This window comes from Dipodomys merriami, unplaced genomic scaffold, assembly GCF_024711535.1.
Source record: "Dipodomys merriami isolate MVZ:Mamm:240054 unplaced genomic scaffold, mDipMer1.0.p SCAF_3, whole genome shotgun sequence".
Classification (NCBI taxonomy): domain Eukaryota; kingdom Metazoa; phylum Chordata; class Mammalia; order Rodentia; family Heteromyidae; genus Dipodomys; species Dipodomys merriami.
In genome coordinates this window covers 111,781,596-111,925,174 of record NW_027204492.1, presented here as the reverse complement: position 1 = coordinate 111,925,174, position 143,579 = coordinate 111,781,596, and the positions used below count along the sequence as shown (strand labels likewise).

Here is a 143,579-nt window from a genome sequence, read left to right as displayed (position 1 = left end):
TTTAATTTTCTTGAAACAGACAGAGCCTCCTACCTTCATCTCCAGAGTGCCAGGATTACAGATGTGCACCAGCACACCTGGCAATAATGTTTGTTTTGTTTTGTTTTGTGTTAGTTATGGAGCTTGAACGCCAGGCCTGGGTGCTGTCCCTTAGCTCTTCAGCTCAAAACGAGCACTCTACCACTTGAGCAACAGCTCCACTTCTGGTTTTCTGGTGGTTTACTGGAGATGAGAGTCTCACCGACTTTTCTGCTCAGGCTGGCTTTGAACTGCAATCCTCAGATCTCAGCCTCCTGAGTAGCTAGGATTATAGGCATGAGCCACTGGCTTCTGGCCTGACAGTAATGTTTTGAGATACATTACCATAGGAAGTTTTTTAGGTAGCATTCTAGTTTCTGTGAAGGAAATGATTGTATTCTCTATTTTCTCTTTACCTATATGTACTTGTTGAAAATTGATAGGACAATATTCCACATGCTGGCCTGCAAAACTTTACCTGAAGACTTTGGAGGAAATGCAGCCAGACCAGCTAGCAATTGTTTGGTATCTGACAGTTTGCAAAAGCACTTTCCCACACACTACTCTATTGAACCTCACAGCACTTCTGTATAATAAGTCAGGCTTTTATCACCCTGAGACAAGTGAGAAGATTGAACAGAAATGCGGGTGATACCTTCATTTCCTCTCTGTATTCTCTACTCAACTGGCAGTGCTCAGAGAGTAAAGGCCAGGCTGATATTTCCACCCTAAGCAGCTAGCTCATTGCAAGGCACATAATTCCATCAATAGGAGCTTTTTTTCCCCCAGGATTTTTATTTTAATCCACTTTTTTTTTTCTGGAGGGAATGCAGATTGAATCTCAGGGTCCTGTATAGTTTAAACATGGTTCCTGCCACAGAGTTATACTACACCACCCCTGCCTCCACTGTTTTTTCTTCGTTTTTCTTTTATTAACATACATTAGCAACTACACAAGAGAAGAGTTTAAGCCAGGTGCTCATGGATCGTGCCTATAATTCTAGATACTCAGGAGGCTGTGATCTGAGGATCAAGCTTTAAAGCCAGTCTAGGCAGGAAAGTCTACAAGACAATTACCACCAATTAAGCACCAGAACAGCTGGGAGTGGAGCTGAGGCTCAAGTGGTAGAGCACTAGCCTTGAGCAAAAAGAGCTCAGGCCCTGAGTTAAAGCCCCAGGACCGGCACAAAAATAAAAGGAAATTTCATTGTGATACCTATTTAAATGACTATTAAAATGGGCCCAGTTAAATAAGTTATGGTAAATTACAGCTAATTTGATGTAAACATTGAAACCAAAAAGTTTTTCATGACCTTGAGTGAAAAAGAAAGTCAACCAATCATGGTATATGGAATACTTTCCTTTTTTTTATTTTTTATTTTATTTTTTGTGTCCGGTCATGGGGCCTGAACTCTGGGCCTGGGCACTGTCCCTCAGCTATTCAGCTCAAGGCTAGCACTCTACCACTTGAGCCACAGTGCCACTCCCGGCTTTTTTCTTTTTGCTTATGTGGTGCTGAGGAATCGAACCCAGGGCTTCATGCATGCAAGGCAAGTGCTCTACCACTGAGCCACCTTCCCAGCCCCTGTGGAATACTTTCCTATTGATATCAATTTATTTTTTGCCAGTTTGGGGCTTGAATTCATGGCCTGGCATTGTCCCTGAGCTTCTTTTTCTCAAGGCTAGCACTCTACCACTTGAGCCACAGTGCCATTTCCAGCTTTTTCTGTTTATGTGGTACTGAGGAGTCGAACCCAGATCTTCATTCATGCTAAGAAAGCATTCTACCACTAAGACACATTCCCAGTCCAGCCACATTCCCAGCCCTCTTTATATACCTAAAGGTACTTACTAAAACATGTGTTTTTATGATTCATAGCTATAATTTCCATGAGTTACATGATTAAATTTCCCAGCCTCCCAAGAGATTGGTGAGAAGTAGAAAACACATCAAAGGGCCAGGCACTGGTGGCTCCTGCCTGGACCCTACCTATTCAGGAAGCTGAGATCTGAAAGTTGTAGTTCAAAGCCAGACCAGGCAGGAAACTCCTTGCAACTCTTATCTCCAATTAACAACCAAAAAGCTGGAAGTGGAGCTGTGGCTGAAGCAGTAGAGCACTAGGCTTGAGCAAAAAAGCTCAAAGATAGCACCCAGGCCCTGAGTTCAAGCTCCAGGACACACACACACACACAAGAAAATACAAGAAAGACTGTTGTTCTCTCATCTGTTAATCAAGCAGGTCAGTGACAGATCAGTGAACTTTGTGGCTGAAACTTTTTGGTAGAATTCAATACTTTTTCATCAATAATACGCTGTGTTGGGCTGGGAAGGTGGCTCAGTGGGAGTACGCTTGCCTTGCATGCATGAGGCCCTGGGTTCAATTCCTCAGCACCACATAAGCAAAAAGAAAAAAGCCAGAAGTGGCGCTGTGGCTCAAGTGGTAGAGTGCTAGCCTTGAGCTGAAGAGCTGAGGGACAGCGCCCAGGCCCAGAGTTCAGGCCCCACGACCGGACCCCAAAAAAAAAAAATAATAATACACTGTGACCTGTTAATTGCATTTTGTGAATTTTCCCCTGTATTCTTCCTCCCCTTTTTCATCAAAGGATAAGAGGAATTTCCTTCGTGACCCACCAGCTGGTGTGCAGTTTAATTTTGAGTTTGATCAGATGTATCCAACTGCCTTGGTAATGCTGCAAGAGGATGAGCTGCTAAGCAAGATGAGATTTGACCTCGTTCCTAAATTGTAAGTACTGTGTTCTCAGACTAGAGTGGTGGCTGCATGCTGACATGCTTGCTGTTCTGAAAGGCCATGGTGATTGTACCATGCATAATATTAGTAAGAATGATTGAGAAGGGCTGGGAAGGTGTCTCAGTGATAGAGTGCTTGCCTTGCATGCATGAGGCCCTGGGTTCAATTCCTCAGTACCACATAAACAGAAAAAGCCAGAAGTGGCGCTGTGGCTCAAGTGGTAGAGCCCTAGCCTGAGCTAAAGAGCTGAGGGACAGGGCCCAGGCCCAGAGTTGAAGCCCCACAACTGAAAAATCAGAGAGAGACAGCGAGAGAGAGAGAGAGAGAGAGAGAGAGAGAGAGAGAGAGAGAGAGAGAGAGAGAGAGAGAGGAGAGAGAGAGGAAGAGGGAGAGGGGGAGAGGGGGAGAGGGGGGAAAGGGAGAGGGAGAGGGAGAATGGCCTCAAGAGTTTCTATTTGTAAAAAAAATAAGGCCAGAAACCCTGCAGCAGCTCCCAGCTGTCAGGATGCCAGGGAATGCAAACCAAAGGCAGGATATTTGGGGTGGGATGAGAAATGCTCTTTTATCCTAGTTAGAAGGTAGAATGGGCTGGGAATGTGGCTCAGTGGTAGAGTGCTTGCCTAGCATGCATGAAGAAGTCCTGGTTTTGATTTCTCAGTACCACACGAACAGAAAAAGCCGGAAGTGGTGCTGTGGCTTAAGTGGTAGAGTGCTAGCCATGAGCAAAAGAAGCTTAAGGACAGTGCCCAGGCCCTGAGTTCAAGCCCCAGGACTAGCAAAAAGAAAAAGTAGAATGGATTTTCCTTCAGAAACAGTAAATGTACCCTATGAGTCTGGAAAATATAATTCACATCTACAAAGCTCATCAGGACCTTTGCCTTTTCTCAAGCTGACCACATTTTGTATTCAGTAGCTGTGTGCTTGTTTTTCCTGTGGATTTTCCACCACCAAAGGTCCTTTCTTCCCCACTCTGAGAATCCCTACTGCTTAAAGCTCCAAAGCAAGCACATATTCTGTGATGCTTTTCCATGGCCCTATCAGCAGAGGGCACCCTTCTCTTCTGCAGTTTCCCTTGGGCTTAGTATCCCCATGAACGTGTGTGTGTGTGTGTGTGTGTGTGTGTGTGTGTGTGTGTGTGTGTGTGTGTGTGTGTGTGTGTGTGTGTGTGTGTGTGTGTGTGTGTGTGTGTGTGTGTGTGTGTGTGTGTGTGTGTGTGTGTGTGTGTGTGTGTGTGTGTCTCTCTCTCTCTCTCTCTCTCTCTCTCTCTCTCTCTCTCTCTCTCTCTCTCTCTCTCTCTCTCTCTCTCTCTCTCTCTCTCTCAGCCTGGGCTCTGTCCCTAAGCTTTTGCTGAAAGCTAGTGCTCTAACACCTAAGCCAAGTGCCACTTCCTGCTTTTTTTGAGTAGTTTAGTGGATTTAAGAATCTCACAGACTTTCCTTCCTGGAGTTGGCTTTTGAACTTTGATCTTCAGATCTCAGCCACCTCTGATCTCAAGATCCCAGATCTCAGCTAGGATTATAGGAATGAGCCACCAGTGCCTGGCTCAAACTGGGATTTATTTGTTTGTTTTTGTTTTGTTGGCCATGGGGCTGGAACTCAGGGCCTGGGTGTTGTCCCTGAGCTCTTTTTGCTCAAAGCACTCTACCAGTTAGAGCCACAGCTCCACTTCCAGTTTTCTAATGGTTAATTGGAGATAAGAGACTCACTGCCTAGTGCCAGTGGCTCACGCCTGTAATCCTCACTACTCAGGAGGCTGAAGTCTGAGGATCACGGTTCAAAGCCAGCCCAGGCAGGAAAGTCCACGAGATTCTTATCTCCAGTTAAACACCAGAAAACCATAAATGGCACTGTGGCTCAAGTGGTAGAGCGCTTGCCTTGAGCTGAAGAACTGAGGGACAGTGCCCAGGCCCAGAGTTCAAGCCACATGACAGACCAAAAAAAAAAAAAAAGAGTCTCACAGACTTTCCTGCCCCAGATGGCTTTGAACTGCTATCCACACATCTCAGTTTCCTGAGTAGCTAGGATTACAGGTGTATGCCACCAGTACCCAGATGTGCTGGTGGGTTTTTTTGTTTGTTTGTTTTAAATCAGCTTTCTTTCTTAATCTGTGGATATTCCAGCATTCTTTTCTTTTTTTTTTTTTTGGTTGGTCGTGGGGCTTGATCTCTGGGCCTGGGCACTGTCCCCCAGCTCTTCAGCTTAAGGCAAGCACTCTATCTCTTGAGCCACAGTGCTACTTCTGGTTTTCTTAGTGGTTTATTAGAGATAAGAGTCTCATGGACTTTCTTGCCCAGGGTGGCTTTGAACTGTGATCCTCAGATCTCAGCCTCCTGAGTAGCTAGGATTACAGGCATGAACCACAAGCACCCGGCTATTCCAGCATTCTTATTCTTGTTCTGTAGATGTAGGCTCTTACAGTTTCATGAAGAGAAAAAGTCTGATTTTCTCCAGATACTCTTCTGTGCAGTTTGCTCAGAATCTTTGGGTGACTGGAGGCCTGCCTCAATTGATAGTGCACTACTTACATAGCATGGGCAAGGCTCTACATTCAAGCCCCATTCTCTCTGCCAGAAAAGGATCTTTGGACTTGGCTGTTTTCATGTTGCAGATGCCCCTTACCCATCCTTCTGCACTAATGAGGCTGTATACTGAAAGGGTACTTGACCACTGCATGTTGGGAAGAGGCCCTTTAGACCAGAGACTCAATAGCTAAATAGCAGAAAGGCCTGACTTGTCACAGTCAATATATAGTCCATCCCGGACCCCTGTGGCTTTTGTATGGTGACACGTCCCAGTCTCAACTCTACCAGTCATGGCTCAGCCCCACATAGTAAACCATCTGCCTTTGCTTCATGACATGCGTTAGTTGTCTCTCCATACCTCTTGTATGGAGCCTAGCTGACCTTCATATGTGCCTGCTGCTACCTCTTGTTGCAAGGCCTTTCTGAGCGTCTACCCAGTAAGCAGGCCTGCTGCCCTCCTTCTAGCAGCTTTCTCTGCTCAGCAAGTAGATGACTATTTGCATATTGACTTTTCAGCATCCACTGTCCTTCCCTGGGATTTATCCATGTGATTCCTTTTCTGTTAATCTCTGCCGCATGTCTGTGGCATTTTCAGAGGGAGTACAGTGGGCACATATTTGTTTTGCTCTGTTTAGCTGTCCAGCCACAAAGGGATTGTCGCAAATGTTCTTGCCCTTAGGTCCACACAATAGCACAAAAGTGGCACTGTGGCTCAAGCGGTAGAGCACTCACCTTGAGCTGTAGAGCTCAGGACAGTACCCAGGCCCAGAGTTCAAGCCCCATGACCAACACGCACACACAAAAAGTCTCACATAACAGCACGTCTTGTCTGTATGAGAAAACCATTTTGGACATGTTTTTCTGGACTTGGCCAAACAGATATACAGACTCAATCTTCTCTCTCTCTCTCTCCCTCCCTCCCTCCCTCTCTTTTATTTTTGTCAGTTGTGGTGCTTGAACTCGGCCTGGGCACTATCTCATAGCTCTTCAGCTCAAGGCAAGTGTTCTACCACTTGAGCCACAGTGCCACTTCCAGTTTTTTGGTGGTTTATTGGAGATAGGAGTTTCACAGACTTTCCTGCTTTGGCTTGCTTTGAACCACCATCCTCTGATCTCAGCCTCCTGAGTAGCTAGGATTTCAGGCATGAGCCACTAGCACCAGCCTGTTTTGTTTTTGCTTTTCTTTTTTTTGCTGGTCCTGGGGCTTGGACTCAGCCTGTGCTCTGTCCCTAAACCTCTCTATGCTCAAGGCTAGCGCTCTACCACTTGAGCCACAGCACCACTTCCAGCCTTTTCTGTTTATGTGGTACTGAAGAATTGAACCCAGGGGTTCGTGCATACTAGGCAAGCACTCTACCACTAAGCCACATCCCCAGCCCTTTGTCTTTCTCTTTATTTTTCTCTTTCTCTTTTCCTTTTTTTGGCAGTACTGGGCTTTGAATTCAGCCTCACTAAGCAGGCTTTCTACCATTTGTGCCATGCCTCCAACATTTTTATTTTTCTTTCTAGTGAAACTCTTCTCCATAATTATTAGCACATTGATAGTTTTTACAGCTTTACCCTACCCTCCCAAAAGAGGAGTATGTGCTTTATGACCAAATTCTCATCACAGATTTTTTTTTATATAATAATAGGGTTTGATCTCAGGCCCATGTGCTTGCTAGCTTCCTAGGATGGAACTATACTACTTGAGCTATACCTCCATCTCTTCTTTTTTGCTGGTTATTTCATGATGGAGTCTAGCCAACTTTTTCTGCCCAGGCTGGCCTCAAACTGCGATCCTTCATATCTCAGCCTCTTGAGTAACTGGATTATAAATGTGAGCCACCAATGCCCCAGCGCAAATTCCAGCTTTAGACTATGTCTAAAATATTATCTTAAGGATATAAGGAAAAAAATGTGCCATCTCATATCTTAATTCATAATTCATTTGCTCATAAAACCCTAGGAATTAAGTCTTGTGTGTGTCTGCATGAAAAACAGACATACAGACAGACAGACAGACAGAAGGAGGGAGGGGGAAAGAGTTCCTTCATCTTAGAATTTTAGGTCAGGTCTCTTCTGTGTAATTGACTTAAAAGGATGAATATCAGGTATCTGGACTGAAGTATGTGCTCCAGACTTGTAGGCTCCATCAACTTGTCCATTCCTGACCATTCCAGTCTCTCTCAGCCAACACACATTGGGCTCCCTACTGTGACTCTCATGTCAAGGTTCAAGAGACTCCTGAGTTGTTGGGACCTGTAGCCTAGAGTGCTTATGGCAGGATGTAACATCCATAGTTTTGGTTCTTGATGATTCTGGAGACTCTACTGCCAACAGTAATTTTAAATTTTTCAAAGTGTTTGAGAATTGTTTGGCAATTGCCACTTCTGATTTCTCACAGACTAAGCACTTTAAAATTTGTTGTTGTTGGTCATGGTGCTTGAACTGAGGATGTTGGCATTCTTCCTGAGCTCTTTTGCTCAAGGCTAGCACTCTACCACTTTGAGCCACAGTGCTGGTTTTCTGGTGGTTAATTGGCAATAAGAGTCTCATAGACTGTACTGCTTAGGCTGAGATTTGAGAATCTGAGTAGCTAGAATTAAAGGCATGAGCCACCAGAGCCTGGTAGACTGAGTGCTTTAATTCCAGTTTTCTACTGCTGGTTTTGAGGATCATTTAGAAATTATGGGGACTGGAATATGGGGACTTTATCGAGGGGGTAGATTGAGACAGGGTCTCAGTATGTAGATCATGCTGGCTTGGAATCTGCTTTCAAGATTGGGATTACAGGCATCTCAACACTTGACTTTACTTACCACATTTTGTAAGCCCTTATCTGTTAGAAATGCTTACTGAAATATTATGGATGAAAGGATATGACATCTGACTTTTCCTTAAAATTTTGCAACCCTTACCTAAAGGAAAGCATGTGTACAGGAGAGAGGAAAATATGCTGATAATCATGGAACTTAAGTTCTATATATGGAGTTCATTTTTGTAGTCTTTCTGCGCTTTCTGCTTTTATTTTGTTGAAAATTTCCATAGTAAAACAAATCTGAGCCATGCATGATAGTACCTGCCTATAAACCCAGCACTCAGAAGGCTAAGGCAGGAGAATTGTTAGTTAAGGCCAGGCCTATGGTGAGACAGTGTCAGAAAATAAAACCCCACACACAATCTAAAAACAAGCCAGCCATCACACACAAATACAGGGCTTCTGAACTTCCCCTGACACCCAGATGTGCAACATGATCATTTGAGATATTCTGTCTGGACAGAAGGAATCAGTATTTATGAACACTTTAGAAAATAGTACATTTGCTCTGTATTTTCAAATGTACATTAGTATGTTAGCACTTCCCTGTGACAACCTAATGTAAGACCCAGATGAGGCTCCATTGTGTATTGTCCTCAGGCTTTGAAAGCCCAAGGCTAGAAAGGACTTGTGACATTTCCCCCGTTTTTCCCAAAGGATGTTCACAGATTACTAAGGCCCTAAAGTAGACAATGAAAGTGGAAGTAGTCCAGTAAACCAGGAGGTGTTGTGCTCAGTTATTGCGTTATCAGAAAACATCTTGGAACCTTTGGTATAATCTTCTCTATTGTGATGGGAACGATTTCTGATTTATGCAGTATGCCTCTTTCATATCAAGAGGGAGGGTCTATGAAAGTCCAGGAGTCTGAGATCTGAGGATCACAGTTCAATGCCAGCCTAGACAAGAAAGTCCATGAGACTCTTATTTCCAATTAAGCACCAAGAAAAGTTGGAAGTAGAGTTGTGACTCAAGGGTTAAAAAGTTCAGGGACAGCCGGGCGCTGGTGGCTCACGCCTGTAATCCTAGCTACTCAGGAGGCTGAGATCTGAGGATCGCGGTTCAAAGCCAGCCCGGGCAGGAGAGACCGTGAGACTCCTATCTCCAATAAACCACCAGAAAACCGGAAGTGGCGCTGTAGCTCAAGTGGTAGAGCGCTCGCCTTGAGCTGAAGAGCTGAGGGACAGCGCCCAGGCCCAGAGTTCAAGCCCCACGACCGACAAAAAAAAAAAAAAAAAAAAAAAAGTTCAGGGACAGCAACCAGGCTCTTAGTTCAGGCCCTAAGACTCCAAAATAATAATACTAATAAAAGTGGCTTTAAATGCCAGTGTCTCACTCCTATAATCCTGGCTACTCAATAGACTGAAATGTGAGGATCATGGTTTGAAGCCAGCCTGGGTAGGAAATTCCATGAGAACTCCAGTTCACCACAAAAAAAAAAAAAAACAGAAGTAGAGCTGTGATTCAAGTGGTTCAGGGTAAAGCCCTGAGTTCAAGCCCCAGTACTGGATCATATAAACATACACACAGACACAAATATACCCATATACCCTCTGTAATTAGTATTTTTAAGCAGGGCCTTTTTTTTGTCAGTCGTGGGGCTCGAACGCTGGGCTTGGGCATTGTCCCTCAGCTCTTCAACTCAAGGCCAGCGCTCTACCACTTGAGCTACAGTGCCACTTCCAGTTTTCTGGTGGTTTATTGGAGATGAGAGTCTCACGGTCTTTCCAAGCCCAGGCTGGCTTTGAACCACGATCATCAGATCTCAGCCTCCTGAGTAGCTAGGATTACAGGTGTGAGCCACCAGCACCCGGCAAGCAGGGACTTTGGGAACTATTAATACTACATTCTTCAGCAAACATTCTATGCATTCTTATATTTCTATCCATTAAGACTTTTTTGGGGGGGTCGGTCATGAGGCTAGTATTCGGGGCATGGGTGCTGTCTCTGAGCCCTTTTATTCAAAGCTAGCACTCTACCACTTTGAACCACAGCTCAACTTCCACTTTTCTGGTGGTTAATTGGAGGTACCAGTTTCACAAACTTTCCTTCCTAAGTTGGCTTTGAACCACAATCCTCAGATCTCAGCCTCCTGAGTAGCTAGGATTACAGGCGTGAGCCACTAGTGTCTGGCAACTCATGCTTTTTTTTTTTTATCCTGGGGCTTGAACTCTGGGCCTGGGCACTGTCCCTGAGCTTCTTTTGCTCAAGGCTAGCACTCTACCACTTGATCCACAGTGCCACTTCTGGCTTTTTTCTGTTTATGTGGTACTGAGGAATCGAACCCAGGGCTTCATGCATGCAAGGCAAGCACTCTACCACTGAGCCACCTTCCCAGCCTGACTCATGCTTTCTATGCAGTGGATAACCTGTTATTATTTATTGATGCTCAAATTATCCTTTCGGTGAGCAGCAACCAGCTGAAACTGACTTCTGTCATTCAGCTCATCCCCATCACTGTTAAATGCTTATTTTCTCTCCAGGCTCATCTTGTTCTTTCCCTTCTGTAATCCTAGGATCAGCCATTTTCCATGGAGTGAGAGCTTGCCCCTTTTAGTGGAAAATAGTATTTAGAAAGCACCTACTGTTCTCCTTGGCCATTGCGGTTGTCACTCTTCCTCACCCTGTCAGAGGACATAGCTAGCGAGTGTGTATGTGCTCATTTATATATCCGTGCAATGAACACTCTGCCACTCTGTGCTTGTGATGATACCTAACAAGGAAGATCACTGCCATTTTTCCTCCTGCCATCTTTCTAACTCCCTTTTCTACCTTTAATCTTTTTGCCTTTTTAATCTCTCTGCAGGTAACCAAGCTCTTTTGCCTCCATTCTCTCCTCTACTTGGACTCCCTTCTCTCCCTGCTTGGCTCTCACACTCCATTCCAAAGCACTTTACTCCACTTGGAGCACCAGTACTGCATGCCAGACAAGTCTAATATGCAGCCAAGTTTGAGAACCACTGAGAGTTCTCTGGTTGAACTTTAATTCAGCAGGGGTGGGAGGGTTAGGTATTTCTGCTTTTCTGTGTTTTTTGTTGTTGTTGTTTTGTTTTGTTTTTTTTTGCCAGTCCTGGGACTTGAACTCAGGGCCTGAGCCATGTCCCTGAGCCTCTTTTTGCTCAAGGCTAGCACTCTACCACTTGAGCCACAGCACCACTTCTGGCTTTTTCTGTTTATGTGGTACTGAGGAATGGAACCCAGCGGTTCCTGCATGATAGGCAGCACTCTACCACTGAGCCACATTCCCAGCCTCTCTGTTTGGTTTTGTTTTGTTTTTATGATTGTCCTGTGGTTTGAACTCAGAGCCTGGGCATGTCCCCTGAGCTTTTGTGCTCAAGGCTAGCACTCTAGACTTGAGTCACACTTCTGGCTTTTTTTTTTTTTTGGTACCTGTCCTGGGCTTGAACTCAGGGCCTGAACGCTGTCTTGGAGCTTTTGTGCTCAAGGCTAGTACTCTACCAATTTTAGCCACAACTCCACTTCCAGCTTTTTTGTGGTTAATTGGAAATAAGAATCTCAAAAACTTTCATGCCCAGGCTGGCTTTGAACTACAATCCTCAGATTTCAGCCTCCTGAGTAGCTAGAATCACAGGCATAAGCCACAAGCATCAGGCCAAGCGTCCTTCCAAATTTTTGGTGGTTATCTGGAGGTAAGAGTCTTATGGACTTTCCTGTACAGGCTGGCTTCTGTGATCCTCAGATCTCAAGATTTGAGTCTCCTGTGTAGCTAGGGTTACAGGTGTGAGCCACCAGTGCCTGGCCAGGGTTATGTTTGTTTTTGTTTTTTAATCAATTAGAGGACTTGCCTCACATGTGTGATGTTCTAAGTACCATTCCCAGCATCACACACACACACACACACACAAAACCTCCTATAAACCATTTCACAACTCATTGCTCTTACTAGTTGCTAGTTTTTAGTACGCCACCAACCATTTTGTTTCATAAAGAACAACACCCACAGTGCTTTCTTAGTGCTGAAAAGCACGTAATAGCCCAGGAATCAGGAGATATCTTTGGAGTCCTGGCTCTGCCTCTAGCTCTAGGTTAGTCACACTGCCTTACTACCACCATGCCTTTTCTTTCTGCCAATGGCTCTGTTGATGTCATTTGTACCTAGAAATGCTGAGGTCTCAGTGCCTTTCCGTAACTTGCTTATTGTTGCTGTCCCTGTTGTGTTTATCCTGTTGTTCAACTTTCCCTTGTAAAGCAAATGCAAATGTCCTTTGAACCTCACTGGGATTGCATAGTGCTCCTGAATGTCTTGCATTCCAGGGGCCAGGGGTGTAGCTCTTGTGGTACAGTGCCTGTGTTGTGCAAGTGTGAAGCTCTGAATTCCATCCGTAGTACTAAAGAAACAAAGAGCTCATGCCTGTAATCCTAGCTATTCAGGAGGCTGAGATCTGAGGGCAGGAAAGTCCAAGAGACTTATCTCCAATTAACCACAAAAAGCCAGAAGTGAAGCTGGGGCTCAAGTGGTAGAGTACTAGCCTTGAGCAAATAGAGCTCAGAGACAGTGCCCAGGCCCTGAGTTGAAGGACTGGCAGAAGGGAGGGAGGGAGGGAGGGAGGAAGGAAAGGAGGAAGAAAGGTAGGAGGAAAGAGAGGAGAGGAGAGGAAGGGGGAGAGGGAGAGGGAGAGGGAGACGATTGACTCCAGTCTCTGCTGTACAGCATTCTCACATGTGCCCCTCTGTGTCTTTCAAAGGGTGAAGGAAGAAGTGTTTTGGAGAAACTACTTTTACCGTGTCTCCCTGATTAAGCAGTCAGCACAGTTGACTGCCCTGGCTGCCCAGCAGCAGGCCTCTGGAAAGGAAGAGAAAGGCAATGGCAGTGAGGATGGTTTGCCCCTGACAGGTAAACTCCAGAGGAAGCGATCACTGTGGCCAAAAAAATAATTACTGTAAAAAATATTCTTAGGTGACTTAGTGTCTTGTATGTGTGCCAAATATGTGGACATCGCCATGTAGAAAACTTCTTTTCAAAGGAAATGGGCATTCTTCTCTGTTGCTGTCTCTCTGACACAGCTTATGTGTTTTCTTTTTTTCTTCTCTCTCTCTTTTCTCGTTCCTTTTATTTCTCTCTCCAATGTCTACGTCTCTTTTTGCCATTACCGTGTGACTTTTTCTAGCTTCTGTCTGCCACTCTGATTTAGTCTCCTCCTCCTCTGTGTGTCTTAGACTTTCTTACATCCTGGCTTCTTCAGAATGTGTGATCTGTAGAACAGAGCTCCAGTCCACTCTGAGTCACCAGCTCTGAGCTTGGCACTGTCAATTTAGACATCTGACACCTTATTCTTGTGACACACGAATCCTGGTTGTAAGGCAAAGTGTTTGATAATATCATCAACCGTTTGCCATCTATAATGAGATGCAATAGTATCAACAACCATTTGCCAGCAAATGAGAAATGGTGTTTGTATAATTTAATATTTTCATGAGTACCTACTGCACATAGGTAATTCACCACCAGACTCTAATCCCATAAGAAGTAGGGTAATTTTATTTGTGGAATTAAGCAAGACAGGATGTCCAAAAGTACAGCTTGTATAACTAGGAAAGCCTCTGAAATTGCATTTAGAGGCAGGTAAATGAATGAAATTCATTCAGTAAGGGGCTGGGAAGGTGGCTCAGAGGTAGAGCGCTTGCCTTGCATGCCTGAGGCCCTGGGTTCAATTCCTCAGCACCACATAAGCAAAAAGAAAAAAGCCAGAAGTGACACTGTGACTCAAGTGGTAGAGCGCTGGCCTCGAGCTGAAGAGCTGAGGGACAGCACCCAGGCCCAGAGTTCAGGCCCCATGACTGGACCTCCCCCCCCAAAAAAAGAAATTCATTCAGTAAAATTGGTCATTTTGCATAGATGTTAACATCCATTCAATGGTCTATCATTCCTTCTCATTCCTTAGTATTACTTTTATTCCTGAATGCCATTTTACCAAATACTGCTTGTTTAGCAAATGGACATGAGACAGCATTCAAGCATTTACTGTCTGTAAAGTCAACTAGAGAAAACACAGCTGAGAGAAAGAATACCAGGCTTGACTGTTACATGTTCATTTCTGCTTTCTAGTAGCGGAGAACTTGGTAAATAATGTTATTCCCTTTATCCTAAAAGAAAGAGCACAATAAATTTTGCCAACACTGAAGTCCAAAATCACTTCCTGCTGGAAATTTTATAGAGAAGGTACATTGAATATGGTAACATATTAAAAATATCCCTCAAAGTAAAAGGTCAAGATGGTTGCACCTGACTGTTTTCTTCATAAAATACATAAGAAGGGGCTAGAAATGTGGCTTACTGGTAGAGTGCTTGCCTAGCATGCATGAAGCCCTACGTTCAGTTCCTCAGTACCACATAAACAGAAAAAGCCAGAAGTGGTGCTGTCAAGGGGTGAAAGGGTAGAGTACTAGCCTTGAGCAAAAGAAGCTCAGGGACAGTGCCCAAGCCCTGAGTTCAAATCCCAGGACTGGCAAAAGAAAAAAAAGCCAATCTTAAAGCTTATTTCTGAAAATGATTTAGGATCATTATACTTATAGATATTTTAGCTGTTATTGTAATATATACTCAGAACTGAATCAAGCAATTATTGTCTCTTTTATTCTCACTTCTTAGAGGCAGTACGGCCCAAAACGCCACCTGTCGTAATCAAATCTCAGCTTAAATCTCAAGAGGTAATACAGTTTTACATTGTACCTAGTAGTTAATGTCTGGAAATGTAGTAACTGGGTTAACTATCTCTGATGCCATTTAACACTGAAGAGGATGGGTTGATCTGTTTGGAAGATGATGACTCCAGTACCAGAAGAGTCAACGACCTATAGCTGACACACAAGGCGATTTACTGCCATACATAATTCTCAGTGTGCTCATTAGGGATTTTAGCAAATGGTCAGAGTGATCTCAGCTAGGAAGGAGAGTAATAGCCTCAGGTGGTAACTCATTAAGTTACCAAGCAACTACAAGTTAGTATTACAGCCAGCAAAACTTAGGTTGTCGTACATTCTGAGACAACCATAAGCATGCATGTCACATAGAGAACACCAACAAGAGCTCTCTTGTCCCATTTCAGGATGAGGAGGAAATTTCTAGTAGCCCTGGGGTTTCAGAATTTGTCAGTGATGCCTTTGGTGCTTGCAACTTAAATCAGGAAGATTTAAGAAAAGAAATGGAGCAGCTTGTACTTGACAGAAAGGAAGAGGAGACAACTGTACTAGACGGTAAACAATTTTTTTTAATGAAACTTTAACCTTTTCCCAAATTTCAAAGTTGATTGTGTAAAAGTGTTAACGGCAATTGGTCAAAAATATGTTGCAAACTTTGAGCCAGGGATGTTGGTGACTCAACACTCTCACTCTAGCTACGTGAGAGGCTGAGAACTGGAGGATCAGGGTTTGAGGCTAGCCTGAACAAGAAAAGTCTGTGAGACTCCATCTCCATGGACAGGAAACTGGACACAGTGGCACACACTTGTGATCCCAGCAAGGATGAAGAGCCTAAAGGTGGACAGATTACAGCTTAAGCAAATGCCTGGGAGAATCCTAAAAGTAACTAGTGAAAAACAGAGCTGGGGGCATATCTCAGCTGTATTGTACCAGCCTAACAAGCACAAGGCCTTGAGTTCAAACCCCCAGTACCACTAGAAAAGATGCACACAAAGAGCATCATTTCCAGAAAGGAACAGCCTGCCTTTTAAAAACTAATTGTAGCTAGGCACTGTTGGCTCACACCTGAAATTCTAGCTGCTCAGGAGGCTGAGATGTGAGGATGGCAGTTCATAGCCATCCTAGGCAGAAATCTGTAACATTTCTTGAGGGGACTTCTTGTATTCCTTCGGCACATTGGGCCAAGTTACTGGCTACCTACTGCATGAAACAAAAGGATCGAGTCCATCACTATCAAATGAAGAGTTTTCTGATGCCATCTCAGACTTAAAATGCATCCAGAAAGCCAGCTGTCCTCACAGTTGTGTAGAGTGCCAGCTAGAACAGGAGCCTGGAAAGGGGAACCTGAACACTGTCTGCATGCTGCCGCAGCCAGGAAGAAGTCTGAAGGACAGATTTGAGAAGAAAAGGGAGGAGGAGTGAGGGACTAGCCAGGTCAGTGAAAACCTGTATTGTGTAGGCCCGCAGAGCCTGTCTGGAGATAGTCTTACTGTGTAACCCAGACTGGCCTTGAGCTTTTGATCCTCTTGTCTTGGTCTCCCCAGTGCCAACCCCGACTGGTTTCTGATAAGACATAGCCTCTGATCATCACAAAAGCAAGGAGCTCTTAAGCCCATACATTTCTGGCAGCTGTCTCTCTTTTTTCTGGTGATTGTACCCCTAGCAGAAGCCACAGGGGCCAGCAGGATTCCTAAGGCTTTACTGCTCCAGGGGAACTGAATTTTCTCTGAATTCCAGCCTGAGTGATGATTTGGACTATATCATATTCTGCATATTGGCTCAACCAGCTAAGGTGTAGGCTACTTAAGGACAGTTCCATGTTGCCTCTGTCCCTTCACAGGCAGCTTAGAACTCAGCAAGCACTTAATGAAGTACTTGTGAGATTGGTGCTTTCCCATACAGTATGCAAGGTCTTTTCCTTGGTCACTGCTTCAGGAAAACTAAAAAAAACGCTTTTATTTTATTCTCATTTCAACTATAGCTACTAAAAGGGTATGTGTGTGTATGTCTGTGCTTTGTATGTGTGTATGTGTACATGAGAGAGAAAGAAAAGAGAGTGAGCCCAGTTCTATAGGTCCTAAATAAGTGTTAACTGGTTTTGCTACCATTATCCTCATTCATAGTGGTAAAGATTAATTTGCAACCAAATATTATGAATTACTCATTTAAATAAAAGGAAAAACAACAGCTTAGGTAAACAAAATGTACAATTATCTGATAGCTTTGGTTCTGCATTAACAAGTTTATCTTTCTAATTACATTGTTCCTTGGTCTCTGTTAAAAGTTCATTCCAAGGGCTGGGAAGGTGGCTCAGTGGTAAAGCGCTTGCCTTGCATGCCTGAAGCCCTGGGTTCGATTCCTCAGCACCACATAAGCAAAAAGAAAAAAGCCGGAAGTGGTGCTGTGGCTCAAGTGGTAGAGCGCTAGCCTTGAACAGAAGAGCCGAGAGACAGCAGCGCCCAGGCCCAGAGTTCAGGCCCCACAACCGGACCAAAAAAACAAGAAAAAAGTTCATGCCAAGCCAGGCCCCTGTGGCTCATACTTTTAGTCTTAGCTACTCAGGAGGCTGAGATCTGAAGATCCAGGTTAAAGCCAACTCAGGCAGGGAAGTCCATGAGACTCTTATCTCCAATTAACCAGAGAAGCCTAGAAATGAAACTGGCTCAAGTGGTAGAGTGCCAGCCTTGAGCAAAAAAAGCTAAGAGATGGTGCCCAGGCCCTGAGTTCAAGTCCCAGGACTGGCAAAAAAAAAAAAAAGTGTTTTCCTAAGCACTTACACTGAAGATGCCTGAGACATTGAAAGCACTTACACTGAAGATGCCTGAGACATTGAACTAGGGTTGTGGCTTGTGGGAAGCCCTGGGTTCCACCTCCAGCACAGGAGAAAAACGAAAGAAGGAACTACTATGATGAGGACTTTTGTTGGTAAAGTTGACTGAATTGGTATCACCAGCTTTAAGAATTCAGAGAGAATCTTTGTTTTCCTTCCCCTTTGTTTCTTGTAGAGGATTCTGCTGATTGGGAAAAGGAGCTACAACAAGAACTTCAGGAGTATGAAGTGGTGGCAGAGTCTGAGAAGCGGGATGAAAGCTGGGATAAAGAAATTGAGAAGATGCTCGAAGAGGAAAATTAGATATCTCTGGAAATAAAAGAGTCTTAAACATTGTGCAAACGTACATTAAATTCTAAATGTTGGCATTCACCGAATCAAAAGACACAAGAGTATAACTCTATATGATTCAAAATTATTCTTTTTTTTTTGAAGCTAAAATTTACCTCTTCTGCTTTCATTAAAAGTATATACAACAATTATTCTAATAGTCAAGAAAAGGGTTGTAACATTTGTTTCAGATAAATTGAATTATAGTTGTTCTTATAGCTAGTATAGACATCTTTGCACCAGAGCTTCAAGTAAAATTTTAGAATTTTGTTTTGATGAAGTCAAAAATATAATTTATTCTTCAGTCATGCTTTTCTAAATATGTGTAGCATCTTTGCACTTCTGTTATACATGAATGTTTTAAGTACTTACCTAATGGATTAATTACTATCAGAGTGACCAAATTGTACCAAAGAACTGAAGCGGAAGCACTTTCAGAACTATTTTCTTGCTAGGTGTTTTCTAAAATTCCATCTAAAGGCCAAACGGTAAAATATTAAGCTAATTCTAATACTACAAACATCATCCAGTTAAGAAACACTGCAGGGCTGGGGCTCTAGCTCAGTATTCCAGTGCTTGCCTAGTATGCACAAGGCCCTGGATTTAATCCAGCACTGACATTTTTTTAAAAATAGAAAAATAAATACTGTGTAAAAATATTTGCTTTTTTAAAAATTGATTTTTCCATAGGCCTTTTTTGTCTTTTTTCTTTTAGTGCTGATATGGGGCTAAACTCAGGGCCTTGCTCACTCTTGTACCCTTTCCCTCCGTCCTTCCCCTCTCCCCTCCTCTACCTCCTCCTCCTCCTCCTCCTTCTTCCCCCTCCTCTCTCACTTTCTCTCTATCTCTTTCTCTACCTTCTTACTTGGACAGGTGTGCTACCACTTGAGCCACACTTCCAGCCCAGCATTTTCCTAGTTAATTGGAAATGAAGTCTCTTAGACTTTTATGCTCAGGCTGGTTTCTAACCTTGAATCCTCAAGGTCTCAGTCTCCTTTGTAACTAGAACTACACACAAGAGCCATATGCACCTGGCTCTCATTTAAAAACAAAAACAAAAACTATACCACAGATTTTACAGCAAGGTTTTTGTAGAGTGGAACCTTCTGTTACCCTTTTTTGTATTAATAGTCTTCAGAATTATGTTTATCTTAGTCTTTTGTTCCCATTGTAATGCTCATTACATATGAATGTTATAACTTTGTCTTAACTACATTGTTATTCTCTTTAGAATTATATTCCTCTTAAGTACAAATTCTGGAACTTAATGATTAATCCTTGTATTCTTCTATACCAATAGGCTCCTGTTGTTCAGAGAATATAATTTTAAGAGCAATCACTGTTAGATAACTTCCTCAACTTTTACTTCCTGACCCTTTCATATTTTTCATAGAGCCGTTAATTCATAAAGGGGAATAAAACCAAGACATTGCTTTATAAGAAAAATGTATATATTTATATTCTTGGGCCCTTTGGCAAAGGTACTCAATGAGAATTGGGACTTGATGTAAGCTTTACACTCCTGTAAGTCATTGGAGATATGCAATGTGAATGTATGTGCTAGACTGCCTCTCTCAGCCAGTATTGCAATAACCTCATGTTCTATGAATCCACTGACTGCCATCATCAAAAAATTTCCACTTGGGCTGGGAAGGTAGCTCAGTGGTAGAGCACTTGCCTTGCATGCATGAGGCCCTGGGTTCGATTCTTCAGCACCACATAAGCAAAAAGAAAAAAGCCGGAAGTGGTGCTGTGGCTCATGAGGTAGAGCACTAGCCTTGAGCTGAAGAGCTGAGGGACAGCGCCCAGGCCCAGAGTTCAGGCCCCACGACCGGACCCAAAAAAAAAAAAAAATTCCACTTGCATGGGCTGGGAATGTGGCTTAATGATAGAATGCTTGCCTAGCATGCATGATGTCCTGGGTTTGGTAGAACACTAGCCTTGAGCTTAAGAGCTCAGGGACAGCACCCAGGCCTAGAGTTCAAGCCTCACAACTGACCAAAAACAAAAGATTTCCACTTGGAGGTGGGCTTCCAAGATGACTGGCAACTTCTGAAGTAGCTCAAATGAAGGAAAAATAATTTTGTCTCATAAGTTTGCTAGTGGAAAAGAAATGCATTAAATGTTTTTTAAGCAACTAAAAATCCTAAATGCAAGCAGAGGAGGACTTGGTAGTGCCTGGCTCATATGAAAAAAAAAAAAAGCAAAGAGGTCAGAGAAAGAAAAAGCACTAAAATGCCAATAGAAGTATGCCAAGGTTAGTACTATCAGTTTACATGATGCAATTGGCCAGCAATGTCTTTCAAGTTGTTGCCAGTATCTCTTGCTGTATTATAAACCAACTTGATGGTGCATTGCTCATGGAAATGAAAAGATAAAATAAGGTTTTGTACAGATCATAAGAATACAGAAATAGGGCTGGGAAGATGGCTCAGTGGTAGAGTGCTTGCTTTGCATGCATGAGGCCCTGGGTTCAATTCCTCAGCACCACATAAGCAGAAAAAGCAGGAAGTGGCGCTGTGGCTCAAGTGGTAGAGCGCCAGCCTTGAGCTGAGGAGTTGAGGGGCAGCGCCCAGGCCCAGAGTTCAGGCCCCATGACTGGCAAAAAAATATATATATATATAGGCTGGGCACTGGTGGCTCACTTCTGTAATCATAAGTATCCGGTTCAAAGCCAGCCCTGGGCAGTAGACTCTTATCTCCAATTTGAAAAAGAAGGCAAAAGTGTAGCTGTGACTTAAGTGGTAGAGCACTAGCCTTAAGCAAAAAAGCTCAGGGACAGGACCTATGACCTGAGTTCAAGCTCCAGGACCGGCCAAGCAATAGATCTGTACATACAGATAGGGATTCATCAAGATGCTTAAGTAACCTGCAGATTCAACTTGAATTGTTCCTTTAAAGGGAAAACTATAACCCTAGTTGGAAGTAAATTGTTTAGTATTTACTATATGAGGAGAGTGGGTTCGCCAACAAGATATATTGAGCATAAAACAAACTCCAAGGTTGGGAATATGCTCAGTGGTAGAGTGCTTGCCTAGCATGCATGAAGCCCTGGGTTCCATTCCTCAGCACCACATACACAGAAAAAGCCAGAAGTGGCTCAAGTGGCAGACTATTAGGAGCAAAACAAGCTCAGGGACAGTGCCCCGGTCCTGAGTTTAAGCCTCAGGCATTGGCAAAAAAAAAAAAAAAAAAAGACTCCATGAAATAAAAACATATTTTGTTGCACTACGGGAGTTATATGCCTACTCAGTGTAATTCAAGAATCAGACAGCCGGGTGCCGGTGGCTCAAGCCTGTAATCCTAGCTATTCAAGAGGCTGGGATCTGAGGATCGAGGTTTGAAGCCAGCCCAGGCAAGAAAGTCCATGAGACTTATTGCCAATGAACCACTAGGGAAAAGCCAGAAGTGGCACTGTGGCTCAAGTGGTAGAGCATTAGCCTTGAGAAAAAATACTAAGGGATAGTTTCCAGGCCTTGAGTTCAAGTCCCAGGACCAGAAAAATACAAAGCCAGCCACCCTAGGCTGGCTGCCCCAGAGATGCCAATGGGATTCCCACTGGTTCAGGGATGAAGGTAGTAGAAGTTTCTATACCTCCATGAATTCTTTCCCTTCCACTAAGTGTCCTGGAACAGTAGTGTGTTTTGATTCATTGATATCTCAGATCCCAGTTATGCTGCCGACTCTTCTTGCTATGCTGCCAAATTTAAGAGAACCTAAAGTCCAGGACAATGAAGACATATCTTGTGAAATCAGGTATTTCTACAACCACATGTTTCAAACAAGAACAGGCCTGGCCTGCTAGTATGGCTGTGTACTACTGACACCACACATTTCCAAAGAGCATGATTTCTATGAAATGTGGTCAAGGCTCTCAGCCTTTTTCTGTGGGACCTTAGCAGCCTCAGAGCGCCAATGGACCTTGAAGAGATAAAGCTTGTGTCTGACATGGTTGCAATGAGTTCAACTAAAAAGCTAACTATGGCCGGGCACCAGTGGCTCACACCTGTCATCCTAGCTACTCAGGAGGCTGAGATCTGAGGATCACAGTTCAAAGCCAGCCTGGGCAGGAATAGTCTGTGAGACTCTCATCTCCAATGAACCACCAGAAAACCGGAAGTGGTGCTGTGGCTCAAGTGGTAGAGTGCTAGCCTTAGCTGAAGAGCTAAGGGACAGCACCCAGGCCCAGAGTTCAGGCCCCACAACCAACAAAAAATAAATAAACAATAGCTAACCATATTACTTTATTTACAGTTGGAGCAGTTTATGTAGAAAGTAATGGCTGCCAGTCCTAAAGTCCTAGTCCGGGCCAGGGCTTCTACTTAAGGTCTGGGTGTTATACCTGACTTTCTATTGTTCTACACTAGTACTCTACCAGTTGAACCAGAGTTCCACTTCTGGCTTTTTGGGGGGGGGGGTAGTTTATTGGAGATGAGTCTCATGGACTTCCCTATCAGGGGCTAGGTTCAAAATTAGCCTGGCACCAGCGGCTCACAGTTATAATCGTAGCTACTCATGAGGCTGAGATCTGAGGATTGAGGTTTGAAGCCAGCCCAAGCAGGAAAGTCTGAGACTTGTATCTCCAATTAGCCACCTAAAACAGCTGAAGGTAGAGCTGTGGCAGGAAAGTTCATACTGCAGCTCAGCAGCAGACAATTCCTGCAGTGTTTCGGTTTTACTGCCAGTACTTCTGAGCCTCCTTGGGTTTTTGTCTCCGAAATCTAACAAATGAAGTCCAGGACAATGGAAGATGAGTGTAAATAACTTTATTCAGAAGAGAATCATCTGGCCAGAAGGCTGTCACCATCATGCCAATTTTGTTCATGCTCCCTTCTTTTATGTGGTTGCTTGTATGTCTCTCCATCTCCATCTCCATTATTCTCTCTCTCTGTGTGGCTGAGTCTAGGAATTCTTCTTTCTATAACCACACGTTTCCAACAACAACAGGCATGGCTCTGTTTATAATTAGGTGTTTAGGAGAGTAACACTTTATTGGTTATGTCCATTCTAATTGGTTGTTAATTCCTATCAGGTCTCTTCTGTAAGACCTCATTTCTAGGATCCTTGGAAAGTTCCAAAACTAGAGGGGGATAGGGAGGGGCAGAGGTAAGATGTTCTGCAACAGTATATTTTTGGCACCTGATTTCCACCTGTGAGGCCAAGATGCCATCCAGGAGCCCTGAATCCTAAATAACTTACTCTGTGATTGCTAAGAGGGGCCATGCAGCTTGCTTCCTGGGAAGTGGCAATCCCAGGGAACCTTCGAAAATTAAGTCCATGCATCATTTAGATTTTTTTTAATACCTGCTTTTGGTATGGGTATGGGGAGAAAGGCATGTAAGTGTGGATCTGTGTCTCAAGTGGTAGAGTGCTAGCCTTGAGCAAAAAAGCTAACAGTATCCAGGCATGGAGTTCAAGCCCTAGGACCAGCACACAAAAAGAAAAATTGGAAACTACCCACCTATCTTAAAACAGGATCTTGATTTTTGTTGTAGGGTAAATCATCTCAGGAGCCACATTTTAAAATATATAATATTGGATTCTTTATTACAGTTTACAGGCTGCGGGCCTCCAGTTGTTACAAAGGCATGCAGCATGTAAATACACATAACACAGCTAGGAAACATGCTAAAGAGGAAAGAAATAACAAGAACAATACCAACAAGCCAGTTCAGCTCCAATGGAGAGCTGAATTGGGACTCCATGATGACAGGAGACGAGCCAGGAGACAGGACACAGGACACGATCACTGAGACACACGTGGCATGGAGTCCAGCGGCTAGGCTGGTCCAGGCCTAAATAGGTCGGCACAGGGGGTAGATCCTCAGGAAATTCCCACTCCCAGGCACTAGACTGACAGATTCTATCTGTCAGTAATATCTATCTGCCAAGTGCCTGCCCCTGCCTCCAGGGGTCTGGGCACGCCCATTACCTGGGAGGCAGGTGATGGGGGGGTGGGTCCTTCCCCTTCTCCCAGCATGAAGACAAGATGCCAGATCTATAATCCACCAGGTGGCCAATATGGCGCCGCCCAGACCTGACCTCCTTACTTCCATTTGAGCTGGTGATGGCTCTTCCATACTATGGAATCCTGTGCAATATTTTAAGTGATGAATTCCACATGTACAATGGCCAAAAATAAGTTATTAGACACATGACATAATGGGGATGTTGCTATTGAGAGAAATGTTTGGTGAATGACAAGCCAGACATTGGACAAAATTTCCAAAAATAAAATAAAATAAAAAGAATGTCACTCTTCTGTTAGTGAGAGACTGCCCTAATCTCTTTAGGAAAACGTCAACACTATGGCATTACTGAGATGAAAGTTGAATATGTTCTTATTCCTCTCAGTGTAAGTCCAAAGTGGTATAACCACTTAGGAAAATACCATTACTCAGTAAAATTGAAGAGAAACATACCTTTAGGCATACACAGCTAGGTGACAGTGGGCAATAATGTCCCTGACAGTGGTTGTTCTAAGGACCTCAGGCAACACCCCACCTAAAGTCAGCCACCAAGTGGAAATTATAATTCCACTGTAGTGAGGACCAGAGTGGGAAAAACAACAGCTACACACTGTGTTGTAAGTGAGTGGACACCGACAGAATGAGAAGTAGAAAAAGCAAAGCCTGGAAAGACAAATTTGACCTCTCATACATAAGCTTCGAGCTAAACTGTGTGAATAGTACAACTCAAATGCATGGCTACCACCAAAAGCATTACCTAGAAAAATAAAAGGTGGGGAGGGGCACGTATCATGGGTAAGGAAATGAAAATGAGAAGTTAACCAGGACACCAAATAAGAAATATATAAGGCTTGCCACTATCCATTACAGCTAGAGCGCAAACTGGTCAGAGAGCTTTACTGAAAGACAAAAGATCTGCACACACTTAAAGGAACTCTGCAAAGATTGAAGCCAAGTTACTGCTCTCCCTGGTAGGAAGAAACCCTGCTTCAGTCTTTGCAGTTAAATGTGTACAGTCTCCTTTTACAAAATAATGCATTAAAGGAAAGCTGCAGCTTTTAACTTGAAAATCAATTGCTTGCAGTGCACCATGGTTATGCAAATAAGAAGCTGAGTCATTGCCCTTCACATTAACCCTCGCAGCTCCCAAGTCAGGCAAGCAGAGGCCTAGTAAAGGATTGTGTTGGGTAAAGGATTTTATGGAGGGCTTAAAATGATGGATCTGTGCCGTGCAGCTGCAGACATAGCTCAGTGGCACGATGTGGGCTTAGCATACATAAAGCCCTGAGTTCAATTCTTGGCACCAAAACAAAATGTTCAATATAAAAGGCAAGTTATTCAAATTATTTACTAGGGTGATATACTATATGTGATATGCACATATAGGTATGTGTGAGATGATACAGAATTTTCTGTTATTACTCTTGGTGGGCAGAGGCCTCCACAACCCTTCTGGCTCAGCAGCTAGCAGAAAACACTAGCTTCTATCCCTACAGGAGCAGGCAAAGGCCTATTTGGTGTTGTAGCTCAGCAACAATGCCTGGCAGTGGAGCTGCGACACTGCCAGAGCTGCTGAGCCTCTTGGGTTCCTGCATCAAGAGCTGGAACAGGATGGGAAGGTGGCTCAGTGGTAGAGTGCGCACCAAGCACTGGGTTCGATTCCTTAGTTCCACATACACAGAAAAAGCCAGAAGTGGCTCTATGGCTCAAGTGGTAGACTGCTAGCCTTGAGCAAAAGAAGCACAGGGAAGGGCTGGGAAGGTGGCTCCGTGGTAGAGTGTTTTCCTTGCATGCATGAGGCCCTGGGTTTGATTCCTCAGCACCACATAAGCAGAAAAGGCCGGAAGTGGCGCTGTGGCTCCAGTGGTAGAGTGCTAGCCTTGAGCTGAAGAGCTGAGGGACAGCGCCCAGGCCCAGAGTTCAGGCCCCACAACCAGAAAAAAAAAAAAAGAGTTCGAACAATGAAGTCCAGGACAACAAAGGATGAATGTGGCACCATCAGAAGTATCTAGCTCTTCTTCAGGTGTTTTCTCTATGCCTCTCTTACACACACACACACACACACACACACACACACACACACACACAATTTCCCCTCCCTGCCCTCCCCCCCCCCCACGGCCTCTTTCTAAAACCCTGGGCTGTATACTCTGATTAGTTATTTTGGAAGCTAACATTTTATTACTGTGTCCCAGTTGGAACTAGAAGGGGAGGAGGGGTAGCTTGCACCTGGTTTCTGCCTGCTAGACCACGCTATCCTTGGGAACCCGAGCCTGTCCCTATGCTTTTGTGCTCAAGGCTAGTGCTCTACCACTTGAGACACAGCACCACTTCTGGCTTTTTCTTTTTTTTTGGTCGGTTGTGGGGCCTGAAAGCTGGGCCTGGGGGCTGTCCCTCAGCTCTGCAGCTCAAGGCTAGCACTCTACCACTTGAACCTCAACCCCACTTCCGGCTTTTTCTGCTTATGTGGTGCTGAGGAATTGAACCCAGGGCCTCATGCATGTAAGGCAAGCACTCAACCACTCAGCCACCTTCCCAGCCCCTCTTCTGGCTTTTTCTGAGATAAGAGTCCATGGACTTTCCTGCCCAGGCTGGCTTCAAACCGCCATCCTCAGATCGCAGCCCCCTGAGTAGCTAGAACTAGAACTACAGGCCTGAGCCACTGGCCTGAGCCAGCCATGCTTGTTAGTGTAAAGAAAATAAAAGTTATTTGAAAAGATAAAACAGGGGCTGGGAATGTGGCTCAGTGGTAGAGTGCTTGCCTAGCATGCATGAAGCCCTGTGTTCAATCCCTCAACAACACATAAACAGAAAAAGCTAGAAGTGGCACTAAGGCTCAAGTGGTAGAGTGCTAGCCTTGAGCAAAAAGAAGCTCAGGGACAGTGCTAATGTCTTGAGTTCAAGCCCCAGGACTGGCCCAAAAAAGATAAAACATAAAAGTTAGTGCAAAAGAATGCAATATATTTCATTCATAATTTTTACCTCAAATACATTTTGAAGTGATACATATTTTATTTATTTATTTATTTTTGTCGGTCATGGGGCTTGAACTCTGGGCCTGGGTGCTGTGCCTTAAGGCGAGTGCTCTATCACTTGAGCCACAATGTCACTTCCAGTTTTCTGGTGCTTAATTGGAGATAAGAGTCTCACAGACTTTCCTGCCTGGGCTGGCTTTGAACCCTGATCCTCAGATCTCAGCTTCCTGAGTAGCTAGGGTTATAGGTGTGAGCCACTGGCGCCCAGCTGCTATGTTTAATATATTGAGTTGAATACTTTCATTATTAAAGTTAAAAAGAAATCATCCTACAATGAGTGTCTCCCTTTGTTCTGATACCTGGCACATTCCATCATTGTTGCTATTACAGTGTTTTATTATTTGGGTAGCGAGATTTCAAGGTTGGCCTGTTCATTAAACATCAGATATCACTGATATCTGAGTATCCCTTCAAACAAAGAATGAGTTCTGCTTTATACTCCCTACAAGACAGATGTCTATCCTTGAGCTAAGTATTTTCCTTTGCAAGAGTTTTTGTGCCCAGACGAGTCATTTTTCCTGTTTTATTTCCAGGAAAGTTTCTCTTTCTTTCCTTCCTTCCTTCCTTCTTTCTTTTTTAAGATATCTTTGCTCAGTCTCTGATTATGCTAATCAGCTGGGCACACTGACAAGGTCAGGAAAGAACTGCTCTTTTTTTCCTTTCCTTTCTTTTTTCCCTTCCAATTTACTAAACGTTGCTGCTATACAAACTTCAAGCAAAAAAAAAATAGTGTCTTAAGTTTTTTTTTTAATTGGCTTATGTTAGTTATATGGGAGAAATGTTTTTGTTGCAATTCTGGGGCTTGGACTCCAGACCCTAGGCCTCGTCCCTGAGCTTTTGTGCCTCAGCTCAAGTGCCAGGAGAGTCTGAGTAGCGACCGGAAAGAGTCATGGCTGGACAAGCATTTAGGACATTTCTTCCTCTGTTTGACCAAGTGTTGGTCAAAAGGAGTGCAGCTGAAACTGTAACCAAAGGAGGCATTATGCTTCCAGAAAAGTCTCAAGGAAAAGTATTGCAAGCCACAGTAGTAGCTGTGGGATCAGGCTCTAAAGGGAAGAGTGGAGAGATTCAGCCAGTTAGTGTGAAAGTGGGTGTTACAGTTCTTCTCCCAGAATATGGAGGCACCAAAGTAGTTCTAGAGGACAAGGATCATTTCTTATTTAGGGATGGTGACATTCTTGGGAAGTATATAGAATGAATACATCACTAAAATGGCATCCTGTGAAGCTGCCCATTCCATGGAAGTTCTGAGATCTTTCATCATATAAATAATTTCCATATCTCCTTTTTATAATAAGCTGAGAGTAACTAAACTAATATAACAAAAAAAAAGAGTCTCACAGACTGCCGTTGCACAGGCTAGCTTCAAATCTCAATCCTCAGAGTTCAGTCTCCGGAGAAGCTAGGATTACAGGTGTTAGTCACATGCACCTACTTCATAGTTGCAAATATTGTTTTTGGACAGTATTTAACCTCCTTCATGCTGCCCCCTACTCCCTATTAATCATTAGCTTTTTTTTCCTGTCTGCTGCCCCCATGTACACTTGCAATGTACAAAGTTACGATGTATTCCATTCTCCCATGTCTTCCTCTTAAGTAGTGTCTCTAGCTGTCTGTATTTTCACTCAAGCTCTCTGTTCGTACAGTATTTGTCTGAGAATTGCTGGCTCCAGGTTTCCCATGCCTCATTTTCCCTGCTGTATCAGGCCTTAAGAGTCTTTGGTTGCTTTCTTTCTTTGTACGTATGTAAGTCACTTTCATTATCAGGATGAAATACCTTAGACAAACAACTGAAGGGAAGAAGGATTTCTTCTGACTTACAAGATTTGAGGTATCTTGAGGTATCTGGAGGTATCTTTGAGGTGAACTGGTTCTATTGCCTTTAGGCCTGAGGCATAGCAAAGCATGGAGGCAAAAGGGCATGGAGGAGGAAAGCTGTTCACCTCACAGCAGCCAGGGAGCAGAGGGAGAAGGACTGGGGCATCCCTTTAAAGCATGCCCCCATTAACCTACTTCCTCCAACTAGATCCTAGCTCCTGATAGTCCATTCAGCCATAAACATAATAACATCATGCATGTGCATGTACACACATACACACAAGTCTCAGAGTCATCTTTTACATTTCCTTTCCTCTGATTTCAAAACAATCACATCTGTAATCCTAGCTACTCAGGAGGCTGAGATCTCAGGACCACAGTTCAAAACCAGCCCAGACAGGAAATTCTGAGACTCATCTCCAATTAACCACCAAAAAGCTGAATGTAGAGCTGTGGCTCAGGTGGTAGAATACCAGCCTTGAGTGAAAAAGCTCAGCAACAGTGTCAAGCTCCAGGACACACACACACACACACACACACACACACACACACACACACCCTGCAGTACCGAAATAAACAGTGTATGAAGGTGATTATTTAGAGGCTGGACACACCCATGTTGTGGTTCAGGACAGAAATAACCTTCTCTGTATCCATCAGCCAGCTCTCACCCTGCCTATCCCAGCTGTCTTCCTACTCCGGTCCCTCACAGCTGAGTGTCCTATTTAAGGGAACAGCTTCCAAGTGGAACAAAAAAAAAAAAAAAAAAATATATATATATATATATATATATATATATATATAAACAAAAACTTGGCTTAGGTGTGCCCAGTGGTAGGGTGTTTGCCTAGTGTTCAGAAGGCATTATAAGTCACCTGTGCACATGCACCCGTGCGCGCACACACACACACACACACAAAATTAAATTTAAAAATTTTTTTAAAGTAAAAACTCTAATATCAAGTGAGATATTAGAAAGTATGTATTTATGAAATGATCAACAGCATACTAGAACAAGAACATTCAGATAATAAGAAATAGGACTAAAGTAATTAAAATATGATGGCATAGATTTTTTTTAAAAGAAATTCCTCAGAAGTATTAGAAGAAAAAAATGAGATTTTTCAAAAGTAGAGCAAAAGAAGCTGAGTGACTGGAGAATGCCAAGCTTGAGGGGTCAGCCTGGGTTATATAGCAAAATCTTGTGTCAAATTTTTTTTTTAAAAAAAGAGGCTGGGAATGTGGCTCAGTGGTAGAGTGCTTGCCTAGCATGCACAAAGCCCTAGGTTCGATTCCTCAGTACCACATAAACAGAAAGGGCTGAAAGTGGTACTGTGGTTCAAGTGGTAGAGTGCTAGCCTTGAGCACAGAGAAGCTCAGGGACAGCGCCCAAGTTCTGAATTCAAGCCTCACGACAGGCCCCCCAAAAAAAAATTTGAAAAGAAATAGGAAAAGCAAGGAAAAAATGCAGCAGAGAAATTAGTATGTATTAGTATGAAAATACAATAGCAAGTAGAAAAGACAATCTCAATACCTGAAAATGGTGGCCTCTAGAGAGTAGTTGAGGAAGGGGATCCGTGAAGCATGGAGACCCCTGACTGTTTCAACATTGCTTTTAGAAAACAGAAGTAGAACATTGGGCCAAGCCCTGGTGGCTCAAGCCTGGAATCCTAGCTACTCAGGAAGCTGAGATCTAAGGATTCTGGTTCATAGCCAGCCTGGGCAGGAAAATTCCTGCGGGTTCTATCCCCAATTGACTAGCAAAAAGCCAGGAGCAGAAGTGTGGTTCAAGTGGTAGAGCAGCAGCTTTGAACCACAAAGCTCAGAGGCAGCACCCAGGCCCTGACTACAAGTCCCAGGACCAGCACATACACATTAAAAGTGGATAATCATGTAAAACAAGTGTGCAGCTTGATATAATGAGTATTCTACAGTGGCCCGGGAAAAGTACTGCAAAGCAAACACTCTGCTCAAGAAATAGAACTTTGCTACCTATTCAGGCCAATAAACCATGCCCTAGAGGTCAAAGGTAATTCACTGAACTTCCCTTACCCTTGGGACAGTGACACTGCCCCATGGGCTGGTTCTGGGGAGAGGCTTAAAGCTCCAATTCCCTTTACACTTCAATGAAATTGTGCTGAGGAAAAGAAAGAAAACAAGGGAGGGAGAGAGGGAAGAAAGAAAGAAAAAAAGAAAAAAAGAAAGAGAGAAAGAGAGAGAGGGGGGAGGGAGGGAAGAAAGAGAGAGAGAGAGAGAGAGAGAGCCAGAGCCAGAGCCAGAGCCAGGGTGTGTGTGTGGGTGGGGGGGGATAGGAAGGGTTGGGAAGGGGAAACAAAGGAGGAGGCAACAATGCTTGATAAGAAATGTCCTCATTACCTTGCTCATGTAATTGTAACCCCTCTGTATGGTATTTTCACAATAAAAAAAGAAAGAAAGAGAAAGACAGAAAGACAGAAGGAAGGAAGGAAGGAAGGAAGGAAGGAAGGAAGGAAGGAAGGAAGGAAGGAAGGAAGGAAGGGAAGGAAGGGAGAGAAAGAAACGAGAGAGAAAAAGGAAGGAGCGAAGAGAAGAGAAGAAGAAAAGAGAAGAGAAGAGAAGAGAAGAGAAGAGAAAGGCATGGAAAAGACCTTTGTCAGTTATCCCAGAACCCTCGGCTTGGGCTGTTCAATATTATTGCTCCCTTACTCCCCACAAAGATCACATTGACTTCTATAGACATTATTTCCTTGTGTTTCTTCATACTTCACCCAAGTTTAGGTTTGACCATTTGTGTGTGTGTGTGTGTGTGTGTGTGTGTGTGTGTGTGTGTGTGTGTGTGTGTGTGTGTGTGTCTGTGTGCGTTCGTGCACGTGCGCACACATTTGCACTGGTACTAGAACTTGAATTTAGGGCCTTATGCTCTTGTTCCATTTTGCTCACAGTTGGCACTCATCACTTGAGCCACACCTCCAGTTCCAGCTTTTTGCTGGTAAACTGGAGATGTCTTTTGGATTTGGCTGCCCAGGCTGGTTTCAAACCTTGATCCTCAGATCTCACCCTCTTGAGTAGCTGTAATTACAGGTTTGAGCCCCAACACCCAGCTTGATATCTGTTTTCTTTCTTTCTTTCTTTCCTTTCTTTCTTTCCTTTCTTTCTTTCTTCATTTCTTTCTTTCCTTTTTTTCCTTTCTTTCTTTCTTTCTTTCTTTCTTTCCTTCCTTCCTTCCTTCCTTCCTTCCTTTCTTCCTTTCTTTCTTTCTTTCTTCCTTTCTTTCTTTCTTTCTTTCTTTCTTTCTTTCTTCTTTTCTTCCTTCCTCTTTTCTTTCTTTCTTTTCCTCTCTCTCTCTCTCTCTCTCTCTCTCTCTCTCTCTCTCTCTCTCTCTCTCTCTCTCTCTCTCTCTCTGTCTCTCTCTCTCTCTCTCTCTCTCTGTCTCTCTCTCTCTCTCTCTCTTTTCTTTGCCTGTCCGGGGCTCAAACTCAGGGCCTGGCACTGTTCCTGAGCTTTTTTGCTCAAGGCTAGTACTCTATCATTTAAGCCAAAGCTCCACTTCCAGCATTTTTAGTTAATTGGTGATAATAATTGGGGATTTTCTTGCTTGGGCTGGCTTCCACCTGCAATCCTCAAATCTCAGCCTCATGAGTAGGTAGGATTATAGGTGAAATCCATTGACACCCAGCTTGATGGCTGTTTTCTTATCAGAAAGCATAAAATGGCTTGTGTGGACATGTAAATTGTGATTCTCATTCTAAATGGTTAAAATGGTAAAATTTACCATAAACAATGCTTATTTTGTGTATGTGTCCTATGCACTGATATATATAGAAACAAAAAAATTATGGATGATGACTATCATTTATAAGTGATTATTCCAGCCAGGAGTCCGTGGCTCACGCCTGCAATCCTAGCTAGTCAGAAGGCTGAGATCTGAGGATTGCGGTTCAAAGCCAGCCGGGGCAGGAAAGTCCATGAGGCTCTTATCTCCAATAAACCACTAGAAAACCAGAAGTGGTGCTGTGACTCAAGTGGTAGAGCGCTGGCCTTGAGCTGAAGAGTGCATGGACAGCCCCCAAGCCCAAAGTTCAAGCCCCACAACCGACAAAAAATAAATAAATAAATAAATAAATAAAATAAAATAAGTGATCATTCTGTTTTTTTTTTTCTGGTGCTGGGGCTTGAACTCTGGGCCTGGGCATTGTTTCTGAGCCTTTTTGTACTCAAGGCTAGTGCTCTACCACTTGAGCCACAGTGCCACGTTCATCTTTTTCTGAGTAGTTTATTGGAGATAAAAGTCTCATGGATGCTGGGCGCAGGTGGCTCACGCCTGTAACCCTAGGTACTCATGAGGCTGAGATGTGAGGATCGTGGTTCAAATCCAGCCCAGGCAGGAAAGTCTGTGAGACTCTTATTTCCAATAAACCACCAGAAAACCGGAAGTGGCACTGTGGCTCAAGTGGTAGAGCGCTCGCCTTGAGCTGAAGAGCTCAGGGACAGCGCCCAAGCTCAGAGTTTAAGCCCCATGACCGGAAAAAAAAAAAAAAGAGTTTCATGGACTTTTCTGGCCGAGCTGGCTTTGAACCAAGATCCTCAGACCTCAGCATCCTGAGTTACTAGAATTACTGGCATGAGTTACTAGGATTACAGGCATAAGCCACTGGTGTCAGGCTCATTCTTTTTTTTGAGGGGGCGGGGCAGGGCACAGGGCGTGGGGCTTGAACTCAGGGCTTAGGTGCTGTCATAATTGACCATTCTTGACTGTATATCTATCTGAAAACGTGCCACTTAGTATGGTCATTTTTATAATAGGAAACATCAATTAGGCAGTTTCATGACAGACAAAAAAAAGTTGAAAGAAAATAAAAATGTTAGCAGAATTCAATTAATAAACATAAGTCAAAATTAGGCTCAATGAATCACAAAGACTGTTTCAGAAGAAAAGAGAGAGAAGGCTTAACAATATTAAGAATAATAAAATGTCACAGTAACTGCTGGCTGCCTTGCAACATCAGTGATGTTATATCTGTAGATGGCAAAAACATTATGCTAAGTGAAAGAAGCCAGACACAAAAGGTCACATGTATGATTCCATTTATATGAAATAGCCAGAATAGGTAAATTCATGGAGACAGAATGAAGATTGATAGTTGCCAGGGGCTGGGGGAGGGGAAGGGAAGAGGGAGAAACTGCTTAATGGATTTTATTTTAGAATGATGGAAATATTTTTGAATTAGACAGAGGTGGTGGTGACACGAATTCAGAATATACTAAATGCCACAGAATTATTCACTGTAAAATGGTGACTTTCTATGTTTTGTGAATTTCACCTCAATAAATTTAAAAAATTGATATGATTCTAGATAAACAAGTAATGTATCTAAACCTATATATATATATGTATACACACACACACACATATATACATACATACACGAACACACATATGTACTCTAAATACTTTGGAGACAATAAAAAACATTTCATTTTTTATTTATTTTTATTTGTTTATTTATTTTTGGTCTAGTCGTGGGGCTTGAACTCTGGGTCTGGGCACTGTCCCTCAGCTCTTCAGCTCAAGGCTAGCGCTCTACCACTTGAGCCACAGCACCACTTCCGGCTTTTTTCTTTTTGCTTATGTGGTGCTGAGGAATTGAACCCAGGGCCTCAGGCTTGCAAGGCAAGCGCTCTACCACTGAGCCACCTTCCCAGCCCCTTTATTTATTTATTTATTTATTTATTTATTTATTTATTTATTTATTTTTAATTATTTTTTATTTTTTGGGTCCAGTCTTGGGGCCTGAACTCTGGACCTGGGCGCTGTCCCTCAGCTCTTCAGCTCAAGGCTAGCGCTCTACCACTTGAGGCATAGCGCCACTTCTGGCTTTTTTCTTTTTGCTTATGTGGTGCCGAGGAATTGAACCCAGAGCCTCATGCATGCAAGGCAAGCGCTCTACCACTGAGCCACCTTCCCAGCCCAATAAAAAACATTTTAAAAAGAGACTGGGCATTTAATATCAGGAATTAACGTTAGCAGTGCATTTGATGATGGCATTGTAAATATGTTCCTCTGTCATTCAGGACCCCTCTTCTGGGACTTCCCTCTAGATCATCCCAGGATTGAGCCACTGACACTACTAAAACTAGGCCTGAGCTAAAGGTTACCAGGATGTTCCCATTCTAGCTAGGCCTATCTTTGAACTGTGATCTTTACTCAGATCTCAGACTCTTGAGTAGTGAGGATTACAACTATGAACCACCAGAGTGCCTTGTTCAAGGTTTTTCCAAATGAGATCTTAGAGTAGGCCCCGGAACCTATATTTTATCATCTTTGTGTGTTCACAAGCTTGAACTCAGGGCCTTGTGCCCTTGCTTGGCTTTTTCTGCTCAAGGATGGGGTTCTACTATGTGGGACACACTGATACTTCCAATTTTTTGCTGTTTTGTTTTGTTTTGTTTTGTTTGTCGGTTGTTGGGCTTGAACTCTGGGCCTGGGCGCTGTCCTTCAGCTCTTCAACTCAAGGCGAGCACTCTACCACTTGAGCCACAGCACCACTTCTAGTTTTCTGAGTGGTCTATTGGAGATAAGAGTCTCACAGACTTTTCCTGCCTGGGCTGGCTTTGAACTGTGATCCTCAGATCTCACCCACCTGAGTAGCTAGGGTTACAGACGTGAGCCACCTGCACCCGGCTGTTTTTGCTGGTTATTTGGAGATAAAAGTCTTTTGGATTTATCTGCCTGGGCTGGCTTTGAGCTTCCGTCCTAATATCTCAGCCTTCTGTGTAAGTAGGATTACAGGTATAAATTGTTTTCATCACATTTTGGAAAACGTTAGTGAAGAACAGTAATTTTTTTTTTCCGGTCGTGGGGCCTGAACTCTGGGCCTAGGTGCTGTCCCTCAGCTCTTCAGCTCAAGGCTAGCACTCTACCACTTGAGCCACAGCGCCACTTCTGGCTTTTTTTTTCTGCTTATGTGGTGCTGAGGAATCGAACCCAGAGCCTCATGCATGCAAGGCAAGTGCTCTACCACTGAGCCACCATCCCAGCCCAGAACGATATTTTAAGTAAGAAATATTCTGTTTTGAAAATATTCTCTCTCTCTCTTCTCTCTCTCTCTCTATCTCCCTCTCTCTTTTGTGGGTCATGGGGATTGAACTCTGATCCTGGGTGCTGTCCCTGCACTCAAGGTGAGCGCTCTACTGCTTGAGCCACAGCACCACTTCTGGTTTTCTGAGTGGTTTATTGGAGTTAAGAGTTTCACGGACTTTCCTGCCGGGGCTGGATTTGAACCGTAATCCTCAGATCTCAGCCTCCTGAGTAGCTAGGATTACAGGCGTGAGCCACCAGCGCCCAGCTTCTCTCTCTCTCTCTCTCTCTCTCTCTCTCTCTCTCTCTCTCTCTCTCTCTCTCTCTCTCTCTCTCTATTTTTGTCAGTTGTGAGGCTTGAACTCAGGTCCTGGGTGCTGTCCCTAAGCCTTTTTGTGCTTAAGGCTAGCACTCAACCACTTGAGCCACAGCCCCACTTCCAGGTTTTGAGTCGTTAACTGAAGATAAGAGTCTCACAGAGACTTTTCTGCCCGATGTTGGCTCTGAGCCATGATCCTCAGGTCTTGGCCTCCTGAGTAATTACAATTACAGTATGAGGCCCTGGTGCCCAGCTCTCTGTCTCTCTGTCGGTCTCTGTCTCTCTATTAGTATTTTAAAGCAGTACTGAGAGTTAAACTAAGGGCCTTGCACTTGCTAGGCAGGTGCTCTACTACTTGCACTAAGTGAGAAATACTTTCTTACTGAAACTTAATGTCCTGGGCTGGGAATGTGGCTTAGTGGTAGAGTGCTTGCCTGGCATGCATGAAGCCCTGGGTTTGATTCCTCAGTACCACATAAACAGAAAAAGCTGCAAGTGGTGCTGTGGCTCAATTGGTAGAGTGCTAGCCTTGAGCAAAAGAAACTCAGGGACAGTGCCCAGACCCTGAATTTAAGCCCCAGGATTGCAAAAAAAAAAAACAAATGAGCAACAACAACAACAACAACAAAAAACACCCTTAATGTCCTAATGATTTTCAATAAAACTTAAACTCATGAGCGTTATATGTATTCCTTCTCATTGTCTCTATAGAAATATAGTTTCCATTTCCTTGAAAGGCCAGTGTTAAAGAGATCAATCAAAACAAATGCCAGCACTTCAAAATATACTATATAAATATAGACATAGATACAGTATTTTTGCAATGCATATAACTCTTTTATTTTGGTCTCTCCATTTCTCTTTAATACTGAACATTCTTCTCTCTCATTTTGTTTTGTGTGTGATAGGGTACAAGGAATGGAGCCAAGAGCCTCTACACACTAGGTTAAGTGTTCTATCTCCAGGCTCTTGAGGATAGTTTTTTATATTTTTATTATTAGTTTTTTATTGTTATTATAAAGGTGATGTATAGAGGAGTTACTCTTTCATAAATCAGGTGTTGGGGATAGTTTCTTTTTTCTTTTTTCTTAATTTTTCTCTTGGTTGTGGGGCCTGAACTCTGGGCCTGGGCGCTGTCCCTCAGCTCTTCAGCTCAAGGCTAGCGCTCTACCACTTGAGCCACAGTGCCACTTCCAGCTTTTCTGCTTATGTGGTGCTGAGGAATTGAACCCAGGGCCTCATGCATGCAAGGCAAGCACTCTACCACTGAGCCACCTTCCCAGCCCCGAGGATAGTTTTTCAAGTGTCTGCTTTTTGTTTTGTTTTTTGTTTTTTGTTTTTTTTTTGGTCCAGTCGTGGGGCCTGAACTCTGGGCCTGGGCACTGTCCCTCAGCTCTTCAGCTCAAGGCTAGCGCTCTTCCACTTGAGCCACAACGCCACTTCTGGCTTTTTTCTTTTTGCGTATGTGGTGCTGAGGAATCGAACCCAGGGCCTCAGGCATGCAAGGCAAGCGCTCTACCACTGAGCCACCTTCCCAGCCCGTGTCTGCTTTTTGCTAGAGCTGTCATTCTGACAATCTGTAGTATATTCAAAGCCTGCCTTCAATATGCCTGAATGACATGGGTAGAAAGTACGATCATTTTTCAAATAGTTCAGTGATTGCCAGAAATGCAGACATCTATAGCAAATGCAGAAACTGGCCAAACTCCTTAAAGGACTAAAATCAAGGTTAGCACAGAAAGAGTATTGGGTAATCAAATCAAACAATAAATTCTTTGTTCTATGAAACGTAAATACCCCTCTTCACTGCCTACAACCCTAATAATATGCAACAAACATGAAATTCAAGTCTTGATGAAGTGATACTCTTGAATGGTTTAAAGGTTAGGATCTTTTCTTTTTCTGAAAATACTTTGAGGTAGACAAGTCAAACTAATGTGGTTAATTTAACTCTTACTGACCTGTTTAGAGGAAGCTCAACAGTCACTTGAAACCTGCTTTAAGCCTCCCCAGTGCTACATTTAACCCTCAAGAGGTTACTCAGCGGCCAGGAGCTGGTGGTTCATGCCTGTAATACTAGCTAACTCCAGAGGCTGAGATCTGAGGATCCCAATTCAAACCCAGCCTGAGGCAGATAAATGTGAGATATTCATCTTCATATCTTCAATTAATCAACAAAACCCTGGAAGTAGAGGTATGACTCAAATGGTAGGGTGTCGGCCTTAAGCAAAATAGCTACAGGACTGAGCTTAGGCCCTGTCAAGCCCCAGCACTGGTGGGTGCATCACACACACACACACACACACACACACACACACACACACACACAACACACACACACACACACACACACACTGAGGTTACTCTGTAATATCTACCTCCATATTATTAATTATGCTATTGTTTTTGGTATATTTGACTGTCCATTGTTAGCTCTTTATTCTAAATGCAGGTATGCCTGGTGTCTAATAAAGTGTTCAAAATATGTGTGGCTCAAGTGGAATAGTGCTAGCCTTACACACAAAAGTTCAGGGACAGCACCCAGGCCCTGAGTTCAAATCCCAGGACATTCTCCCTCCCCCCCAAATAGTAGTTTTTACTTGATTGCTAAAGACACAGGGCTGGGAAGATGGGTTAGTGGTAGAGTGCTAACCCTAACATAAATTAAGCCCAGGATTTGATTCCTCAGTGTCACATAAAAGAAAAAGCTGGAAGTGGTGCTGTGGCTCAAGTGGTAGAGTGCTAGCTTTGAGCAAATGAAGCTCAGGGACAGTGTCCAGGCCCTGAGTTCAAGCCATAGGACTGACAGAAAAAAGAAAAAAAAAGTTAATACACATCTAAATACAGTTGGGGATGTCACTTAGTGGTAGAAATCTTGCATGACGCCTGGGTTTCACCCCCAGCACTGGAGCCATTATATTCACAACCCTTAGTGAGCCTTGAGATAATTCCTCTACCCAATGAGGAGCTGCTGTTCTTGTGGCCTTTACCCTATAGTCAAGCACAGTGCACGGGCACAAGTCTTAACAGAGATAATACTTCCCAGAGCAAAGGTGAGAACACTGTGTGTAGACAGGACAAGGGGTGCCCCTTAAAGGCTTAGAAATATCAACAAGTGATAGCCTTTGAAGACCGAAAATATAAGTCCAACAAAGGATCCCAACAAAGATAAGTGAAAGGCTTTCTAAAGCCTGAGGGGGTAAGGCTTTACTGTCACTTCTCCAAAGATATCTGAGATAAAAATCTCCAGAAAGAACAGGTCAAGCAAAACATCTGATTGGTTGGTTCTCCTGTAGGGAAAAAAAAAAGAAGAAGAAAGAACCTGACACAAAATATACTTTCACCCAGCTTTGGAAGTGGCTTGTTTGCTACATTCTATTCGGAAGTAAATCACTAAATCTGGCTCTCTTTCAAGGGAAGGGAAATCAGACTCTACCTTTGGAAGGGAAAATTTTGTGGATAGATTGAAAAACCACCAGAGCTTACTTCAGAGATGTTTATAAGATCTCCTAACCCAGGCCCTGGGTTCAATCCCTAATACCACAAACAGCAAATAAACAAAATGCCACATGTAAGAAACAGATTTCTAAATTTCATTTTCTCACAGAACCAGAAATGGGTTTGTTTCTCTTGAGCAACCAGTTTTTATTTTGTAATGCTGTGAATCAACATACATTGTATTTTCCTCTTTACTTCGTTGCTCAAAATAAAAATTTGACTACCGTGTGTGTGTGTGTGTGTGTGTGTGTGTGTGTGTGTGTGTGTGTGTGTGTGTGTACTGGGGCTTGAACTCAGGACTTCATAGTCTCGAAGGGCTCTTAATGGGCTTTATCCACTTGAAGCTGGTACTATACCAATCACGTCTCCAATACAGTTTTTGCTGGTTATTTTGGAGATGGAGTTCCCCAGACTTTTCTTTTCTTTTCTTTTCTTTTTTGCCAGTCATGGGGCCTGAACTCTGGGCCTGGGTGCTGTCCCTCAGCTCTTCAGCTCAAGGCAGTGCTCTACCACTGGAGCCACAGCACCACTTTGGCTTTTTCTGCTTATGTGGTGCTGAGGAATCAAACCCAGGGCCTCATGCATGTGAGGCAAGCGCTCTACCACTGAGCCACCTTCCCAGCCCTCCCCAGACTTTTCTGCTTGCACTGGTTTCAAACTCCCTCCCCCCTCTACTCCTCAGTATCTAGGATTGCAGAAGTGAGCCACCAGTAATGGGGCAAGATAAACTATTTTTTCATCTATCTATCTATCTATCTATCTATCTATCTATCTATCTATCTATCTATCTATCTATCTATCTATCTATTCTTAAACAACTCACACAATCATGAAGTAAAAATACTCCCAATTCATCATCCAGGAAAAATATTATTAATATTTTAAGGGATAATCTTCTAAAGTTCTCACGCTATTATTCTACAAAGATTAAATTTTTTTCTCAGTCAATTTTTAAAGTGCCTGTAATTTTAGCAGCTACCTGATTCTCTATTGTACTATAATTAACTATGGTGCATTTTGTCTCTATTCTCTGGAGAATTGCACTACTGAACTGATACATTTATTTTACATCTTGCTGGGACCTTTTTCCTTCACAACAATGAGATGTGGTGGCTAAGGCCATCCTTTCTCTGGAATCTGGGTATGGGTTCATTATCAACTGCCATCTATGTCTCAAACTATGCTTTTGTGTTGAAATCACAAGACTGGATTGAGGTGTTTAGTTCTGTCTTGTGAAACAAAATGATGATACCTTTTTCAAATTTCCAAAATAATTAAAATTAATAGATGGAATGTCTTCTATACTGAAATTTTAATCTCGTGAACGCTATTGAAATTTTGGCGTCTGCTATCACTGTTCTGTATTCAAAAGTAATAAAAACATGCTAAAGGATCTGAACAAATGTTCATTACAAATCTTTTAAAACACTATGAATTTCGTGACAGTGTGCTTTTCAGAAGCTTGGCCGTTGGTGATCTGGTTATCAGAAGGAAATAGGGAATATTTCCAAGGACCCCTCCCCCACATCATACCGAGAAAAATAACTTTCGACAAATCAAGTTTGACGATTTTACCTAATGATACGAATGAAGGAGAAGGCAGGATACATTCATCCAATAAATCTAAGTGTGGAGAAACAGTTCAACCCAGGTGAGTAGCAAGCAGTCCCACACTTTAGAGGAGCTTCGGACAGGTAAGTGCAGTGGGAATTCTGGTGGAGTCCTTGAACTTGGGTAAGTGTCAGAGTCCAAGGCGCACATTGAAAGCCATTGCATTTCCCACCTTGAAAATAGCGAAGTACTGCCCCTCTATGCCCAAACCATTCGTGCTCAATTCCAAAGAACAACCACCAAAACAAGAACACGTCAAAGTGCCCCTGATTCTGTTCCTTCTCGAACACTGGAATGTTTTCAAACTTTTCCGGTAGGGATAATATTGACTCTCTTTCGGTACAGAGACATCAACTCCGGAAACTACAAATCCCAGTAGGCTACGCGCGCAGCAGAGTGGGAACTTCACAGCTCATAATGTAGCTTAACACTCGAATCCCCCACAATCCGGGCCTGTAAGCGGTGGTCGTGCAGCCTTCTGGGACTTGTAGTTCGCTCCCAAGTCCCTCTCCCGGTTAGCGCAGACTCGTGGGGCCTCGGTCTGCCCTTCGGCCCTAGAAGAAGCCCAACCCAGCATTCAGTGCTCCCCACCCCCATCTCCCGGTTTTCCCTTGGGGGCAAACCTCCTCCTGTCACGTGGAAAAACTCCCATGCTGTGATTGGCTGTGGTAATCAGGGGCGGAGCGCAAGGCCCTGCGAGGTTCCTTGCCCCTGGTCGGGCCGCTTGTTTGGCTGCTGCCGTCACCTCATGGCGACGCGGGTTGAGGAGGCAGCGCGGGGAAGAGGCGGCGGCGCTGAGGCGGCTGTCGAGGCCGGACGGGGTGGACGGCGACGCAGCCCTCGGCAGAAGGTCGGTCAGAGGGACTCCTTCATGTTGTTGAATCGGGAGTATACTCGGGTTACCTTTTTTCGGGGTCCACCTCTTCACTCTCCCTGGTTACCTTTAGCCACGGGACGAACATCCGGCCCTTTTCCCTCCCGGGGGGTGACGACAGTGGGAGCAGGTGGGGGGGGATGCGACTGGGATGGATGGGATGGGTAGGGATGATGGTTGGGGCTTGGGGATGCAAGGCACTTGGGGGGGTGTTGAAGGAGAGCAGTATACACCGCGACTGAGGGGGTAGGTGTGCAAAGCGGGGGCGCGCCAGGTGTGACAGCCACGTGCGGCCGGCCGGCGCCGCGGGGCCCCGGACGCCAGGTGTTCTCTCTCTCTCTCTCTCTCTCTCCCTCGCTCCTAGCCCCTGCGGTCATGATGCTCCGGGCGCTGGACGCCGCTGTCTGGGGCTCCCTGAGGTTATAGGTTCGCCCACTTTGCATCCGGCAGGTGCGCAGGGTGCGCTGCGGGTTGCACCCGGGTTGTTGAGGCGAGGCTGTTGCGCAGTAAGATAACAGAGCGGGAGCCGGGGCTGCGCTGCGCCCCCCTCCCCCCGCCCCTCTCCGCTCCCCGCCACTGCGCGGGCGGACGGGCGGTGAACGCTGCGGGACTGAGTGGGGAGTGGCGGGGTGGGGGGGCGCTTGGCCCTTAGGACCTAGGCCCCCGGGGTTCGTTCGTCTCTGGGCACTGTGGGCCTTGGTTACACGTGTGGTCGGGGTAGGGGAGGGGATGCTGAAGAATCTCGTGACCCCCCCCCCCCAGTCGGGAGCAGCAGCATCTAATAGCCTTCCCAGCCCTCCAACTCCTCACCTTTTCTTTTCTTTTCTTTTCGCTTTCTTTTTTCTTTTCTTTTCTTTTTCTCCTTTTTAATTTGGTAAGGGAAACTTGAGCGCCTCCCCGACTTGGCCTTTGGTCTTTCTTCATCTGGGAGGCAGGCTGGACGGTTCCCCTTGCCTTACTTGACTCTTGTCAAGGAGTTTTCAATGTCTCCCTGGATACAGGAAATCGAGACCTCTTTCAGAACGGGAGAATTCCACTTGTTCTGGAGCTCAGTGGGTGGAGTTTGAGAAAGATTGCACAAGGAATGGGGTACTGGGCTTTTGGAAAACCCTGGGACAGAGAACTGTGGGGAATGGGGCTGAGAGGTAGAATCCCCTCCCTTTTTCTTGCAGGTGAACATTTGTTAAGATGTCTTGCTTGATCACTCAGGGCTATTTCATATTACTTAATTATGTATTTGGCTAATCTTAGAAATCATTCCTGTATGAAATTACGAAATAATATTTTTCCTAATGCGATTCATGAACTTCAAAAGGGAACAAAGGTCTGGTTTACATTTGAGCAAAGTGTCAAGAATTGGTTTTTGGGGCCAGGCGTGTTTCTACGGTCAGGTATTTTCATGTCTCTGCATGAGAAGTTGGTACTACTCAATTATCTCCCTCTCCTCACTCTCTCCTCTTCCTTCTTCCCCCACTCCTTTCCTCCTTCTTCCCTCTCTCTCCTAAAAGAAAGATCTAGTACTTGTAGAACTCAAAAAGCCAGGGACCAAATGTACTTTAGGGATTCAACACTGTCATTCTGGACACTTGACTATTCCCCAAGGGTAGAAAGCCAATCTCAGTGTTTGATTTCATAGGTTCCCCAGGGGAGAACTCAGATAAAAGGCTATTGCAATTGAGGACATAAGTTCCCTTTTATGCCACTGGGATAAGGACAGAAAGTCATTGAATTAGGAACTGAGGTTTAATCAAGTAGTATTTTAAACTACCCCATAAGAGGTAATGACCCTTGGAGGTACAGAGCTTTTTTAGTATCTCGATATGAATAGTCATATGTGTCTGTTGTCTTGTCTGCTTTAATTACCTTGTACTCCTTTTTTATTTTCTTCTTTTTTTTTTTTTTTGTTTTTTGTGTTTTGTTTTTTTGTCGGTCATGGGGCTTGAACTCCGGGCCTGGGCGCTGTCCCTCAGCTCTTCAGCTCAAGGCGAGCGCTCTACCACTTGAGCTACAGCGCCACTTCCGGTTTTCTGGTGGTTTATTGGAGATAGGAGTCTCACGGTCTCTCCTGCCCGGGCTGGCTTTGAACCGCGATCCTCAGATCTCAGCCTCCTGAGTAGCTAGGATTACAGGCGTGAGCCACCAGCGCCCGGCTTCCTTTTTTATTTTCTTCTTTGAGACTATTTTTCCTTTTGATTTCAACCGACTTTGATATGAAATTGAAATGCACAGCTAAATACCAGTGTTTGAATTTTCACTAAAAAATAGGGCATCGTATCTGCAGAAATAATTTTTGAGTTATTCTTTATGACCTCCACCTCCCCCCCCCCCACACACACACATGGAGCTTGAACTCAGGGGCATGGGGACTAGGACTAGCTGGGTTTGCCTGCTCACCTGGCTGTCTCCCACTTGAGCCATGACACCAGCCCAGCTTTTTGCTGGTTATTTTGGAGATGGAGTTTCCCAAACTTGTCTGCTGGGCTGGCTTCAAACCTCTGATCTTCCAGTTCTCAGCTTCCTTGAGTAGCTAAGATTACAGGCATGAGCCACCTGTGCCCGGGAGATCCTTATTATAATTTCCTCCCAGTCACTAACTTGAGAAAATATTCCTATTTGTAACTTCTACTCTTTGTTTTTCAGGAAGCAGAAATAAAATTTAGCAAATTAGGGTTTTGAAATATTGAAGGAATTAAAAGTGACAATCATTGTTTGGTTCCATTATGGAACTTAAAAGTGAGGAAAATTGGAGATGGGCTTTTTTTTTTTTTTTTTGGTTGGTTGTGGGGCTTGAACTCTGGGCTTGGGCACTGTCCCTGCACCCTGCACTCTTCAGCTCAAGGCAAGCACTCTACTGCTTGAGCCACAGCGCCACTTCCGGTTTTCTAGTGGTTTATTGGCAATAAGAGTCACAGACTTTCCTGCCTGGGCTGGCTTTGAACCGCAATCCTCAGATCTCAGCCTCCTGAGTAGCTAGGATTACAGGCATGAGCCACTGGCGCCCGGCGAGATGGGCTTTCTTGGTTCTCGTTTGAATCATTTTTGGTTGTTTTGAGACAGGGCCTCACTTGGATTTTGTGGTCTCAGCCTCCTGAATGCTGGGATTAATGGAATTACAAGCCTATATCACCACACCTTGCTTTTTTGAAACAGGTTCTCTCCATGTTGCCCAAGTTGGCCTTGAACTCCTAGGCTCACTTGCCTAGTCACTCTTGACCTGCTCAATTAACTGGCTTCATTTCATAACTACATCCAATTGAATGGTCTCTTAAGGTAACTTTTTTTTTTTCCTGAAGGTAATGTTACAGTACATTTTTTAGAGGTCTCTTGAGGGATTTCTACAACTGTGCTGATATAGTAGCTATGAGCTACATGTAGCTAAGTTGGTTAAAGCTAAATAAAAATGAAGAATTCTGTTTGTCAATCCTACTAGCCACATATCAAGTGTTACAATAGCCAATATGGCTAGGTATCTGTATTAGAGCAGATCTAGAACATTTTCATCATACAGTTATATTGGACAGCATTGTTCTAAAGATAAAAAGATCATTATGAAGTATTTGGGGGAATTTTTGTTTTAGACAATCAAGCACATTCATATTATTTTCTAAATTCCTGTGTAGAATTTATTTTTGAGTTGAGTTTGTGTGTGTACGTGTGCATGTGTGTACATGTATGTGTGTACATGGGTATGCACTGGTACTAGGGTTTGAACTCGAAGCTTGGCCACTGTCCCTGAGTTTTCTTGTTCAAGGCTAGTGCTCTACCACTTGAGCCACAGCCCCACTCCTGGTTTTTTGGTGGTTAATTGGAGATAAAGTGTCTCATTACCCTAGCTAACTTCGAACTGTGATCTTCAGATGTCTGCTCCCTGAGTAGCCAGGATTATAAGTGTGAGCCACTCATGCCCAATTTATAGGTTGAGTTTTAAGAAAACTAGCCCCACATTTTTGATTGATTTTTATGCATGTTCATACATGTGTGTATGCTGGTACTGGGGCTTGATCTCAGGTTCTGGGTGCTGTCCCTGAGCTTTTGTGCTCAAGGCTAATGCTCTACCACTTGAGCTACAGCTCTACTTTTGTTTTTTTGGTAGTTAACTGGAGATAAGATAGTCATGGGCTTTCCTGCCCAGACTGACTTTGAACCATAACCATCAAATCTCAGCTTACAAGGGCATTTGGCTATTTATTTATTTAATTTAATTTTTTTTTTTTGCCAGTCCTAGGGCTTGAACTCAGGGCCTGTGCACTGTCCCTGAGCTTCTTTTGCTCAAGGCTAGCACTCTACCATTTGAGCTACAGCGCCACTTCTGGCTTTTTCTGTTGATGTGGTACTGAGGAATCAAACTCAGGCTTCATGCATGGTAGGCAAACACTCTACCACTAAGCCACATTCTCAGCCCCTTGGCTTTTTATTTAAGGAAGAAAAAAAACTCCACATTTTTTTTTTTTTTTAGCAGTTTTTAGGTTTACAGGCTAATTTAGTAAGAAGTATAGACTGTCTACAAGTCTCCACACATACTCCTTTCTTTCATTTACATCTTGGACTAGCATGATAATTTTGTTGACATTCTCCAAGTAGCATTGATGCCTAAGCACTAAGCCTATAGTTTACAGAGTTACTCTGACAAGTGTATCATAATATGACTTCACCTAGTCATCCCTCTTTTTCCCTATACTACTGGGCCCCCTAATCTTTTTCTTTGTTTCTTTTTGAGATTAAAGTCTTGAAATGTATACTCTTATTTTTTATTTTTGGGTCCCGTCGTGGGGACTGAACTCTGGGCCTGGGCGCTGTCCCTCAGCTCTTCAGCTCAAGGCTAGCGCTCTACCACTTGAGCCACAGCGCCACTTCCGGCTTTTTTTTCTGCTTATGTGGTGCTGAGGAATCGAACCCAGGGCCACATGCATGAAAGGCAAGCGCTCTACCACTGAGCCACCTTCCCAGCCCGAAATGTATACTCTTAAAATGTAGCCTGCAATATTTCCCTCTCAGCTTCATGAGTATTAGGATGAGCCAGCTATCACTGGTCTTTCTCTTTAATCTATAATTTTGACTCCCAGAATGTCTAAGCTTGATCTTTTTTTTGCTAGATTTTTTTTGTCTTGAGAATGTTTAAAACTATTTATTATTAAATTTATTTTTAGTTCTATAAACCATTTGGAAGGGTAAAATATATGTTAATTAAGCTCAACTTAACAAAATTATACATTTACAATAGTGCCCTATAGCTTTTTATGGCATAGTTGCACATACATTAATTCTCAGCATTAGTCAGATGCTATGGAGAAGATTGAGCGGCTGTCCTTGCCCACATTTACTGATGACAAACTGCTCAGTAAGGTCAAGTGATTTGCCCAAGGGGTGAAGCTGAGTCTGGAACTCAGTACCCTTTCATCTTCCTTACAGTAATAAGTAGTTTAGCAGTGGTAAATAGTGTAGATTTTAGAGTCAAGACTCTTGGCTCGCTGCCACTTAATAGCTATGAAATCTTGGGCAAGCTTCTTAATATATAAGTTGGGTTATCTATAAGGTGGGGATGATGCTAATGCCTCTCACATTAGGATTATTCTGAGGAATAAGAATTGATGTGACATTAGGCATAGTGCAGAGCACATAAAATTTTACATGGCTTGGAGGAAGGTAATACATAAGATGTATCTCTTGCTTTTAGGGTGTCATTAATTTTGTTTTCCAGCTTTTTATATTCTCCCCTCTTTCCAGACTCTGTGCTTGATATAATGAAGAAAAATCAGTCAGGATTAGCAAGAGTGTGGGGTAGGACGAAGCTATTTTATTAAATCTTGTCTTTGTCAGTTTGTTGAATTTCAACTTTTCTGCTATAGATATTGATAAGTAGCAAAATGATCTTGTGTTTGCAACACTGTTTTCTAACTTTATTTTTATTTATTTATTTATTTATTTATTTTTGGGTCCAGTCGTGGGGCCTGAACTCTGGGCCTGGGTGCTGTCCCTCAGCTCTTCAGCTCAAGGCTAGCGCTCTACCACTTGAGCCACAGCACCACTTCCGGCTTTTTTCCTTTTGCTTATGTGGTGCTGAGGAATCGAACCCAGGGCCTCAGGCTTGCAAGGCAAGCGCTTCTACCACTGAGCCAACTTCCTAGCCCTGTTTTCTAACTTTATTGACAAGCTTTGGTAAATTTCACTTTATGAGAGTCAAACAACAAAAGTGATGAAAATAAATCAGATACAGCACATTCCTCTAACAATACCACAGTTTTTATTATTATGTCACAATTATTAATTTAGTCATTTGGGAGGTTTATTTGGTAGTACTAGGGTTTGAACTCAGGGCCTCATGTTTGCTAGGAAAGCACTCTACTACTTGAACCACACCTTCTGCCCTATTTACTGACTTTTATATTGTTTGTCTGTGTATTTGATTTTTGTGTCTGTACCAGGGTTTGAACTCAATACCTCACTTTGCTTGGCTTTTTTTTGGGGGGGGGGTCCGGTCATGGGGCCTGAACGCTGTCCCTCAGCTCTTCAGCTCAAGGCTAGCACTCTACCACTTGAGCCACAGTGCCATGTCTGGCTTTTTTCTTTTTGCTTATGTGGTGCTGAGGAATCGAATCCAGGGCCTCATGCATGCAAGGTAAGCGCTCTACCACTGAGCCACCTTCCCAGCCCCAATTGCTTGGCTTTTTTTGCTCACTAATTGCTGCTCTATATTTGAGCCATGCCTCTAGTCCATTTTTTATGCTGGTTTATTGGAGATAGAGGCTCTCAGATTTTCCTGTTCGGGCTAGTTTGAACCTCAGTCCTTCAGGTCTCAGTCTCCTGAGTAGGAAGGATTATAGTAATGAGCTACCAGCTCCTAGCTTCCTCTCCCATCTTTCCACATTTCTTGAGCATAGTAAAGGTCAATAATATTGAATGGGAGCAAAACTTTGAGGGAGGTAAAAGGAGTAATAGTTTTTGGTCAACAAATTATGTAGGCTGGGGTTGGATGATTAGGGATATGGCAAATACATTGTAATTGGGGTGGTGGTGGTGATGTTTGGTTGGTTGAGCCTTATAAACTTATTACCTCTTTTTCATTTAAGCCTTATGATATATGATTTACAAGGTCTGCTTTGCGGATAGCTCCCTCCAAAGGTACCTGCAAATGAAATGTGAAAGGTAAAGAGTTTAAAGAGACCTTTTGAAACTTCAAGTCCACACAGCCTGGTGTTAACAAAGAGCGGAAGTGGTTGAGTAAGTAGGACACGTGAAAAGAAGGCTTGGTGTTTATTTCAAAGGTACATCGGGATTGGCCTATGTGGAGCTGAGAGTGACTTCATAAAATTGGGACAATGATGTTCCACTTAGGTAACCCATAAAATAGAGGACCATTTTTACATCTAGGAGTCTGTGGCTTGAAGATACCACAGACAATGTGACCTAGGCTCTGCTCTTCAAAATGGGTCAGGCCTAAGTGTATATCAGTGGCTTTGGGCATAATCAAACTTGCTTGTTTTTTTCTTGCTGCTAGGATAGGCGTTTAGGCTAATTGCAGAGAATCTTTGTGTTAAAAGAGTTTTAGAGCTAGAAATGGCTTGTAAGTAGAGTCCAGCAGCACCTTTTGTTTTGTGTATTTATTTTATCAATTTTTTATGATGCTGAGGCTCAAGCCCAGGGATTTTGGACATTCTGGGAATGTTCTATCACAGAGCTATATTACCAGTCCTTGCTTTTTTTCTCTTTAGCATTTAAAAATTTTTGTGGAAACTACTGGGGTATGTAGTCAGGGCTAGGTAGGCAAACTTGAGCATACCCCAGCCCTTTTATTGCTCTAGTTATTCTTAGATTGAGTCTCCCATTTTTATTTATTTATTTATTTGGTCATGGGACTTGAACTTGGCCTGGATGCTGTCCCTAAGCTCTTTTTTTTTGTTGTTGTTGGTCATGGGGCTTGAACTCTGGGCTTGAGCACTGTCCCTCAGCTCTTCAGCTCAAGGCTAGCTCTCTACCACTTGAGCTACAGCACCACTTCTGGTATTCTGGTGGTTTATTGGAGATAAGAGTTTCACGGACTTTCCTGCCCAGCCTGGCTTTGAACCACATTCCTCAGATCTCAGCCTCCTGAGTAGCTAGGATTACAGGCGTGAGCCACCTGCGCCTGACTTGTTCCTGAGCTCTTTAGCTCAGGCAAGTGCTCTACCACTTGAGCCACAGCGCCACTTCCAATTGTCTGATGGTTAATTGGAGATAAGAGTCTCGACTTTCCTTTCCAGGCTGGCTTTGAACCATGATCCTCAGATCTCAGCCTCCTGAGTAGCTAGGATTATAAGTGTGAGCCACTGCTGGTGCCCGGGTATGTCTCCCATTTTTTATACTATGATCCTCTGTGTATGTATGCTTCCCACATAGTTGGGATTATAGGCATAAGCCACCAAGCCTACCTGGGTCCTTGTTTTTTTTTTTTTTGCCAGTCCTGGGGCTTGAACTCAGAGCCTAGGCACTGTCCCTGAGCTTACTTTTTCTCAAGGCTGGCACTCTACCACTTGAATCACAGTGCCACTTCTGGCTTTTTCTGTTAATGTGGTACTGAGCAATCGAACCCAGGGCTTCATGCATGCTAGCCAAACATTCTACCACTAAGCCACATCCCTAGCCCTAGGTCCTTGGTTTTTTTTGTTTTTTTTTTTTTTTTTGGGTCTGGTCATGGGGCCTGAACTCTGGGCCTGGGTGCTGTCCCTCAGCTCTTCAGCTCAAGGCTAGCACTCTACCACTTGAGCCACAGTGCCACTTCCGGCTTTTTCTTTTTGCTTAAGTGGTGCTGGGGAATCGAACCCAGGGCTTCATGCATGCAAGGCAAGCACTCTAACACTGAGCCACTTTCCCAGTCCCGGTCCTTGGTTTTTGAGACAGTGTTTTGCTTTGTAGCCGATGCTGAACTCCATCTTATAAAGGCAAATGATGTACACAGTCTAAACAGATACTATCAATAAACACCCAGCATTATTACCCACATCTATTAGAGAGCTTATGAGTTTCAGGAAGTGGTGTCCTAACTAGACCTTTTCTAGACCCTTTTGTACATTCTGGCTTTACTAGTGTATGAAATCAGGGTCTGTGGTCTATTAGTTTAGCACTGCCTTGCCCCTCTTTTCTGCTCATTAAATTTTTAGTGCTTTCTTCTCTATGTTCTTGGTCCTCTTACTCAATGTGATGATTCCCCTGGATCATTTAAAATTGTTTTTATTGTAATTATAAAGTTGACATACAAAGGGGTTAAAGGTTACATAAGTCAGGTAAAGAGTACATTTCTTTTTTGGACAGTGTCACCTCTTCTCTCATCTGGATCATTTTTGGTGCCAACAGATGGTAAATTGGGCCACCCCAGAACTTATGTTACCCTCAGTTTATGTATGTATCTATGTATGCCTGTACGCATCCTCTGTATTAACCTATTACTGCATAACAAAACATCCCAAATCTAGAGGCTTAAATCAATAAGCACTATCTCACAACCCTTGTATTTATAGACACCAGGAGTGCCTTAGCAGTGCTTCTGCTTTACAGTCTCTCATGGGCTGCAGTCAAGGTGTCTAGCTGAGCCCCAGCCTCTCCTGAAGGTCCCATGGTAAGAGAACCCTCTTTTGAGCCTGCTCACAGGGCTGGTGGAAAGACTTACTTCCTCATGAGAGGAATTCAGTTTTCAAGGCCTTCTTGAATTCCTGGCCCTGTTGCTTCACTATAAGGCAACTCACAAAGTGGCAGTCAGCTTCTCTTCAAAGGAAACAAGAGAACCCAGACAAGTAGTTCTTGTGTTTATATCTTAGTCTCCCCTTCCCCCTCAATCCTGGGGCTTGAACTCAGGGCCTGGGCACTGTCCCTGAGCTTTTTTGTCAAGGCTAGCACTCTACCCCTTGAGTCACAGCTCCATTTCAGGCTTGTTTTGGTGCCTAATTGGAGATGAGAGTCTCCAGCCCAGGCTGGCTTCAAACCACAATCCTCAGATCTTAGCCTCCTGACTTGCTGGGATTACAGGCATGAGCTATCAGCATCTGGCTATATGCTAGTGTGTGTGTGTGTATGTGTGTGTGTGTCTGTGTCTGTGTGTGTGTGTCTGTGTGTGTGTGTGTGTGTGTGTGTACGTACGCGCATATGTGCGTGTGCACATGTGTGTGCTGGTTCTGGGGCTTGAGCTCAGCCTGTGTGCTGTACCTGAGTTATTTTGCTCAATGCTAGCCCTCTGCCACTTGAGCCACAGCTCCATTCCAGCTTGTTTTGGTGCTTAATTGGAGATGAGAGTCTCATGGGCTTTCCTGCCCAAGGTGGCTTTGAACTGCAATCCTCAGATGTCAACTCCTAAGTAGATTGGATTACAGATGTGATTCATCAGCTCCTGGCTTATATCCTAGTTTTAAAGGCAACAGTATCACTTTTGCCATATTTATGCATAAGAAGCAAGTCATTAGTTCTTAGCACATATTCAAGGGGAAGGGATTAAACAAATAGAAGGACTGTTGCAGCTAAGGATTTTGGGTGACCCTTTAACAGGCTGTCTACATACTCTCGAACTCAATAACTCCCAATTTCTAGAAGGGAAATAATCAAGGGCCAAGGATGTAGCTCCATGATAGTGTGATTGACTGGCATGCATGACTCCCTACGTAAAGAGGTTTTTTTTCTTTTAAAGGAAAGCCAGAGCAAATGGCTTGCTGCACTTAGTGGCTTACACCTGTAATCATAGAACTTAGTTGGGCAAGAAGATCATGAGTTTGAGGCCAACCAGCTTAGGGTACAAAGCAAGACCCTGTCTCAAAAAACACACAAAAAACAGATGAGTACAAAGATACACAAATAATACTGTTCATTAAAATCATGTACAGAGCCAGGCACTGGTCACTCACACCTATAATCAGGAGGCTGACATCTGAGGATAGCAGTTCGAAGCCAACCTGGGCAGGAAAGTCCTTGAGACTCTTTATCTCCAATTAACTGCTAGAAAACTGGAAGTGGTGCTATGGCTCAAAGTGGTAGAGTATAAGCCTTGAGCAGAAAAAGCTGAGGGACAGTGCCCAGACCTTGAGTTCACAACTGACCTTCCCCAAATCATGTCTAAATCATACCCATCTGGGCTGGCTAATTTGATTACCACATTTCCAGTCACTAAAACATGACCTAGAAGGATATTTTAAGTACATAAGAAAGCATTTGCAATATAATAGCAAACAAGTTTAAAAAGCAGACCTCAAAATCATTGCAATATGGTTCTAATATTCAAGTAAAGAGAAAAAGAAACCACTTTTTAAATTATTTATTTTTCTTCTTTTTTTGCCACTCATAGTACTGAGGAGTCGAACCCAGGGCTTCATGCATGCTAGGCAAGCACTCTACCACTAAGCCACTTTCCCGGCTTCATTTAAAAAAAATTATTTTGGACATGGAGCTTGAACTCTGGGCCTGGGCACTGTTCCTGAGCTTCTTTTTTTTTGGGGGGGGGTCCGGTCGTGGGGTCTGAACTCTGGGCCTGGGCGCTGCCCCTCAGCTCTTCAGCTCAAGGCTAGCACTCTACCACTTGAGCCACAGTGCCACTTCCGGCTTTTTTCTTTTTGCTTATGTGGTGCTGAGGAATCGAACCCAGGGCCTCAGGCATGCAAGGCAAGCGCTCTACCACTGAGCCACCTTCCCATCCCTTCCTGAGCTTCTTTTGCTCAAGGTGAGTGCTCTACCACTTGAGCCACAGTGCCACTTCTGGCTCTTTTTGAGTAGTTTATTGAAGATAAGAGTCTTACGGAGTTTCCTGCCTGGGCTGGCTTTGAACTGCAATCCCTAGATCTCAGCCTCCTGAGTAGCTAGGATTATAGGCCTGAGCCACCAGTGCCTGGCTAGAAACCACTATTTTTAAACATTTTGGAGCATCCTTGAGTAACTGGGTTGCAGGATTCTCATCTCGTTTCATATTTTTTCTTTTGTTTTGGAGTTGTGGGTATTGAACTCAAGTCCTTATACTTGGTAGGCAAATGCTCTACTACTTGGGCCATACTTCCAGCCCCTTTCCGTACTGGTTATTTTGAAGGTAGAGTCTAATTATGACTCACCGAACTTTAATCCTCTTATTTCTGTTTCCCAGGACCATGGGGGGTGACAAACATGCACTACCAAGCTTAGCCATTGGATAATATGGAGTCTGATGGGGCTGGGAATGTGGTTTAGTGGTGGAGTGCTTGCCTAGCATGCATGAAGCCCTGGGTTTGATTCCTCAGTACCACATAAGCAGAAAAAGCTAGAAGTAGTGCTGTGGCTCAAGTGGTAGAATACTAACTTGGAGCAAAAGAAGCCCAGGAACAGTGCCCAGGCCCTGAGTTCAAGCCTCAGGTCTGGCAGAAAAAAAAAAAAGATTGAGTCTGATTAACTTTTTGCATTGGCTGCCCTTGAACCACAGTCCTCTGATCTCTGCATCCCGAGTAACTAAGATTACAGGCTTGAGTCATTGCACCCAGCTTCGTTTCCTTCTTTATACTTCCTGCGTCCTCATAATTTTCTATGAGTTATATGTATGACTTTTATTAGAAAAGAAAAAAAAGGATGCTTTTTAAAAGTTTTCAAGTTTTCCATTCCCTGAATAGTGATAGTGTTAAGCTTTGCTCAGCAAAATAAGCAGAAAGATGGAGCAGAACCCAGCCTCTGTGTGAACTTAGCTGCTAACCAGTGATGTTCTGAGGCAGAGCGAGGGAAGAGGATCAGGCTGCAGGTCACAGATATTGTGCCACTGTGCTTGAGGACAATGTGGCAAGTGGCCATGCTTGGTGGTGTAACTGAAAAATGATGCCCCTCTCTCTGGATAGACACAATCCCAATCCAGGATGCACAATTTGGTCAGCAGACTGGGAATTAGATGTCAGCTCTAGTCTTCTTCAGCCAGCATCTTTTGTCCTTGTCCTGTGGGTCTATGCTTCAGAGAGTCAACCCAGCTAGAGAGACCTCAGATCCTGAATGTGAGAGGTCAAAATTTGAGCTTGCTCATACTAGATTCGCATATCACCTTTCCACAGCCATACCCACTTCTGACTATGGGCAGTCATTACTAATACCACCACTTCTTAGAAAAGGACACACCCATGATATGTGACCCCAGGCCAAAGAACAAAGAGGGAGTGGGCAAGGCCTGGAAGAGGAGTCTCTCGAGGCCTCTTCAGGACTTCTGCCTTCCTGTTCATACCCAGCCTCAAATAACAATTCTGACGTCTCCCATCTTGCTCCTTATCACCTGTTTAGAGTTTTCCTGTCTTTGAGTTGGACCAGAACTTCTCTTCTACTTGCTTCCTCTATCCAAAGGACAAGTGGCAAACAGGCAGGCCAGTGGCCAGTGGCTAGTGGAGGCATTGGTGGGGGCTTTCTTTCTTGGGTATTTGTTCTTTGCCAGGTACAGCTGAAATTTTCATGCTTCTTATTAGAGGTTTGTCCTCAGCAGGCATTATTAGCCCTTAGTTTCTGATAAGCATGAGGTTTGGTAATGGCAATAATTGTCCAAGGCTATACAGCCAAGAGACCAGCAAGGCTGGGATTCTGAGTTTGTCCAATTAGTGCCTCTGGCCACTCCCTCCCACCTTGCCCTATTCACGGAGCTTCCACCACTCTTAGGACACAGATCAAGGCAGCTGAGCTGCCAAGGCCTGGGTAAGCATATAAATGCATTCCTTCCCATGGGCAGGCAGGCAGGTGCAGGTAGGGGCAATAAAAACTGCCTTATGAGCTGGCAATGGTGGTTCACGTCTATAATCCTAGCTACTTGGGAAACAGATTTGAGGATCGCAGTTTGAAGCCAGCCCAGGCAGAAAAGTCCTTGAGACTCTTTATTTCCAATAAACTACTCAGTAAAAGCTGGAAGTAGCAACGTGACTCAAGTGGTAGAGTACTATCCTTGAGCGAAAAAGCTCAGGAACAGCTTCCAGGTCCTGAGTTCAAGCCCCAGGACTACAAAAGCAAAACAAAACAAAAACCTGTCTTAGGATCAAGCACTGTGAGGGTAGAGTCAGCTTTCACTTTGTACCAATCCTAGAGATCTATTATTTTTATTTTTTTTTTATCTTGGTCCTGAGACTTGAATGCAGAACCTAGGTACTATCCCTGATCTTTTGCGCTTATGGCTTATGCTCTACTACTTTGAGCCACAGCACCATTTCCAGGTTTTGGTAGTTATTTGGAGAGAAAAGTGTGAGGGACTTTTCCTGCCTGGGCTGGCTTTGAACTGTGATCGTCACATCTCACTCAGCCTCTTGAGTAGCTAGGATTACAGGCATGAGCTACTGGCACCCAGCTATTACTTTCTTTTTCTGAGACCAAGTTTTGTACCTCAAGCTGACCAGAATTCATTGTGTAGCCCAGGCTGACTTCAAATTCTTTATCATCCTATCTCAGGCTCCTGGATCCTGGGATGCATTATAGGCAAGTACCACCCTGTCTGCCTCTTTTTTTTTTTTTGATCGGTTGTGGGGCCTGAACTCTGGGCCTGGGCGCTGTCCCCTAGCTCTTCAGCTGTAGACCAGCACTCTACCACTTGAGCCTTAGCCCCACTTCCGGCTTTTTCTGCTTATGTGGTGCTGAGGAATCGAACCGAGGGCCTAATGCATACAAGGCAAGTACTCTACCACTGAGCCACTTTCCCAGCCCCACCTGTCTGCCTCTTTGCTTCCAAACTATGTCATTCCTCAGAACTCTGTCATTCTCTGGCTTCACACATTTTATTTTTAGAGTAATGGTTTTATTGAGAAAAAGTTAATATGTGGTAATATTTACCCACTTAAACCAATTCAGTAACTTTTAGTGTATTTACAGAGTTGCGTGACCATCATCACATCTATTCATTTATTTAGTACCGGTCCTGGGACTTGAATTCAGGGTCTTAGTGCTGGGCCTGAGCTATTTTATTTTATTTTATTTGTTTCTGGGTCCTCAAGGCTACCATAATACAACCTGAGCCACAGTTCCGTTTCTGAATTTTTGGGCGGTTAGTTGGAGATAAGAGTGTCACAGACTTTCCTGCTCTGGCTGGCTTTGAGCTGTGATCCTCATATCTCAGCCTCCTGAGTAGCTAGGATTATAGGTCTGTGCCACTGGTGCCTGGCCATTTATATATTTTTAACATAACCTGGGAAGAGTACTCTCTTTGGAATGTTGCAAAGATAAGAATTCAATCTGTGCTTTCTTTCTGTGTCCTAGGTTCATGACTGTGGGCATAGTATTGTATTCTTTAATGAATGGCTTAATAGAAACAGTTGAGATCTCATCTGCTTCTGCATTCAGTCTGTGGTACTATGTCATTTAAGGTGAAGTATATGAAGACATTTTGGGCTTGTACAAATTTGTAGTCTAAAGAGAGGACTATGATAGCCTTTCTGGATAATTGTGGAAGCTTTTTGATTTGACAGATCTGTTTTGTATATCCCTTCCCCCATCCATAAAAGTTTTTTTTTTTTTTTTATAATACTGAGGGTGGAACTCAGGGCTTCATACATGCTAAACATGTACTCTAAGCCCTGTCTTACATGCAGTGGATCTTTTTCTTTCCATGCATCAGTTTGAAATATCCATAAAAGGTATTAGTTTATGTACTGAATTGTGTTGTTCTGCCACATATTGACACATTTTGGCAAATAATACTGAAACACCCCCCTTCCCTGTGTATATTGGTGAGGAAGAGAGAATCCTGACATAGTTTAATGCCATGGCCTTGATTTGCTAAGGAGCCAGCCAGCTTTGTTACTGGACGTAGCTTTTGCACCATCAATACATGATGATCATTGTACATAATGAACATGCAATCTGCCTTAATCTTTTGGAAAGTATGTTTTATTTATTGATACTGTGGATCCAGCTTTATTTGTGCGGGCTTTGGTGCTGTTCTTGAGCTTTTTCTATCAAGCCTGGTACTCTGTCACTTGAGCCATAGCTCTACTTCTGCCTTCCTCCCCTCCCCTGTTTTGTTTTTTTTTTTTGCTGGTCCTGGGGCTTAAACTCAGGGCCTATGCACTATCCTTGAGCCACTTCCTGCTCAAGGCTAAGACTCTACCACTTGAGCTACTACAGTGCTACTTCTGGCTTTTTCTGAGTAATGTATTGCAGGTAAGAGTCTCATGTACTTTCCTGCCCATGCTGGCTTTGAACTGTGATCCTCAGATCTCAGCCTCCTGAGTAGCTAGGATTACAGGCGTGAGCCACTGGTGTCTGGCAACTTCTGGCTTTTTGATGGTTAATTAGGGATAAGAGTCTCTTGAGGGGCTGGGAAGGTGGCTCAGTGGTAGAGCGCTCGCCTTGCATGCCTGAGGCCCTGGGTTCCATTCCTCAGCACCGCATAAGCAAAAAGAAAAAAGCCAGAAGTGGCGCTGTGGCTCAAGTGGTGGTAGAGTGTCAGCCTTGAGCTGAAGAGCTGAGAGACAGCGCCCAGGCCCAGAGTTCAGGCCCCATGACTGGACCAAAAAAAGAAAAAAAAAAAAAAGAGTCTCTTGAGTTTGTCTGTCTGGGCTAGCTTCAAACCATGATCCTTAGAGCTCCGCCTTCTGAGTAGCTAGAACTGCAGTTGTAAGCCGTGGGCACTTACTGCATGAGTTCATTTTACAAGGGAGGGAATTCATTGTGATATTTCCATTCATGTATACAATATACTTCATCAGCCTTATCCCTCTATCATTCCCAACCTTATTCTTGTTAGTAGTGTATAGTTTTATTCTCTTTTTTTTGTGCCTGTACTTGTACATAGTAGAGTTGTTTGTTGATGCAAATCTAGGTAAAAAAAAATGCTGTCTTACTTTGATTGACATTCTTCTTTGTGTTTCTTTTATTATGAACAAGATTGAAAATGTTTTTCCTATATTTTACATATTTAGTTTTTTAATTGTGATCTGATTTTTAGCAAATGATTGAAAATTAGGTCTCTTGTCTTATTTGTAAGGGCTTCCTGTGGTCTTTGAGCTAGTCTGAAGTTTCAGTTACTATTTTGTAAATTGATCTTCTTTTTTTCCCCACATAGATCTTGAAGTTTTTGAAAGGCCCTCTTCATGGCAAGGTTATAAAAAATTATTTGGGGACTGGGAAGATGGCTCAGTGATAGAGTGTTTGCCATGCATGAATGAGGCCCTGGGTTCAATTCCTCAGCACCACATATGCAGAAAAAGATGGAAGTGGTGCTGTGGCTCAACTATTAGAGCGTTAACTTTGAGCCGAAGAGCTGAGGGACAGTGCCCATGTCCAGAATTCAAACCCTACAACCAAAAAAATTTTTTTGGAATTACTGTAGTTCTTTGTGATTTTTCATTTTTTCATGGTTCAATTTGGTATATCGAGAAGGATGAGATAGGATACCACTTTGTCCCTACCATTATGGTTCAGGACATAGTCCAAATCATTTATTTCCTTTACCAATTTGAAGTGATACCATTTTAAATATAATAAATTTTATGTATGAGTCTGTGATCTTGTCTTTTTTTTTTCTTTTTTTGCTGGTGCTGGGACTTGAACTTGAGGCCTTGTGCTCTTGCTTGGCTTTCTTACTCACAACTGGCTTTCTACCATTTGAGTCACACCTTCAGGTCAGCCTTTCTTTTGTACTAGTCCTGGGGCTTGAACTCAGGGTCTGGGCACTGTCTCTAAGCTGTTTTACTCAAAGCTAGCACTAGTATCACTTGAGTCACAGCTCCACTTTCTGTTTTTTGGTGGTTCATTGGCGGTAAGTATCTCAGCTGCGAGGCTTTGAATCATGATCCTAAGATCTCAGCTACCTGAGCAGCTAGGGTTACAGGCATGAGCCACTAGCATTCGACTCAGTCCAGCTTTTTGCCGGTTAATTGGACTTAGAGTGTCTCAGATTTTTCTGCCTGAGCTGGCGTCATACCATGATCCTATAGTTCAGCCTCCTGAGTAGCTAGGATTTTAAACATGAGCCACTGCTGCCTGGATTATATAGATTTTAATCATTACTCCATATCTGATCAATTGTAGACATGTGTTAGAGATAAGCACTGTTATATTTTAATGACCCCTTAATAGATTTTTATATTATTTCATTTTATTTTATTTTTATTTTTTGTTGGTCGTGGGGCTTGAACTCTGGGCTTGGGCGCTGTCCATGCGCTCTTCAGCTCAAGGCGAGCGCTCTACCGCTTGAGCCACAGCACCTCTTCTGGTTTTCTAGTGGTTTATTGGAGAGAAGAGTCTCACAGACTTTCCTGCCCTGGCTGGCTTTGAACCGTGATCCTCAGATCTCAGCCTCCTGAATAGCTAGGATTACAGGCATGAGCCACCGGCTCCCAGCTTAGATTTTTATTTTTAAAGGCCAAAATTGTGGTTTTGTAGCAGTATTGTGTTACTAGTATTTTATTTTATTTTTTTTGGTTGGCCATGGGGCTTGAACTCTGGGCCTGGGCACTGTCCCTCAGCCCTTCAGCTCAAGGCGAGCGCTCTACCACTTGAGCTACAGCGCCACTTCCAGTTTTCTGGTGGTTTATTGGAGATAGGAGTCTCACGGTCTCTCCTGCCTGGGCTGGCTTTGAACCTCGATCCTCAGATCTCAGCCTCCTGAGTAGCTAGGATTATAGGCGTGAGCCACTGGCGCCCGGCTAATTTTTTTTTTTGGGGGGGGGGGTCCGGTCGTGGGGCCTGGACTCTGGGCCTGGGTGCTGTCCCTCAGCTCTTCAGCTCAAGGCTAGTGCTCTACCACTTGAGCCACAGTGCCACTTCCAGCTTTTTTCTTTTTGCTTATGTGGTGTTGAGGAATCGAACCCAGGGCCTCAAGCATGCAAGGCAAGTGCTCTACCACTGAGCCACCTTCCCAGCCCCAACTAGTATTTTAAAGAGACAAGATCTTGCTGATGTTGCCCAGATTAGCCTTTTTTTTCTTTTTTTCTGTCGGTCGTGGGGCTTGAACTCTGGGCCTGGGTGTTGTCCTGCCACTTCCTATTTTTTGTATATATTTTTTATTGTAAAAATATTGTATAGAGGAGTTACAGTTACATGAGTAAGATAATGAATACATTTCGTATGAGCATTGTTACCTCTTCCTTTGTTTTTCCCCAACCAATCCTTCCCTCTCTGCCTCCCCAACTCCTCCCCCTCCCAAGTTGTAAAGTTCATTTTTAACCTAGTGTCTTTTACGTGTCATTGTTACAATGGGTCAACCTGTATCCTTATTTCAGCATTTTGTTATTTCCCTTCCCCTCCCCAAACTCTATTCTTTTTTTTTTTTTTTTTTTTTGGTCGGTTGTGGACTCTGTCCCTCAGCTCTTCAGCTCAAAGCTAACGCTCTACAACTTGAGCCACAGTGCCACTTCTGGCTTTTTCTGCTTATGTGGTGCTGAGGAATCGAACCCAGGGCCTCATGCATGTGAGGCAAGCATTCTACCACTGAGCCACCTTCTCAACCCCTCTATTCTTTTTTTGGTCGGTCGTGGGGCTTGAACTCTGGGCCTGGGCGCTGTCCCTCAGCTCTTCAGTTCATGGCTAGTGCTCTACTGCTTGAGCCACAGCGCCACTTCTGGTTTTTGAGTGGTTTATTGGAGATAAGAGTCTCACGGTCTTTCCTGCCCGGGCTGGCTTTGAACCGAGATCCTCAGATCTCAGCCTCCTGAGTAGCTAGGATTACAGGCATGAGCCATCAGCGCCCAGCTCTATTCTTTTTTTGTTTGTTTGTTTTTATTGTGAAAATACTGTACAGAGGGGTTACAATTACATGGGCAAGATAATGAGTACATTTCTTATCAAGCATTGTAGCCTCCTCCTTTGTTTCCCCTTCCCATCCCTTCCCATCTTCTCCACCCCCCCCCCACCCTCCACACACATCCCTCCCCCCCCTCCCCCCCCCCCGCCCCCGCACCAAAGTTGTAAAGTTTGTTTTCAACATAATGACTTGTACATCTCATCACTGCAATGGGTCTGTTCTTTTTTTTTTTTTTTTAATGCCAGTCCTGGGGCTTGAACTCAGGGCTAGGTGCTGTCCCTGAGTTTGTTTTCTCAAGACGAGAGCTCTACCACTTGAACCACAACTTCACTTCTGTTTTTTTTGCTGGTTAATTGGAGATGAGTTTCACAGACTTTTCTTGGTCTGGTTTTAAACTGCAGTCCTCAGATCTCATTCTCCTGAGTAGCCAGATGTGAGCCACCAGCACTCAGCTTGTACCTTTATTATTTTTTTTAAAGGTTCTTTCTTCTACTTTTTTGGGGTCCGGTCGTGGGGCCTGAACTCTGGGCCTGAGCGCTGTCCCTCAGCTCTTCAGCTCAAGGCTAGCGCTCTACCACTTGAGCCACAGTGCCACTTCCGGCTTTTTTCTTTTTGCTTATGTGGTGCTGAGGAATCAAGCACTCTACCACTGAGCCACCTTCCCAGCCCTCTATTCTTTTTTTTTTTCAGTTGTAGAACTTGAACTCAGGGCCTAGGCCCTGTCTTAGAGCTTCTTTTTGCTCAAGGCTAGTACTCTACCAGAGAGCCACAGCACCACTTCTGGTTTTTGAGTAGTTAATTGGAGATAACAGTCTATTGGAGATAAGAGTCTAATGGACATTTTTGCCCAGGCTAGCTTTGAACTGCGACCCTCAGATCTTGGCTTTCTGAGTATCTAAGACTACAGGCGTGAGCCACCTGCACAGCTCTAGTCTTTTTTTTTTTTCAGTTGTGGGGCCTGAACTCAGCAATTCAGCTCAAGGCTAGTGCTTTACCACTTGAGCTACAGTGTCACTTCCAGCTTATTGTGAGTAGCTTATTGGAGATAAGAGTCTCACAGGGACTTTTCTGCCTGGCTGGCTTCAAACCGTGATCCTCAGGTCTCAGCCTTCTAGTAGTTAGGATTACAGGCATGAGCCACCATCGCCCAGCTGAATTTAAGACTTTCAATATTACCTTGTGTGTTTTTTCCTATTTGAATTAGGTTTAATGTTTGGCATCAGTTCATTAACTCTAAAAGCAAAAAAAAATTCCTCTTAAAGGATTAATTTTTTCCATCAGACAATGTGGTAAATGCTTGTAATCCCAGCATTTGGCAAGTAAATTTTGAGATCAAGGCCAGTTTTGGCTGTATAAGACCCTATCACAAAAACAGAACAACAAAAGATTAAGTTATAAATAAATTAAAATATTTCAGGCACATTATTAAAAAAAAAAACCAACAACAAATCATGAAAAACATAATGGTTTTTATTGTTGTTATGCCAGAGGAGGATGGCAGGGCTTCATGTTTGCCGTGCTAGGTAAGGGTTCTATCACTTTTTTTTTTTTTTTTTTTTTTTTTTTTTTGTCGGTCGTGGGGCTTGAACTCTGGGCCTGGGCGCTGTCCCTCAGCTCTTCAGCTCAAGGCGAGCGCTCTACCACTTGAGCTACAGCGCCACTTCCGGTTTTCTGGTGGTTTATTGGAGATAGGAGTCTCACGGTCTCTCCTGCCCGGGCTGGCTTTGAACCACGATCCTCAGATCTCAGCCTCCTGAGTAGCTAGGATTACAGGCGTGAGCCACCAGCGCCCGGCTTCTATCACTTTTTTTTTCTACTTTTCAGCCTCTGAAAAGCAATGTATCTTTTTATATGTGCCAATACCAGAGCTTGAACTCAGTGCTTCATGCTTTTGCTGGGCCTTTTTGCTTTAGGCTGGTGCTTTACTACTTAAGCCATATATCTCCTTCGACTTTTTTGTTGGTTAACTAGTAATAAGAGTCAGATTTATCTGTCTGATCTGGCTTCAAACCTTGATTCTCAGATTTTGCACGTGTGTGTGTGTGTGTGTGTGTGTGTGTGTGTGTGTGTGTGTGTGTGTATTGGAACTTGAACTCAGGGCTCGGGTACTTCTTCACTCAAGCCTGATGCTCTGTCACTTGAGCCACAGCTCCACTTCTGCCATTTGGTGGTTCAATTGGAGTTGAGAGGCTCTCAAGTTTGTCTACTCTGGCTAGCTTTGAACTTCTATCTTCAGATGTCAGCCCCCTGAGTGGCATGAACCACAAATACCTGGCCAAAGCAACCTATCTTTAATCTTTCTCCCTGTAGGAAAAAAAAATTCTTGATATATTGTGAATATATATATATATATATATATATATATATATATATATATAGTGTGTATATATATATTTTTTTGTAACAAAAACCTTGTTAAAGTAAAATATTCAGAAATCATATGCAGATCTTAAGTATATGGACTTAATGAATTTTACGGTGGGCATCTATGTTAGGCCTTCCAGATCAAGAACTAGAATTTCATCAAACATCCCAGAAGCTCCTACCCCTAGTGATTACCATGATTAGCCTAGACTATTTTGATATATAAATAGTTTCTTCTAGTTGGCACTATTAGCACAACATTCCCCCAAAGTTAGGTCTGAAATTTATCTTTGTTTGCTGCATCAAGCAGTAATTCATTCTCATTACTGGATAATATGGACATAGTCCCACTTATCCATTCTTCTTTTGCTAGAAATTTGAGTTGATTCCATTTTAGGGCCATTATGAATAGTATTGCTTTAAACATTCTTGGCTTTTGTGTGCACATATGTACAGACGGGTAAATTCCAAGGAGTAGAGTTAACTGGGTTAGAAGATATCCATCCAAATTGCCAAAGAGTTTTTAGAGTGGCACTGCCAGTTTGTTCTTCCAGAAAAGCACAGTGCTTAATTTAAACATTAGACTGTAGATGATCATGTTTCAGTTTCCTTTCCATCCTTTCTTCCTCTGATATTTTGAGTACTTTTTATTCAATTGAATGTGTTATAACTTGAAATAATAAACCTCTGCTCTCCCATTAAGTAAATGAATACATAAATAATTTGGGGTTGGATGCCAGCAGCTCATGACTGTAATCCTAGCTACTTGGGAGGCTGAGATCTGAGGATTGAGGTTCAAAGGCAGCCTTCGTAGGAAAGTCTATGAGACTTTTATCTAAAACAAACAAACAAACAAAAAAACAACCAGAAGTGGTGCTGTGGCTCAAGTGGTAGAGCACTAGCATTGAGCAAAAAAAAAGGTCAGAGACAGAGCCTAGGCCCTGAGTTCAAGCCCCAGGACACACACACACACACACACACACACACACACACACACACACACACACACACACACACACGCACGCACACGCATGCACGCACGCACGCACGCACGCACACACGCACCCGAACAAGAACATTACACGTTGAAATAAAGGTATATTTACCACACATACTATTTGTATTATTAATGACAGGGTGAATTAAAATGTCAATCTCAAAATTTCTGTGACTTAATAATGGGAGGGAAGTGTATTACTTGTTCCTTAGTAATCCAGTGTGGGTTTTCTTTGCAAGCAGGGTAGTTTTTTTTATATGCTTTAGGAACCCAGGTGACCTATCTTGTAAACATATTAGTGACCTCTGCATTCAGCCAGAGTGGGTAAGAGAAACAAAACATTTTCTAAGCATCAAAATCTGGTTGAGAAGTGACAGTCACCAACTCTGCTCACATTCTGTTGATGTGGATGTCATGTGTGGGAATCTCATCAAGATGTTGGGGCTGAGAAATGTCCTTGACTGGGCATTTGTCTTGCAGGTGCCAGCTCCACAGAATTTTAGGGCAGCTAGCTTCTGGTGGAAAGCTAGCTAGCTAACTCTACTGTCCTAAGCTCCTTGAGGATAAGGCTAGAATGGGGGACAGTTTAGTTTTGAAATGGTACCAATTATAACAGTGAATTTTTGTAGGGACATAAGTCTAGATTTATAGCTGAATAACATTGCTTGCCACCTTTGGTACTATATAACTATATGCTTAAAACATTTCTATTAGCTTACATTAGTTATATAGAGGAGTGTTTCATTCTTATATTCCCATACATGTTTACAATATGTATAATGTTTTAACATTATTATTATTATTTTTTGTCGGTCGTGGGGCCTGAACTCTGGGCCTGGCCGCTGTCCCCCAGCTCTTCAGCTCAAGGCTAGCCTCTACCACTGGAACCACAGTGTCACTTCCAGCTTTTTCTGCTTATGTGGAATGCTGAGGAATCGAACCCAGGGCCTCATGCATGCAAGGCAAGCACTCTGCCACTGAGCTACCTTCCTAGCCCCTAGCATTATTTTTTTGTGGGGTATGTATGCTAGACAGGCATTCTACCACTGAGCTATATATGTGTGTGTATCTTATCTCCACATATACACACATATCCCCAGCATTATTTTAACTTTTATTACCTTTATACTAAGCTGGCAAGCTGTGATGGGCCATTGGTTTAAAATATGGACTACATATGATTCAACCCCCTCTCTGTGATGGGCCATTGGTTTAAAATATGGACTACATATGATTCAACCTCCTCTTTCATCTTTTCTCTTCTTCCCCTTCTAGTTTGAAGTTGGCACAATGGAAGAAGCTGGAGTTTGTGGGCTAGGGGTGAAAGCAGATAGGTTGTGTAACTCTCAGTCAAATGATATTCTTCAACATCAAGACTCCAGTTGTGGTGGCACGACTAACAAGCATTCACTGGAAGGGGATGGAGGCAGTGACTTTATAACAAAGAACAGGAGTTTGGTAAGCCCAGCATACTGCGCACAGGAGTCAAGAGAAGAAATTCCTGGGCAGGAAGCTCGAACTGGTCCTCCTGATGGTCAACAAGATTCAGAGTGCAGCAGAAACAAGGAGAAAACCTTAGGTAATAATCTCTGCATACTGGTTGGACATTTTCACATATTGCTCATTTTACTCATGGTCTACAGCACAGATGACCATGAACATGACTAGTCTGGAGATGCTTAGCCAATGCCCTTACTGTCTTTGGTGAGGACAATCTCTATGTCTGTTTTGGATATGGGTAAGAGGTAAAAACAGCAGAGTTATGAAGCTCAGTTCATTCTCTAAATAACCAAGAATTAGCTTTCTTCACAAAATTTGGGTACAACAGACAGAAATGTTATTTGACTTGCCTTGTTTGTATCTTTATTGTATTCTGATAAAAATTATGTGAAAACTATTTGATCAATTTCTTTAAAGACTAGGCACAAAACTTTAAAGGCAAAATAGGAATCTGTAGTCAGAAAGGGGGTTGGCTGGCCTTCTAGGGATATTTTTCTCTCTCCCATGATGTAATTTGTGATTTAGACCAAGATTGTAATATGTTTAATCTCAACAGAACTTGAAACCCTCTTGCATTTTAGTCTTAATCCTGCTACTCAGGACTACTCAGGTTTTTATGCTTATTAAATACGTAATATTTACAGTATATGATATGCAGAGTTTTATTTAATGACTTCAAGTTGGAATTATCCTTATTAAACTAATTTTAGGCTATCTGAGAAAATGAAAAAAATTACAGAAATATAAAAAGTAATTTTAATTTCTTATGCATAGGGCATACTTCTTAAATCAGGATCCCTGATTATGTATATAAAAACCAATGTAGTCTTAAAAAGTAACACATAAGGAAGGCTTGGTGACTTATGTCTATAATCCTAGCTGCTCAGGAAGTGAGTGTGATTTGAACCTAGCAAGCCACCCCAGGCAGGAATGTCTGCAAGACTGTTTCCAATAATTCAGCAAAAAGCTGGGCTGGAAGCATGGTTCAAGTGCTAGCTCATCAGCTGAGCAAGCAAGCCAAGCAAGAGCACTAGGCTGAGTTTAAGCCCCAGTACTGGTACAACAACAACAACAAAAAAAAAAACAATACAATGTTACATATGACTAAGCAATTCTACCTGTAGATATCTATACCCAGGAGGATTAAATTTTTGTGTGCTTAGAAGCTTGTACAGGAATGTTCATGGCAGTTTTATCCACAAAAAATTACGCAAAAATGGAAGCAACATAGATATGCATTGGATAATGAATGGATAATTAATGTATGATGTATCCACGTGGTGACATATTAGCGACAAAATGGAATGAAGCATTGATGCATCCTGCATGAATGAATACTATAAAACAATCTGTAAAATGAAAGAAGCCAGACACAAAAGGCCACACATTGTATGATATCATTATATATGTAATATTTAGAATTGACAAATTTGTGGAGACACAAAGTAGATTTGTAGTGGCCAGAGCTGAGAGGACAGAGGAATGCTAACAGGCAAGGGATTCTTTTGGGGGTGCTGAAAATATTCTGGAATTAGAACGTGGTGATGGTTGTATGACTTTGGGAATATACTAAATTGTATACTATTTCTTAACAATGCTGGTGATAAATTGTATACTTTAAAAAAAATAAAAGTAGCTGGGCATTGGTGGCTCACACCTATAATCCTACCTACTAGGGAGGCTGACATCTGAAAGTCATGGTTTGAAGCCCATGAGACTTAGCTCTAGTTAACCACCAGAATGCTGGAAGTGGACCTGCCACTCAGTTGATAGACCTCTAGACTTGAGTGAAAAAAACTAGTGGACTAAGTACAAGCCCCACGACTCTCACTCAGAAACACACAGATTAAGTTTTAACTAGGTGTACTATGAGAGCCTTTAGTCCCACCTACATAGGAGGCTGAGGCAGCAAGGTCATTGGACCCAGGAGTTCAAGGCTCACTTGACAACAAAGTAAGGTCTTATCTCTGAAGATTTTTTTTTTGGTCAGTCATGGCCAAGTCATGACCATGATGGCTTGATCTCAGGGCTTTGGGGATCTCCCTGAGCTTTTTTGCTCCAGGCTAGTGATCCACCATTTTAAGTCACTGTACCACTCCCAGGTTTCTGGTGGTTTATTGGAGATAAGAGTCTCATGGACTTTCCTGCCCAGACTGGTTTTGAACCACGATTCTCAGATCTCAGCCTCCTGCTAGGATAACAAGCATGAGCCACTGGCTCCCAGCTTTCTGAAGATTTTTTTTAAAAAAGTGAATTAGATGTTATGCAAATTCTCTCTAAAAAATAAATGCCCTGGGCTGGGAATGTGGCTCAGTGGCAGGCATGAAGCTCTGGGTTCAATTCCTCCGTAACACATAAATAAGCAGAGAAATGTAGAAGTAGCAGTGTGGCTCAAGTGGTAGAGCACTAACCTTGAGCAAAAGAAGCTCAGGGACAGTGCCCAGGTCCCAGGACTGGCAGAAAAAGATGCCCTATCATCCCCAAAACAAAACAGAAAGACAGTTTGAGGTTTAAAGTCCACCTCCTTCTTCCACTCTCCTCCATAGCAGTATATATACTAAATACCAAAGTCATATTATGTTATAGTAAATCCTTGATATCCTTGATTTGTTGTTCCTTTTAAACTGCTGTTGAAAAAAAAGCCACACATTCTCAGGATGTGGAGTTCAAGTATTGTGCTGAATAGATTTGATTCATTTTTTTTTTCTACAGCACTACTCAATTACCTGCTGATGATATGGTCCCTTTCAGCAAATCTCTAGTTTTACTTTATCACTTCAACTCAGCATATTTATTTATTTATTTATTCATTTACTTATTTTTATTATTATTATTTTTTGTCAGTTGTAAGGCTTGAACTCTGGGCCTTGGCACTGCCTATGAGCTGTTCAGCTCAGGGTGAGCATTCTACCACTTGAGTCACAGCTCTACTTCCGGTTTTCTGGTAGTTAATTGGAGATAAGAGTCTCACAGACTTTCCTGCCTGGCTGGCTTTGAACTGCCATCCTCAGATCTCAGCCTCTTGAGTAGTAGCTAGGATTACAGGAATGAGCCACCAGTGCCTGGCAATGTATTTGTTTTTAACCTTGCTTTTTGGGTACCATTTGCCATTTTATTGTTGTTCTGGTACTAGGACTTGGACTCAGAACCTAAGTACTGTCCCTTAGCTTTGTCAGCTCAAGATTGAACCACAGCTCCACTTCTAGCTTTTAAGTGGTTAATTGGAGATAAGAATCTCACAGACTTTCCTGCCAGGGCTGGCTTTTAACCACGATCCTCATATCTCAGCTAGGATTACAGGTGTGAGCCACCAGCACGTGGCTCATCATTGCTTTTTGGGAGTCACGTCTTCACGAAAGTAAGGCTAGGGAGACATTTATCAGATTATACAGTGACTTTAGCACAACTAATGACAGACAACAAGGGGTTGACAGATGGTCTCTGCACCCACTAAGGTGCAGGAATTGATCGTGTGTGTGTGTGTGTGTGTGTGTGTGCGTGTGTGTGTGGTCTTCGTGTGTGTGTGTGTGTGGTGTGTGTGTGTGTGTGTGTGTGTGTGTGTGTGTGTGTGTGTGTGTGTGTGTGTGTGTGTGTGTGTGTGTGTGTGTGTGTGTGTGTGTGTGTGTGTGTGTGTGTGTGTGTGTTGTCTTCCTGGGTCTTGAACTCAGGGTCTGGGAGCTCTCCTTATGCTCAAGGCTAGCTCTCTACCACTTGATCCACATTTCCAGTTGTGGCTTTTTTGGTGCTTAATTTGAGATAAGAGTCTTATAGTCTTTCTTGTCCAGGCTAGCTTTGAACTAGGATTCTCCAATCTCAGCCTCTTGAATAGCTAGGGTTACAGGTGTGAGCCACATTGCCTGGTATACAACATCCTTAAAATACTGCCTAAAGTTCTTTTCTCATGGGAATTACCCTGTTTTCCTTTATTTGCAGTAACCTTGATTAACACAAGGGGTATTGTTCGTAGTAAATCACCAGAAAATAAGGTATTTAAATTGTTCATAGGAAAGGGTAATCTGTCACCAGTATTTATAATTTTAGATAAGCAGAGTATAGTACCAGTTGAAAATCTTTTGAACTTGCTTCTGTATTTGTACTTGGTTAGGAGGATGCTTTTAAAATTATTCTCTGCCTTTTGTAATTTGCCCTTTGTTTTTACTTTGACATCAGTGATGAGGCAAGAGAATTCTTAAGCCTTAAATTAGAGTTCTCAGAAATGGTGATGTTAAGCCTGGCACCAGTGGCTCATGCCTGTCATCTTAGCTACTCAGGAGGCTGAGATATGAGGTTCATGGGTCAAAGCTAGCCCAGGCAGGAAAGTCTGTGGGACTCTTATCTCCAATTAACCACCAGAAAACTGGAAGTGGCACTGTGTCTCAAGTGGTAGAGTGCTTGCCTTGAGCTGAAGAGCTCAGGGACAGTGCCCAAGCCTAGAGTTCAAGCCCTGCAACCAACCAAAAAACAAAACAAAACAAAAACCAACAAAGAATTGTTGGTGTTAGTGAAGGAGTTAAGAAATTTGAGGTTGGGATGGGGAGCAGAGTGGGGTGCCTATGACCAGAATTTAAAAATAGCATTCTTTTTCTACCCTCCTCCTTTATTTTTCTTCTTTTTTTGGGGTGGGGATTAAATCCCTGGGCATGCAGTCAAGTGCTCTACCATTGAGCTGTACCATCCGTCCCCCAAATAGCTTTCTTTTCTTTTTCTTTTTTGATCATACTGGGGCTTAAACTCAAGGTCTTATGCTTGGTAATGCTGTAATGATGAGCCATTCCTCCAGCCCTACTTGGGGAATTGAGCTGATAAATATTGTGCTTCTAGGTATAGGTATAAACTATTTTACTCTGGATTTAGGAACGTGAGAAGTATTGGTAGAGTTAACAGGTTCGATTTGATTTCATTCTTCTTCAGGGACTTATTTCTTATCTTGTTAATCATCAGGAAAAGAAGTTTTATTACTGATGCAAGCCCTAAACACCCTTTCAACCCCAGAGGAGAAGCTGGCAGCTCTCTGTAAGAAATATGCTGATCTTGTGAGTATTACATCAAGGGTGTGAAGGCCACATTAAATATGGAAGAATGTGTGTATGCTTGATAAGCTTTTGCATATATAATTTTGATATAGCTTAAAATGTAAAATTAATATATTATTCCAAAACCGAAGGGGAGAATCTGATTCCTTGGGCCTTTTTATTGGTTACATAATTAGGTTTAATATGGTAATATATAGACAACATAATAGTGCTAACATGTGGATTTGCTTTTTCCCTTGAGGATGTGGTCTCACTTTGTTGCTCATACTGGTCTCCAACTCTTGGGCTCAAATGATCCTCCTGCGTTTGCCTGCTGAGTAGCTGGATCCCCAGGCTTGTGTCACCATACTGATGTGACTGGCAAATATTTGTGTGTGTGTGTGTGTGTGTGTGTGTGTGTGTGTGTGTGTGTGTGTGTGTGTGTGTGTGTGTGTGTGTGTGTTCATATGTGCATGTGTGTGCACATGCATAAGTGCGCATATGCCAATCTGAGGGCTTGAACTCTGGGCCTGGGTGCTGTCACTGAACTCTTGCTCAAGGCTAGCATTCTACCACTTGAGTCACAGCTCCACTTCTGGTTTTTTGAGGGTGGTTAATTAGAGATGTCTCACAGATTTTTCCTGCCCAGGCTGGCTTTCACCTTGATCCTCAGAACTCAGCCTCCTGAGTAGCTAGTATTACAGGCATGAACCACCAGTACCCAGCTCTCCCTAATCTCCCCCCCCCCCCCCCCCCCCCCGGCAGTAGTAGGGTTTGAACTCTGGGCCTGGGCGCTGTTCCTCAGCTCAAGGCTAGCTCTCTATCACTTGAGTCACAGCCCCACTTCCAGTTTTCTGGTGGTTGATTGGAGATAAGACTCTCACAGACTTTCCTGCCCAGACTGGCTTTGAACCGCTATTCTCAGATCTCAGCCTCCTGAGTAGCTAAGGTTACAGGCGTGAGCCACCGGCTCCTGTCTTCTCCCTAATCTTTTTTGCTCAAGGCTTGAGTCTATCATTTTACCACTTGAGCCACGATTCCATGTTTGGCTCTTTTGGGGTGTTTAGTTGGAGATGTGAGTCTCATGGACTGATGTGAGTCTCATTGACTTCCTGCCCAGGCTAGCTTCAAACTGTGATCCTCATATCTCAGCCTTCTAAGTAGTTAGGATGACAGGCGTGAGCCTGTGCCCAACTCTGGCATAGATTTTCTAAAGATTTCAGAGTTCTTTCAAAATAAGCATCTTGATTTCAGTGTGGTGCCCTAGCTAGATGCCAGTCATTTGGAATGTCTTATTTAACTTTATAAACTATTTAACTTTTTTGGTGTGTGTTACAGGGGCTTGAGCTTGAGAATCTGTGCTCTTGCTCAGCGTTTTTGCTTATGGTTGGCACTCTGACTTGAGCCATACCTCCATCCCTACTTTTTTCTAGTTTTGAGATGGAGCCTATTGGAATTTTCTACCTGAGCTGGCCTCAACCATTATACTCCAGGTCTGTCTCCCAAGTAACTATGATTATAGATGTAAGCCACTGATACTGGGCTTTATTTACCATTTTCTTACAGGAATTGGAGAGATAAAGATTAGCCATTTTGATTGAATTTGTGAGCTATATAGAATGATCTAATAAGACAATACTTTGTATCAACACACACATAACATATATATGTGATATATATATATATATATATAAACATGTTTATGTTTATATATCATATATATATATATATATATATATATATATATATATATATATATATATAAACATGTTTATATATATATATGCTGGTCTTGGGGGCTTGAACTCGGCCTGGGCACTGTCCCTGAGTTCTTTTGCTCAAGGCTAGCCCTCTACTGCTTGAGCTACTGTGCCACTCGTGGGTTTTATTTATTTTTTCCAGTCCTGGGGCTTGAACTCAGGGCACTGTCCATGAGTTTCTTTTGCTCAAGGTTAGCACTCTACTATTTGAGCCACAGTGTCACTTCCAGCTTTTTCTGATTATATGGTACTGAGGAATTGAACCCAGGGCTTCATATATGCTAGACAAGCACTCTACCACTAAGCCACATTCGCAGTCCACAATTTTTTTTTAATGAATAGTTTATTGGAGATAAGAATCTCATGGATTTTTCTGCCTGCACTGGTTTCAAACTGCTATCCTCAGATCTCAGCCTCCTGAGATGTGATATGCCAGTGCCTGGCAATGATATAGTTATTTAGCATCTACTATTTGTCAGGTTATTTTTTTTCTCTTCCAAAGAATTTACCTCATCATTTTTTTCTGGCCTGTGTTTTTTTCAGTTAGCATTAATTATCTGTGAAACTATAAAAGTAATCTCAATGTGGAAGCCATGCCATCCTATTTAAATTGAAGAATGCGAAAAGTTAAACTGGGTGAGAGTTTGAGGCCAGCTTGGGTTATGTTGTGAGACCTTGTCTGAATAATCCAAAATAAAGAAAGCATGGAAAAGTCACAGAACCCTTTGAAGGAAAAGTTGTGGAAACTTTTACAGTAAGTGGTTCTAATTAATTATTAGAATTATAATTTTTATGCATTTTCATCTCTTAGAGCAGTTGTTTTATATTATAAACTATTATTTATTCATATTATAAACCATTACTAGCTCAAAGAAATGAGTTATTATTCAACAAATGAGAGTTACTTCCCATCAGTTAAGAAAGTGGTCCCCATTTGCCCTGTTTAGCTGGGTCTTAGCAGTCTGGCACCTTCCACTATTTGGACAAGAAAATCTTGTGACCCAAACTCTTGTGGGCCACAAGTTACTGCAATGATGGCAGTAACTGTGTGTGTTAGCTTCAGGGAAGGAATGTGTCCATGGGCTATGGTCATAGGCCAGTTCCTGTTGGTGCTATTTGCATGAGAATCATGCAAGAAGTGGTGGGGAAAACAAGAGGGAGGGGGAAGGGAAGGAAAGGAAAGGAAGGAAAGGAGGAAGAGAAAGAAAAATTTAAAAAGTAAAACTGTAATGCTGGTGGCTCATGTCTGTAATCCTAGCCACTCAGGAGGCTGAGCCCTGAGGATCACAGTTCAAAGCCAGCCTGAGCATGAAAGTGAGACTCTACTCACCAATTAACCACCAAAAAAGCTGGAAGTAGAGCTATGGTTCAAATGGTGAACCACTAGTCTTAGGCAAAAATCACTCAGGGACAGCACCTAGGTCCTGAGTTCAAGCCCCAGGAGAGGTACAAAAACCACAACTGGGCTGGGAAGGGTTCAGTGGTAGAGCGCTTGCCTTGCATGCATGAGGCCCTGGGTTCCATTCCTCAGCACCACATAAAGCAGAGAAGGCCAGAAGTGGTACTGTGGCTCTAGTGGTAGAGTACTAACATTGAGCTGAAGAGCTGAGGGACAGTGCCCAGGCCCAGAGTTCAAGCCCCACAACAGACCAAAAAAAAAAAAAAAGCAAAACTGTAGCAGTATACGTACTTGATGCAGTGCTCTGAGAACAGCAGACAGCACTGAGTAGCTTAGAAGATGGAGCAATAGTCATCTCAGCATTTCTCAGATGTACACAAATCATTGGAGCTTTTGTGAACATTCACATTCACCTCTTCTGCATTTTAAAAATTATTATAAAGGTGATCCTGTAAAGACTCCATTTCTTTTTGTACAGTGTCGAGTCTGCATTTTAACAAGCTTCCAGTTGCTGATGCTTCCAAACCTTGCACCATACCTGTAGGAGCAGGGGTTCTAGGGTGTTTTTGTTTATGACTCTTATGGTATCTATCACTTTGCACCATCACTCTGGTTATTACACTGATATATAGCACTCCCCTGTAGAGCTTGGTTCAATGTGATTGTGACCATCCATTTAGGAGATCTTGTTTCATGTTGACTAGGTCATATGGATTCAAGAAATCATGATATTTGAGAGTGAATGCCATTAATGTCCTGTGGCATTATTTCATATTGTTATTCTTTCCATTCCATAGTCAGTTTGTTTAGATTATATTGTACTAGTAATAATCATAAATATGATTGGGTAGATTTATTTCACTTTTTTTTTTTGTGAGAGTCCTTGGGTTTGAACTCAGAGCCTTGGCGCTGTCCCTGAGCTTTTGTGCTCAAGGCTAGTGCTCTACCACTTGAGCCACAGCTCTGCTTTCAGATGTTGGGTGATTAATTGAAGGTAAGAGTCTCACGCACTTTCCTGCCCAGGCTGGCTTTGAACTGTGATCCTCAGATCTCAACCTTGTAAATAACTAGAATTAAAGGCATGAGCCTTTGGTGCTGAGGTTTTCACTCTTTTTTCCTTTTTTTTTTTTAACTGGTCCTGGGGCTTGAACTCAGGGTCTGGGTGCTGTCCCTGAGCCTCTTTGTGCCCAAGGCTAGTGTTTTACCACTTGAACCACAGCACCACTTCTGGTTTTTTCTGAGTGGTTTATTGGAGATAATAGTCTCATGTACTTTTGTGCCCTTTGAACTTGGATCTTCAGCTCTCAGCCTCCTTAGTAGTTAGGATTACAGACATGAGCCACAGGTGCCCACCTTCACTTTTTTTTTTTCATCAGAAATATATTGGATTATTTTGACCCTTTTTTCTCTATGAATTTTTAATGTAGTAGTTCCATGGGGCACAAAATCCTATGTGTACATGTTTTGAAGAAGTGCTATCTTCCTATTTTTTTGTGGGTCCTTGGTCTTGAACTCAGGACCTTGGTGCTGTCCTTAAGCTTTTGTGCTCAAGGCTAGCATTCTACTACTTGAGCCACAGGTCCACTTCTGGCTTTTTTTTTGGTGGTGGTTAACTGGAGATAAGAGTGTCATGGACCTTCTTGCCCTGGCTGGCTTCAAACCACAATCCTCAGATCTCAGTTTCCTGAGTGGCTAGAATTACAGGCATGAGCCAGGCTCTTAGTATTGTTTCTGAAGTTAGTTTTGAATGCCTGATCTTAGTGATCCTGGGATTTCAAAGAGCATTTCATGCAATCTATAGATGAATTTAGGAAAGAATTGGCATCCTCGAAGTATCAGTAGAATTTTTAAAAAGTGTTACACTACAGCTTGGCACGCTGGCATGTTTGTAGTCGCAGCAATTGGAAAGGCAGAGCCAGGAGAATTACTTGAGCCATTATGTTGTTATGGCAACATAGTGAGAGACCCTGTCTCCTAAAGAAAAAGGGAACAAAAAAGTGTTACCCTTATAGGAAACAATGAATTCTGTTCTTTATACACCATGCACAACAATGAGTTCCAAATGGATTAAGTGCTTAAAAATGTTACAAGTTAAGCTTTTAGATTGAAAATCAGTAATTTTCTACTCTCAATCAAAGGTTTCTTACAACATGAAAAGTATTGTCAGGGAAAAGGATTGCACAAATTGACTTTATTGAATTTAGACTTCGCTTCTGCAGAAAATTCCTTACAAGAAAGTCAGAACATATTACAAACTAGGGGAAACATTTCCAACAAATAAAATCAAGAGGGGATTTGGTGTCAAGAATATTTAAGAAAATACCGCAAATAGTATGGAAATGACAACAGAGTGAAAGCTGGCAGAAGACATCTAACTGGCTCTTCATAGAAATGGAAAACAAAAGACACCAAAGTAACTTAACTAACCTAAAGACCCACGAACACGAGGGAGGTGTTTTATTATATTCAGTGGTCAGGAAGATATAGATCAACACCACTAGATATGCAATTCCTTTGTATCTGTCATAGTGACAAAAATTAAGAAATGTGATCTTTTTTGTTTTTTGGTTTTTTTTTTTGGGTCTGGTCGTGGGGCTTGAACTCTGGGCCTGGGCGCTGTCCCTCAGCTCTTCAGCTCAAAGCTAGCACTCTACCACCTGAGCCACAGCGCCACTTCCGGCTTTTTTCTTTTTGCTTATGTGGTGCTGAGGAATCGAGCCCAGGGCCTCAGGCATGCAAGGCAAGCACTCTACCACTGAGCCACCTTCCCAGCCCCAAGAAATGTGATCTTATGTTTTGGGGAGGATGTGGCCTTGCATGATATCCTACACATTGTTGTTGGGAATTAAAGCTTGCCAGCTACTCTGGGTAAGTTTGGCAGTATCATATGAATTGCACATTTAGAAATCATTGCCCAGTTTAGGTTTGCAACCAAGAGAAATTCTGAAATGTGTATACTAGGATACATGAGAATATTCATACTGCTATAAGCAGCAACAAAACCTGGAGATAGTCCAAATGCCCATTAAAGTGTTTTAAAATAAACTATATTTGACAGAGGCCATATGTAGTTCACCACTCCTAAAATATTTACTTGCCTGGACATTTACCGAAAAAAATTGCTAACCCTTGCACAATAGCTACATATCAGCAATATGATGAGTCCTGCCAATGTATATAAATGATAAAATGGGGGCTGGGAAGGTGGCTCAGTGGTAGAGCGCTTGCCTTGCATGCCTGAGGCCCTGGGTTCGATTCCTCAGCACCACATAAGCAAAAAGAAAAAAGCCGGAAGTGGCGCTGTGGCTCAAGTGGTAGAGCGCTAGCCTTGAGCTGAAGAGCTGAGGGACAGCGCCCAGGCCCAGAGTTCAGGCCCCACGACCAGACCCAAAAAAATAAATAGATAAAATGTTGCTCTAAAAGAAAAATAATCTAGGTCTAGGAAGGTGGCTCAGTGGTAGAGTGCTTGCTTTGCATGCATGAGGCCCTGGGTTTGATTCCTTAGCACCACCTAAACAGGAAAAGCGGAAGTGGTACTGGCTCAAGTGGTAAGAGCACTAGCCTTGAGCTGAAGAGCTGAGGGACAGTGCCCCATCTCAGAGTTCAAGCCCCACAGCTGACAAAAAAAAAAAAATCTAGAGTTTTGCTGTCCAAGACACTCTCCATTTACCATATGAGGCTACTTAAAGTGAAAATGAATGCCAGTTATTAGAGATGTTTAAATTTTTCAGTACCTTAATTTTACTAGTTAAAGTCACAAGTAAGCAAGATGTGTGCGCGCACACATGTGTGCACGCGCTGCTCCTAGAACTTGAATCTGGGCCTGGGCACTGTCTCTTAGCTTATTTTTCTCAAGATTAGCACTCTACCACTTGAGCCAGAGCTTCACTTCTGCCTTTTTGGAGGTTAAGAGGATAATAATCTCATAGATTTGCTGCCTAGAAAGGCTTCGAACCATGATACTCAGATATCAACCTCTTGAGTAGTGAAGATCACAAGTGTCAGCCACTGGCACCTGGCTTGTTAGTATTGGTTTTTTGTTTTTTTGTTTTTTTTTGGGTCCGGTCGTGGGGCCTGAACTCTGGGCCTGGGCCCTGTCCCTCAGCTCTTCAGCTCAAGGCTGGCGCTCTACCACTTGAGCCACAGCGCCACTTCTGGCTTTTTTTCTTTTTGCTTATTTGGTGCTGGGGAATTGAACCCAGGGCCTCATGCATGCAGGGCAAGCGCTCTACCACTGAGCCACCTTCCCAGCCCCGTTAGTATTGGTTTTTAAAGGTCTTTATTAGCATGGGTTCATTTTATAAGAGGGGGTTCACTGTGGTATTTTCATATATGCATACAATGTACCCAACAATGTCATACCCTTTATCATTCTCCCTCACCTTCTGCCTCTTCCCCTCCTTCAAACAATTCCAACAGGTTTTTTGTTCTATTTTTTTATTTTTTAGCCAATCCTGGGGCTTGAACTCAGGGCCTGGGCACTGTCCCTGAGCCTCTCTGTGCTCAAGGCTAGCTACTCTACCACTTGAACCACAGTGCCACTTCCAGCCTTTTCTGGGTATGTGGTACGTAGGAATCGAACCCAGGGCTTCATACTTGTGAGGCAAGCATTTTTTATATAAAAGAGTAATGTTGACAGCATTATAAGAGAGCAGTGATTCTTTCTGCAAGGATTTCAGTAAAAAAAAAAAAAATTTTTTTTTGGTTGGTTGTGGGGCTTGAGCTCTGGGCCTGGGCGCTGTTCCTCAGCTCTTCAGCTCAAGGAGCGCACTCTACCACTTGAGCCACAGAGCCATTTCTAGTTTTCTGGTGGTTTATTGGAGATAAGAGTCTCACAGGGACTTTCCTACCTGGGTTGGCTTTGAACCGCTATCCACAGATCTCAGTCTCCTGAGTAGTTAGGATTACAGTGTGAGCTACTGGCACCCAGCTTTTTTTTTTTCCCCTAAATTTTCAAGGTAAGGTTTCACTATGTAGCTCAGGCTAACCATGAATTCACAATTAATCCCCCCGTCTCCGCCCTCTTGAGTCCTGGAATTATAGCTGTGTACTGCAGTTCAGTAAAGGTGTTCTTACAGATTGTCTGAAAGATGCTTGGATGTATGTGCATGCAAATATGTGTTTGGGAGCAGTATGTGGTTTGAGCTCAGGGCCTTGGGATTTCTAGGCAAACTCTTGAAGTTCACCTCCATCCAGCTTGATATGTTTTGAAAGACCACAAGGTGGCACTATTGTTCTTTAAGTTATGACAGCATCATTTCCTCCTTCAGGAAAAGCAGTACAGAAAGGTCAGTAAAGCTGCCATCTTAGCTGTAGTGTTCTTTTAACCTTGAGATAGCCATTTGCTTTGAACTTAAAATTGCAGCATTTTCTACAACTTTTGAATGCTGCTTATTAAGTTACAAATCAGTATTGGAATGTCTAGGGTGTTATTTTAGAAAAATAAAACAATATTGATTCCTAAAATATTTTTAAAAGAAAATAATGAGCCATAAAGTACAATAAATCTATATTTTAAGTGAGGATCATGGCTCAGTGGTAGAGCACTTACCTAACAAGTGCAAGGCCCTGAGTTCAAGCCCCAGTACTGCAAAAAATATGCCATAGTTTATGTTTGGATTTCAGCACTTTTTTTTTTTTTAATCGGTCGTGGAGCCTGAACTCAAGGTCTGGGTGCTGTCCCTGAGCTCTTTAGCTCAAGGCTAGCGCTCTACCACTTGAGCCATAGCAGTACTTCTGGCTTTTTCTGCTTATGTGGTGCTGAAGAATCAAATCCAGGGCCTCATGCATGCAAGGCAAGCGCTCTACCACTGAGCCACCTTCCCAGCCCCTTCAGCACGTCTTTTGACAGGCAGAAAATTTGTCTAGACAGATAGCTCATCCATCAGGCAGCAAATCAAGACATGTCTGGCCTTGGAACTAAGTTAGTCCTAGCCTTCAGCATTGGCGGAAGTCTAGCCAGAACACATCAGTTTGTTTTCAGAAGGGTTAAGTAAGCCCAGAACGTGGGCAGTGTTGCCAGTGGGCCTTCAAAATCTTCTGGGACAGGAAGTGTCCAGTTCAACACCCAGGGTTATACCTGGAAGTTGAAGAGCTTACACCCCTGGGAGGGGGCTGAAGACCTGTGCTTATTAGCCTTTGGCGGAAGGCAAGTGAATCAAGGACTCAAGGTCAACACGGAAGCCAAGGAAGAAGCCATTGTAGAGGTTTTGAGGTTTAATTTGATTCTGAAAACTGCAAAAGTAATGAAGGTCATTTTTTTCCACTTACCCTAAAAGTTGCTTGGTTTTCTATTATATCTGGAACTCAGAGGAAGTTGGAAGTGTTGGAAGATATAAAACAACATAAATAAAATCACAGTATTTGGCTTTTTGTTGTTATTTCTTTGTTTCTTTTCTTTTTCTCTGTTGGGGATTTAGTCCAGGGACTTTGCTCATGCGAGGCAAATGCTTTTACTGCTGAGCTGTAGCCTGAGGCCAGAATTTGGCTCTTTAAAGACTGCATAACTCATACTATAATTCTTTCAGCTTTTACTGTAAGGTCTTTGTTATACTTCCTAAATATAAAGTTCTTGATTTTAGCTGGAGGAGAGCAGGAATGTCCAGAAGCAAATGAAGATTCTGCAGAAGAAGCAAGCCCAGATTGTGAAAGAGAAAGTTCACCTGCAGAGTGAACACAGCAAAGCTATCTTGGCAAGAAGCAAACTGGAGTCTCTCTGCAGGGAACTTCAGCGACACAATAAGACTTTAAAGGTTAGTCTGTTGGTTTTTCTGTTTTTTTTTTTTTTTTTTTTTTTTTAAGAGGAACTTACTCAACTGGTTTTTATAGTTACGTTATACCTTTTTGAAATGAAGCCATGTCTCTGCTTGGGCTGGTGTATGTGAGCTAGTAACAGTTTTTTCCTATGTTGTGCTATCCCATTTAAGGAACGAGGCCTTTGTTAGTTCCCTCATTCTTGGTCCCAGGTAGTCTACATCCTGATGTTTATATCTGTTGCTCTCTTAAGAAGCTCAGAGTTGCCAGCTTTCTGCTGTGTGCCAGTAGAGCTGATAACCATGAACACAGAGCTGCTATGAAGTGAGAAGCTAGTAAGGGACTTGAGATAGTGAATCTGAGAAGGGAGAACTGCTGAGATAGACTTGCCTGAGTCTCCTGGCCTACATCTAGCTCTTTGATGCTGAGTACTTTGATAGTACAGCTATACTAAGACCAATTATAAAGGAGGAATAAGCATATATCCTAAGTTCAATTGGTATCCACAGGAAATGAGGAAAAAGCAGAACCATGTGAAGGAATCTGTCTTAAACAGTGGGACAGACCTGCCCTGCCCTTGAGTATATATACTATAGTAGCACTTTGAGTAGTTTTTCTTTTCTTTCTTTTTTTTTTCCTTGTGCTGGTTCTTGGGCTTGATCTCAGGGCCTAGGCACTGTCCCTGAGCTTCTTTTGCTCAAAGCTAGTGCTCTACCACTTGGGCCAGAGCTGTGTTTTTGGAGTTTTTGGTAGTTTAGTGGCAATAACAGACTTTCCTGCCCAGCTGGCTGCAAACTGCGATCTTCAGATCTCAGCCTCCTGAGTAGGCAGGATTTTGAGTCAATGTATTTAGCTCTTAATTAAAGCAGATGGTATTTTTCCTTCACAAAAAGTCATTTTGAGTAGACAGGTAAAGGTCTTGACACACAGCCTAGCAAGAATTAATGTTAAGTTTTTTTTTTGTGTGTGTGTGTGTGTGTGTGTGTGTGTGTGTGTGTATATATGTATGTGTATACATACATACCCGTCCTGGGGCTTGAGCTCACAGCCTGTGCTTTTTGCTCAAAACTAGGGCTCTACCACTTGAGCCACAGTTCCACTTCCAGCTTTTTGGTAGCTAACTGGAGATAAGAGTCTCACAAACTTTCTTGCTGCAGCTGGCTTTAAACTGCAATTCTCAGATCTCAGCCTCCTGAGTAGCTAGAATTACAGGGGTGGTGCTCAGCAGTGTTGTCTTTATTAATATGTTAGTAATAATAATAATTATTATTATTTTTGGAGTACTGGGTTTAAACTCAGGGCCTAACGTTTGTTAGAAAGGCACTCTACCATTTGAGCCATCCCCTTGGCTGCCTTTAACATTTAGTTACTTTTCAAGTAGGGTCTTGTATTTTTGCCGGGGCTCACCTGGACCCACAATCCCTGGAGTATAGCTGATGGACTTTTCTGCCTGTGCAGGCTTTGAACCTTGATCTTAGAACTCAACTTCCTGAGTAGCCAGGATTACAGGTGTTGAGCCACTCGTACCCAGCTCCTTAAGCTTTTTTTTTTTTTTTTTAGCTCAAGCCTGGGCCTTGTCCCTGAGCTCTTTTTTGTTTTGTTTTGTTTTGTTTGTCGGTCATAGGGCTTGAACTCTGGGCCTGAGCACTGTCCCTCAGCTCTTCAGCTCAAGGAGAGCACTCTACCACTTGAGCCACTGCACCACTTCTGGTTTTCTGAGTGGTTTATTGGAGATAAGAGTCTCCCATCCTGGCTGGCTTTGAACCTCGATTCTCATATCTCAGCCTCCTGAGGAGCTAGGATTACAGGTGTGAGCCACCGACACCTGGCCAGTGCTTTACCACTGCAATGCCACTTTCGCCACTTCTGATTTTTGAGTGGCTAATTGGAGATAAGAGTCTCCTAGACTTTCCTGCTTGGGGAGGCTTCAAACAACCATCCTCAGATGTCAGCCTCCTGAGTAGTGAGGATTATAGGCGTGAGCCACCTGCTCCTGCCTCAGTAAGCTTTTAAAAAATGTTATTTGTCTCTTGCCTTGTCAGTAGTGGAAGGTGTGACCCAGCAATTAACTTCAGGAGGGGCTTTATTGGGCTGATATAAAGTCATGTTCTATGTGATCAGTGAAGAGGGGGTTGGCAGCATGAAGAAGCTTTAGATAGTTGTATCACACTTGTAATGATATAAGCGACAGTTTGTGTCTCTTATTTTCTATTTTATTTGTGATGTGCCTGTGCTTGAAAACTCAGGGCCTGAGTGCTGTCCTTGAGCTTTCTTTTTTTTTTTTTTTTTTTTTTTTTGGTCCGGTCGTGGGGCCTGAACTCTGGGCCTGGGCACTGTCCCTCAGCTCTTCAGCTTAAGGCTAGCGCTCTACCACTTGAGCCACAGAGCCACTTCCGGCTTTTTTCTTTTTTCTTATGTGGTGCTGAGGAATCGAACCCAGGGCCTCAGGCATGCAAGGCAAGCACTCTACCACTGAGCCACCTTCCCAGCCCCTGTCCTTGAGCTTTCTTGCTTAAGGCTAACACTCAAGCACTTGAGCCACACCTCCGCTTTTGATTTTTTTTTGCCAACCCTGGGGCTTGAATTCAGGACCTGGGCACTGTACCTGAGCTTCTTTTCCTCAAGGCTAGCACTCTACCAGTTGAGCCACAGTGCCACTTCCAGCTCTTTCTGTTTATGTGGTACTAAGGAATTGAATCCAGAGCTTCATGCATGCGAGGCAAACAATCTACCACTAAGCCATATTCCCAGCCCCACTTCCGAATTTTGTTGTTGTTGTTGTTGTTGGTTGTGGGGCTTGGACACTGTCCCTGTGCTCTTCAGCTCAAGGCAAGTGCTCTACCGCTTGAGCCACAGCACCACTTTCTGGTGTTTTGGTGGTTTATTGGCGATGAGTCTCACGGACCTTCCTGCCACTTTCCTGCCAGCGCTGGCTTTGAACCATGATCCTCAGATCTCAGCCTCCTGAATAGCTAGGATTATAGGCATGAGCCACCGGTGCCTGGCCCACTTCTGAATTTTTTGATGCTTAATTGGAGATAAGTCTGATGAACTTTTCAGCCGGGGCTGACTTCAAAACCTTAGCCTCCTGAATCACTAGGATTATAGGCATAAGCCACCAACTATCAGCGTTGTGTTTCACAACTATTTGGGAAAAGACTGGCTTCTTTTTGGTGGTACTAGCATTTGAACTTAGGATTTCATGCTGCTAGGCTGGCATTTTACCACTTGAACCACAGCTCCAACCCTCATTTGCTGTTGTTTTTTGTTAGTTGTGGGGCTTGAACTCAGGGCCTGGGTGCTGTCCCTTAGCTCTTTTTGGCCAATATCTAGTGCTCTACCACTTTGAGCCATAATCCCACTTCCAGTTTTCTGGTGGTTAATTGGAGATCCTCACAAACTTTCTGACTGGGTTGACTTTGAACTGGGATCTTCAAATCTCAGCCTCCTGAGTAGCTCAGATTACTGATGTGATCCACCAGCACCCAGCTTTTTGGTGGTTATTTTTCTTTTTTTTTTTTTTTTTTGTCTATCATGGGGCCTGGGCTCTATCCCTCAGCTTTTCAGCTCAAGGCTGGCACTCTACCACTTGAGCCACAGTGCCACTTCCGGCCTTTTCTGCTTATGTGGTACTGAGGAATCGAACCCAGAGCCTCATGTATGCAAGGCAAGCACTCTACCGCTGAGCCACCTTCCCAGCCCCTTGGTGGTTATTTTTGACCTAGAGTCTTGTGAACTTTTCTGCCAGGGCTGCTCCTAAGGATCTTGGATTACAGGCATGAGTCGGTGGCACCCATCTCACTTACTTTTAAGTGAGAACCTTTTGGTCCTAAGGAAGAGGAGCTAAAGCTCAGAAGCAACATGTCAGGGCAGCAGTAGCGAACCTGCATTACAGCTGCTGCTTCTGTGAGCATCCTGTCTATAGATCTTCACTATTAACAGAAATTATTTTGGGAATTAAGGAAGAAAATATACAGCAAGCCCGAGAGGAAGAAGAACGCCGTAAAGAAGCAACAGCCCATTTCCAGATTACTCTAAATGAAATCCAAACCCAGCTGGAACAACATGACATACACAATGCCAAACTCCGGCAGGAGAACATCGAACTGGGAGAGAAGCTGAAGAAGCTCATTGAGCAGTATGCACTGAGGGAAGAGGTAATAGCTCTCTGTTGGTTTAGCCATCTACTCAACTAGGAAAACCCTCTCCATTCACTACTGCAGTAAAACTACTGCCATAGGAATAGCTGTTTTAGAACATAAGGGTAGTTACTAGGAAAAAAAATGACCAAGAGGATTAGTTAGACTCATCATGTAATGGCCTGCAAGTCTGTAGATTTGGCTAGGTGAGAGAATTTCTAGGAGGTTGTTAAGAGCTGCACATCTTCCATGTGATACTGCAAGATGGCATTTTCACATCCAGATCATCTTCCTTATCTGATACCTGTATCAGATATTTATGATCATCAGAGTATCTATGGACATTTGCATTTACAGTACTTAAGATACTCGTTTTTTTGTGGGTTTTTTTTTGAGTCAGGATCTTGCTATGTTGCCTAACCTGGTCTTGAACCTGTGAGCTCAAAGGATTCTCCTGCTGCAGCGTCCTGGGACCATGAGCATGTACAAACTATGCCCAGTTTTACAAGAAATTATTTTCAGTTTTTTTGCTCTGTCTGAGGGTCAAACCCAGGGCCTTAGTTGTGCTAAGGTTTTCTACCACTTAGCTACACTCTGTCCTGTTCTTTATTTACTTTCAGGTTTGGGGACATGCTATGTTAGCTCTTTATCACTGAGCTATCACACAGCCCCATGATTTTTTTTTCTTTTTCTGATAGTCTAACTACATAGCTCAGACTGACCTTGAAGTCTCCATCTTCTTGTTTCAGACTTTGGAGTACGGGAATTACAAGTGTATGCCACTATACCTAGTTTATTCTTTTGTTGTTGTTGTTGTCAGTCATGGGGCTTGAACTCAGGCTGGGCACTGTCCCTCAGCTCTTCAGTTCAAGGCAAGCGCTCTACCACTTGAGCCACAGGGCTACTTCTGGTATTCTGGTGGTTTATTTGAGATAAGAGTCTCACTGATTCCTTTCCTGCCCGGGCTGTCTTGAACCGCGATTCTCAGATTTCAGCTTCCTAAGTAGCTAAGATTACAGGTGTGAGCCACCAGCGCCTGGCTAACCTTAGTTCTTTTTTTTAAAAAAAAGAGTTTTGCTTACTCTCACCATGCTTTACTTTTTTTTTCTAGTCCTGGGGCTTAAACTCGGCCTGGGCTTTTACTCAAGGCTAGCTCTCTACCACTTGAGCCACAGCACCACTTGCAGCTTTTTCTGTTTATGTGGTACTAAGGGTACTGAAGGTACTGAAACCTGGGGCTTGCTAGGCAAGCATTCTACCAGTAAGCCACATTCCCAGCCTCATGCTTCACTTCTGTTTGTTTCTTTGGTGTTGGGAATGAAATCCACTACCATCTTGCACCTACTGGGCATGTCCTCTACCACTGAGCTTCACCCTAGGATTCTATTTTTTGGTGTGTGTGTGCCAGTACTGAGGTTTGAACTCAGGGCCTTGCATTTGGCCTTTTTGCTCATGGCTGATGCTCTACTGCTTGAGCCCATGCCTCCACTTGTGGCTTTTTGCTGGTTAATGGGTTTTGTCAGCCTGAACTGGCTTTGAACTGCCATCTTCAAAGCTCAGATTCTCGGTTTTCAGTAGTTAGGATTATAGGCATAAGCACTCAAAACCAAGCTCCTAGTGTGTTTTGACTCCTTAAATTATCCATCTATGTATATTATCTATAGTATATATTATGCATATATATGATGTATATAATATATATTATGGATAGAAACACCAAGAACATGATTCTAACTATGGGGCCATGTAAGAGGATGAGAGCAAGGGGAGAGGGAAAGGAAAGATGAAGGGTGAATAATTTCAAACACAGTGTAACTATGTATGAAGAATGCATAAAAATCTCAATGAGAGCTATTGATTAATAGGATTTTGAGGTGAAAAAGAGAAAGCAATAGAGAAGGATATTCTGAATAAAACATAATAGATGCACAGCTGAAATACCATAATGAGCCCCCTTGGTGGTCATTAATACATACTAAAAATAACAATGAATGACAGGAAAGTAAATCAGGCTCAGATGGGGGAGCTGAGCATCACCAAGAGAGGAGGGCTCAGGAAAATGTTGGAGAGGAATATGGTGCATACAGTTTATTTGTGTGTATGAAAACAGATACGTGGAAGCTGTGGGAATTGCTTTAAGGGGGAGTGGGATGGGAGGCGAGGTGGCAAGATAAGGTTTATTGAGATTCATTGAGTGGAAAGGTCACAATGAAACCTCCCTTGACTAACTGATATTTGCTAATAGGAAACAGGAAAAAATGTTAAGAAAAAAATGCTAGCTTAAAAACAAGAGAATATAAAAAGACGGTACTGGTGGCTCACGTCTGTAATCCTAGCTACTCAGGAGGCTGAGATCTGAGAATCGCGGGTCAAAGCCAGTCCAGGCAGGAAAGTCCAAGATTCTATTATCGCCAATAAACCACCTGAAAACTGGAAGTGGTGTTGTGGCTCAAGTGGTAGAGTGCTAGCCTTGAGCTGAAGAGCTGAGGGACAGCACCCAGGCCCAGAGTTCAAGCCCTACAACTGACCCCCTTCCCCCCCCCAAAAAAAAGAATATATTACCTGGTTTTAGCAGATGGCATCAGTTTCATCCATATTTCTCTACATTGTTTAGAAGCAATCCAAAGTGTTCTATTTTTCCACTCACAGATATTGGAATGGATAGCTTAAAGGATAATTTGTGCGTGTGTGTGTGAGGGGGTTCCTGGGGCTTACACCCAGGGCCTGGACGCTGTCCCCGTGCTTCTTTGCTCACAGCTTCTGCTCTATTACTTGAGGCACAGCTCCACTTCCGGCTTTTTGTTTTCACTTGGAGATAAGATTCTCACAGATTTTCCTGCCCAGGCTGACTTCAAACCAAAACCCTCAGAGCTCAGTCTCCTCAGTAGCTAGGATTACAGGCTTGAGCCATTGGTGCCCAGCTAAGATTCTTTTTTCTTTGGGGGGCGGGGTCCAGTCGTGGGCCTGAACTCTGGGCCTGGGCGCTGTCCCTCAGCTCTTCAGCTCAAGGCTAGCACTCTACCACTTGAGCCACAGCGCCACTTCCAGCTTTTTTCTTTTTGCTTATGTGGTGCTGAGAAATCAAACCCAGGGCCTCAGGCATGCAAGGCAAGCGCTTTACCACTGAGCCACCATCCCAGCCCCCTAAGATTCTTTTTTTTTTTTTTTTAAATATTTTGTTGGTACTGGGGTTCGAACTCATGACCTTGAGCTTGGTAGGCAAGCACATTGTCATTTGAGCTGCACTCCCAGCACCGTTCCTTTTAACCATAACGATAATAACATTTTCACACCTAAACACTTAAGTATTTCATACTAAATATCTGGTCATGTTTAAAATTTTCTGCTTAATCTCCTTTTTTAAAAAAGAAGTTGGATTAAAATCCAAATTCAAAAGCTGTCCATTTCACTGGTTTCTATCAGGTCTCAGAAATAGGTTTCTTATTCCTTTTTTGTATGGTTGCTGTTTTTATTCATTTATGTTTTTTGGGGGGGGGATCAGTCATGGGGCTTGAACTCTGGGCCTGGGCGCTGTCCCTCAGCTCTTCAGCTCAAGGCTAGCGCTATACCACTTGAGCCACAGCACTACTTCTGGTTTTCTGGTGGTTTATAAGAGATGAGTCTCACAGGTGTTCCTACCTGGGCAGGCTTTGAACTGAGATCCTCAGATCTCAGCCTACTGAGTAGCAGGATTACAGGAGTGAGTCACGGCACCTGGCCATTTATGTATTTTTTTAATGCCAATACTGGAGCATGAACTCAGGGCTTCCCATACTTGCTTAGCTTTTCTGCTCCAAGCTAATGTCATGCCTCTACTTCCAGCTTTTGTTTTCTAGTTAATTAGAGATAAGAGTGTCAGATTTTCTTTACAATAAAAAAATGAGTCTCAGATTTACCTAGGCTGGAAAAAAAGAGCCTCAGATTTACCTAGGCTGGCTTTGAACCTCAGCCCTCAGATCTCAGTTTCCTGAGTAGCTAGGATAGCAGCTATGAGCCACTGGCACCAGGCTTCTTTTTTTGTTGTTGTTGGAGAGTATTCTCTTTCTCCCTCTCTCCTCTCTCTCTCTCCTCTCTCTTTGTCTCTCTGTCTCTCTGTCTCTGTCTCTGTCTCTCTCTCTCTTTGGTCTTTGAGCTTCAATTTTCTTATAATTTAATTCATAAAGCCTTATTTTTCTTATAATGATTCCTTTAGGGCTGGGAAGGTGGCTCAGTGGTAGAGCGCTTGCCTTGCATGCCTGAGGCCCTGGGTTCAATTCCTCAGCACCACATAAGCAAAAAGAAAAAAAGCTGGAAGTGGCGCTGTGGCTCAAGTGGTAGAGCGCTAGCCTTGAGCTGAAGAGCTGAGGGACAGCGCCCAGGCCCAGAGTTCAGGCCCCACGACCAGACCCAAAAAAAAAAAAAAAAAAAACACACAAAAAAAACCCAAAAACAAACAATGATTCCTTTAGTTTTATTGTTTAATACTACAATCTACTTCTGTATAGATGTAGCAGATTTGAAAATGTCATCTTTAAATCATACAACTTAGGATTCTTTCTTATTTTGAATCGCACGGGATGTATTTCCTTTGTAAGGAAACAACTGTGATGAGATCACTTGCAGATGAAGAGAAATCCTCTGCTGCTGTCCTGGCACACAGTGGCTGCCTTATTCCCCACCATTATACCTGCGAGCTTCCTGGTCTTCTAGCTTCTTTTCTTTTTGTACCAGTCCTGGGGCTTGAACTCAGGGCTTTGACACTGTCCCTGAGCTTTTGTGCTCAAGGATAGCTCCTCTTCTAGTTTTTTGGTAGTTAATTGGAGATGAGAGTCTCCCAGATTTTCTGGGCTGGCTTCAAACCGCAGTCCTCAGAGCTCAGTATTCTGAGTAGTTAGGATTACAGGCATGAGCCTCTGATACCCAGCTTCTTTGAAAAGGTTTGTTTTGAGATGGTTTTTGTGTGTATAATCACATGATAATTTTGTTTGGAGATACAATAATGTTTTACCAAATGTCTGATACATGCCAGGCACCAAGCATTTCGTGTGCTTACACCATTACATTCACAGTTCTGTCACCATTCTGCCAGGCGAGTGTGGTCAGATGCCTCTACTTAGGCTCAGCAGGCTCAGAGTTTGTCCAGAGCCATGCCCAAGAAGGGCCTTAACTGCTGCCATTTGTACCATCACATGCTGCCACCAGCTGAGAACTTTGGAGTGTCTAACAGGTAGAAGAAAGGAATGAATGTTCAAGTTGTGTGAATTTAATGACTTAATTTTCTTACCTGTCTTAGTCTTCATGTAGTTGGAGCCTTATCTTCAACACAGGGCAGAACCAGGATTGCAAAGCTAGTGATGGAGACAGCCCAGCTTTGACAGCTGGCCACAGGGCATGGGTCCTGTGCTCTGGGGACAAAAAGCCCCTGTGCTCTTAGCTGTGGTGGTATTAATGGGAAAGCAGAGCAAGAAGGTTGTAACTGCAGTTTGTTCTGCACCGTGTGCCCCTTTGCTCATGAAGTGATGGAAGGAATTTGGCTTTTCCCATAGCATATTGATAAAGTGTTCAAACATAAGGAGCTCCAGCAACAGCTTGTGGATGCCAAACTTCAGCAGACAACGCAGCTGATAAAAGAAGCTGATGAAAAACACCAGAGAGAGAGAGAGTTTGTAAGTTCTATTTCTTTAAAAAGATGTTGCTAAAATCATAAGCTGAACTCTAAAACATTTAAACTTACTCTATATGCATTGTTGTCTCTGGGGCATGCTACTTGTTTTTGTTTGTTTTTGTTTTGCCAGTCCTGGATCTTGAACTCTGGGCTTAGACACTGTCCCTGAGCCTCTTTGTGCTCAAGACTAGAGCTCTATCACTTGAGCCACAGTGCCACTTCTGGCTTTTTCTGAGTAGTTTGTTGGAGATAAGAGTCCCATGGACTTTTTGCCCAGGCTGGCTTTGAATTATGATCCTCAGATCTCAGCCTCCTGAGTTGCTAGGATTACAGGCATGAGACATGATTGCCAAGGATTAGAAATAATTTTTAACAGAATTCATTGTTGATCTAAAAGCTCACTCTTGTTCTCAGATTGAATGCTCTAATTATATTGCCTATCAGTAATTGTAAATGCAATAGCATTTTTTTGGCTACAGATATTTAGTATATGGAAATTCTGCTTTATGCACTTGTTTAATACAAACAAGTATTAAACCTGAGAAACGATGATAATAATGTGGACTATTGCATCCAACACTGACTCAAATAGACCAGGTCCCCAGATGGGTGCGGTGTAAAGACTTGCTTCCTTAGTGATTTCATGTCATCAATGTGCATGCGGGGAGTCTAGGATTTAGAGACATTATTCACACAAAAAATGTGGTCCCTTCTGTATCTACTCAAAGTGGGATCCAGTGCTCAACTGAAAAATGACTATTATTTCTTAAGTTACAGAGTATAAATTTTGCACACACATAGTCACGTGTTTCAGGCATGTAGTTTCGGTTTCAGTAGTTTTTCAGACTTCTTTGGACTATATGTGATACTGTATTTCAAAGACAGTTTCACAATTGCTTAGTGTGTTCTTGAAAACCTCAGTGTATAAATGAAACCTCCTATTTCTTCTTAACCTGATTTTTTTTCCCCATTGGGCTTGAACTCAGGGCTTGGGCACACTGTTCCTGAACTCTTGCTCAAGGGTAGCGCTCTATCACTTTGAGCCACAGCTCCACTTCCAGTTTTTGAGTGGTTAATTGGAGATAAAAGTCTCACAGGGCTGGGAAGGTGGCTCAGTGGTAGAGTGCTTGCCTTGCATGCATGAGGCTCTGGGTTCGATTCCTCACCACCACATGAGCAGAAAAAGCCGGAAGTGGTACTGTGGCTCAAGTGGTAGAGTGCTAGCCTTGAGCTGAAGAGCTGAGGGATAACGCTCAGGCCCAGAGTTCAGGCCCCACAACTGAATGCCCCCTCCCTGCCATAAAAAGGCTCACAGACTTTCCTGCCCAGGCTGGCTTTGAGCCGTGATCCTCAGATTTCAGCTTCCTAAATAGCTAGGATTACAGGTATGAGCCACTAAGGCCTGGCTGCCTTCTTCTTCTTCTTCTTCTTTTTTTTTTAAACAAAGCATATAGAAACTGGTTCTTAGATTTCATTGCTTTGCTCTTCAGCCTTTTACTCTTTTACTTATGTGAATGATGTTGAGATTCCTAGCTATATTTTCTCTTCATATTACACATGCAGTTATTTTCCCCTAAAAAGTAATAATGTAGTCCTGAATTTTGTAAATCTTTTTAGGCCTCCTTGGTACTTTTGCTACTTAAGTAGTAAGACTACAGGTAAATGACAATTGATAGAATAATTACATCTGTAGTGGTACTTCCTAAAATAGCTGGAGGATGTAGCCTAACTGTATGGTCATTTGATGTGGTCCTATTTGTTATTACTATTAGTATTTTGCCAATTGTTTCTGTTTTCTAGCTATTAAAAGAAGCAACAGAATCAAGGCACAAATATGAACAGATGAAACAGCAAGAAGTACAACTGAAACAACAGGTAACTTGACAGCAGGTGATAGAATTTGTAAGAAAAACCTATGGTTTTGAGTGTTCTCTAATGTGATTTTGCCTGTTCCAATCCAGACCTGACTGAAATGAAGGAAGAGATCATGTTTCCTCTTCCTTTGTTGTGTGTGTGTGTGTGTGTGTGTGTGTGTGTGTGTGTGTGTGTACACATGTGTGTGTATGTGTGTATATACATGTGCATGCACACACCCCAGTCCTGGAGCTTAAATTCAATGCCTGGGTGCTGTCCCTAAGCTCTTTTTCTCAGGACTAGTGCTCTACAACTTGAGTCACAGCTCCATTTCTGGCTTTTGGTTTTGTTTGTTTGTTTGTTTATTGTGATTAATTGGAGGTAAGAATCTCAGACTTTCCTGCCTGGGCTGGCTTCAATTGCAATCCTCAGATCTCAGCCTCCTGAGTAGTTAGGATTATAAGGTTTGAGCCGCTGGTATCTGGCCTGATTTCTGTTCTGTCACTGTACGCTATCTGTTGTCTGTGCTACCCTTGAGTCTTGTTACCAGTCATCTTTTCCCTTTGCAGTGCATTGCCTCTTCTTTGCTGGTACCTGAACATGGTTATCCTTCCCAAGAGTTGGCCTCATTTCTGCGCTCATCGTGTCATTTCACAGTATTTGCAGATGATACACTCTGACCACTGTGCTTTGGCCTACTTGCATAATCCATACATATAATCTGGGCATGGTGTCACCCACTGTGGGGTCCCATTGAACTCTCGAATGGGACAGTCTTTACCAGGCTGTCCCAGCTTTCATTAGAATGGGTCTTGCTAAAACTGCTGGTGCTTCCCTTAAGTGCTAGGACTGTGCCTTATTCGGCCTAACAACTACTGCTGCTTCCCCAAGTCTCGGCCCATAGCCTCAGAGGAATTGTCAGGATGTGTGTCCTCTTCCAACTGCTGCCAGATTTCCTGCATTCCTCTCCCTTTTTTGGCTAGTCCTGGGGTTTGAACTGTGGGCCTGGGCGCTGCCCCTGAGCTTTTGTACTCAAGGCTAGCGCTCTACCACTTGAGCCAGAGCACCACTTCCAGCTTTTGTGGTTTAATTTGTGATGAGTGTCACGGTCTCTCCTGCCCAGGCTGGCTTTGAACTGCAATCCGCAGATCTCAGCCTCCCGAATAGCTAGGATGACAGGCGTGAGCACTGGCGCCCCGCCCTCATGCATTCTTCTCCGCTTCCTTACACCAGCATTCTTCTTGCTCCCAGGCTGTGCCTTCCCTTTCTGCAGGTGGGATCCCTCCAGCTCTAGCCTAACAGCACTGGAATGGAGCTTCTAGTTTGCTTCCCCCTCTCCCCTCCTTCAGCAGCACCTGCTCCACTCGCCCCAGAACTTTGGCTGGTCTCCCCTCACATCCTTGTTAAGTGCTGCTGGGTAACATTCTCAACTACAGCAGTGCTTTCTTGGCATGTGGTAAACTTTTATTCCTACTTTTCTTATTGATATTTTGTGATCTTAGCTCATAGTTGTAATCCTAGCTACTTAATAGACTTAGATCAAAAGGATCGAGGTTTGAAGCTAGCCTGGGAAGAAAAATCGTGTCATTTTATTTATTTATTTTATTTTTTATTTTTATTTTTTTGCCGGTTCTGGGGCTTGAACTCAGGGCCTGGGCACTGTCTCTGAGCTCCTTTTGCTCAAGGCTAACACTCTACCACTTGAGCCACAGAGCCACTTCCAGCTTTTTCTGTGATTAATTGGAGATCAGAGGCTCACGGACTTTCTTGCTTGGGCTGGTTTTGAACTCCAGTCCTCAGATCTCAGCCACCTGAGTCGCTAGGATTAAGGAGGGAGCCACCAGTGCCTGGCTCCAAAATAACCAGCAAAAAGCCAGGATGGAGGTGTGGCTCATATGGTAGAGCCATGAGCATGCAAGCTAAGCAAGCAGAAGGCCCTGAGCACAAATTCTTTTTTTTTTTTTTTGGGTCCGGTCGTGAGGCCTATACTCTGGGCCTGGGTGCTGTCCCTCAGCTCTTCAGCTCAAGCCTAGCACTCTACCACTTGAGCCACAGCGCCACTTCCGGCTTTTTTTGCTTTTTGCTTATGTGGTGCTGAGCAATCGAACCCAGGGCCTCAGGCATGCAAGGCAAGCGCTCTACCACTGAGCCACCTTCCCAGCCCCCTGAGCACAAATTCTATAGTCAAAAAGTAATTATTTCTCGGGCTCTGCCTTCTCATTCTGTAAATAATGTAACGTGACATTAGATGGTCTCTGAGGGGTTCACTCTTGGTCTCAAATGAAGTTTTTCAGCCCTCTCCCCAGAGGCCTCCTGGGCTCAAAGCTTTTCCTCTTCAAACACACTGTACTTTGCCACTGTCCTTTTTTCTTCTTCTTTTGTCGGTCGTGGGGCTTGAACTCGGCCTGGGCGCTGTCCCTCAGCTCTTTAGCTCAAGGTAAGCACTTTACTACTTGAGCCACAGCACCACTCCCAGTTTTCTGGTGGTTTATTGGAGATAAGAGTCTCACAGGTTTTCCTTTTGGGGCTAGCTTTGAACCGCAGTCCTCAGATGTCAGCCTCCTGAGTAGCTAGGATTACAGGCAGGAGCCACCAGCGCCCCTGTCCTTTTCTAAGTGCCTGTTCTTTGGGGAAGAAAACAGTGACTGTATTTTGTGTTCTGCATGCGTTGTGGGTTGTTCTGAACTTGAAGACAAATTCCTTGAATCCAGGAAGGAGTTGAGAGAAACAGTGGTGTCCTTTTTTGGTCTCTTAGTATTGAGGGTTGAAGTCAAAGCCTCGCACTTGTTGGGCAAGTTCTCTACCACGTTCTCTACCCCTTGAGCCATACTCTAGCCTGAAAGTAGATGTTTTTATCTTCTTTTATCCTTTGCTTTAACTCGACTCCCACTGAATTCTTTGTTCCCAACCCTTCTAGTTCTTGGGCTTCTGTTGCATTGCCCTGCCTGAATTTTTGAAAGAGATATCCTTGATACCAAGCTAAGAATCATGTGGGTGGTATGTAATGATAGATGGTCCAGCCAGATTGCTCTCACCATGCCCCCAACAGTTTGGTTTTTTTTGTCAGTTGGGCGTGGGGCTTGAACTCTGGACCTAGGTGCTGTCCCTGAGTTCTTCAGCTCAAGGCGAGTGCTCTTCCACTTGAGCCGCAGCACTACTTCCGGTTTCTTGGTTAATTGAAGAGTCAGGGACTTTCTTCCTAGGCTGGCTTTGAACCATGATCCTCAGATCTCAGCCTCCTGAGAGCTAGGATTACAGGCATGAGCCACTAGTGCCCGGCTCCCCAACAATTTTTATATGTAAGATGAGAAAGTTCACAAAACGTTAGAGGTATATGAAATTTATAACTATAACAAGCATATTCTTCAGGTTTTGTTTAAATGGGTGGAATGGAGCTATCAAAGGTCTACATAATATGTTTTATTCTGTCTTGGGGCTTGAACTCGGCCTGGGTGCTGGCCCTAAGCCTTTCTTCTAGCGCTCTACCACTTTGAGCCATAGTGTCACTTCTGGTTTTCTACTGGTTAATTGGAGATAAGAGTCTCACGGACTTTCTTCCCAGGGCTGGCTGTGAACCTCAGTCCTCAGATCTTAGTCTCCTGAGTAGCTAGGATTACAGGTGTGAGCCACCAGCACCCAGCAAATGTCTACATTACACACACACACACACACACACACACACACACACACACACACACACAAACACACACACACACACACACACCCCTTCCAGCACCCAGCAAATGTCTACATTACACACACACACACACCCCTTAGCACCCAGCAAATGTCTACATTACACACACACACACACATAATGCCAGTCCTGGGGCTTAAATTCAGGGCCTGGGTTCAGTTCTTGGGCTTCTTTTGCTCAAGGCTAGCACTCTACCACTTGAGCCACAGCACCACTTCCAGCTTTTTCTGCTTATGTGATGCTGAGAAATCGAACCTCAGGCTTCATGCATGGGAGGCAAGCACTCTACCAGAGCCACCTTCCCAGCCCTCTACTTCCCAGTCTCACAGACTTACCTCCCCAGCCTGGCTTTTTACTGCAATCCTCAGATCTCAGCCTCCTGAGCAACTAGATTACAGGCATGAGTCATTGATACCCAACAGATGTCTACATTTCAAATACATTATACTACTGTGTGTGTGTATGTTCACATGGGTACATGTGTGCAAGCATCCAAGTACAAGGATTTGACCTTTGGGCCTTTCTCTTGCTTAGCTGTTTTCTTCAAGGCTTGTGCTCTTCCACTTGAGCCACAGCTCCATTTCTGGCTTTTTGCTGGTTGGTTAGAAATGAGAGTCTCACAGAGGTTTTTTTTTTTTGGGGGGGGGGTCTGGTCATGGGGCCTGAACTCTGGTCCTGGGCACTGTCCCTCAGCTCTAGGCTAGCGTTCTACCACTTGAGCCACAGCACCACTTCCAGCTTTTTTTCCTGCTTATGTGGTGCTGAGGAATCGAACCCAGGACCTCGTGCATGCAAGGCAAGTGCTCTACCACTGAGCCACCTTCCCAGACCCTCTCACAGAGTTTTCTAGTCCAAGTTCACTTTGAGCCTCAATCCTCATCTCTTAGCCTGCCTCCAAAGTTTATGTATTTCTGTTAGTTGAAATTTTATTCATCTGTATTTGGTATCCAAGAATTGGGTGTGGATTCACTTGTGTTCCTATCACTTAAATCAAGTATGTAATTTTTAAACATTGTTTTGAAAGTTTAGGAATTGGCATTTTTGTGTGTATGTGCTGGTACTGGGATGTGAACTCAGAGCCTCATGCTCTTACTTACATTTTTTTTTTTTTTTTGCTCAAGGCTGGTGCTCTACCACTTGAGCCAAACTTCCACTTCCTAATATTTGCTGAATAATTTCCTGAATAAATCCCTTGGATTTAGCCAGGCACTGGTGGCTCACACCTATAATTCTAGCTACTCAGGAGGCTGAGATCTGAGGATCACAGTTTAAAGCCAGCCTGGGAAAGAAAGTCCACGAGACTCTTATCCACAGTAAACCACTAGAAAACCAGAAGTGGCGCTGTGGCTCAAAGTGGTAGAGCTCTAGCCTTAAGTGAAAGAGCTCAGGGGCAGTGCCTAGGCTCTTGAGTTCAAGCCCCATGACCAAAAAATTGAAACAAAAACAAATCCCCTGTATTTGCCTCCCTATGTTTCCAACAGCAATCCTCAGATTTCAGCGCCCTCAGTAGGATCACAGCAATGAGCCACAGGAACCTGGTAGGAATTTTCATGTTTACCCAGAGTTTAGAATTGATTTCTTTTTTCTTTCTCTATAGCTTTCTCTTTATATGGATAAATTTGAAGAATTCCAGACTACGATGGCAAAAAGCAATGAACTATTTACGACTTTCAGGCAAGAAATGGAAAAGGTATTTGCATGTTCTTAAGGATGAGTATAGAAAAGCGAATTTATATAACTTATTTCAAACATAAGTAGTACTATTTGTGTGAATTTATATTGTGATGACCATTTTATCTTTCATGATTTTTAGAGCCTTATTTAGTCATTTTGCCCTCTGTGTTAACCAAGTAATAATGATCTCTTAAGCTTAGAATTCTACTTTACTTAAAAATTCCTTAGAACTCCTCTCGTACATGTAGTTTGTAGCTGAAATAAGATTTTGGTTTGGGGCAGGGAATGTGGTTTAGTGGTAGAGTGCTTGCCTAGCATGCATAAATCCCTGGGTTCTATTCCTCAGAACCACATACACAGAAAAAGCCGTAAGTGGTGCTGTGGCTTAAGTGGTAGAGTGCTAGCCTTGAGCACAGAGAGGCTCAGGGACAGTGCCCAGGCCCTGAGTTCAAGCCCTAGGACTGGAAAAATAAAAGAATTAGGTTTTTTATCATTATGTTTGTATTCAATTACTTTAGAAGATCATTCCCAGTTCTCTCACAAAATTCTGAGAAAAGACAGTCACATCCAGATTAAAAATTAGTGTATTTTTGTTGGTTGAGATGCACGTACACATGCACACACTTTTTACCATTGGGAAAAAAAGCTTTCCTTTCTCTCTTTCTTTCTGTTAGTCTTGGGGCTTGAACTCAGTGACTGGGTGCTGTCCCTGAGCCCTGAGCTTTTCTACTCAAGGCTTGCACTCTACCACTTTCAGTCACAGTTCTACTTCTGGTTTTCTTGTGCTTAATTGGAGCTAAGAGTCTCATGGACTTTCCTGCTCAGGCTGGCTTTGAACCACAATCCTTAGATGTCAGCTTCCTAAAGAGCTAGGATTACAGGTGTGAGCCACTGGCACCCGGCCTCCTTTTTTTCTCTTAACTGAAGCCCACTGAAGTCTTTCCCCTCCAACCCAACTAATTCTTTGGCTTCTATTATATCTTCCTGCATGCATTAAGGAAAGATCTTTGCTAACAAGCTAAGAATGTGTATACTCCTAGGTGGGTGCAAGCCTCAGCTTGCCTGTTAGCGGCGATAGCAGGTGCATACCACTGCACCCATCTAAACTGGGAGGTTTTAGAAAAGTGTTGATGAGAAGGGTCGTAGTGCATGCATAGCACACTTAATTATCTAAGAGTTCAGTAGATAGCAGCCATGACTATTAACTTCATCTTACATAATGGTTAAGATGCTGGTGGGTTCATCTAACTGTGGACAAGCTATTTATAACTTTTTGTTGCCTTTCTGTGCCTTTGCTTTTAAAAATTGGTAGAAAAAATAAGAGTTGCCCTTCATAAAATAATAAGAGTATTTCAGATAGTGTTTGGCACATCAACATGTGCTCAATTACCGTGAGCTGAACAGTGCTCAAATTACTACCTTGAGGTATTTTTAGACCTAGTAATCTGGAGAATTCCATGAGCAGCAAATTTGTTCAGCCTGTCATTCCTTTCAGTTGAGGATCCAATCAAGAGGAAACTGTGAAGCACACTGAAGTGTTAGCTAGACTTCAGTACATGCTCACTGTTGAGGTAGAATAGGACTCAAGACAAGACGGGGAATCCTGTGGCATGAGAAGGGAATGCTGAACTGGGGGTTAGCACCTGACCCGAGGCTTCCATGAGCTTTCTCTATGGCCTTGGTCCCCACTTAGCTTTCCCATAGCACAGGGTGCCTAGCCCAGTGCCCTGTCTTGGATCAGCGCTCATGTGCAGTCATCAGTGGGTAAAGGAATATTGAAAATGTGGCAAAATGACAGGCACAAATCAGTCAGCCCAGATTTCTGACAAGTTGGGTTCTTGTAGCAGAGACTTTTAGGAGTGTTTTCCTGATTTCTGAACTCACTTTATCCTTAGCCAAGTCTGAGTAAAATAGTCCTGAGAGTTCTGAGGATCCTCAAAGTTTAAGTGGTTAGTACTTTCTTTCTCCCTGGAATCTTCTGAAGCATGCTTCCTCTTAGTTTTGAAGTCATGATTTGGAAGTTACGGTAAAACACCAATTCTTAATCTTTTATAAGACTGAAACTCTGTCCTTTCTAGACTATGAGGAATTCAATGAACAGAAAACACACACGTGGACATTTTTTCTTTTCTTTTTTTTATTTTGTATATTCACCTGAATAGTCAGGGAACTTCCACCTATTTTATTTAGGTTTTCATTTTTTTCAAATTCCAACCAGAAAAAGCTAAATACAATTGGAAACTAGTTACACACTAGTTTTACTCCAAAGGCGTAGGATCATTCAGATTTACTCCATGAAAGTATGCAACCCTTAAGCAAAGCTATTCTTTGGACATTTTTTCTTAAGGCTTAAGGAAAAGGAGGTTTTGCTCTTCCAAGGTGGAAAAACAGCACTCCAGCCTTAAAGAGAGCTCTGAGTATGCTGCTGCCTCTAAAACACATTCACCTTTCCCCTCAGGAAACCCTCACCTCACTTGCACCCTAGGAGCTACTTCTTTTCTTTGTCGGTCATGGGACTTGAACTCGGGGCCTGAGCGCTGTCCCTGAGCTCTTCGTGAGTGCTCAAGTTGAGTGCTCTGTCACTTTGAACCGCAGTGCCACTTCCAGTTTTCTGTGGTTAGAGATAAGCTTCTCACAGACTTTCCTGCCCAGGCTGGCTTCGAACCATGATCCTCAGATCTCAGCCTCTTGAGCAGCTAGGATTACAAGCATGAGCTATCAGGCTTCACTCTAGGAGTTTCAGAGAGAAGCCATGCTATCAACAGAACAGACAGCCACTTCTTTCAAAGCACACACAGCTATCAGCTGGTCCGGGCAGGATAGGAAGTACAGATGATAGGCAGCTTTTTTTTGTATTTTTTTAAAATATTTTTTGATACGCAGTTTTGAATTTAAATTTGTGATTTTGCTTATCCACAGATGACGAAGAAAATTAAAAAGTTGGAAAAAGAAACAATAATATGGCGTACCAAGTGGGAAAATAATAATAAAGCCCTTCTGCAAATGGCTGAAGAGGTGAGGTAGTTTCCAAGACTCGCATGTGTTCCTAATTAATGGGCATTCATTAAATTCAGGTATCTGTCAGGACAAGGGCCAGGTGTTGGGTACTACTGTGATAGTTGCTGAATAGACGGATGCCTTTCCTGGCAGTTTGAGGTGGAGGAGCTTGAATGAGGGATTGAGCTCATCATCCAGTTAATTCTCCTAGGCTTGTATTGAAGACACTTAGAAAGCGTCTTCTGCTTTGTTCTATAGAAGTAGTTTCTTAACCTTTAAATTTGAATCAAACTCATGTTCCAGGATGAGATTTCTAGGCCCCAGCTAGAGGCTCTGACTCACTAGGTCTAAGGTTGGTCAGGGAACCTGCTTTTCTAATAAGCATTCAGTTGATGACCTTGAGTGCAGGACTCATGCCTTAGCAAGCAGGGACTAGATTTCCCAGTGAATATGAAAGCAAATGCCTAGAATGCTTGCTTTTCACAAAAGCGAAAAAATACTGTAGTTTGGCCAGTTTTATAATATGACACATATTGCTTGCAATCACCAACTTTTACATCTCCTGAAATTTCATAAGACTCATGTAAAATTTCACAAAATAAATCACTGGAGCAAAAGGATCTTAGCTAAAAATTGGTAGTAGGAAAGCTGTACAATTGAGTCATGTTTTAATTGAGTTCTGGAGGGCATTTTTCCCTAGTTTCTGATAAATGTTTTGACATCATTCTTTGGTGCTGGTCCTGGGGCTTGAACTCAGGGCCTAGATGCTGCCCCTGTGCTTCTTTTGTTCAAGAGCCATAGCTGTACTTACAGCTTTTTGATAGGTAATTGGAGAGAAGAGTCTCTCAGACTTTCCTGACCAGGCTGACTTCGAACCTCTACAGATATCAGCCTCCTGAGTAGCTAGGATTACAGGTGTGAGTTACTGGCGCCTGGGCCTTTTTTGTTGTTGTTGTTGGTTGTGGGGCCTGAACTCTGGGCCTGGGTGCTGTCCCTCAGCTCTTCAGCTCAAGGCGAGTACTCTACTACGTAAGCCACAGTGCCACTTCCAACTTTTTTTGCTTAAGTGGTGCTGAGAAAGTGAACCCAGGGCCTCATGCATATGAGGCAAGTACTCTACCGCTGAGCCACTTTCCCAGCCCCTGGCCTTGAATTTTTAGTAGTTCATCAATATGAGTGTTTTAAGAAGTGGATTTTTGTCCGTTTTTAAAAGATGGGACTCAGGGAATTTAGTTATCATAGAATAGTATTAGGGTAAAGATCATTCCTATATTTAAATGCATACATATGTAGTGAAAGCTACCTTGCCCCATTGTGTTAGGCGTCTGAAGAAACTGAACATGTTCAGTAGGTGGCAAGAGAGATGAATTTCCAACTTGGCTCGCCTCATTTCTTTGGTTTTATTTTTATTTTTTTGCATGTGCATAATAACCTCAGTTGTACTTGAACAAGGTTATAGACATACTGGTGTTTTCCTTCCAACAGAAAACTGTCCGTGATAAAGAGTACAAGGCCTTTCAAATCAAGCTGGAACGGTTAGAGAAGCTGTGCAGGGCTCTTCAGACAGAAAGAAATGAGCTCAATGAGAAGGTAGAAGTTCTGAAAGAGCAGGCCTCTGCCAGAGGGACTGATGGGGACTTGGTGTCATCTGCACTACAACCCTGCACTGTTCTGGATTCTCACAAGGAGCCCAGCGCTTCCCCAGGAGCGGCGGGGGTGAGCCTGGAGGCCAAGGCGGAGAGTGAGAGTGCCGCACAGAAGCTCGCGTCGCCAGCCTCTGCCCCCGGCATTGAGTCGGTTGACTAAGGTGAAGTGTGATCACTGTACTGAGAGATCTATTTTGTGTATAACTTTCTGTTAGTAGTAACTATTGGTTTTGTGGTGAAAATTTTCTTACTTTTTCTACCATATCTGTATTTTCTTAGAACTACTGGACTGTGGTACAGGAGGCTGCTTAGCAGTTTGAATAGTTTGAATCTATAAATTTCTCCCTCAGCTATGTTGCACATCTGCCTCATTTTCCCCTTTGTTGGAGTGCATGTGTTCACTGCCTTGTCCGTCCATTTTCTTCCCAGCTCCCTGCATATAATGTTCCTAATTCAGACATCACTTGACAGGGCTGACCATTACACAGGAATTCTGTTCTTGTGATGGTTCCCTGATATGGAAACAATACTAAGTTAAGCATCTTGAATCCCCTATTAATAGTATTCAAAGGAGGCTGATTAGTTGTCTAATAACCTATTCAAATGGTGAGGGGAAAAAAAAACCCTGTAGTGTTGGGTCAGAAACAAGCATAACGTATTCAGATAATGTTTATGTAACTTGACAACTGAGATGGCTACAGGCCTTCACTTCCAAGTTTGGCACTATATATAGTCACTTGGGAACAAAGTCCTATATATTAGCAAGAACACTGGACAATAGGCTTCATGTTTACGTGGCTGGAAAGAGAAATAAATGCCTTGATTTCAGGCTAGAACGCATGTGGAATTCGGGCTACCTGATGCTCATCTTAGGTAACAGTGGTGTGAAACTTAGCCTCCACTTCCATGGAAAGCTAATTCTTTGAAGACATTTGGTCTGCAGGTAAATTGTCATTTAGCTTTTATTAGACATAAGTTCATTGTCTTCTGCCTATGTAAAAGTTCATGTTCAGCTGTTGTGTTGGAACCACCAGGGGCTGGGGTGTTAACAAGCTCGATGTAGGTGTAGAGGGCATTTCTAGTAGGTGTGAGGCCTTGGTCTCTCTTTCCCACCTCCCCCCACACCAGCGAAAAACTGGAGACTTGCTGATTCACAATTCAAATTCTCTCCCAAATAGATTTCATTTACACAACAGAAACACTGGAACTAGCATTTTCATGTTGGGAAAACTTGGCAGAGTGTGACCTGTAACTTATGCTTTCAGTCTCATTTCTTACTGTTAATTTTTTTTCAAAGAGAAATACAAGTATTGTCAAGTTCTCTATCTGTGGAATTGGAGACGATTTGAAATTTGCCTTTTTCTTCCTTCAGTGTTTAAGGCTACACTGATGACAGTGTCTTTACTGTCTCTGGTATTTGTATTGAGAAATACTTTATGGAATAAATGAAATAAAAAGGTCCTAGTAGAATTGATGTTAGCACATTTCACTGAGCAAAACTATCAAACTGACACTTGTTAAAATTGCTTACTGGACTGAATAAACTTGTTCTCCTTTATTTGTAAATTCCTGTCACATTCATGGTCTAAACTGCGTTGAAAGAACTGAAAATTATCCGATACAAAATAGTACCTGATGTGGAGGGATTTTTTTTCCTAAGCTTCCACCATCAGTCGTGTTAAGGGGATAGACAGTGGAGGAAAAAATCCAGAGTAGATCATCTCAAAGAGTCAGAAGCAAATGTAGAAATACACCCTACCCCCTTTGGCTACTAAGTGATATGTTGATTTAATTCCCGCCCCCCTAGGGGAAATGAAGGTATAATATCAAATATTATCTACCTTGAAATTAGTACTAATGGTCATATATCATGAGAACTGCTGGATGTCCAGCTGTTAACATTTTGTCAAATCGTGTGTAGCCCACCACATTTCTTTGTGGTGCCGGTCCTGTGTGGAAGACTGTAAATCTTGGACCTGTCTCATATTTTCAAGGGCGTTATAAAGCAATGTGATTTAACAGTACTTGGCCTGCTGCTTTTGGCTTATGTATATTTTTAGCTAGATGCTGTCGTGGTGTTTAAAGGCTATGGATTCTGTCTGGGATGCATTCAGAATCTCTCCTCCTATTACCCTGTGAACAAAAAAATGAAATGGGACCCTCCCTGAGGAAGTACCTCCTCCCCTAAAGCAATCACATCACCAGCCTTGTGTTGTGGCTTTGTAGTACGCCCTTTATCTACCATATTCTAGAACACTGTAATGCTAATGCTACTTAGGCTGGCCCAGAAAAGGTTTCAATGTTGAATTCACTTAAATTGCACCACCATACAATCTTGATGTATATTATTTATAGTGGCAGTAGACCTCCAAGGTGTAGAGCAAACTTGGGTCTTGGATAATGGACCATTTCATCCTCAAACTTGTAGTATATTTCTTGGTCTTGAGACCAGTATTTTTTAGTTATGTATGCAACTGCCTTTATTACACCTGGTTATCACAATTCAATTCTCAGGTGTTGCAGAAAAATCTACCTCTTTCAGACTGTAGATGGAAATAACTGTGAAAAAATGATGCAGATATCTTCTAGTTTGTGCTAAACACACTGCTTTATTTTTACAGCCCACGTCTTTCATGAGGATACGAATTGTTAAGAGGCAGTCTTGTTTTGCTTTTCAAAGACATTTTGTAGAGATTTTTCACTAATGTGAATCTGATTTTATCTACTCAATTCTGTATAGATTAAGTAAATATGTATGATAAATTTAACAGCTTCTGTGTATTTTTTTTTGTTATTCATGTGGCCTTCGTTGTAGACTAGTAAGTCCAATGGTAAAATTCTGTCCATTCCTACTGAAGAGGGGGTACACACCCCCATACCTCCCACCTTCCCCAGCCTCTGAATGAATGCAACAAAAATTTATTTTAAAACTTTTATTTCTGCAAAGCCAATCAAGAAGTGTCGGAAGGAAAAAGTGAAAAAAGTTATCCTTGCATATTTGGGAACTTGAGCAAGCACTTAGTTTGGGAAAATGAGGACTTAAAACATCTGAATCAAAAGGCAGTACCCTGCAACTTGTACTTTAAAACGATGATGATGTTCTCCTTTAAGCAACATTCCTTTTTTCCCTAATAGCTACAAATATGATACAGTACGCAACAGCTCACTTGAAAGTGCTAGAATCAGAGGGTAAAGAACGCCAGAAGCCATCCCACTTACATTTTCTACTATACAATGCCTTTTGGCGCTTGACAAATCAAGCATTCTTGTAAGCATTACATTCAACAGAAACATCTTATACTTTGGGGTTTAAGATCCTTGTCCCTGCAGTTCCGATGTTGTGACATCTGCCTCTTCATCATTGTAAATGTTTTCAGCCTGGAGATAATTAACAAACTCAATCAATTCACAGGTAAAACTCCCCCAAGGTGCTCACAAAACGGCCTAAAAATGGAATTTTCATCTGTGAATGCCAGATTTTAAGATTCATGTCAATATGTCTCAGTGCTAGAAATTAAACACGACATGTTCTTAATTTGTTGACTGCTTTCATTGTATTTTGCATTTTCTAGACTTCAAGGAAGGAAAAAACAGGCACAAATTAAGTTACCTGCCAATATGTAATTGGCACATACATACCCGGCCACCCACACACGAGTCATTCAGAGAAAGGTGCTCTTTGCAAACACTTCAGGCATCACTTACAGGAATGATAGGAAAGGCTTAGTTAACTCGGCACCTCAGAAGTGTCAAGTATTTACCGCTTGAACGCTTCACCATTTCCTCCTTGTATTCTTGCCTATGGCACAACAGAGACACTGGAGACAGAGCAGTGATGCCAAGATGCCACTGGACAGAGGGCTGCAGTGACATTTCAAGCACATAGGCTGTGCATCTGTGTTTACATAGATGTGCAGAGACTGCCCCCAACCTGACTGGCGCTACAACATAGTGAACAAAGCACCTGTATGTAATTGAGCGAAACCTGAAAACGTCGTCTTTAGTTTCCTCACTTGAAATGTTTACTCTAAGTTACAGTCTATCCCAGCTTACCATCTGCCATATTTGCATGATGTTATCCTCTGACACTGAGCAAATGACCCAAGGCTCATTGGGGTTCCAGCTGAAGTCGGAAATCTTGGCAGTGTGCCCTCCGTGAATGAACTGTTAAGGATAAAGTCTTGGTTTCAAATCCGCTCTTGTTAATCCTAATACAGGTTTTAAAATAGTTTCTAGATCACATTTTTTGGAGGGGGGAATTGCCCCACAGTTTAGAGGGCAGCTGATTCAGCCTCCTGTATCCCTATTCCATTACTTCAGAAACCTTGAAACCTTCAGATTGGGACATAGAAGTACCGTTTTTGTTTTCTTTTTAAAACAAGAACAAAAATATTATGATTTTGAATTGGGAAGTGACACTTGTGTGTGTGCTAAGAGTTTGAATTCAGGGCCTGGGTATTGTCCTTGACCTTCCCCCACTTCTAATGGCTAGCACTCTACCACTGGGGCTACAGCTCCACTTCCATTTTGGTGGGGTTTTTTTTGGTAATTTATTGGACATAGGAATCTCATGGACTTTCTTACCCCAGCTGGCTTCAAAACACAACCCTCAGATCCTAGCCTCATGAGCAGCTAGGATTACAGGTGTGAGCCACCGGTTCCTGACTTGAGAAGTGATGTGACACTTTGACATGACTACTATACTCTAGTTTGACAATGAAGTCTCAGCCAATTATTTGTCATGTTATCTAGTCATTTTATCCGTTAAAAAATGTGAGATGGGGTATACAAGCATCTCAAATAGTAAGTACACAAGTGAAGAAAACCTCAAAAGTGGTACAAATGCTGAACACGAAAGAAGCTAAAGACTCTAGGATTTACTCTTAAGGGCCTTCTTTACTCCTCAAGACTTGTGAGTGAAGCACAAGTATACCCAAAATTAGTACTGTCGTAAGAGCAATATAAAATGAGTGATGAATGCAGAAGACAAAGGTTGAATGCAGAAGAAAGACAATGAATCATTGCTAAATCTGGCAATGCTTCATATGAGAGTGATGTGGATTTTTAAAATCAGGTCATTAAAATGTTTCCCATGGAGCTGGGAAGGTGGCTCAGTGGTAGAGCGCTTGCCTTGCATGCCTGAGGCCCTGGGTTCGATTCCTCAGCACCACATAAGCAAAAATAAAAAAGCCGGAAGTGGCGCCGTGGCTCAAGTGGTAGAGTGCTAGCCTTAAGCTGAAGAGCTGAGGGACAGCGCCCAGGCCCAGAGTTCAGGCCCCACAAGTGGACCAAATAAATAAATAAATAAAATAAAATGTGTCCCATAAGTTACGTATTGCTAACTGAAGAACAATGCTATCACTGCTACCTTCTCTCACTACCAAAGGCCTTCAGGAAATATTACAACTGGAAGTAATAAGATCGTTTCCATGACTCCAACTACTCTCTATTACTAAACTTCCCTATTTTGATGTGTCAAGGCCCAATCACAGTAATATTTAAGACTTCAATTTTGAAATCACCAGCACAAGTACAAATTGAAACTGCTTTTTCCCCCTCCACCAGTACCGGGATTTAAACCCAAGGTCTCATGTTTGCTCAGTTGGCATTCTACTATTTGAGTCATGGCTCCATCCCAGCCTTTTGCTGGTTATTTTAGGGATGGAGTCTTGCAGACTTTTCTGCCTGGGTTGGTTTTAAATCAACCTCCTGAATACTTAGGATATTACAGGCATGAGCCATTAGCTCCCAGCTTGACACTTGATAACCTAACCTGTATATTTCATGTGGAATAAGAGAACTAATGCATACCAGGAGTTCTGGAGGTCCATCTTCTGCATCTTCAGCAGATTGCTCTTCTCCAATTTTGCTATTAACAAAGAATGTAATGTTTTCATTATTGTATCTTAACGCATATGAAAGTACATTAAACCAGTATCAGGCCAAAAAGTTCATACACAGATGTGCACATTCACTCTAAAAACAACTTCTTTTTATATGATAATCAATTAGGTACTATTTGGTGAGAAGGTAGGATGTTTACTTTCTGGATGTGGTTTAGAGCTATTCATAACTGAACTGCAGAATGAAAAATTGTTCCTCACAATAAAAATCATTTCAAAATTCCTTCAGTATTTTAATGTGGTATTTACTGTATTAGAATTAAAAAGCCAAATAATTAAAAAAATCTGGGGGAGAAAGACGGAAGGAGTGACACTGATCAAGATGCATTGCATTACAACGTATTTGTTGAACTGAAACCCTTCTGTACAACTACTTAAAGCTAATAAATATAAATTAAAAAAACTACATGTGTAGCCTTTATACTCTTGAAGCCTTTTGCATTTCTCGAGTGAAATTATTATTATGCATTAGTAACATGAATGTCTAAAGAAACAAAAAATAGCTTTTGGTTTTTTTTCTTTTCTGGCCGGTTGTGGGGTTTGAACTGGGGGTCTGGATGCTGTAATGCTGTCCCTGAGCTCTTCAGCTCAAGGCAGGTGCTCTACCACTTAAGCCAGAGTCACTTTGGGTTTCCATGGACTTTCCTGCCCAGGCTGGCTCTGAACCATGATCCTCAGATCTCAGCCTCCTGAGTAGCTAGGATTACAGGCGCCTGGCTTTTTCTTTTTTGGTGGAGGTAGAATTTAAACTTATCACCTTGCTGCTTCCTCAAGCAGGCACTCTACCATTTGAGCCACTTCAACAGCCCCCAACAAACAGCTTCTCACTATGCAATGTGTAAGCCAAATAAAGCTGTTTGGGGGACTTTTTTACTTTCTTGATGCTAGACTGAACCATGGCCTCACACATACTAGGCATGTTCTAACACTGAGCTATACCCCAGCCCAAAATGAAACAATCTAAACACACTAGAATCTGAGGATCTTACTTGTTTCTATAGAAAGTGTATCTAGCTGGGCGCCAGTAGCTCACGCCTGTAATCCTAGCTACTCAGGAGGCTGAGATCTGAGGATCACGGTTCAAAGCCAGCCCGGGCAAGAAAAGAAAGTCCATGAGACTCTTATCACCAATAAACCACTAGAAAACCAGAAGTGCGCTGTAGCTCAAGCAGTAGAGTGCTTGCCTTGAGCTGAAGAGCTGAGGGATAGCTCCCAAGCCCAGAGTTCAAGACCCACGACAGACAAAAAACAAAAGTGTCTACTATAATCATCTGGATGTAAACATACATATGAACAACCTCATGTCTAAATTATCAACAAACTGAAGGTACTTTAATGTTATTATTAGGTTTCCTGAAGTTAAATAACAGCAAGGTGCTTTTTGTTTACGAACTATTATAGGATCAACCACATTTGCATATTTATGTAGTATTTGGCCCTCAGATTCTATTACCTTAAATCCCATACATTCAGGCGGCGATCAGTACCACTTGAAGCCAGAATGGTTTCATTATGTGGAGACCAGTGGACCTAATGACACAAATTTTGAAAGCACAGGTTAATCTCTGTTCCCAGGTTTGTAGCTATTGTTCTAATCGATAATAATATCTTCCCATCTCAAGTTCTGTAACCATCTCTCAGTCTAGAGTTGTCATTATCCCAGTCTTTCAAGAATTCCTGGAGTGCCTACCTTCCCAGCCTGTCCCTAGGAAGGCTATACTCCCCAATATAGAGGAAATCCACTAGGGAGTACCAATAAAGCTAAGTTTGTCCTAACTTATTCAAATTTTACAAAACTATCTACAAGAATTTTTTTTTCATTAGTGACACACCTAACTGAAGAATCCTTGGATTTCACAGCTTCTGTTTTGCAAAAGTAAAATAAAATTACTTTTGGACTAAGGGCCTTTCACAAGAAGCCCTAAGCGATTTTCCACTGTATTATTTATATTGTAGAATTAAGAGCTTTAAAAATGATTATCCCATGCCCATCATATAAGAGGAAATATTAAAAAAATGTCCGGGCTTGGGGCTGGGAAGGTGGCTCAGTGGTAGAGCGCTTGCCTTGCATGCATGAGGCCCTGGGTTTGATTCCTCAGCACCACATAAGCAAAAAGAAAAAAGCCGGAAGTGGCACTGTGGCTCAAGTGGTAGAGCGCTAGACTTGAGCTGAAGAGCTGAGGGACAGCGCCCAGGCCCAGAGTTCAGGCCCCACGACCGGACCCCCCCCAAAAAAAATGTCCCGGCCATAAAATGACTAAAAATCTGAAAACAGACACCAGAAAATCGTCACATACCTGGAAAATTTCATCCTTATGCGATTCAAAGGTATGGAGTTTTAACTTTAAGTTACGCAGGTCCCACAAAGCTACGGTCTGAAGATGGGGAGAAGAATGATTTTTATGATTTAAGACATTTGAAGTATCCAATTAAAACACAAAATAATCGAGTTTCTTGTACAGATCAAATAGGTGAAAAACTCTGAAACCTTATCCGCAGAGCCAGTTGCTAGAATGAATTCACTGTAGGGATTGAATGAGAGGCAGTTGACCTCAGCGGTGTGCGCATCCACCAAGTGGCTTGGCTTAGAGGTGGTATTAGATCTGGTGTCCCATCTAAAACACAAAGGTACAAGGTACACAGCACTCAAAGAGGACATCTATCTTCCACATCCTCTCACACATTCATGCTTGGCTGTTGGAGCAATTCCACTCTGCTGAAAGTTCTGCTATTCTCATCCGTCAACAAAGACATCAACTACACAGCTGTCCATTGCAACTTGGACCACGAAATGATAATATCCTACACATTCAGATAATAAACAAGAGCTATTATTTCTGGTTCCTTTCTTAGATCCTGTCCAAATTACCAATAATTTCAAGCATACACAATCTATATGTACAGAACAAGAAAACAATTTGATACCTATAACTAGATTGCATTTTCCTTCACATTTGCATAGCTATTTTCAAAAATAAACTGCACATTCATATAGCAGTTAAATCTTATGTAAAAAGATTACTACATATATACCACTGATTATTTTTTGTAGCAGTACTGGGGCTTGAACTCAGGGCCTGGGTGCTATCCCTGAGCTTTGTTTGCTTAAGCCCATTTGTGGCTTTTTTGGTGGTTAAGTGAGAATCTCATGGACTTTCCAGCATGGGCTGGCCTTGAGATCCCCAGAACTCAGACTCCTGAGTAGCTACGATTATAGGTGTGGGTCACTGGCATCGAGCTTACATAATTTTTTTTTAAAAGAGGACTAAGAGTGAGACTAATTGAAGCATCCTGTAAACATGTGTGGAAACATAATAAATGAATCCCCTCTGTGTAATTAATGTAAGCTAATAAAGTGTAGAACTAAAAAAAGTAATCAAACCAGTCTATATCACAATCACTGATGCCCATTCAGATCAGCTATCAATATCCCACTGAACTTTCCGCCTTACATCATAAGTTTCTGATCATCAGCAACAGATCCAAACAGTGACTCATGCAGCAGATGCCAGGCCACATCTTCGACAACAGCAGAGTGGCCGGTAAAGATTGCTTTGGCATCCACAATTTTGCCTTCCTTTGGTCCTGCATTAATATCCCACAGGCAGACAGTCTGAGGAAGAGGGGCAGGGGAAAGGAAATAAAATGTATGATAGTGAAGTTCAAGGGTAACAGCTTATTTTAAAACATCACTAAAAACAAAACAATTTAACTACATAAACCATCAGCTTCCATGATAGGAAATGCATAAAGTAAGGAAACTGAACTGGTGGGTGAGGGACATTTGAGCTGAAATTTCCATCTAAACACAGACATTCAAGTATTCCAAACTCATCCAGATAAGCACAATAAATCTGAGCAACAGAACTCACTTAAAAAAAAAAATCACACTAGATTGAGAATATTTGGAATAAAAACTAAAACAAGGCTCTTAGATTATGCCTTTGAACAAGTTTCTTAATGGTACAAACCACTACAGATATCAGGAGGTATGGCCAGGAACGCCTACAAGGTCAAAGCTTAGAGTCTGCAGACAGATCCCAAAGGGCCTGATCCTTGAAACATCAGAAGAGTTCAAGGAGAGTACTTCAGGCCTCAGAGAACACAGAAGGCCATACATCATGAGGCTTCATGATCAAAGATTTCTTCTGATGTACAATCTTAAGTTTTAGAAAAAAAATTTGTTAAGCTATCAGGCAATGACTCACATTGAATGGTTTAAAATCCAAAGTAATTCCTTTGAAGCATATTAGTACACTAATTATAAATCCACGGATATTTGTACTGGCTTCATCTCTTTCTGAGCCACTATTTCTTTCCATGTTAGTCTGTCGCGACTTGTACATTCTGACATACCGTTAATAACTCGCACGAAAGAGAAAGGAATAATGCAGGGCTCCTATCACCCACGCCAGCCCCCACCTCAGAAGGGGCCTGGAAAGATTAACACCATGCCTGGCAGTTGGGAAGCCACTGTTAAATGTCAGCTATTATTATTAGTTAGTAATTTCCACTTGGTGTTTAAGGTTCATTTAAGTTAGAGTAAAGCCCTATCCAGGAAAGCGTCACAAATAGATTTAGAAGGAAACAGAAACCTCAAGGCAGACCCTTTTTCTGAGGTTCTCTGGCAGCTGAGTTCGGGAATACAACACAGATGTTATCTACCTCCCCACCCCATGCTGACTTGAGAAGAGCAATTGGAGGATAATTTTGACAATGGGGATGTGGGGGAAACTAACAGCCTCTTTCCATGGGGGACTGAGTGATATATTCACTGGCTTCATTTGGGTTGTGAATGTGGCAGAAGGGAAACAGGGAGTAACTGCTTATTGCTATGGAATTTCCTTTTGAGACACCTGGTGAAATATTTTGGGATAAGAATGGTCATAAAACTTTTTTTTGGAGGGGGGGGCGGTCTTGGGGCTTAAACTCTGGCTCTGGGCGCTGTCCCTGAGCTCTTCAGCTCAAGGCGAGCACTCTACCACTTGAGCCACAGCGCCACTTCCAATTTTCTGGTGGTTCACTGGAGATAAGTCTCACAGACTTTCCTGCCCCAGCTGGCTTTGAAATGTGATCCTCAGATCTCAGACCCCTGAGTAGCTAGGATTAGAGGCGTGAGCCACCAGCGCTTGGCATAAAAGACTTACAAATATATCAAAACCCACTGCATCTGAAACAAAAAACATACTTTGCAAGGATTCAACTCCACAAAAGCCCTAGAGAGGTTCCAATATAAGGACCTAGAGATCCTTTTTTAAACATTGAGAAGGCTTTTGCCCATCCTCCCTCTATTCTAAGGTTGCTTTAAAGGGCTTTGTCAAATCGCAAGACTCCAATAGAGTAGACAAAAACCACTACTCTGAGCCCTGAGAAAACGGTAGCACAATAATCAGCAGTGTTATCTTAGAAAACTTTTCATCTATTTAATGCTCCTTCAGTGCAGAGCTGAGTTGCCCTGTGACATTTTAACTCTCAGGAGTTGAGCAGTTAGGAAGAACATGGTTCTCACATGGTCATCGGATGCACTTAGGAGATGTCCACTCAGATTAGAGTTCCAGGAAAGACCATAACCTTCCTTTTGGTGACCTCTTAGCCTAAGATCAGGATTACACTCTCCACTTGGGTCTAAGAGAAAAAGAAATACGTTATGTTTATTAAAATTGGTTAGAGCAACTTTTCACTCCATTAAGTGAGTTTAACAGCAATTACACACAGGACTTTGTCTGACCCACAATAGCTTCGAAAAGCTTTTGTCTCCATTGGTTTTATATTATACACATAATGCAAAGTGAACTCATGACTATTAAATGTTTTCCTTGGAAAACCTTTCACTATCTCCAACAGAGAAATACTAAAACTATAGTTATACCACAAATCTGTGTAGCAGCAACCCTATCCTCTCAGCCCTGGGGCACCTTTAGAAATAATTCTAACATAGCAGGTTGGATCACTCAGCTGTAGTATGTCTCTAGGATAGCCTGTAACCATAAATGACCCTTGCCCAGTGCCTGAGAATGTGACCTTCAGAAAGCTTCTTAAGTCACTGTCTGACAAAAAACTGTATATATGCCCAGAGCAATGGGATACGCTGTAGCAACTTGTTAAGACTTGTAGGGTTGTTTAGCAAGAATTCACGATGTACCTAGCATCACCGTTGGATGCTGAGTTTTTATTACCACAGCTGGTCACAGAACAAGATGTGTCTGTGACCAAGACCTCCATAAAAACTCCAGTTCCTCAGACTCAAAACAGGCTCTTCTGGGCACACATTCAACACATGTTCTCGTGGTTTGCTGGTATAGAAAAAGCATGTCCTGTGTGGCCCCAGAGAGGAAGGCCTCAGAAGCCAATGCCTGACCTCTCTAGAGGGTTATCCACTTGTATCTATCTTTTTAATCCTGCTGTGTTCTGGACCTTTCCTTATAATAAATTTTCCCTGTGATAACCTGTTGTTAGAGCCTTCTGGCAAATCACTGACGTTGATTGGTGGTTATGGGACTCCCAAAACAATCTTCAAACCTTTAAGTGACTTTGAAAGGGTAGCGATATAACTCGGTGGTACGGTGCTTGCCTAGCATTGATGAGGCTGTGTATTAAATCCCAAAACCTCAATAACAACAACAACAAAATCTTAAAAGCATTATCATTTTGAATTAAAAAGGCTACAGTAATGAACGGTCTGATAACTTTTATTATTACATACCTGGCTTAGCAGGATGCTTTGTATAGTCAAAAACCAACACATCAGAAGATGGTGTTTTTGTAGCAATGATGTGAGGATTCTGCGGCATGTAGCGAGCACGGTTCACCTCTCCTTCATGGTTAATCTTAATCTCACATTCAATTTTTCCTGTCACAGAACCAAAGCCGCCAAATTCTAATGTGAGGGTAGAGAAAGAAACATATAAAGTTCAGTTTAAAATTCGTAAGTCACTCTATTTAATCAACCCAACAGAATTTACACTAAGAGTATCAAACAAATTGATGTGAAAAAAAGAAAAAACTAACGTGGGCCACCTGCCACTTGGAATCGATGTATTTTCAAAGCCCATCTGCACTGGAAAATACATTATTAATTCAGTTATTTACAGCAATTAAAAACAGTATTTCACAGTTGTTAAGTATGGCTATTTATATTTATTTAAAATAACTGGTACAAGGTCCTGATCTCAAATCCTAGTCCTGCCAAATAAAAAAATAATCAAGCTAGATGCTGGTGGCTCACACTCGTAATCCTAGCTACTTGGGAGACTGAGCATGTTCCAAGGTTCAAGGTTTGAAGCTACTTTGAGCAGCAAAGTCCATGAGACTCATCTCCTCCCCTTAACTACGAAAAAAGCCAGAAATGGAGTGCAGCCCAAGTGATAAGAGTGCTAGCCTATGGGCTGGGAAGGTGGCTCTGGGTTCGATTCCTCAGCACCACATAAGCAGAAAAAGTGGCGCTGTGGCTCAAGTGGTAGAGTGCTAACCTAGAGCTGAGGGACAGCGCCCAGGCCCAGAGTTCAGGCCGCACAAAAGACAAAAAAAAAAAAAAAAGATCCTAAATCATCTGAAGCTATACAGAATTAACCCGGTCTCTCTCTCACCACTACTGACCCACGGCCAACTCGTAGGAACATGGATCTCAAAATGTTCTTCCCATCACTGATGGACTGATGCTTCTGTTATGTACACTAGGAGCAACAGACCATGCTGTTCTAGTTTGCCAGGGTTGCTCTGCACAAATATCAAGGCTGATATGTACCAACTTTCATCACTGGGACCCTGAGTTTCAGTTGTCCTGGTTGCTGGCCAGCAGGGTATGCCAAGCAGCTATCCAAGAAAGCCTTAGATCTAGAAGAGGGACTGACTCCCTATGGTCTTCTATGGGCAGAGATACCCCACATATATCCTTATAGCTTCTGCCATAGAGAAAACACATCTGTGTGGCCTTGGATGAGACTGTGCCAGACCTCCCTGGACTTGCAAGTACTTATCTCGTTCCCATTGCTTTTGTTCTGCAGTCTTTAATAACAAACTTTAATCAAAAATATAATTTGTTATTGAAATGTTTTGAATCCTACTAGCAAAATTCACCAGACTTGAGGTGGTCATGGGAGTACTATAACAGAAATATTTGACATTTTCAAAAAGTCAATTGCTTCCTAGATTAGTGCCTCTCCCCTAAAAACAAAACTATTCAGAGTTTTTTCTATGCACCTACCCAATACATATTGCTTTTACCCAAATAGGTATTATAATAATTATACTCTTTAGTAATTCACTCATCTTGGATACCTTTACTAGTGAATACTGATTTTTTTTCTCTCACGTTTTTGTTGCCCTTGTGCCAGTAATGGGACTTGATGCTCCTGCCTGGCTTTATTCCTCATAGCTGGTGCTCTATCACTTGAGTCATGCCTTGGGTTATAACTTTGCTGGTTAACTGGACATAAGAATCTTCCTGATTTATCTACCTGGACTTCAAACTGTGATTCCCAGAAGATCTTACAGGCATCTAGTTTTTTTTTCTCATTCTTATTAAGAGCTTAGACACTGGACTGAGCTTTTTCTTTTCTGCTCAAGGCTAGTGCTGAGGCAAAGCTCTACTTCTGGCTTTATGGTGGTAAATTAGACATTAAGAGTCTCATGGACTTTCCTGCCTATGTTGGCTTCAAATCACAATCCTCAGATCTCAAGTCTCCTGGGAGGCTGGCATGCGCCACCAGTGCCCGGCTGATCTCAATGTTTCAATCTTGTAAATAATTTAATGTGAAATCCTTGCACACATGTAAGTAACTCTGTAGAAGTTACGCTGAGTCAAAAGCTAATAGCATACTTTTAATAGTATATGCTTTGAAAAAGGCATACTCATTCTGACAGCAAACTAGAATATATGGAATACCTACCACCCTTGTCACTGTCACAATGGGAAGCATCAAACTGTGCATCATCATTGGGAATATGAACTCGAGCAACCACCAAATGATTCTGCTCATCAGATGTATGAGTTCCCAGCACCAGCCAGTGAAGAGCATAATCCTTTCCTTCCGGCCTGTTTAAGGAAGAAAACAAGTCACACTAAGCCTACAGGTATCTTCACTTGTTAACAATTTAGGATATTCCCTTAAAATATATTAAAATTTCTTTAGCAAATATATACTGAGGATGGCCCCAAACCTATTCCCTAATTTACCAACTTTTAAGTCACCACATTTTCAAAAGAAAGATTCAAATCACAACATACAGAGTGCTTGCTTCTTCCCCGCAAATCCACACTCCTCTGCCTAAATTAATGTGAATAATATCTTTTCTGGAGCAGCCTATGGAGAAGGAAGACCCAACAAACCATCTACACAAGAGTCCATCACTGATTCCATCTTAGTCTTTTTCTTAAGGGTGGAAAGTATTCTACCAATAAGCCATGCTAACAGTTCCTTACCTTTAACAAGGCAAGCAATGTGCATGAGCACATGTCCACATTTTTGGAGGAGGTGCCAGTCCTAGGGCTTGAACTCAGGACTGGGGCACTGTCCCTAAGCTATGTTTCCCCCTCATAAAGGCTAGTGTTCTACCATTTGAGCCACAGTTCCATTTCCAACATTTTGGTGGTTAACTGGATTAAAAGAGTCTCACGGATTTTTCCTGCCCAGGCTGGCTTCAAACTGTGATCCTGAGATCTCAGCTACTTGAGTAGCTAGGACTACAGGTGTGATCCACTGGCATCACTTTTTTAGTACTTAGAAAGTCTGGCTTTGAACAATGTCCTTCAGATCTCAGGAAAAATACTGTTAGAGGGAATAGTGCCTTAGAGTGAAAGGAACTTAAACATATCTCATAAAAATATTGGAAAACAATACGAATGCCGGAAAGAAGGTACACCACAAAACAATACCAGAACCGATATAAATGATGTGCATGGTTGGTGGAAGGGAGAAAACTACAACAAAAACTTGTTTTGGTGGAGTTAAGTAGGAAAAATAAGACTAAAAGGTAAAAGTGACAGATTGATAGAATTTTTCTAAGGAGCACTGTCTCAAGTAGACTAGAGATTATTAAAAAAAAATCATCTAACCTAAATTCAATTGTTCTAGTTTCTACTGACTTTTTTTCTTAACCATGCATGGACTTCTTTCATTATAAATCCTTTAGATTTTTGTCATTAAAACATAGCTTAGGAAATGGAGGTATGACTAAAGTAGTAGAATGCTAGCAGTAAACAGAAAGGCCTTGAGAGCATGAGGCCCTGAATTCAAGCCCCAGTACTTGTATAAAAAATAAACACCCCAGGCGGGGAAGGTGGCTCAGTGGTAGAGCTTGCCTTGCATGCATGAGGCCCTGGGTTTGATTCCGCAGAACCACATAAGCAGAAAAATCCCGAAGTGGTGCCATGGCTCAAGTGGTAGAGGGCCAGCCTTGAGCTGAAGAGCTGACGGACAGCACCCAGGCCCAGAGTTCAGGCCCCATGACCAACAAAAAAATAAAAATAAACATCCCACAGCCTACTTCTTAAAACGACTCCACATGACACTGTTCTCTAATTCTAAAGATTCCTAATAGTTGAAGAAGCACTAATGGCAAAAGAGCTTATTCAGCTGGACACTGGTGGTGCATGCCTGTAATCCTACCTAGTCAGGAGACTTGACATCTGAGGTTCAAAGCCAGTCTGGGCAGACAAAATCCATGAGACTTCAAGTTCAGAAAAAGTAGGGTCCCAAGTTTGAATCCCATTACCTACCTACCTACCAACCAACCAACCAAGAGCCTACCCATCTTCAGTTACCACAATCCTTTGATCCTGTAACTCCACTGAAAAGAAACTCAACAATTGCAAAACCGCTCTATTTCAAGATCCGTGTATGTACATTTGCCTAATATGTGCAAGGCCTTAGGTCCAATCCTCAACTTTTAATATATGCCAAAATAAAGTTGCCAAACTTTTAAGAGAACAGCTTGGAAAATCATTAGAAAATATGTTAAGTACAGGCACATGAGATAGAGCACTGTCCTTCAATGAGCCAGGCAGTTAGAACAGGCAACATTTCTATGGCTGTGTATGGTAATAAAACACAATCACAATTCCTTCAAACCCTATAAAATGGAACTCTGCAGAGCACCACATAGTCCCCAATAGGCAAGAAAGAAGACTGCCTGGCATTTTTCTTTCCAGGACACTAAACATCCTACAATTCAACCCACTAAGTTTTCCCCCCCTTTTTGGCTTGTCCTGGGGCTTGAACTCAGGGTCTGGGTGCTGTCCCCAAGCCTCTTTGTGCTCAAGGCCTTTGCTCTTACCACTTCAGCCACAGCGCCACTTCCAGCTTTTTCTGAGTAGTTCATTGGAGATAAGAGTCTCACGGACTTTCCTGCCTTGGCTGTCCTTGAACCATGATCCTCAGATCTCAGCCTCCTGAGTAGCTAGGATTACAGGCATAAGCCACTGATACCCAGCCCACAAATTCTTTTTAAAATACTGTACAGAGGGGTTACAATCACATGAGCAAGGTAATGAGTACATTTCTTATCAAGCATTGTTGCCTCCTTTGTTTTTCCCTTACCATCTCCCCCCTTCCCTCCCATCTCCACAACTACATTCCCACAAATTCTTTATATATGAATCCTATAACATAAAAGCAAACCATCTGGGCTGAGAGTAACATAGCTGAATAACCCTAATTCAAAAATTTGAGTTTTTGTTTTATTGGCAGGAAAGCCCATGAAACTCTTATCTTCAATAAAACAGAGAAAACCGAAGTGGCACTGTAGCTCAAGTGGTAGAGTGCTAGCCTTGAGGTGAAGAGCTAAGGGACAGCACCCACGCCCAGAGTTCAAGCCCCACGATCGACTCCCCCCAAAAAATTGATATGCCCCAATATTGGAAATTTGCTGAGTGCTGACATGACATCACAAGTTGAAAATGCCACACCTGACCTCAGGTGATTACTCAGTCACAACACAGGTACACTAAAAATATTGTTTAAAATTACTTTCAGGGGCTAGGAATGTGGCTTAGTGGTAGAGTGCTTGCCTAGTGTACATGAAGCCCTGGGTTCAATTCCCCAGTACTATATAAAGAGAAAAGGCTGGAAGTGGCGATGTGGCTCAACTGGTAGAGTGCTCGCCTTGAGCTGAAGGATGAAGGGATAGCGCTCAAGCCCAGAGTTGAAGTCCCACAACTGGCAAAAAAAAAAAAAAAAAAAGGTCATGGACAATGTCCAGGCCCTGAATTCAAGCCCTAGGACTGGCAAAAAAAAAAAAATCGCTTTCAGGTTATGTGTAGACTTGGGTCCCAGCCTCAGGATATCTTTATAAGTATATGCATATAATATGCCAAAATAAAAAAAGTCGCCAAACTTTAAATGCTCCTAGTCTCAGGCATTTCACATAAGGAATATTCAGTCTGTTTAAAATTAAGTAAAACATTATAGCTTTTAAAATAGTTTTATATTACTGTTTGAAGATAAGATAAAAAGTGGTTTTTATTGAAATTTTAAAAAACCTACACTTTTACAAATTATTCTTTAACAGAAAGGGGTAGGAGAATCAGCCTTCATTACCACTTCTGCAGATCTTACTCTGCCAAACACACTTTAATATGTAGCACCTTATTTAATTCCCTCAAATGTAAGTAGTTGTTTACTACAAATATTCATCCACTAAAGACCAGACAATTCAGGGACAGAAAGGCTAAACAATTTGCGTTAGCTCATAAACCTAACAGGATCAGCCGGGCGCTGGTGGCTCACGCCTGTAATCCTAGCTACTCAGGAGGCTGAGATCTGAGGATCGCGGTTCAAAGCCAGCCCGGGCAGGAAAGACCGTGAGACTCCTATCTCCAATAAACCACCAGAAAACTGGAAGTGGCGCTGTAGCTCAAGTGGTAGAGCACTCGCCTTGAGCTGGAGAGCTGAGGGACAGCGCCCAGGCCCAGAGTTCAAGCCCCACGACCGACAAAAAAAAAAAAAACCTAACAGGATCAGAATTCAAGCCTAAGTCTCTGACCTTGAAGTCCCTTCCCTTTGCTATTATACTGTAGTAGTTTCAAAAGATTATTGTTATTAATAAGGCTTAAAGCACATTAGCAGGAAGAAAAAAGCAAATGCACACAAAGCTCCAAACCATATGAATATTGTTCAATATATGATACTCAATCTACTTTTAAAGAATTGATATAGGAACTCATTTGTGTAGCTCAGACTGTCCCTGAACTTAGGATCCTCCTGGCTGAAGAGATTTGAGAACAGACTGTGCTAGGTATGGCGCTGCACAGATACTTGAGAGGCAGTAAGGATCCCAGTTTGAGCCTAGTTGAGGTAATATTAGTGAAGAACACATCTTAAAAAAAGGACTAGGAAGCCAGGCACTGGTGGCTCATGGCCTGTAATCCTAGCTACTCAGGAGGCTGAGATCTGAGGATCACAGTTCAAAGGCAGCCTGTGCAGGAAAATCCATGAGGCTCTTATCTCCAATAAGCCACCAGAAAACCAGAAGTGGCCCAGTGGCTCAAGTGGTAGAGCACTTGCCTTGAGTGAAGAGCTGAGGGACAGCACCCAGGCCCAGAGTTCAAGCTCCAGGATGATGGGGGAGGGGGAGGAAGGTCTAGGAGCTTACTTCAAGTGTAGAACATGCAAAAAAAAAGTCTAGTCAAAAGCAATTGCAAAGTTTGTATCTTGAGTGTAGCTCAATAATAGAGCACTTGCTTAGTATGCATAAGGTCCTGGGTTCAATCCCAACCACCGCAAAAATTTTTTAAGGCAGGAACCAGCTGCCCATGTCTATAATCCTAGCTGTGCAAGAGGCTGAGCTCTCAGGATTAGTTTGAGGCCAGGCAGGACAGACAAATCTGAGATACTTCTTTTGTGTTGTCCCTTGAGTTTTTTTACTCAAGGACAGCACTCTACCACTTGAGCCTCAGTTCTACTTCTGGCTTTTTCTTTGGAGTTTAACTGGAGATAAGAGTTTCAGACGCCGGGCGCTGGTGGCTCACGCCTGTAATCCTAGCTACTCAGGAGGCTGAGATCTGAGGATCGCGGTTCAAAGCCAGCCCGGGCAGGAGAGACTGTGAGACTCCTATCTCCAATAAACCACCAGAAAACCAGAAGTGGCGCTGTAGCTCAAGTGGTAGAGCGCTGGCCTTGAGCTGAAGAGCTGAGGGACAGCGCCCAGGCCCAGAGTTCAAGCCCCACAACCGACAAAAAAAAAAAAAAAAAAAAAAGAGTTTCAAGACTTTCCAGTCTAAGCTGGCAGCTTCGAACTATGATCCTCAGATCTCAGCCTCCTGAGTAGTTAGGATTTATAGGCATGAACCACCAATAACTGGAAAATCAACTGCTAAGCAAAAAGCTGGAAATGGAGGTGTGGATCCATTGGAACAGGACTAGTGAGAGCTCAAACCCGAGTTTAAGCTCTAGTACTGCTGCACATGCACAAGCGCACGTACACACACTATCTACAAATGTCCATTATTTGGCACTCCCAGATTCTTTCATGTCTGTACATTCACTTTTCTAAAACAGCTTTGTGCAGTGGCAGTATCATAGCCATTGAGGTTTACAGGAGAAGTCAATGTTCACATATGAAATCTGGACATCATGCATCATTTTATGTAAAATTACCTCTTATTTTTATAACAACAGAAAATCCTATGAGTTTGCCTTAATCTTTAATTGCAGGTTTCACAATATGCAACTTCAATATATGCGGCTATTAGAAAAGGTGCAAGTCTGAGAAAGGTAGGTAGCCTGATGAAGTACTGTCTTCCTTCTAGAAAGAACTGGTCGGAGTTGTTAAGTTAGGGTTTATACATGGCTAGGCCCAAGCAATCACTTACCAGCTGCTGCATGGTTTTGGTTGCAGTACTAACCTCTCAGGCTAATGAGTACAACTTCAATTTCCTCACTGGTAAATCAACGATGATTAAAATGTACCTATATCATAGTAGGATTAAAGCAAATAACTGACAGAACTCCTCAGATACATCAAGACCTGTTCTAAGTGTGCAATAAATGCCAACAATTATTACCAGAGTTATTTATTTTTGTGCCAGTACAAGGGGGGGGGGACTTGAACTCCAGTCTCTTTATTTTTTGTCAGTCGTGGGGCTTGAACTCTGGGCTTGGGTGCTGTCCCTGTGATCTTCAGCTCAAGGCTAGCCCTCTACTGCTTGAGCTACAGCGCCACTTCTGGTTTTCTAGTAGTTTATTGGAGATAAAATTCTCCCGGGCAGGGCTGGGAAGTTGGCTCACTGGTAGAACGCTTGCTTTGCATGCCTGAGGCCCTGGGTTCAATTCCTCAACACCACATAAGAAAAAAGAAAAAAGCCAGAAGTGGCGCTGTGGCTCAAGTGGTAGATTACTAGCCTTGAGCTGAAGAGCTGAGGGACAGCGCTCAGACCCAGAGTACAGGCCCCACGACCGGACCCCCCCCCCCAAAAAAAAAGTCTCACGGGCAGGGCACCGGTGGCTCCTGCCTGTAATCCTAGCTACTCAGGAGGCTGAGATCTGAAGATCGTGGTTCAAAGTCTCAAACTTTCCTTGCTGGGCTGGCTTTGAACCGTGATCCTCAGATCTCAGCTCCTGAGTAGCTAAGATTACAGGCTTGAGCCACCGGCACCCGGCTTGAACTCGAGTGTCTTGCTCCCACTTGGCTTTTTCTGCTCAAGGCTGGCATGCTACCACTTAAGTCACACCTCCATTAGTGGCTTTTCACTAGTCAACTGTAGACAATGTCCTGGATTTTTCTGTTGGGTACCTTTACTGAGATCTCAGCCTCTTGAGAAGGAAGGACTGTAGGCACAAGCCAATGAAGTGTATTCTTAAAAAGATCAACAGCAATCTCGAACTGTATTCCACACAATAAACAAATAGCACTTTTCTTTTGTTGTCAATGATTGCCAAATGATTTGCCCTTTTGCTAATTTTTTTTTTTTTTGGGTCCGGTCGTGGGGCCTGAACTCTGGGCCTGGGCGCTCGCTGTCCCTCAGCTCTTCAGCTCAAGGCTAGCGCTCTCCCACTTGAGCCACAGAGCCACTTCCGGCTTTTTTCTGTTTATGTGGTGCTGAGGAATCGAACCCAGGGCCTCATGCATGCAAGGCAAGCGCTCTACCACTGAGCCACCTTCCCAGCCCCCCTTTTGCTAATTTTTAAAACACATTCATGGAAGTGGGGGTGTGGCTCAAGTAGTGGAGCTATAGCCTTGAGTTAGAAAAAAGCCAGGCTAGAATGCAAGGCCCTGAGGTCAAACCCCAATACTGGCAGGCAGGTATGTAGGTATGTACGCGCAGGTACACACACACAAACCAAAACCAACTAAAATAACAACAAAAAACCAAAAACATTCATTTTGGATATTATTTACATTTCTGTTCATTTTCCAAACATTTGTCAAGCCATAAGCTTTTTATGTGTTTATCTTTCTAAATGTATGCTATTTTCCAGTAAAGTTTTAAAGAAATGCATTGGTCTGGTATCCAGAGATTCAGATCTACACTTAACTCCAAGTAATGTCCAATATATTCAGTATTTCCTACAAACATCATGATTACCTCTTTTTAATGTCGCACTTACATGCCAGAAATCTTCTCATAAATCAGGTAAGTTTTGAAGATGAAAACCACCTGCCACCTCATCTAAGGGCTGAATACATTGTTGATGCTCTATGCATAAAATGCCAGGACTAGAAAATTTTAAACGACGGATAATTTTATGCAAAATAAAAGTTGTCCGAAACCCCTTACTTAGTCACTTCAGGAAGCCACTGAACAGTAAGACTGGGCCACTGAAGAGCATGGGTCATAACCAGGTCATAGAGAAACGGTGTATTCTTCTTCCAGATTTTATATTCTTCATTGATGACACGCTCCTCCACAGTATCTTCAAACACTGAAAATTTGGAGAAAGCCCACACAATTAAATGGCTGAGAGGGATCAAGGTCTGAATCCGTACATAGATACTGGAGGTCACCTCGTGATGGCCACACCTATTCCTTCCTTTTACTTATAATATGGACAAGGGCAAAACTAACTGGTCTTTGAGAACATGGAGAAAACACAAGCACCAGGAAGCTTCTATTTTTCACTTTGGGGATCACTATCTCCGGCGTGAAACGAATTGGATTATTCATTTCTTGGATATGGAGATTTGTTTGGCCGGTTACAGCCGTTCGCACCTGTTCTAAGATGACGACTTGTTCGTGAAGGGGCTCCACGACCCACTAGGAAAAGGCAAATCCACGTGCAGCAGAAACCCGTAGGGCTGCTTCCTCCATTCCCCCCAACCCCCCCCACACACACATCAGGAGAGGCCTCAGCTTGCACGACGCCAGCGTCGGCAGCCATAGACTGGCAGGATCCAGAACCCCCACCCCCACCCCCCCGGACAAGGGCCGCGACCCCGGAGCGGATGACGAGCACGCGCACGCGCGCGCGGAAAAAGCCACCGTGATCGTTTTTCAGCACTGACCGCCTCCGCCCTGGGGCCGAGGGCGCTGGAGGGAGCGAAGCTGCCAAAGGGAGGGGTGGGGGGGAGGGGGGCCTACCCTGGGCCCCGCGCCCGGCTCCGGAAGTGCTCGGGGCCCTCCGCAAGGAGGCCCGGTCCGGCGCAGGCCCCACGAGGCGCGCGCCCAGCCCCGCCCCCTCCTCCTCACGCCAATTCGCGCCTTTCAGCGGCGCGTGCCGCGGCCTCGAGCGCCCGCCGCCCCCCGCAGCCCCGGCGCGCGCCACCCGGATGGGCCTCTTACTCTCTTTACTCGCCATCTTGCGTCGTGTTGTTCGCCCCTCGTCGCCGCCTCGGACTCTTTTCGCTAGCCAAGAGCAGCCCGATTACTGGCGCTCTTGCTTTTCCGAGGAGCGTCACACACTCGTAGCTGTGGAAGCTGGAGCTCCGTCCAGTCTGGGGGCTCCCCAGACGCTGCGTCCTTTTCTGCTGCCTCCTCCCCGCTAGCGAGTACCGAGGGCTAAGGCGCTCTTCTCTCTCTCCCTCTCTCTCCAAACTTGGAACGAGACTTTTCAACCCGCGCCTCAGCCCGCCCAGGCAGCTGAGCGCAGGCGCAGCGGTCCTGGGAAAAATGAGAGGCGGTGGAGAGGCGGGCCTGGGAGTCGACGACTCAGCCGTTTCCACCAATCACAGGCAGCGGGTGGGCTTTACGCATTGTTCGGAGGCGGGCTTTGGAGAGGATGGGTGGGGCGTTCCGCGGCAGGAAGTTAGCAAGGCGCAGGCGCGAGGATTCGCCCGGCGCTCCCAGGGCTGGCCGCGGGGGTGGATGGGGGCGCGCGGGGGTGGGGCGGATGGAGATTCGGTGCGTGCAGGCTGCGCGGGGGCCGTGAGCCCCAAGGCCGGCCAGCCCTGGGGCCCGCGGGGCGTGGTTGCTCGAAGCAGCCCAGCAACAGCGGTGGGGGTTGGAGGGGGCAGGGAGACTGCTGCAGCTTAGCCAAGCAAAATCTCTGAGTAAGAGAGGAAAATGGTTCCTATTCTCGAGAGATTACAGTGCCCTCAAAGTCTCCCCCAAAATCACCGACACGCAGTTCTGTACCCCTCCCCCCCAAAAAAAGGTTCCTATCCAAAGGCCGGCCAGAACGGAGGCGACGCTGGTCTAGGGCCCAGGGGAATCTTTTGGAGAGGCCATGGGCGTTTTCTATCTCGGGAAGCTGCCTGCCGCCCTATTAGGCTAAACTAGCGGCCTGTGGTAGCTGAGGCCTCCAGAGTCAGAAAGACCAAAGTCGATTTAAATTACATCCCCCTTTGTTTGCATGTTTGAGTCTTTAAAATGTTGGTTTTCGCCCTTTGTGCTTCAGGGGCTTTTGCTACTGCCCAAGCGTTTCTCTCTGTCCCTGCCCAGACCCCTGCTGAGTCATTCTTTTCAAGTACTTGGGGGGTCCCTGGGTGATCTTCTCTCTCTAAGCTGGGCTAGCTGTGGGGGGCTAGACTCAGCACGAGGCCTTTACTTGCCTAGGGCTTTGGAATGCAGGGGGAAAGAGAAGGGGGGGGCTGTACGACCAAAAGGGGATTGGAGAGAAGAAAGTGAGGCCCAGAGCAGAGGGGAGGCGGCCAAAGTGCCTAGGAGCAGAGCGAACTGCAGTCTACATTTACACAGAGAGGCACCCCTTGCAAATGCACCCCCGAAACATTTGCTGCCTTGATATTTTTCCAAAGTGCCTTCATGCTCAAATGCAGTCGTGCCTCTGTGATGCCCGCTTTTCTGACCGGAAAAAAAACAAAACAGAACCAGTCATACTTCCTTATATAGAAATTCACTGTCTTATTGTCTCTGGTTTTCTCTAAGGTACAATTCGTTATTACAATGTCCCCTCTCCATGTCTGGTCCAGGAGTCTTGTTAGAGACTAATGCTCATGCAGTAGCTTGGAGAAGGGAAGAGGGTTAAGGCAGAACGGTATTCCAGCCAGATCCCTCCTGTTGGAGAGTCTTAGTAGGCAAACATTTTCTAAAAGGAGCCTGATAATAAATAGTTGGGCTTTTTGTGGAGGTGGGGGGGGGGGCAACCGTATTGTATGTAGGGCAACATCAGTCACAATGTGGATAAACTTGGCCATTCGCCAGTGAAGCTATAGACACTGCAATTTGAACTTCATACACTTTGCACGGATCACAAAGCCATCTTTCGATTTTTTTTCAGCCACTTGAAAATGCAAAAATCATGCTCCACTCAAAGGCCACACAAAAACACAGGGTGGGTTACACTTAACTAAAGGACTAGAATTGGTTCAGAGATGTAGTAGAACAATTCTCTTTGTACAGCTTTGCTTCAATAAGAAGTTCATATGCACAGCAAGAAGAAGCTTGGTAAATACTTTTCTGTCTCCCTTTAATATAATTTACTTACTTTTCATGAGCATGAGTTCTAAAACTTATTAAATGTTTAAAAGACTGAAAGAAAATAAATCTTCCCAGGGGTTGGGGATTTAGCCCAGTGGAAGAATGCTTGCTTGGGAAAGTGCAAGGTCCTGAGTTCAGTCCTCAGCTCTGCAACAAAGGAAAAAGAAAACAAAAAAAAAATCTTTCCAGACAACATGACTTTAATGTTTTTATATTGTCTACCTCATTGAGGATCAGAGAAGTAAAGAGCAGATATTTTAGAACTTTCTGAGACTGTCATCCATTTTCATGCATGTAATCTGAAAGAATAATGTATGTACACCATGTTTTGTTAGCTTTGGTGGTTTGTTGTTAAATTGAATTTGTCAATTTTATTTTTATGATTTGGGGGTTCTTTTTTCTCACAAAGTGCTTTTATCATAAAAATATAATATCAATTTTCTCTCTTGAGTTGATTAGCTGTTTGGTTTTGCCTGTCTCCCCAAACTCCTAGCTATATTCTGTCTTTTGGGGCACTTTTTTCTGTTTGTCTCTTTGTTTTTCCTATATTAATTGAGTTAGGTAAAATCGGTGCACACAGGAGGCATGAATTATCTTAATTAAGTGAGGCCTTCTAAAGGGGAGGGGGAGGTTCAAGTGGTAGAGTGCCTGCCTAGCAAACACAAGGCCCTGAGAAAGAGCAAGGAAAGGGACAGGAAGGTGGCTCAGGAGTAGAGTGTTTGCCTTGCAGCATGAGACCCTGGGTTGGATTCCTTAGCACCACATAAGCAGAAAAAGCTGGAAGTGGTGTTGTGGCTCAAGTGGTAGAGTGCTAGCCTTGAGCTGAGGGACAGTGCCCAGGTCCAGAGTTCAGGCACCATGACCGATAAAAGAGAGGGGCGGGGGGGGGGGGGGGGGGGAGAGGAAGAGAGAGGGCAGAGGGAGAGAAAAAGAGGCCTTTTTTTTTTAATAAGGTACCTTTCCCCAAGTCTGCTTACCTCATACCACATAGTTGCCATAGCATTAACCATCTTTTTCTGCAAGCTTTTCTGTTTTGCAAACTAGTAGATGTGTATATAAGATGAAACAAGTTAAGCAAAACAAGTGCTGACCTTCATGCATGTGGTGCATTCTGGTATTTTATTTCATTTTTTAAAGTGTAGATTAATCTCTAAGTTGATTTCATCATTGCATTTAATCACAACCTGAAGTTTGAAAAACATTAGGATATTTTTTAAACCTTTAGCTGTTCTTAACCAGTCTTTATAGCCTCATGTGCCTCCACAGGTGAATAGTTTTCTATCCTTTCCATTTATTTATTTTTTCCATAGCACACCATCACCACTTGACATAAGTTTTGACCATAGGTTTCCTCTACAGAAGTGAAATATTTGTTTTGTTATACTCTCAACAGCTGTAACAGTGGTTAACTGATGTGGAAGCTAAGGCAAAGTGTTTCTTGCTGAGGTCATATAGGTAGTGAGTGCGAGCTTTGGAATTGCAGTTGAAGTCAGTGTTTGGGCAGTATGACTCAAGTGGTAAAGCATTTGCCTAGCAAGCACAAGACTTTGAGTTCACACTCTTAGCACCATCAAAAACAAAAATATGCATATTCTTGTTTACTAAAAGGAGTGTGTGAGAGGCCAAACACGGGTACAAAACTGCAGAGTGATTCTTTGTTTATTAGTAACCATGTTGCCCTAGCTCTGGGGTGAATGTATTAGCTATGAAAAAAAAGAGTTCTTTTTGGAGTACCTACTGTGTGCTGAGCCAGTGTTCTCAGAACTAGAGGTATCTGGACAAACAAGACACACAGAGATCCTATTGTTTGATCTTTCTTTATCATTTTTCTCCTTCAAAAATCATCCCTTCTTTGCAGGAAAATCTACAAATTACTCAAGCAAACACAAAGCATAATGAATACTAATTTCATTTCGGGTCGAACTGTTTTCATCCAAATCTTTAGGAGTAGATAAAAGTGTTAAAATACTAATAGCCATTTTTGGTACTGGTTTATCTTCATATTTTTCTATTTTAAAATGTTCTCCGTGGATACATAATCATTTTGTAAACAGGAAAATGCCATACATTTTAGAAAAACAATAAGGAAATTGTAGCAGAGTAATATAAATGGGAAGAGTAGTCTTAGTGTGATAGATTAAATACTATTTAATGTAATCGTGCAAGAGGGAGTTGAAAGGAAATTCTTATAATAGGAAACACCATAGTTGTTTGAATTTATGCTTTTCACTTTCCATTTTATTAGGTAAAGTGAAGTGATTCTTTCATATTTATACATGCATTAATATTTAACTATTGTTGGATATCCCTCTGGATATCCAAGGCCAAGCAAGGACTTATTCCCTTGTGCTAGCTATTAATGTTAAGCAACAGGCACTTCACATTGGTGACAATGAATAAAGGAAATGACCTAAACCAGACTCACTGGGGCTTAGATTTAGACTCACTGGGGCATAGTAAATAAATATTTATCCAACGAAAAATAATGAATAAGAAAATTCTGGGCTTGTCTCAACCTATAAGCAGTGATTAGAAGACATCACATGTAAAATCTTTTAATTTGTTTTTGTTTATTTTAATAAGTTTTTTATTGTGAAAATACTGTACAGAGGGGTTACAGTTACATGAGCAAAGCAATGAATACATTTCTTATCAAGCATTGTTACCTCCTCCTTTGTTTTTCCCCTACCATCCCTTCCCTCCCACCTCCACAACTACACTCCACCCTCTCCCCCATTTTAATTTGTTTTTAATTCACAACTAATAATTGCATCTGTTTCTTAGGTAAAAATGTGATATTTTGATATGTGCTTTATTGTGGAATGATTAAACCAATGTAACATCTATCATGCCAGATACTTTTTTTTTTGCTAGTTCTGGGGTTTGACCTCAGGGCCTGGACACTGTCCCTGAGCTCCTTTTGCCCAAGGCTAGCGCTCTACTACTAGAGCCACAGGGCTACTTCTGGCTTTTTCTGTTGATGTGGTACTAAGAAATGGAACCCGGGGCTTTATGCATACTAGGCAAGCACTCTAGCAATAAGCCACATCCCCAGCCCCACAGTCACATTTTTGTGGAGAAAACTTTTTAAATCTCAGAAATTTTGAAATATGTAATGAATTATTATTGTTTTTCTGTACAATAGATCATTAAAACTTATTTCTCTTGTTTAACTATTCAACCTTTTAAAAATATTGCTCTGAACTGTCTACCCTAAGCACATTGTGTTCAGTACATTCTTTTTTCTTTTTTTTCAGTGCTGGGAATTGTACCCACAGACTTGAACATTGTAGACAAATATTCTACCACTAAATAAAGCTTAACCCCTGGTCCCAATGCATTTTTTTTTGTTTGGCAGTCTTAAGGATGGATCTCAAATCCTCAAGATTGCTGGGCAAAGGCTCTTCTACTTAAGCTACACCTACAGCCCTTACATTTCTATTTTGTTTTTGAGATAGCGCCTAGATAACTTTGTCCCAGCTGGCTTTGAACTGAGAATTTTCCTACCTCCACCTCCAGAATAGCTAGAATTCCAGACATGAACCACACTTGCCCCAGTACATTCTTATTTACAGTTAAACCTCTTCTAAAGTTCACTGTAGTTAAAGTTTGTTGTCACGGTTGGCCACTATCCTGTTTCTGCAGGAAACAGCATGCTGTATTTCTTTTGGGTGAACTACTCTTCTCCACCCAGTCACAGTTTGAGAAGACTGTCCCATCAGGATGTCCTGTTCTCCTCCAGCCAAAAGGTAAGCACTTGACCTCAGGTCACACCTTCTCTCTAATGTGGATGCAATCAGGGCAATGTGATTGATCCATTGGTTTCTGCTCTGGGCAATGGCTCCTTTGGATTTGTTGGTTCCTCAGGTCATTCCAAAGATTGTCTTCTCCTTGCCTAATGCCATGCATTGCTTTCTATCAAAGAATTCTGATATTTGCCTAGCCTTAGTCTCTTCCCTTTCCGAGTCTTCAATTCAACCCAATTTCTGAGTAGGGAACATGACCAGTGTAGTTGGAGAAGATATACACGTACGAATACTAAAAATGTGCTCTTAGCTAGTGCCAGTGGTAGCTCACTCCTGTAATCCTAGCTACTCAGGAGGCTGAGATGTGAGGATCATGGTACAAAGCCAGCCCAGGAAGAAAACTACATGAGACTCTTGTCTCCAATTAACCAGTGAAACCAGTGGAACTGTGGCACAAGTGGTAGAGCACCAGCCTTGAGCAAAACAGGCAAACAAGACACACATCCACATCACCATCAACCACCAAAGTGCATGCCTAAGGCTCAGTGCATATCTTGAGGCTTGAACCCAGAATCTGGGTGCTATCCCTGACTGGGCTTTTTTGCTCAAGGCTAGTGTTCTACCACTTGAGCCACAGCTCTACTTCTGGATTTTTTTTCTGGTAGTTTATTGGAAATAAGATTATCACAGATGCCTCTGCCTGGATTTTGAATGGCAATCCTTAAAGTTCACCCTGTTGAGTAGCTAGGATTACAGGCGTGAGCCACCAATATCCAACTTCTTAATGTTCTGTTGAGTTATGAATGTAGAAAAACACTGATTGGTTCTAACAGAACCATTTAATCCCTAAAGAATCAGGACAATGAAATAATGGAGCCCTGACCTTAAATTTACATTAAATACTATTTAGTACAGTATAGAAACAGTTACTTTTCTGGGAAGTGACTGTTAATACTAGTTTTTTGCTCATGTTATATTAATTGTTCTATTTTAATCAAGAAAGAACAGACTTGTGCCATGTACCACTCCATTCCAATTATAGAAAGGAATGTTATAACTATATATTTAGATTGCTTACTGCAATGGCTTTTAAATCTTTCTTGGCTGCAATGTGCGGTAACACATACATTTTACATCTAGCTAGCTAGCTAGCCGATGCTGAAATAAATTTCCTACAGAGTAGTTCCTCTCTTTGTTATGTGTTTAATATGCTCTGATCTGATCTATTGTATCTATTTTAATTTAAAAAATTAGAATCATGACCCTCTAATTTGATTCCACAAGGGCTTAGACTGGTGGTTTGACAAATGTGGCTTGAAGAACTCCAGATGAAATGTGCACCAAACAGACTAATTTATCACATGTAATGAAAAAAGTGCAAAAAAGGGGGATTTTTCCCATTTTGCCTTCACATAAATATAATAACTTATGCGAAGTAGTGGTGGTTCATGCCTTTAATCCTAGCCAAGATCTGAGGATCCTGGTTCAAAAACATCCCGGGTAGAGAAGTCCATGAGACTTTTGTCTCCAATACCCCAGAAAAGTCAGAAGTAGAGCTGTGACTCAAGTAGTAGAATGCTGGCCTTGAGCAAAATAAACTAAGGGATAGCACCCAGGACCAGAAAAAAATAAAAAAAATATTAAACTGACATTCCATGGTGTATTTCTAGGGAGTAGAATTGAAAGATAGAAACTTCTTATCACCCAAAGTGCTGGGAATTTTTTTTCCAATTTTTTTATTGTGATTAAGTGGTTACATAATTTCCCAAATTTCACAGTATTGTGGGATAGTGATGCTTAGTTAAAGTCACAAACACATTCTAACTTTCATGGAGCAAATTGTCTATCATGTCTATAACATTCATGAGTTCTATGAGCTTTGCAATACAGTTATTTCTTCCACATTGGGTGACATGTACATTTCCTTTGTTTTGCATAGCGTCAGCTGTTCCCACTTTCCCACTTATTCCCTCCCTCCCATCACTGCCATTGAGTTGCTTAGTTCATTTTGGTCAATGTCCAGTGCAGCTGATGGGTCCCGCTGTTGTATGTTTTTCCCTGATTCCCTCTAATACACATTCCATGGTGTATTTCTAGGGAGTGGAATTGAAAGTTAGAAACTTATTATCATCCAAGCTGCTGGGAATTTTTTGACATGTATATCTTTTATAGTTAAAAAAAATCTAGGCCAGGCACTGGTGGATCGCTATTCAAAGCCAGCCTGGGCAGGAAAGGCCATGAGACTCCTATCTCCAATAAACGACCAGAAAACCAGAAGTGGCACTGTGGCTCAAGTGGTGGAGCACTAGCCTTGAGCTGAAGAGCTCAGGGACAGCTCCCAGGCCTAGAGTTCAGGCCTCACAACCGACATGATATAGTTATTTATCTTAAGGAGTTGGTATATTTTCTAAGTTATGCTTCATAGAAAATAATAAAAAATGCACACAACCAGAATGTACAATTATAGAGTATTAGTTGCATAAGTTATAGATTATTCATGGCCTGTACTATACAAACATGAAAACTAACTGTGTAAAGTATACCTCAGTGGTTCTCAAAACCAGGGGCAATTTTTTATCCTACAGAAGATTTGGCAAAGTATGGCCACATTTTTAGCTGTTATAACTGATATCCAGTGGTGGAGGCCAGAGATGTGACTAAAGATGTTTGAACCCACAAGACAGCCTCCACATCAAAAAATAATCCTGGAATAACAATAATGCTTAGGCTGAGGAATCCTAGTCTAGTCAAATATCTGTACCTACAGGTAAGCTTTAGCTCATTCTTCATATTTATAATCTTTTTTGTGTGTTGGTACTGAGATTTGAACCCAGGGTATTACCAGGCCTTATAGGTACTTACTAGGTAGGAGTTCTATCACTTGAGTCATGCCCCCATCCACCTCCCACATTTTGGTACCTGGGGTACCACCTAGGGGTGGGGATTGAACTCAGAACCTGGGCACTGTCACTGAGCTTCTTTTGCTCATGGCTAGTGCTCTAACACTTGAGCCACAGCTCCACTTCTGGCTTTTGGGGGGTAGTTTATTGGAGATAATAGTCTCACAGACTTTCCTGCCTGGGCTGGCTTTGATCTTATCCTCAGATCTCAGCCTCCTGAGTAGCTAAGATTACAGGCATGAGCCACCAGTGCTCAGCTATCCCCTCGTTTTAAATATAGGGTCTCATTATGTAGCCCAGGCTTGTCTAGAACTGTAGGTCCTCTTGCATTAGCCTTTCAAGTACTGGGATTATAGGCTACCACACCTGGATTTTGCAGCATTTTTTATCTATACCTTATATTTGGAGGACAACTATTTATTTAATTTTTGTTCATTTAAAATATGTGCAGAAAGTTAATTGACCAGTGATCTCAAAAATAAAAACTGTAAGAATATGAGGGAAGCAAAAGTACAAAGAAATGCAGGTGAAAAACAAAAGCATCAGTAATTTTTACAGGGAGCTCTAAAATGGAATACCCATGCAGATATTGCTGAGGAGAAAGAAGTGCATTGAATGGCTTGGATATTGGATGAAGGCTTCCCTTGGGTTGCAATTTGACTTTCATCAGCCAAGAATAATGCCCAGTAAATTGACATGGCTGCAACCTCTCTGTGGCTAAGAGTAGAGCCCTGAGTTCAAACCCCAGTATCAAAGAGGAAGATGGGAAGAGAAAGAATAAGTTGAATGCTAGATAGGAATGTAAAGAGAAATGGCTGGTTTTTAATGTTGTGAAGATTTAAGCATTTTCCTTTAGTTGTGCAAGAACTCAAGATAAATTCAAAAATGGAGAATTCAAGTAATACACTCTTCTTCTTCCAGTTATACATTTGCTTTCTTTCTCTCCTACTCTTTATTTCTTCTGTCTATCCTGTAAGTCTGGCTTTAAACTATATTTAGACAGTCATTACTTTGATCTTAAGTATTTATCTCCTGCCTGGATACCAGGAGTAGACTCTTAATAGATTTTCCTGTTTCATCTGGTAAAAAGAAAAAAAAGTCGCTGGTCAATGATTACAAGTGACAAAAGAAAGAAATAAGAAAAACTTTGTTCAAGACTACTGTAATAGGGAGGAGCAATTGAATCCTATTCCTGAAACAAGAGCCTTAAGCATTGGGTAAGCAAGCAGGACATTAGTAGAGGGGCACATTAGAAAGGCAGGTTGCTGATAGGATTACACTGTGTTTGCTAATTGGGGCTTATGGATGTTAGACTTCTACTTTCCCACATACTGGGAAGTAGGGGTACTCCTGATTACAGTTCCAGAGTCCTTGAAAAAGACATTCATAGGTTGCAAAATTGGCAAGAGCCTGGGAGAAGATTTACATCCCAAAGATTCAGAGAATGCTTTTATAATTACCAATTTTCTAAAGTGAATGCTCTAAGAAAGGGAGGAGACTATAGTCATAACGGAACTTGTTGAAGTTTAGTCAAGCTGAGAGGAATGTTAAGGCCATCCTCCTCATTATTTCCATATCTACAATCTCCTCTCAACCCAACAATTGGACTAATCCTTTTAAAACATAGCTTAAACCATTCTACTCTGCTTAAAACTTTCTAATGATATTCTCTTTGCTTAGAACAACTTTTTTCTAGATTAGAATACAGTTTATTTATGATTTCCCCCTAGGTAGAAAGTGTGTGTGTGTGTGTGCGTGCGCGCGCGCGCGCGCGCGCGCGCACACACACGCACGTGCGAGCACACGCGCATGCTCGTCCTGAGGCTTAAACTCAGGGCCTGTGTTGTGTTCTGTCATTGAGCTCTTTGTGCTCAAGGCTAGCACTGCACCACTTGAGTCACAGCTCCATTTCTAGCTTTTTGGTAGTTAATTGGAGATAAGAGTCTTATGGAATTTCCTGCCAGGGCTGGATTTTAAGTATAATTCTCAGATCTCAGCCTCTTGAGTAGCTAGGATTATAAGTGTGAGCTACCAGAGCCTGGCTTTGGACTTCAGACTCTTGTTTGGCTTTTTCTGCTCAAGGCTGGTGGGAACTACAGCTCCACTTTCAGGTTTTTGATGCTTAGTTGGAGGTAAAGAATTTCACAAAGTTATCTGCCTGGGCTGGCTTGAAACTTGATGCTTATGTCTCATCTTCCTAAGTAGCTAGGATCACAGGCCTGAGCCAACATCACCAGGCCTTAAAACTATTATAGGTGGGATATGTACATGATTCATCTCAGTATACATAGCATCTTGTGTCCTATAATTGCTGATAAATAATTGTCATTATATAAGAAAAAATGACCTATAATTACTGAAATGGAGAGCTTTCTATCATATATTTATCAGAACAAAACAAAAGGACCAAACCAAACAAAAATGGTGAAAAGATAGACTCAATAATATATGACAATAACTCAATGTGAAAATGGGCAAAGGACCCAAATAAACATTTCTCCAATAAAGATGTACAAATAGCCAACAAGAATATAAAGAGGAAAATGCAAACTGGGTACCAGTGGCTCATGCCTGTAATCCTAGCTATTCAGAAGGCTGAGATCTGAGGATTGCAGTTTAAAGCCAGCCCAGGTAGGCAAGTCTGTGAGACTCTTATCCCTAATACCAAAAAAGCCAGAAGTGGAACTGTGGCTCAAGTGGTAGCATACTAGCCTTAAACAAAAGAGCTCAGGAACAGTGCTCAGACCCTGAGTTCCATCACCAGGACCAGCACACAAAAAAGAGGAAAATGCTCCGGGTGCCGGTGGCCCATGCCTGTAATCCTAGCTACTCAGGAAGCTGAAATCTGAGGATCACGGTTCAAACCAAGCCTGGGCAGGAAAGACTCTTATCTCTAATAAACCACTCAGAAAATCAGAAATGGTGCTGTAGCTCAAGTGGTAGAGCGCTCGCCTTGAGCTGAAGAGCTGAGGGATAGTGCCCAGGCCCAGAGTTCAAGCTCCATGATGGACACACACACACACACACACACACACACACACACACATACACACACACACACACACACACACACACACACAGAGGAAAATGCATACAACTACAGTGAGAAGCCAATTCACATACAGAAGAATAGCTATAATTAAAAAGACAATAGCCTGCTTGTGGTAGAACATAGTTGCAATCCTAACATTTGGGAGGAAGAGGCAAGGCGATCATGATCCATATCGACCCTATCAAAAAAAAAGAAACCTCAAAAAACTAAAAGAATAAAAAGTATTAGTGAGGATAAGAAGAAACAAAGAACCCTCACACACTGTTGTGGGAATGTAAAATGAGGCTGGAAAATTTGGCAAACACTTTATCAGTTCCTCAAAAAGTTAAGATTTGGAATTATTTTATAAATCTACAGTTCTATTCTTTGGTAGTATTTTCCCATGAGAAATGAGAACAGAAAAAGTTCACAGAAAAAGTCATATATAAATGCTTATACTAGCAGTGTTTTTAAGAGCTAAGAAGTATGAACAATTCAGGTGTCCATCAATTAATACAGATATAAAATGAAGTATACCACACAATGCAGTGTTATTTTGCAATAAAAATAAAGTATCAATCTATGTCACATCATTAATAATTTACACTGAGCTAGGTACCAGTGGCTCACACTTGCAATCTTAGCTATTCAGGAGGCTGAGATCTGAGGCTGGAAGTCTGGAGCCAGGCAGGGCAGGGAAGTCCATGACTCTTTTTTTTTTTTTGCCAGTCCTGGAGCCTGAACTTGGGCCTGGGTGCTGTCCCTCTGCTCTTCAGCTCAAGGTTAGCGCTCTACCACTTGAGCCACAACACCACTTCCTGCTTTTTCTGCTTATGTGGTTCTGAGGAATCAAACCCAGGGCCTCATGCATGTAAGGCAAGCACTCTACTACTGAGCCACCTCCCCAGCCCCAACTCCATGACTCTTATCTCTTAACCAGCAAAAAGCTAGAAGTGGATCTGTGGCTTAAGTGGTAGAGCATCAACCTTGAGCAAAAAAGCTAAGAGATAGCATCCAGGCACTGAGTCAAGCATCAGTACCAACACACACATGCACACACACATGCACACATACACATACTGTACTACATTAAAAGAAGCCAGATGCAAGAAATAGCCAGAATAGGCAAATCCATAGACAGTGATTGCCTAGGGCTGGGAGATTTCATGGAGAATAGCAGTGACTGTTGCTGATTTGTTCAGGTTCTTTTTAGGGGGAATGAAATGGTTCTAAAATTAGATTGTAAATATACTAAAAACTAGTCACTAGTACACTTTAAATGGGTGAATTGTGTAGAATGTGAATTACAGCTCAGTAAAGCTAAAAAAAAAAAAAAGCAACACTGTATCCACTCCCCGGAATGTACTGAGCTCAGATAAATTTGGAATGTTTAGCGGTTCAGCTTGTACCTGGTTTCCAAAAACATTCGTTGTGAAACCCCTGATTGATGAATTGCAGCTGTACTAGGAGGGATGTGACTTGGCACTTTTTCCCAGACAGAGACAATGTACCAAGTATAGTACACACGTAGCTGCTCAATCTAGGGGGAGGGGGTCTCAGCATCAGTTTTACAGCAACTGTGGCACTGAGCATGCTCCATGTGGGGGAGGGACCCGGAAGCTGCACCTGACCCCAAGGCCAGACCCCAGGAGGCCTCTGTGTTTGGCCTTAGTGCATTGATTTACTTCCAGCCTTGAAGCTAAATGAATGTGTGTGTGTGTGTCTGTCTGTGTGTCTGTGTGTGTAACCACTAAGTGTAATACGATATTATATTTAGTTAAGTGATTCTCACTGGGCGACAGGATTATGAGTGTTTATTTTCTTTGTATTTCAGATTTGTGTGTGTGCCTGTGTGTGTGAGGGAGAGACAGAGAGAGAAATAATATTTAGATATTTTCAGTAAAAGCTTTACATTGAGGTTTCCATTCCCTGCCCCATCCCCAGCATTAAGGGATCTTTGATGAAGCTGAAACCCCAGGCAGAGAGGTCAGTGGCGGCCCAGACTCCCAGCATCCCCGAGAACAGTGGCAGATCCCTCCTAGGGAAGCTCCACCCCACACCACCGCACTCCATGTTTACCGCGCAAGCGCAAGAATAGCCTTGGGGGCTGGAGAGGTGACACATAAACTGTTTTGAGTTCAGACGCTGAGGCGGGCTGAGGTTAAATGCTGGCTATGAAAGGGAGTGCCAGGGGCAGGCCAGGTGGCTGGGACCCAGAAACAGAAGTCCCCTTCATCCAGCAGGAAGTGGAGTTTTACTTTAGCCTTGTTACTCCCAACAGGGACAGCCTCAAGTTCCAGCTTGTTTGTGGCCAGATACCACCGAGTGAGCGCCTTGGTCACTCTCAAATAATCCTTCTTTCTCCACATTTCATCAATGTCCTTTGTTTAAACGGATTGTTTTTAGCTTACTAGTATAAGTAGTAAAGAAAACGTAAGATTTAGCTCGAATATGATTACACGATCAAACCTTGAAAATGTTCCTTCAGAGGCCCCTAGAGCATTCAGCATGCATACACTATATAATGCTTTCTTTCTCGAGGTCAGATTGTTAAAGATTGCTAAACTATCCCTTTTATAAAAGTCCTGCTTCAGAAAATGCAGACCAATTCCCACCTCTAGCCACAGGAGGGAGCACAAATACATTCGGTCAGCTTGAGACATCTTCACTTGAGTTTAAACAGAATGGACAGTGTTATACTCTGGTTAGTGTGGAGCAGCGTTGTCCCATGGACATTTCTATAATGATGGAAATATTGTGTATGTTGTCTGGCATTTCAACCACTAGCCACATGTGGATATCAAACCGATGAAATGTGGCTAATGCAAATGAGGAAAGAGTTTCCATTTTAATTAATTTCATTATAAACCTAAATAGTCACATGTGGCTGAGGTCTACCATACCAACCTGCACATATCTACAGCGCTAGATTTTATAGGAAAAGTGGTGTTTCTTTCTTTTATTTTCTTTTCATTTTTTTGTGCCAGTGCTAGGGCTTGAACTCAGGGCCTGGGTACTGTCTCTGAGCTTCTTTTGCTCAAGGCTAGTGCTCTACCACTTGAGCCACAGCACCACTTTTGACTTTTTCTGTGTATGTGGTACTGAGGAATTGAACCCAGTGCCACCTAAGGGAGTGTTCAGATCAGAGGTACTGTGTGCCATCTGCCACAGTGCCTGGTCCCTGAGTCTAACCTTCAGAGTTTCAAAATAGTGGTGTACAACAGCCTTAAACATCACCTCCAGAATGTCTCTTGGTGCTAGCGCTAATCTAGAGCCAGACATGGAAGAGAATTCTGGGAAGCAGTTTGGCCTGGCTAAATTGATGCAATACAAAGCTACCACATGAGGTGCAATGAATGCGGAGTTGGAATGGAGAGAAAAAATATTTTAGGCCATCATAGCCTAAGCCTTTCACTTTTTCAATTTAAGTGTCTGGCTGGGAGGACATGTTGCTGGGACCTTTCCTGAAATCTCAGTTGCTTTGTGGCAAATTATCCTCATCAAGACAGGCAATAGAATAATAGAATTCAGTTTCAACCTTATATGACCTCCCTTTCTCTCCCCCCCCTCACTCTCCCTTCCGCCTTCCCCCAGCCAGGCCTCTCCTAGGCACTGGAGATCCATCACTTGTATGGAAATGCCCAGCTTATGGCTCTTGGATTCTAGTAGGGTGATGCAGACAAAATAAAGATGCCTATTTGCATGGCAGATATTTGTTTGGAAGGGCCTTGGAGCAAAGGAAGTGAGAAAGCAAGAGAAAAATGAGTACAAGGGAGACAAAGGACTGACTTACCTAACTACCTTCCTCCTTTCCTCCCTCCCTCCCTTCTTCCCTCCCTCCCTCCCTCCCTCCCTCCCTCCCTTCTTTCTTCCTTCTCTCTTTCTTTCCTTCCTTCCTTCCTTCCCTCCTCCCTTCTTTCCTTCCTTCCTTCTCTCCCTCCCTCTTTTCTTCCTTCCTTCCTCCCTCCCTCCCTCCCTCTCTTCCTCCCTTAGTTCTTTTCTTCCTTCTTTGAAAGTTTTAGCATATTTCTTTTACTGTATAACAAGGTTAAAGGATGGAGAAAGAGAAACATTTCATGCTCCCCATGCAGAAAATGGGAGCTAAAGACTCCAAGGAATTTTCATGGATGCTCAGACAAGGCCTCACTTTGAGGAGGGAGGGAGGGGCCCACAAGGCTATCTGAGACACCATGTTCCAGGCCCAGTGAAGTGGAACGAAGTACCAAAGGCAAGGCTAGACAAGTGGGAGAGCTTGCTTTGTTCTCACAGGATGGGAGCAGAGCAGTTGGGTGAATTTGGTGGGGGGCAAGGTCGCAAAGGTAGGTGGGGTCTCTCATACAGAGCTCTAAGAACCATATCCTTCATTGTGTTTAATGGGCCATGGCTGCATAAAGACTTTTTTTATTCTCAGTTTTATTTTTACTGTACTGGGGACTAAACCAGGGTCTTCTGCAGGTTAGGCAAGTGCTTTGCCATTGAGCTATATCTTCCACACCTTTAAAAATATATGTTTCTGGCTGGGAAGGTGGCTCCGTGGTAGAGTGCTTGCCTTGTATGCATGAGGCCCTGGGTTCGATTCCTCAGAACCACATAAGCAGAAAGAGCCAGAAGTGGCACTGTGGTTCAAGTGGTAGAGCACTAGCCTTTAGCTGAAGAGCTGAGGGACAGTGCCCCAAGCCCAGAGTTCAGGTCCCATGACTGACAAACTAAATAAATAAATAAAAGAAAAAAATATATTTTGAGAAAGACAATATTTTGATAGCCTGGCATAGTAGTTCATGCCTATAATTCTAGCTACTCAGGAGGTTGAGATCTAAGGATCAGGGTTTGAAGCCAGCTCTGGCAGGTAGGTCTTTGAGACTCTTATTTCCAGTTAACAACAAAAAGCTAGAAGTGGAGCTGTGGCTCAATTGGTAGAACACTATCCTTCAGGCACAATAACCAGTCCCTCAGTTTCAGCCCCAGGACTGGCACAAAAATTGTTTTGAGGCTGGAAAGGTG

At 43.0% G+C, this 143,579-nt stretch overlaps 3 protein-coding genes and 1 pseudogene across 4 annotated transcripts in view; 3 read left to right on the top strand and 1 right to left on the bottom strand.

Annotated features, from left to right (window-relative positions):
* The window catches only part of Syap1 (synapse associated protein 1), a 34,113-nt gene extending 14,765 nt beyond the window's left edge, over positions 1-19,348 (top strand). The window contains exons 5-9 of one of the 2 annotated variants that reach the window (XM_070040805.1): positions 2,623-2,762; positions 12,795-12,943; positions 14,699-14,757; positions 15,156-15,303; positions 17,754-19,348. In XM_070040805.1, the coding sequence (XP_069896906.1) occupies positions 2,623-2,762; positions 12,795-12,943; positions 14,699-14,757; positions 15,156-15,303; positions 17,754-17,881 (624 nt within the window). In that variant the 3' untranslated portion in view covers positions 17,882-19,348. The remainder of the gene's footprint in view (positions 1-2,622; positions 2,763-12,794; positions 12,944-14,698; positions 14,758-15,155; positions 15,304-17,753) is intronic. The other variant, XM_070040806.1, reaches the window with a different exon arrangement.
* An 8,453-nt stretch (positions 19,349-27,801) lies between these two features.
* LOC138839712 (10 kDa heat shock protein, mitochondrial pseudogene) lies at positions 27,802-28,110 on the top strand (annotated as a pseudogene).
* Positions 28,111-41,850: 13,740 nt separating this feature from the next.
* Positions 41,851-106,038, top strand: Txlng (taxilin gamma). Its single transcript, XM_070040813.1, has 10 exons — positions 41,851-42,065; positions 66,389-66,692; positions 71,555-71,646; positions 81,366-81,536; positions 85,500-85,694; positions 91,202-91,321; positions 93,121-93,195; positions 98,469-98,561; positions 101,465-101,560; positions 103,028-106,038. Exons 1-10 carry the CDS (start codon positions 41,964-41,966, stop codon positions 103,346-103,348), a joined length of 1,569 nt encoding a protein of 522 aa, XP_069896914.1. The 5' UTR covers positions 41,851-41,963; the 3' UTR covers positions 103,349-106,038.
* Positions 106,039-106,106: 68 nt separating this feature from the next.
* Positions 106,107-127,133, bottom strand: Rbbp7 (RB binding protein 7, chromatin remodeling factor). Its single transcript, XM_070040814.1, has 12 exons — positions 126,808-127,133; positions 125,806-125,950; positions 117,980-118,125; positions 115,795-115,968; positions 114,601-114,716; positions 112,544-112,704; positions 111,580-111,706; positions 111,389-111,466; positions 110,545-110,621; positions 109,000-109,057; positions 107,242-107,352; positions 106,107-106,566 (listed from the first exon to the last, which is right to left on the bottom strand). Exons 1-12 carry the CDS (start codon positions 126,821-126,823, stop codon positions 106,498-106,500), a joined length of 1,278 nt encoding a protein of 425 aa, XP_069896915.1. The 5' UTR covers positions 126,824-127,133; the 3' UTR covers positions 106,107-106,497.
* Positions 127,134-143,579: the final 16,446 nt, after the last annotated feature.

Bases quoted from the DNA above. Each gene is read 5' to 3' on its own strand.
- Txlng (XM_070040813.1), top strand. From the start codon at position 41,964: ATGGCGACGCGGGTTGAGGAGGCAGCGCGGGGAAGAGGCGGCGGCGCT. The intron at 66,693-71,554 runs GTAATAATCTCT...GTTAATCATCAG, and splicing joins AAACAAGGAGAAAACCTTAG to GAAAAGAAGTTTTATTACTG. The intron at 101,561-103,027 runs GTGAGGTAGTTT...TCCTTCCAACAG, and splicing joins TTCTGCAAATGGCTGAAGAG to AAAACTGTCCGTGATAAAGA.
- Rbbp7 (XM_070040814.1), bottom strand. The intron at 118,126-125,805 runs GTAAGGGGTTTC...TTCCTTAAACAG, and splicing joins TGGCTTCCTGAAGTGACTAA to GCCGGAAGGAAAGGATTATG. The intron at 112,705-114,600 runs GTGAGAACCATG...CCTCTTCCTCAG, and splicing joins TAAGTGCATCCGATGACCAT to ACTGTCTGCCTGTGGGATAT.